The sequence below is a fragment of the Chenopodium album genome, chromosome 20 (assembly GCF_948465745.1).
Source record: "Chenopodium album chromosome 20, dcCheAlbu1.1, whole genome shotgun sequence".
In the NCBI taxonomy this organism is placed as follows: domain Eukaryota; kingdom Viridiplantae; phylum Streptophyta; class Magnoliopsida; order Caryophyllales; family Amaranthaceae; genus Chenopodium; species Chenopodium album.
In genome coordinates this window covers 31,819,861-31,964,039 of record NC_137853.1, presented here as the reverse complement: position 1 = coordinate 31,964,039, position 144,179 = coordinate 31,819,861, and the positions used below count along the sequence as shown (strand labels likewise).

Below are 144,179 nucleotides of genomic sequence, written 5' to 3'. Positions count from 1 at the left end.
CAATAGTTGGGATTATTAAAGTGTATTTTTCCTATATATACCCCCTAAAGTTGGGTGCAATAGATAATAAACGAAAGTTGGGATTAATTTCGGCGGATGAGGCAAAGTTCAGATTAATGGGAGCAATTTTTTCAAAAAAAAAAGGCAATTTTTTCGATAGTACTATTTCCGGCGAGATGATTCCCGTGAAAAATGTGAGAAGATTTCGGTGACGTTGATAATAACATTAACGAATTACAATCGGTTTGCAAATTTTTTGAAGTAACACAAGAAGTGCATAGTTGATTGAGAAGAGAGAAATTAAAAATAAACAATTATGGTCTCTAGAAGTAGAGAGAAAATAAGAATTGTGGTTTTTTCTTTTCTTTTCTCTTTTCTTTTCTTTTTTATTTTTTTTTATTTTATTTATTTTTATTTTTTTTTTTTTTGAGAAAATGAGAATTGTGGTTTTAAAGAGAGAAAATAAAGATGATAAAGAAAGTTTATGAAATGAGGAAATCTGGTATATATATTTATGGTAGGGGTGTAGGTATTAGTAATTAACAATAATTGAGGCTACCCCTTATTATGATGATCAATCCTTCACTAAATAAAGGTCTAATTTTATTATGATGATCAATCACACAAACAAAACATTAATTACAAAATCAGTTAAATGAATTCATCCCTGCTCAATAAAATCATACCTCAAACCTAAAAATTCACGAATTACAAACTCTCACTATAAAAGACTACTCACAAATCCTAATGTATTATTGTAAAAGAAAAGATAAGATATTAACAATTAATAACATAAATAAATCAACACTAATTCACAATAACTATTAAAACACTTCACTTCACTATGTTTTAAAAATTATGAGTAATCTCTTATGAGTAGTGTTGAGACTATTATGCCCCTAAAAATATTTATTTACGCATTTACCTTTTTAAAAGTATGACCACACTTAATGAATAGAGTTGAGATGATTATGTCCCTAAAATATTTATTTACATATTTGTGCTCATTAATGTTAATTGTTTTTTTTTAACTCTTAAACATAATGTGTGGACATTTATACCCCTTAAGATATCAATTTACATTTTTTCCCTAACTAACGCTAATAACAATGCCAAATAGAAAGAAATTCCGACTATGACGCGCGCATTAACCACCCTTGTAAAGTAAAAAAGATGCAAAATAGTGAGATCATAGAGAGGGGTTTAATTTTTTTCATTTTCTCCATAGAAATCAAATGAGGGAGTGATTGGTTCTCCGAATGCATGGAATAGTATGAGATTAGAATTTAATTAAACCATAACATATGTAATTTGGAACTTGATTCTATCTTAATACCATATATTTGGTTTGATCTTGAAATGAAGCTTGTTTTTCCTTTTATTTAAAAGTATTGTTATGAACCAAATGTACTCCCCACCTAAGTTTCTAAACCCATTATATTAGAATCCGTACAAGCAAGTTCACATTTTTACGTACAGTTTGATTTCTAGATAGATATGCATTAGAAATAATGACATACAAGTAAGTTTACATGGACATTACTCTTTATACAACCTTATCTTTATACTCTATTATTTCTTCAATTCTGAATTTCTGTTGCATCAGGAATTTCCCTCATAAGGAGGAATTCATAACATATTCTTTCTTTTTACCCTTAAAAAAACAAGTTTACATTTGTACGGTTCCTCTAACTAGAAAAAAATTATACTAGAAACTATACATAGTAGCATTATTGAATTTTATTATACTTTGGTTAATCTCTAACTAGATAGAACAAAATATATCATACGATACATTGATACTTCCTCCGTTTCTTTTTACTTGCAACACAGCTTTATGGCACGTGCTTTGAGGTCGGGTTTATGAATAATTATAAACGGATAAATTATTCATTATAATTATAATGAATAATTATAAACGGATAAATTATTCATTATAAGTAATTTTTACAAATGATACTTAACCCTATTATAATTTTCGTGTGAAAATTATATTGATAAAATCGCTCGTTTACCCTCACTAATCATCTCCTAAAACTGCGTGCCTAAAAGGTGTGTTGCAAGTAAAAGAAAACGGAAGTATATTTATTAGCATGTACTTCCTCCGTTTTCTTTTACTTGCAACACACCTTTTAGGCACGCAGTTTTAGGAGATGATTAGTGAGGGTAAACGAGCGATTTTATCAATATAATTTTTACACGAAGATTAGAATAGGGTTAAGTATCATTTGTAAAAAAATATAATGAATAATTTAGCCGTTTACATTACATAGACCCGACCTCAAAACAAGTGCTACAAGGCTGTGTTGCAAGTAAAAAGAAACGAAGGAAGCATACTTTACTTTGGCTGTTTTTTAGTTCACACGTTTATCATATTGTTTGTTATGCAAAAATTCAATCGTTAATAAGTTTAATTATTTATAAGTAAAAAATGTACAGATTGATATACATACTTTGAAAATATACATTGAGATAGGCGGATAAATTTCACATGACAATTATTCTAATTAATAAATTACAAAGGCTAGTTAGGGTAGAATTTGTGGATAATAACAAAAGTATAAATGTGTCAACTAAAAAATTTTAAAAGACTTGTTTCATGATATTGATTTAAAATTGAAAAAAAAAATAAAATTGGGTGAATTGGACTCATATGGTGAGTCCAATATATTTAATATATCTGACATTAGATTAATAGATAATTTACAAATTCTCCAAAAAGACAGGTGTATGTTAATTTATTATAAGACGAGTTAAAGTTATCATAAAAGTATTTAAAGGTACCGTTTATACTACAAAGTTACTATTAAATCTAATAATAAATTTTATGTTACAAAAAATTTATAATGTATTAGATTACTCATACTTGCTTTGCAGTTTGTAATCATGAATCTCTAAGAAATTACACATTAAAATAAAATTTAAACCAACGACAAATTAAAAGTTACCATTTAAGTGATTAAAGTTACCATAAAAATAGTTAAAGTTACCTTCAGACTGACCATTTGACAATAAAAGTAACGTAAACCCGTCTTGCACAAGACTTATTGAAAAAATGCCAGATATTAGATTTCTCATGTTAGATATTAGATTATTAATGTCAAATATTAAGTTAAAAAAATGTCAAATATTAGATTACTAAGGTCATACGAAGTATATATTAGACTCAGGTCTTGTTCACTTCACCTTATAAAAATAAAAGTAAGTAAAAATAATAGCAGTTCAGTAAAAATAAGTTCAATTAAGTAAAATTACTTTTAGTTTAGTAAAGATAATTTTAGTTTAGTAAAAAATCAGTTAATTTCATTAAGATTCAGTTTTCTTAAATAAGAATTATAATAGAAAATCAGTAAAAATAATAACAGTTCAGCAAAAATAATAAATAATTTCAGTTCAGTAAAATTAATTTAAGTTCAGTAAAAAAAATTTAAGTTCAGCAAAAATAAGGTGAAGTGAACGAGGCCTTACAGTAAATTTGGTCTCACGCAAAACTGACTCTTCTAAAATAACATGTGGCTTAGGTAGATGGTTTATTATATTTTATTCCCCACTTATTTTAAATCAAACTTCACCAAAAAAATAATTGAAAGAAATCAAAGACGTGAGAAACACAAGATTATGTAGCATTCTATTCATGAATGTTGATAGATAGTAGTATTCTTTTTATGAATGTTTTTTGGTGTTTAAAGAGCCACAAGGATGGGGTGAGAATTGATCGCATGATGTTGACTTGAATGAACAATACAAGAGGGGGGGTGAATTGTATTGTGGAGGAACTAGGGTAATTTTTGCGTAAATCTACAAGAAACTTAAACGAAAACTTTAAAGTGCAAGAGAGATTTTACGTGGAAAACTTCTTGGCCCTAATCAAGAAGAAAAACCACGACCACAAGGGATTTTAAACACAACTCTTAATAATAATAGGGCAAACAACCTATTACAAATTAAGACTCTAACCTTAAGTTCCTCTACGAACTTAAGTTCCCCCTCAACTGATCCCTCAATCAGTTGAGCTCTCAAATCTCTCTCTTTCTCCTTGCTTCACTCAAAGCAAACTAAACACTCTAGAGTTTACCCAAACTCTACCCCAATACAACTCAGATTAAAACTCTAAGATGCTAAGTACAAAGACACTCAAGGACTAAAGTGGATTTTGACTGTTTTCGAAAAGCTTAGAAGATTGTAATGCTCAAGTGTGTTTTTCAAAACAGAAAACTAATTCTATTTATACTATGAGGAAATCAGTTGAAAGCTTCCACGTTTGCCTTAACTTCCACTTAACCACAACTTCCATAAAATTAGGAAGTGCAGTTTCGTGGAGGCTTGGGCAGCAAGCAGAAGATAATGTTTTACTGCTTCCTTCAAAATCTCAACCTCCTTGACTAAGTAAAAGAACCGTTAAAAGAGTTTCAAAAGAGATTTTACCAAGTCAGATTTTCCAAAACAATAGGATAAAGTTAAAACAGAAAATCTTTAAAATAAATAGAATAAAAGATAATTTTTCGAAAATAAAATAGAATCATTTTTAAACAAGGAAAATAAAATACTGAAATTTAATCCACTTTAAATCCTATAAGAAATCAAAGTACTTAACATATGTACAAGAAGCCTAAAATAAATATTAAAATTACAATAGACTCCTTGGCACTTGAAGCTTCGACTCTGGAGCTTCAGTTCCTTACTCAAGGAACTCGGCTTCTGATTATCTTCTATGCTAATCCACAGCTCGTCCTTAGATCTTGTTCCTTGCTCCATTCTGACTCTAGAATCTCGTTGCATATAAGAACCTGTCAAGTACATCAAAGCTAGTGGACAAAAGTTAAAGCTCTTATGGGTTTGCTTAGGTTCCTTGAGTCATCATCAAAACTTAAGATCAACACATGACCTCCTGGAATCGAGAGGGAAGCTGTTAGAGATATCGGAAAATATATCGGAAAGTATATATCATTTAACAGAAGCTCTAACCATTTGAGCTATCCTTGACTCTCATTCTTTTCATGAATGTTGATAGATAGTAGCATTATTTCCATAGGATCCACTTTCACAAAAATCACCATTTAGAAACATAACACGATATAAATCATACATTACATACACGAGAACTAACACAGCTGAAACAATATAATTTAATCCAACAACATATTATACGTTTGTGAAATTCCAACTGCTACAAATGATTACACTTCATCAATACGGAGTACATTGCAATTAAGTATTGTCACATGTTAAACTGTTATAACTAGTAACAACCTGAAATAAACCAGATGGCATTTAGTCTAATCCTAACAGTTTGTACCCTTTGAAATTGTGTGTGATCGAATATCACAAAGAATACATTGAACAGAGAGATTTTCCTTACACTCAAATAACCCAATTTCCAAAGAGTCTAATTTGTTCACTTTATTCCGTCACCGGTTCTTAAACGAATAAACATTTTATCCTTTTGAACTAGACCGGGTAAACCAGTGCATGGCTAACTCATTAGAACATTTTTCTTTTAACCATATTAAAAATAAATAATATTTAAGTAATGGTAAGGCCGTAAGGACAAATACGTGGATGGGCCAGTGGAAAAGCCATGGCAGGCCAAATTGTACACCTAGTTGGATAAGCTGAGGATAAAAGTGGACCTCTAAATTGGGTAAAAAAAATCCATATAGTTGTTAACATAGAGATAAGAGATGCCATAAAGATAAACAGTAAAATTAATTACTAAGCCAAAAATTCGTAATAGTAGTACTAGCAAACAGAAATAATGGGTAAAGTAATCACGAGTATCTTGGTATTTCATTCCCTTTTCATTTATTTTTCTGGACTCCCACATTAATTACTACTCCAAGTACCTGTCATTCTGCCTAGTGCCCACTTTTATGCGGGTGCTCCATTTCTCTAATGTACGACAGAGTTACTCGAAATACTCGGTCAGGAGTTACTTGAGTTGCTGGGGTTACTTGAGTTTCTTGGTCAGGAATTACTCGAATTGTTGAGGTTTCTCGAGTCGTCGAGGTTACTCAAATTACTCGGTTAGGGGTTACTTGAGTTACAACTCACCGAGTAACCCCTGACTGAACAACCTCTTAAGTAACCCCTGACCGAATTACTCGAATAACCCCTAACCAAACTCATTAAATAACCCCTAACTGAATAACTCAAGTAATCTATGACCGAGTAACCCCTAATCGAGTAACTCTTGACCGAGTAACTCGAGTAACCCCTCAAGTATTTCTTGACCGAGTGAACCCCTTGAGTAACTCACTAACTTCTATCCGAACTCCTCAAGTAGGAGTGAAAGTAATTCAGATTAAAACCAAACCGAACCGAATTAGTAATTCGGTTTGGATTTTTTTTTTTTTTTTAAATTTGGATTGGATTGGATTGAAAAAATTAAAAAATATGGATTACGGATTGAATACGGTTTGGGGATTAAAAAAACCGAAAACCGAATTTCGACCCAATACTTTAAGCCCATTTTCTTTTTCAAATTATCAAACCACTTTCCCCTTTCAAATACAAACTTTAAAAAAAAACCTAATTATCAATTCTCTTTTCTTAATATCTTACTCTCTCACAAATAATGTAGTAACAAGAAATTAATGTAGGAATTTTCTGAGTAAAGTTCAAGTTTCGGATTTGAATGTTGCAAAAGAAGGGAACAAATTTCGGTTTGGATTGGATTCTAATTTGAAAAACTGATTTAATTCGGTTTGGATTGGATCGAATCTTAATTCGGTTTGGATTCGGATTGAGATTTTCGAAACCGAATTAATCCGGATTGAATTCGGTTTTGGCTATAATCCAAACCGCAAATCGAACTTTCACCCCTACCCTCAAGTAACCTCTGACCAAGTAACTCGAGTAACATTGACTGAATAACTCGGGTAACTCTACCACACGATATGGCCTGCTGCACCAAAACTTGTTGTTATTTAAAAAAGAAAATGGTAAAATTAATTTGAAACGGTTATTTTAGTATAGTGGTGCAACTAAAAATTACAGAAACGGAGGAAGTACGGAATATAATTTTTCTTCTTTTCATACAGAACTACTCCATCCGTTCCAGAATAAAGGGCTCTGTTTTCCCTTTTTTTGGGTGTTTTAGAGTGTCACTAGGGAATGTTATGAGAATCGATTCCACGTTCCCCTGAAACCGGGAGGAAAACCTTAACCAACTAAGCTATCCCTTACTCTCATACGTTTGCCCTTATTAGTGTTCCCTTTTCGGGCATGTTCACTTCAGCTTAATTTCATTTCAGTTCGGTTCAGTTCTGTAGGGAATATTTCAAGGATTATGATCCCAAACTTGAACCCCACTGTGATCATACACTAAAGTATGGTGGCGTTCCAAAGGGAAAGAAAAGAGAGCAAAAGAGTCGCCAACAAGTTTTAGGAATTTGTAAACCCAAAAGAAAATCCAAAAGGACCATCGACTCCATAAGGTCTTGAACCAAATAGGGTTCGGGGATGAGGGTACGAATCCAATCTACAAAAGAAAGGACCCGCCCTATAAAATAGGCCTCTACTTTGTTCTGCTCGTATTCATGCGCGTTTTTCGAATAACATACAAACATTATATTGAGTCTACCCTGTTTATCTATGTTGGTTGAATATTAATGCACAAATAAAACTATTATTGGCGATCAGTTGAATTAAAATCACATTAACCTAAACCAAATTATTAATTATCTTATTAAGCGTGATTTCAAGTACAAATTCCCTTTAACAAGTATAAAAGGTATGATCAAGCAATAACAATAATATCAAGCAACATAATAACAAGAATGATAAATTATGTTAAGGCATAATAAAGCTTAAATATAATAGCAAGATCCTAGGCATGATGCTAACAAGATTAATAACAAATCCTAGCATGTCACTAAGCAATAAAGATCAAAGCTTTAAACCCAACATGCATGATACTAACATGATATTAGAAAGAGTAAAGGCACCCTAAACATGAAATTAGAAAGCATTAAAAACATCCTAACATGATACTAGGAATTAAACAATAATAAACATGCTTTCTACATTGAAAGAGAGTAATAAGATTACATACTTTGAAGCCTCGTACCTCTTTCTAATAACAAAATACACAAGTTAGTAAACTTCAATGAAAATAATAAATCAAAGAACTAAATTAAATTATTGAAAGAAAGAGTTAAAAAGTTTAGACTGAATTTGGGACCAAACCCTCAGAAAATATTAAACCTTGCACGTCTAGGGCAAAGGCAACTTCGAACTTGGCTAAGATATTCTAAGATCTTGTGTATGCGGAATATTGTATTTGTAAAAGGTTGGTTTAGAAAGAGAGAGAGAGAAAGAGAGAATTGATTGTTGATGAAAGTTGATTGTTGATGAGAGTTGATGATTAAAAACAGAGGTTCGGGACCCTATTTATAAGAAAATAGTCCAGAAAATCATAGAATTTGATAAGGAATAAAACTCCACTCTGTCGCTAACAAACTAGACCTGTCGCCAGAAATTTATCTTGTCGCCAGGCGACAAGGTCTGTCGCGAGGCGACAAACCTGTCGTTTTGCGACAGAAACAGTTTTTTGCGAATTTTGTTTTTATCATATTTTTTATCTAGAATCCCAAATAAGTCATATAATATGTCGTTGGAAAGCTCTTGAACTCTACTTTTTAATGAAATTAGAATCAGATTAAAATATTATGTAGATAAAAAGATATGGCCGAAATAGTGAAAGGGTGTTAGTTTTGGATAGAGTTTCGTATATCTTTAATATCTCTTTCGTTATAGCTCGGATTCATTATTATAATATATCATTGGAAAGATAATTTCAAAATCTATCCAACCATATAAAATTTGGATAAAAAATATAAGGCACGAAAATAATATCCGACTATCTTTGAACATCTTTAAATCCGAATAGAATTAGGAAAGTTTTAAAAAAGGAAAGTTTATATTCAAATCAAATTCCATGATCTTATCTTTTCAAAAAAGGATAATTAAGATATTTTAGAAACTTATAGAAGATTCTAATCAATCCTAATTAGTTTAGGAATAGGATTAAACCTTTGGACTTACTCATGATCATTGGGTCGTAGGTAAAATCCGGTTTGGGCCAAGTTTAGTATTTTGGCCATAACTTCCTCATTATTCATCGGAATTGGGCTTATAATATATCGTTGGAAAGGTCTTTTCAAACCCCATCCAACTACACCATTATTGGACCCTTATCATGGACCAAAATAAACTGAATTGGACATTTTCATAAAATAGAAATGGTTTTCGAAAACAGAAAGAAGGATTTTAATAAAAACTAACCGCAACACTTGACTTTTCACACTTTTACCTCATTCGATTATGTTTTGACGTGAAAGGCATTCATCACTGGGTTTGATTTTGGGGAGACACAAATGAGTGTCTACAAGTTCAGCTTAGTTTCAGTTAAGTTCAGTTCGATTCAGTTCAGTTCAGCTCCAATCAGTTCAGTTCAGCTCTTAATTTCCTTCTCTCATAAAATATTTATTTCAGCTCTAATCAGTTCAGTTTAGTACAGCTCTAATCGGTTCAGCTCAGTTCAATAAATGTGAACAGACCCTTAATGGTTATGTTTCAATTATTTCTAAGATTAAAATATTTTTTAAACTCATTTTTCTCATACATACATATTTTCCATACAATTATCCCCATTATTTATCAAAATTTGCATACATCCAATTCAACTAACCTATTTTCAAAAATATTTACCTGCTCCCAATGTAAATTTTTCTATTTTCACAGTTAATTTAATGCCTAAATACTTGATATATGTGCACAAAATTTTGTGTGGCTGACCACACCGAAAGTCAATTGTTTGTATTATGGGGGGGGGGGGGGTCATAATGTTATAAGGATTACTTCGTCATTGTTACAGGGGTTACTCGGATTGTATTATTTTAGGCAATTCTCAATCAGTGTAACAGACTAACAGGGGTCACCTGGTCATTGTTATTGGAGTTACTTTGTTAATTATAATCGGCCACATATGTGACATCTAACTATAGTTTTTCAACAATCTTATTTTCTTTATTACCGTATAAAACTACCAAATGTAACCTTCTTTCGAGTACAAGGGAGTACTTGTAAATGTAATGTTAGTGACATATTAAGAGCACTCACACTAGTGAGCAAAAAAAAATGTTCATTCACTCTCTAGTCACTTTTTCTCTCTTCAAACCCATGAGCATTTTTGGTGAGCAAATTCTATCCCACTAGTGACCAAAAAAAAATGTTCATCATTCTCTCTCCTACTTTTTCACATTGGGAGTAAGAATTTTTTTTTTAAAGAAAATTTGGGAGTAAGAATAATATAGAGTGTTTTTGTGATTTATGAAATTATACAAAAATATGTCAAAATATGGATATCTGTTATAGAGAAAAAAAAAAGTATAACCGTTGTTTTTTTTATATATATATTCAAAATCGGCCAAAAAATAGCCGTTTTAACTTAATTACCATTTGAAAACGGTAACATTATGTTGATTGGGTGAAGAGGTTGATAGGGACGCGTGTCAGCTCCTCACGGGCTTGACTGAAGTGCCCTGTCAGCAGCTTATTGGAGAGTTGGAGAGTTGCTGGGCCCCACGTAGTTACTGTTCATCCTCAAATTTGCTCATAGGATGAGCAAAATCAGATTTGCTCACGAGCATTTTTCAATATGCTCATTGATGGGGTACCATTTCTAGCAAATTTGCTCACCATTTTTACTCATGAGTAAAAAAATGCTCACTGATGTGAGTGCTCTAAAGGTGACAAAAGCTTATCTGATCGCAATTAGACACAACCTAATCTAATTGTAATTTGAGAAGGAAAAAAATCGGCTTGTAAGGCCATGATGTTTAAGAGCATAATTCAAACATAAAAACTAGACCCGCTTAGACTAAACTCTTAGTAAAAAATACACTTTAATATCCCAACTATTTGCGATTTACTCTGAATAATCCCAATTATTGATTATTTTCTAACAGTCCTAACTTTGCCTCTTATTTTCTTCTAGTAGACCCAATCGGGCAACTAAGGGTCAATAACTTGTTGTAACAGGTCATATGCCACGTATCAACACAAGATTGGTACAAAATAAAAATAAAAAAAATCAAAAATAAAAAAAGTCAAAAAATAAATAAATTAGAAAATTTCATTATAAAATCAGATATTAAAAAAATTAGTAAATTTAAAAATAAATAAATATAAAATACTTAGAAAATAAAAAAATCAGAAATAAAAATTCAAAATTCAAAAAAATATCAAAAAAATAAGAAAAAAAATTCTGAAAATAACAAAAATATCAGACAATTAGAAAAATTTCAAAAAATTAATAGAAAAAAATCAAAAAATTTAAAGGAAAAAAAAAAAAAAGAATTGTTTGATTTTTTTTTTTAAAAAAAAATTGAAAAATAATCAAGTTTTGACACGTGACATTTATGAAGAAAAAACTAAAATTTACCTTTTCAACAGGTTATCGGTCATTGAGACCGCTGGAGGTAAAGTTGGGACTGTTAGAAAATAATCCTTAGTTGGGATTATTCTAGGTAAATCGCCAATAGTTGAGATTATTAAAGTGTATTTTTCCAAACTCTTGTTGACACATCTAATTAATGTGTAGGATTTAATCTTTAAGAAAAAGATAGGTTGATATGGTTAATCCCATGTTTTCTTTTATTTTTTTTGAACCAATATTTTTATTAAATTGAAATTATTAGAAAAGTTAGTTATAATTAATTAGTATACAATCAGACAAAATTTTAATCAGTAACATACGTCCAGTTTATTAAAATTAGGTCTAGTTTAGTAAAACTAAGTTCAAATCAGTAAAATTAATTCTAGTTAAGTAAAAATAAGTTTAAGTTTAGTAAAAATAAGTCTTATTCAGCAAAAATAAGTCAAGTTCAGTAAAAATAAGTATAATTCGGTAAAATTAAGTTTAATCGTTCATTTATTAAAGGTCCCTTTTATTTTCTCAAGACTTTAATCATACTTTGCTTTCTTAATCACATGATATTGATTTCTTTCCAATCAGAAACGAGTTCAGCTTTAAAATAAAGTTATTGTGCATTTATATTTGATAGAGTATAAATCATATTCCTTGGCCTTAACCATCAGCTTAAGCTTTTGGTTGAGTTGGTCCTCTAACATGGTATCAAGAGCCAACGTGACACAAAGGTCACGGGTTCGAATCTCATCCACCCCTTCTTTAAAGTGGAATTAATTCACACCATGTATGGGTGGGCCTGTGTGTTGCATCCACATTTCAAGCCCAAAGGGCCTTTCATGTGAGGGGGAGTGATAGAGTATAAATCATATTCCTGGGACTCCACCATCAGCTTAAGTTTTTGGTTGAGTTGGTCCACTAACAATATTTAATTATGAATTCAATAATGCAATTTACTAGAAAGTTTAGAGCATCTCTAATATTTGTACCTAGGGATTTGCTTGCAATTTGAAAATTTCTTGCTTTTTTTTTTTTTTTTTTTTTTTTTAGGGAAGAAAATTTCTTTGTTACTAGTTTAACCATTGATCTAAAAATGAAATTAGCTAGGGCCGGCTGATTTTCTTGAGAAAAAACTTGCCAAAAAAAGGGGTTGATATATTAGTAAAATTGAATTTATTAATCTAACTAATTAAGAAATTAAGGTTCATTTAAATCACGAGCTTCCCCTCAAAAAAAAAAAAAATAATCACAAGCTAGTAGTTAACCATAGAGGCACAAACTAGCTACATAGGGGATTAACTTAAAATTTTATGTCGCATAACAAACTAATTTGTTGATTAGCTTCATTAGAGTTTAGTTAAGCAAAAATTAATAAATAAACCAATTTATTTTCTAATGATTTAGATCATTTATATAAAGTGCTATTATGTGTTTTAAATTTATATAAGATGTAATTTCGTATAAGTTAAGATAAATTTGGGTGAAATAACATACCACGATATACTGACAACGCTTAGAGTGATCAGTAATAGCTCGATCAAGTGGTTAGAGCTCCCCTCCCGATTTCAGTGTATCCTAGGATTTAATTGAGGTGTTGCTCGTGCTTGAGATAAGCATTGACAAAACTGTATGTTCGAATATGGTACCGCAGAGTAAGTCCAAAGGATGCTTGGACTTACAAATTATTCAAAGTTGTTAGTTGCCCTTTGGGCAAATCTGGTCTGATGCTTAAAGGAGCAAATCTGATGCCTAGCGGTGGCAAATCTGAGCCAAGGAGAGTTTGTTTCTAGTTATTTGTTATCTGTTATATCCGTGTGATCTTTCGTACATCTGGCGTCATGTTCGATACATCTAGTACACCTGTCTACTTTGGTACATCTGGTACATCAGTTTTATTGTGAGGAGATTCAAATCAAGGTGGAGATTTGTAAGAAATATGCCTTGAATCAGTGACTCAGGGTAGATAAATGGTCGTGTAGTCCATTGTTCACGATCGTGTAGTCTGTGTTACTATGTACTTTTCAATATACACGGCCATGTGGCGTGGTTCATGGAACATGATCACCATGTGATCTTGGTCTGTATGGTTATTGTTTGGGCTTTAGCCCAATTTAGTTCCTGTTTTGGAGAGTTCAATATATACCCTTAGGTTTACTCCTAGTCAAATCAGTTGAGTGATTATTCAGAAATTTCTTATCTAGTGAGTTATGAGAGAGATAACATTAGAATGATAGCAATTAGGGGCGTGTGAAACAATCAATCTGTTTTCAGTTATTAGTCTCAAATTTGTTATATATGAATCTGTTATCTGTTTTCCTCAATATCAATAAAACTATTACTCTTACTTGCCCATAGACGTAGCCAACACATTGTTGGTAAACCACGTAAATCTGTGTGTGTTTTTCTTGTAAATTTTATATTCAATATTTTTCTTTCTTGCATCCATTATAACAACAAGCCTAAGTAAGATAAGCTCAACGGCTCAAGCAAATCATGATGAATAGCGTGATGAATAGAATATAGCCTAAGTCACGTTGTTTATTACGAAGTAAAAACATTCTTCTCATTTTCATCACAAAAAAATCATAATTTACATACAAATTAATCACAGATTCACAAGATATTAATTTCTTTCCTTTCATGAATGAGTTGGCTTTAAATTAAAGTTGATGTGCATTTATAATATGAATCAATAATGCAATATACCAAAAGGATTATTTAGTTAATTTTAACAAAAATGGTAATTATGGAAGGTTGTTATATAGACCAGGGTGAACTATATACTCATAAGTATTTGTTCTCATTGTGATGATTGTTTTTCATTTTATCATCAAATAAAGAGCTAAAAAATAACCTTGAGTTAGTTGGGTGTACGGTACACCCGAGTGTATATAACAATGATCATCGATATACTAATTAATTCAATTAAGTTTAGATAAGTTACGACTCTATATAAGTTTAGATAAGAAAGGTGAAGATAACAAACCGCCTATTACTACCATCCCTTGGTAAAAAAATGAAATAATTGATAACCATAAAAGGCAAAACCAATCAATGATTACACTTTTTAGAGTCCATAAAATACCCGAATAAAAAAGGCAAAAAAGGCCACCCAAAATCAGCACTTATATGCAACAAACTACTGTAACGTTCGAAGCAGCAGCAGCAACACCATCATTCTACTTAGCTGCTGCTCTATTTAACTGCCCTGTCACTCTCAATTCTCTTCCAATCTCTCTCAAAAAAAATTAAAATCCTTTCATTTTATTTCTCAAAAATAAAAAAAAAATGTTGTCAAGAACAAATTCTGTTGGCTGGTTGAATGAGAGAAATGAGGAAAATCCATCAGTTACATGGAACAGAAATCCTTGTGCTGATGCTGCTGCTGCTGCTGTTGCTGTTGCTGTTGGTGGTAACAATGGTGGCGGCCGAGGCGAAAACAGAGAAGAACTTGTTGATGGGGTTGATGTTGCTTCATTAGCAACTTTCAAATCAATGCTTGAAGTTGAGAATGAGTGGTATAACACTATCACTAATCCAAATTCAATTACTTTTTCAACCCCAAATGAAGGTTCTGAAAATTTGCTGTTAAATCATATTGATTCATCTTCTTCTTGTTCACCTTCACCCTCTGTTTTTAACTCAAATTCTTACTTGTTTTCTTCAAAACCCACCATTTTTAACAGCCCTTTAACTCAAGGGTTTGATCTTGGAAGTAATGGGTTTTTTCAGGACACCCAACAACAACATCATCATCATAATCATCCCCAAATGCCTGATTTGATGAACAGAGGTGTTGTTGGTGGTGGGATTTTAACTGGGTTTAGTGAATTTAGTACTCAAAATGAAATGGGTAGTCCAAATTTGGGGTCTAATCCTCATTTTACAAGTTTTCAATTAGGCGAAAATGATGGATTTGGAGTTGGTTCAGGTTCAGGTTCCGGTTCAGGTTCTCGATTTCGAGGTTTTGATGAAGGGTTAGGGAATACAATGTTTATGAATAGAACATCAAAGTTGTTAAAACCTCTAGATAATTCTGCACCTGTTGGTGCACAACCTACTCTTTTTCAGAAAAGAGCTGCCCTTAGAAAAAGTGGTTTTGCTAATAATAATAGTAGTAATAATAATGATGATTCTGGGAATTTGGGTGGAAATTCTGGGTTGAATTCTGGGGAAAATTCTGGGGGTGATAATAATAATGATAAGAAGAGGAAATTTGGGAATTTGGGTGTTTTAGATAGTGTTAGTTTAGATGGCTCAGCTTTTAATTATGATTCTGATGATTTTACTGAGAACAATAATTTTAAGATTGGTGGAGATGATGGGGGTAAAAATGGTGGTACTAATTCCAATAATACTAGCACATTAACCGGGGGCGATTCCAAAGGTAAGAAGAAGGGCCTACCGGCTAAGAACCTAATGGCTGAAAGGCGGCGTCGTAAGAAGCTCAATGATAGGCTATACATGCTAAGATCTGTCGTCCCCAAGATCAGTAAGGTGAAGAATTTCTTTAATTTGTTCTTTTTTATCGATTCCTCGTGATTTCGTTGATTTTTTTGAATTCAATTGTTACATGTTGTTAGAATTATTCAAAGTTGATTTGTGCTATTATGATGTCTCGTGAGTTTAGGCAGTAGACTTAGTTAGTAGTACTATCATTGATGCTTGGACATTTCAATTTATCAAATCTATTTTCTAGTTCTTGAAATTGAGAGTTTAAAGTTTGATATTCTTGGTACATCACATCATTGGTTGCAATGTAACGTTACTCTTTGGTGGTGTAAATGCATACTATATGAAAGTTAAGCATTAAATCAACTCACATGAATCTGGTGGACTAGTTATTTATTGTCTATACAAGTGGACCACTGTCCTAAAAGTTAAGTTACATTAGAAGAGGCATCTACAATTTCTCTTCTTCAATCTTGAATGTATGTTATTTGGCTTCCTAAATTAAGATAAAAGTACTAATTATTTTGATCTTCAATTTACTAGAACTAGATTATTTCATAACAAACCCATTTGGTTAATAATCATGTGGTACTTGCTTAGTTGTTTCTTCGAGATTAAGTTTTGGTGTTGCTTGCATTTGCGCGTTTTTTGGCTCATTAATCTTGCTTCCCACGATAACGTAAGAACGAGGATTGTTTATTTGTAAAAATTTATTGCCACTTTAACAAACCTATAATTATTAGGTTGTCTAGCTCACAATAGACGGTTATTGGGGATACGTACACATTTTATTCACATAAACCGTTAGCCTTAAATAAAAAAATTAAAAAAATTCTCAAACATCCAATTTAAATATTGTTTCAAATTTCAAACAATTTGAGTAATAAATGCTTACCAAGGTTATGGGGATTGCATTCATTCAATTCTGTACTGGTGTACTTTAAGAAAACTAAGCCATACTTGTCGTATAAGAGTAACTATTACTTTTAGTAAAATAATCTTTGTTAGAGTGGAGAGTAGTGTTAAATTGAATTTTTGGTATTGAGCAATTTGCCCCATAAATATGAAAATTGATTTTACGGAAAATAATTTATGTAGTCTCAAGGGCATAGGAAGCTAAAAGTGGATCTACTAAGCATCAATCAATACATTTGTTAATACCTATTCACTCGTGATTTTGTCATGGATTCCAAAACTAATAGTCAATCATTTTAGAATAAAAAATTTAGTATTTTGCCTTTCCTCAAAAAAAAAAAAAAATAAAAAAAATTTAGTATTTTGCCCGCTTCATATATATCATAACAGGGTATTTTAATTTAGTATACCAAAGAGCATTTCTCAGTCTCTTTTAGTTAGTCATGTGGATTGTACTTCTTAGACTCTTAGGTGATAGAGAGAAATATTCTGCTGTGACATTTATGTTTTCTGCCTATTGTTCAGAGCTGTAACTCAATGAAAATGCATGCCTGATTTGAGCATAAAATACCATAATTGTTCTCTATACATGTAAGATTCTTGCTAAATTTGGAGTATAATACTAGAATGAGTGCTGAAGTTAAGACAAGATACAGTCAGATTTCTATTTTGCTTGCTGATGTTATCAAAATTTTGCTGTTGTACTTTCAAACTGACCAAAAGAAGCATAAAAACTGACCAACAAATGATTTATCAAATTCATTTACAGATGGATAGGGCTTCAATACTTGGGGATGCTATCGAGTATTTGAAGGAGCTGCTGCAAAAGATCAATGATCTCCACAATGAACTGGAGTCTACCCCTTCTTCATTGCCGCAGCCAACAAATTTCCATCCTTTAACACCGACACTGCCTAACTTACCATCTCGAATCAAGGAAGAACTCTGTCCTAGCTCATTGCCAAGCCCCAATGGTCAGCCTGCAAGGGTGAGTTTTTGGTCTTCTTTCATGAATTTCCTTCATTAATCTGAGTTATCGTTCTTGTTTTCTTCACTTACAATATATGTAAAGTATTCCCTAAACTTAGTAACATGTATGTTCAAAACTTTTTTTTGTGAATTAGCCTAAAAATTTGTTTTTCAGAAAATTTCCAACTTTTAGCTACTTAATGCAATCTCAATGTCATTTAGATGTCCCAAAATTTTGTCTGATGTACTTGTTTGCGGCGTGCAGAGGCCAAATTCAAAGATTATGCTTCATTCTAAATCTCCAACTATGACAACAACCATTTTAATTTGCAAATTTATGTTCTGAATTCACAATAGAAGAAATTCTCTGTACTAGCATACATCTTGTTTCATGTTAGGAGAGGAACAGAAAATCTATGTACAACCTTCTGATTTTTCTAATTTTGTAGATTGAGGTGAGGCTAAGGGAAGGAAGAGCTGTCAACATCCACATGTTCTGCGGCCGCAGACCAGGTCTCTTGCTCTCTACCATGAAGACCTTAGATGGTCTTGGTTTAGACATCCAGCAAGCAGTGATCAGCTGCTTCAATGGCTTTGCTATGGACATTTTTCGCGCTGAGGTAACTTACCCTCTCTCTATCTTGTATTCATTTGCATCTGTGACTAATGAGTTGTGTACTGGTTTAAACTAAACCCCCCTTCCCAACCAAAAAACAGAGAAGCCAATGCCATGTCAGTAATAAGTACCTGTAATGAATTGAGTCATGCATAGGATTGTCATTCGACAAGATGATATTGATAAGATGTCAGCCATAATTGTTGTAGTAGCATACGTCGTTTATCTGTTTTGCTTTCAGAGAAGCATATGTCACTGATGGATTTCATTGTTGTCCTTTTCAGCAATGCAAGGATGGGCAGGATCTGCACCCTGACCAAATCAAAGCTATGCTCTTGGATTTAACCACCTTCCATGGCTCGACTGTAGTGGGAAATGGCAACGTGTGAATCGAATGGAGATTGTTGTTTCAAAATTTGGATCCAAAGAAGATGATAAAGAACTTTGCTATTTTCAAAACATGTTTGTTTTTACCCCCTTTAAGAACTATTTTTAGTTTAAGAGATATTTGAAGTTGTAATGGTGGTCAGCTTGAAGGCTTTTGTGCTATTCTTAGTTTGATTTACCTTCATTTTCATTTAAGGTTCTTTGGATTTTCTGGATTAGCTATTCTGTAGTTTTTACAATTCTAATAGAAGTAAAGTTTTTATAAATTTTCAATTTTTTTTTGTTTTTACCATCTCTGATCAAAGATTAGAATTTGACATTACTCGTATATTTTGGTACAGTATTTTCTCAACTTCTTTAGATGAGATGGGTTATTAATAAGCCAAGCCTGCTCGTGAACTGTTCGAGCTCGGCTCGGTCAAAGCTCGGCTCGACAAGGCTCGATTTGAGTTCGGATTCGGCTTGAGATTAAATGAGACGACATCATGCTAAGCTCTATACGAATAGCTCGCGTAGCTGCTCGAATTGTTTTTTTTTTTTTAATAAATATTATATGTTTTTTAATATTTAAATAAAGTTAATAAGCACAATAACTACAGCCCATTGTTATATCTAGGTACTTGGGTAAGTTATGCGACATAGATTATATTTTATGGGCTTAAATGAGCCTATTTTCAAAATCGAGCTTAATAACGAGCTTGATTTTGAACTCGAGTCAATAAAGAGCTCGAGCCACGAGCCGAGCCCCACTTTTAAGCACTCGAGCTCGAGCCGAGCCTACCACTGTTTGGACTTGGCTCATTAACAGTTCTATCCTGTACATTAAAAGTCACCTGTAGAGAATACTCGTAAAATGGTAAAATGTCATTTCTAAAGTGTACTCCCTTTATTTCTTTTCTCTTTATGTTATTTCATACGAAGATTGATTGTAAATCATCACATATATGTAATTCTATCAGATTCATTTCAACGGGTATTTCATAAATACCAACTTTGCATAGTTTTTACAAAAGATTTATTTTATTTTTTTTTTTTTTTTTTGGGTTACAAAGTACAAATGATGAAAAAGCCAATACAAACAATAAATATCGAAGACAATAAAAGGTTGGTACAAAGTCCAGTCCGACACTGTGGGACTATATGGACCAGATTGAATTTTATAAAGTTTGTATTCAAATTGGACTAAAATTTTATTGCTTGTCAGATTTAAACTTGCATTTGCAATTTTGCACTAAAACTTTTTATAATCCCTCGATTATTTTTTTCTTAGTTACACTTAGAGGGCGTTTGGCAAGTGGGAATTGAGGGTGGGATTGGGAATATTAATCCCAACCTACGGTAATTCCCATGTTTGGTTCATGGGAATGGGAATAAAATGTTTCAATTCCCATCATTCTATTATCTAGGGGGAGTAGGTAATAGAGATGGGAATTGGAAACAAGTAATGAATTGACTAAAATGCCATTAATGAAATAGAATGGAATAATTTTTACAAGGGTGTTTTCGTAATTGTAAAATGTTATTTCCCATCTATTCTCATCTCTTTCCAAACAAGACTTTGGACATATTTTATGAATTCCCACCTTCTAACTCCCATTCCCATTAGGGCTGTGCAAAAATCGGTCCAGACCGTAATTTGGACCTGAACCGGACTGGACCTGGATAAGCCCGGACCGGACCTGCTGATTCCGGGCCGGTCTTCGGTCCAAGAAAATTGTGGATTCCGGGTTTCAGGTCCGGTCAGGTCTAGACCCGGAAAAATCAGGTCTGGACCTGAAACCCGGATTTTAATAATAATTGGGGGAATTTTTTATTAGTCACTGACTCACTGACTTACCCAGTTACACATTTCCCTACCTTAACATTTTCAAACTCAAAAAACTTCTCTTATAGTCTCCACTCTCCAGCGCAGTCACACATACTCCATTTTTTCCGACGAGTTTGAGCATCATCGATTCACCGTCTGCGTCGCTTCTTCTTCATCGGGACTCTCAAAGTCGAGTTAAAGCTATGTCTCGAAGTTTTGCTTTTCGAACCTACTTGTTCGACTTCTACTATGTTCAATTACTTACTATAAATGGATAATTTCATTATTAAGGTTTAAGATATCTTCGCTTGCTGCCAAGAATTCAGTTGGTAAAGTATCAAATAGTTATCATCTTTGTAATAAATTATAGTAGATCTGAATATAATTATATAAGTAATAAGCTTGCTTTTCTACAAAATGCATAAAGATTAGCCCCAGGATTTATTTATTTGGTTTTTTTTTTTTTTCTGACAGGTTTAATTTATATGATTAGGCACTAATAGTTGGTTTATTTTATATTGTACTGATTTTTGACTTAATAAGTGTGTAATTGGCGTTGTAGTTTTTAGCTTAATAGGCTTTTGTGTAATTATATGTTTTTATTTTTCAAGAGTAAAAACAATAAAATTGCTGAAACAGGTCTAACAGGTCTAAAACCGGACCGGACCTGAAAATTCAGGTCCGGACAGGTCCAGACCTGATTTTTTCAGGTCCGGTCCTCGGTCCCCAAAATGTCAAAATGCCGGTCTTCAGGTCCAAGGGTTCCCGGTCCGGTCCGGTCCGGTTCTGGACCTGTGCACAGCCTTAATTCCCATTACCATCCTATAATCCCCAAATTCCCATTCCCACTTGTCAAACGCCCCGAGATTATCTTCACTAGTCACATATCAATTTTGACTTAATTCTTTTATCAATATCTAAAAAGCAATCATATAACTAATACAAAGTATATTAGAATGGCAAATGTCATTGTTTCGTGACCTGACTAAAAGTTTAGATTTTCAACAGGTCACGAAACAATGGCATTTGACATTCTAATTTTTCGTCAAGTGTTGCACCACGTAGGCGACAAACTAACTTGAATACGACACCTATGATATTAGATAAGAAATTTATTTTAAAGTTTTATTTAGGATAAACTTCTAAAATTCAATATGTATAAAATAGATTGCTGTCCAAAAGAAAAAAAAAAGTATAAAATAGATAAACGAATTTCATATAAAACTCTGATAAAACTACCTTATAAAACTTCTAAAATAATTTTATTCTAGTATATTTTTTAGGGTAAAAAAATTATTTTAGAGTTTTATCTCTAAAAGGACTTCTAATATTCCATATTTATAAAATAAACTAGACCCTGACCCCGACCCCGACCCTGACCCATGTTCATTAACCAACATCTCATCTTTGGGACCCACAGGAGCAGGTAGGATTGCCTGAGTAACAACTGCAGGAGGGCCAACCGTGGCAATAACAGGAGCAGCAGCCGACGCCTTCTTTGCCCTCTTTCCTAAACCACTACCACCTGCTGATTGCCATTTCCTGTCCTTTAACCTCCTATGACAGAACCACATCTGTAATTGCCGATCACTTAACCCTAATTCAACAGAAAGCTCTGATTTCAATGCTTCTGATGGGTATGTCGCAACTGCAGCAACAAATCAACCAAAAACAAAATAAGATCAATCAAACAATGAATATTATCAGAAACATTTCAAGATTATTATACATGATATATATAAAAAAAAAAATAAAATAAAAAAAAAAAAAAAAAAAAAACAATCTTCTCAAAAAAAAAAAAAAAAACAATATTGCAAGCAACAAAGAACAAACCTTGATAGGTTTTCTCAAGAACTTCAATTTGAGAAGGCGCATTCATCTTCCTCAACATAAAAACCCTAGAAATCGACGAAAAACGATCTAAAATTACCAAATCACAAGATCAACAACAACCCAGATGAGCAAATACCCCAAATCGAATTGGGTATTTGCGAATCAACGCAAGAACAAAACTTGAATGAAAATTAGAAGTTCGGTATTTTTTGTTGTTCCTTTCAATTATCGAAGAAAAAAAACAAAATAAATTAGGAGGATTAAAAAAGAAGAGGAGTGAGTGGTTAAGATATTCGTGGATTTTTTTGGATTAGATTCACGATTCCAGGAATTCTATGTTATTTTTCCTTTTTTTTTTCTTTTTTTTTTACATTTTGTTATTCCAAGCGTTTTTATTTTTTTCTGGTGAAATATTTTTTTTTTTTTAGGAATTCTTTTTAAGATTATTATACTCTCTCCGTTTTTTTTTTTGTTTTTTTTTTGTTTTATTTGCATCACTTGTAAGTGCGCAGAGTTTTAGGAGAATGAATTAATAATGTGGGTGGAATAATTTATTATGGTAAAAGTAGGGGTGTCAATTGGGTTTTCGATTCGGTTTGGGTCCGATTTATCGATTTTCGGTTTGTAACGGGCCGATTTTTTACGGGTTGGAATTATTATCAGGTCAGTTCGAGTCGTTTTTAAATAATTTCGGGTTGGTTCGGTTTGGTTTATTTTTATCACAGTTTCTTTTCAGGTTGGATTCTAATCGGGTCGGGTGATAATCGGGTCGGGTGATAATCGGTTCGGGTTAAATTCGATCAGTTTAAAAACGGGGTTGATCAGTTTAAAGCGGGTTTTGGGTCAAAACATATCGGGTCCTAATCAGATCGAGTTGTAATCGGTTCAGGTCATAATTGGTTCGAGTTGAACGCAGTCAGTTTGACAACTTATTTTGCCAGTTTTAAACGGGTTTCGTTAACGTATATCTTCTTGTATGGGCGTGTTCATATTTACTTAATTTCAGTTCAGTTCAGTTCAGTTCCAATCAGTTCAGTTCAGCTCTTAATTTCCCTCTCACATAAAATATTCATTTCAGCTCAATTCATTTCAGTTCAGTTCAGTTCCAATCAGTTCAGTTCAGTTCAGTTCCAATCAGTTCAGTTCAGTTCAGTTCAGCTCAATTCAGTAAATATGAACAAGCTCTATATCCTCAACATTCTTTAATTAGTTATTCAAGTAGATCATACAGAGGAATAATTACTTGTTTAGCTTATGTCCCTTTTTTGTATAATGATTTTCAGGATCAAATGATAATAACAAATCTAGATTTATTACCTTTTGATTTAGATTTTTCTAATACAATATAGTGTTCCATAAGCCATAACTCGTATAAGGACGATAATATTTTAGCATAAGAGTTTCATTGACATCAAAATTCCAAACCTATTCAATATAAATAGGAAATTTTCACTTTTTCTACCACTCAAACACCCCGATTTCACATTTGCTACCCAGCTAAAAATTTATTTTCTTTTGCTACCACCTAAAATCACAAAATTTAAATTTCACTACCACTTAACGGAATCCGTTAGAGTTCCGTTAGATTTATTTAAAAAAATAAATTTAAAAAATAAAAATAAAAATAAAAAACCCAACCTCTCTCAAGTGCCCAGCCCCATCCCGTCAGCCACCCTCCCCTCCCCTTTGACGGCGCCCGGCGCCGGCGACCTCGCCCGACCCCCTCCCTTTACCCCTTCTTGCTGCCCAACCTATGATGATTATTGCGATCTTCCCTCAATGAAGCAACTCTTGACGAAACCCTTACCTCCGACGATACCACCTGCTCCCTTGGACTCTCTTTACCATCATCTTCAATTGTAGATGGTTTGCAACAAATGCAACCCATTTCACCCCTATTTTCACACCACCAATCATCCACTAGAAAATTGCATCACGCATTGCACTACAAAAGGGGAAAATCCTAACAATTTTGCACAATTCCCAGTAAAATCCAATGGAGGAAATTGAAAAACCAAAAAAAATTCAACTACAAGATCTGAGTCAAATTCGTACAAAACAAACTCTGAATTCTTTGCTTGAGTGGGAGTTAGAAAGAGCATTCCATATTTTTGGGAAAACTCTTAAACTCCATTAACACTTTGGGTTTTGGTCGGACCTTGCTAACTCCAAGGTAGTGAACCTAAAAAGTCGTGTTCGTCCTTTGTGGGTGGATACCGTTGGAGGCACGGCATTTGCGGTGCTCAAGGCTTTCAAGTAAGAGCCCGTTTTGTGAGGGCAAAGCTCGCTTCAAGGGTATGATTCATTCTTCCTTTTCTTGTGATTATTTATTTATGCTTTATGGTTTTATTAATTACGAGTGGTTCCTTGGGTCGGGGTTGTTTCCGCGGTGAGTCGGACTCACCAAACCCCAACATAGTTTACTCACCCATAAATATTATACACAATTGTGTCACCTCTAAATAAATTTGCATTGGTGGTTAATAGGTTATTCCTTATTCAAACTCATAACATTTGGATAATAGGTTATGTTCTTATGAAAGGAAAAAAATATATAAAATTACTCCGTAATGACTTTTAAATAATAGTCTATCCTTTGTAAATCCTATTAATAATAGTCTATCCTTCGAAGACCCCTGACCGAATAACTCGAGTAATCACCGACCGAATAGCTCATGTAACCCATGATCGAGTAACCCCTCGAGTAACCCTTGACCGAGTAACTCAAGTATTCCTTCACTAAGTAAACCCTCAAGTAACCCTTGACCAAGTGAACCCCTCGATTAACTCTGTCTAAACCCCTCAAGTAACACTTGACCAAGCGAACCCTTCGAGTAACCCTTGTCTCAATCCCTCAAGTAATCCCTGATCGACTAACACAAGTAACCCCTGACTGAATAACTTGGGTAATCCCTAACAAAATAACTCAGGAAACCCCTACCATAGTCTGTTTTTTAATAATTGTAACACTACTTTCTTAGGTAAGAGTCCACAACTATTTTATTATTTCTCTCTAACCAGCAACCTCATTTACAATTTTTTTTTTATTATTATTATTTCTCTCTCACACGAACAAATAAAAATATCCCAATAACTATACTTTATATTATAAAATCACAAATTTTTGTATGCAGCCTGTTGTACCGTGCACCAAAGGTTACTCGAGTTTCTCAATATGGGATTACTCGAGTTTCTCGATCAGGGGTTACTCGAGTTTCTAGGGTTACTCAAGTTACTTGGCCAGGCCAGGGGTTACGACTTGCATTACTCCTTATCGAGTAACCCCTCAAGTAACCCCTGGCCGAGTAACCCCTTGAGTAATCCATGACTAAACCCCTCGAGTTACCCTTAACCGAGTAACCCCTCATCCTCAAGTATCCCCTGATTGAGTAACCCATTAAGTAACCCCTGACTGAACCCTCAAGTAACCCCTGACCGAACTCCTTAAATCATCCCTAACCGTGTAACTCACCACTGACCGAGTAGCTCAATTATCCCATGACCGATTGACCCCTGATCGAATAACCCCTCAAGTAACACTTGACCAAGTAAAGACTGAACCCCTGAAGTAATCCCTGATTGAGTAACCCCTCAAGTAACCCTTGACCGTGTGAACCCTTCAAGTAACCCTTGTCTCAACCCCTTAAGTAACCCTTGACCGAGTAACTTGAGCAACCCTAACTGAATAACTCAGGTAATTCCTAACAAAATAACTCAAATAACCCATGTTATAGTCAATCTCATAATAATTGCAAAACTACTTTCTTTGGTAAGAGTCTACAACTATTTTATTATCTCTCTAACCTACCCCATTTACACTTTTTTATTATTATTATTTCTCTCTCCTACAAATAAATAAATATATATATATCTCACTAACTATACTTTATATTATAAAATCACAAATTTTTGTGTACAGCCTGTTGGGATTAGTTAAAAGCGCACATCATTTTGTGTTTCGATTGTCGAGAAATCATCGAGTGAATCTAATTGTTAATTTATTTATTAAAAGGTGAATTTATTTATAAGAGTGTTATTGATGTAAGGTGTAAGATATACTTGATAAAATTCACACTCATCATTTTGCATTATGACAGTGTTTATTCAATAGAAAACTATTGATCTTTGATAAGATAAAAAATTAGGCTAAGAAGTTATTTTAAGTTGTACAATATGTTTTTTTTTATGCATAAAATAATTTGATAATTTAAATTTTCTTTTACCAATCAGAAATCTTGTAGGTATTTCAACTAAAAGTTTTTTTAAAAAAAAAAAAAAAAATTTCACACGGCAAGCAAAAGCAAGCTTAGATTAATTCTCAAGGGTGGTCAGCATGTACATAACTTCACCATGATAACTGATTAAAGCATTGCAATATATAGAAAGAATAATTCACACATTGATTTCATTGATAAAATTTTGCTTCTCAAGAAGTTTTACAGATACCACAACTCATATACAATTACAGCCTACAGGCATGTCTTGGCGTCCAGCACTCTTGATGATAAATAACATACAAAAATAGAATTAGATGAAAGGTGAGAAAAGGAGTATGCAGAAAATGTTGTATGAAGGATAAAGATATAAAAGAAAACAAAGCACCACAAGAAAATAGCTCATCCATTTTGTTATGAGCTGCTAGGCAAGGATTCACTTACGAAATTTACAACCCTATTCAATAGATTCAAGCCAAAAAAGTTTATTCACAGTCCACCTTAGCAGATAAATTCAATGGTTCATGGTTCCGAGCAAGAACCTTCAACTGTAATGGTAATCAAGCAAGGAACACAACTGCTTAATATCTTAGCACTGAATCGTAAGCACAAACCTGATGTATCATCAAGATTAGAGGCCAGTGGAAAATCCACAGATACGAAAAAAGGTTTGCATTACTTAGCATCTTAAGTGCTATGCTCTCACAGATATAAGATACACATCCTTTGTCAAATTAGTGTCACTTTTGTCCTTGCTCAGCTCCACAATATGATCAGCAAAGGTGCACTTGAGATATAAGTGATAAACATTAAACACCCAAAAAAAAAAGGTAAACATTAAGACAACAAATCATGAACAAATAGCACCGAATCCTAGCAAAATAAGATAGATACACACTTGCATCACACTAACTGGTGAGTGACCCACCCAAGCAATAATATTACAGTGTTTCATTGCCAATGTGTATATTTTGAGAAGATGACTGCCCTTACATTAACATACAAAAAAATACATTATACATATCAGACTTCTATATTTTTATTGAATAATAATGAATGAATTATTGAGGGGGCGTTTGGTTCACAGAGTGGTATGGGGTTGGAATCAGGAATGGGGTTAAGGTGGTATCGGGTTGGAACTTGATACTTAATACCATGTGTTTGGTTTAATTCTGGAATGGAATATCTCACTATTCTCTCCTTTTATTTGATACCTAAGAGAATGGAATGAGCCAAACCCACCTCCCCTCCAAGGTTTCTAAACCCCATACCTCATGGGTTTGAGGTATGGGTTTGAAATTCATATTTTTGACAACCAAACATATGGTATGGGTTTTAGTCATTCTAAACCCATACCTCATACCTATATTTCGTTAACCAAACGCCACCTGAGAGAGATTTCATCTTTTCTATATGTAGGCACCATGATGGCAAGATGAACTATTTCAAACTTGAAAATACAACATGATCATGGTTCTAATAGTGCCAACATGCAAATTGATTTTCAATTAGCCTTAATATAAAGTGAAAGAGGAGACAGCATTGGATCAGATTACAATCATCAATGTGACTATTCTTCCATATTTACTCTAGCTTCTATTTAACAACCTTTTATCACAATTCATGTTTTAGGACAAGCTAAAGTGTTATTAAAAAAAGAGTTTATTGATAGCATGCATGTCTATGTTGAAACCACCCCTCAAGATTTTAATCAGCTAAGTTGATCATCCGCGCATGCAATTCAGCAAAATTATGTAGTTAGATAATCAGGTAGCTCACATAATCAAGAACAAAACAGGAGTAAGAACAAAAATAATCAAGGGGCATACCTTCTCACATATTCAAATATGCCAGGCAACTGTGATTCCTTATTTCTAAATTCTGGAACATCCATTTTTAAGGGCTTTATAAAGTATACAATATCAGGCCGCAACTTGACAGGGTAATTCTTGCCATTGCACTGTAATGAAAACTTCAAGGGTAGCAGATGACTTGGAACCAATTCCAAGAGAATCAATTCCTTCCATTGGAACCAAAGTTGGAACGTCAACCTGAGCGGCAGATGACCTGAGACATCAAATGCAACGGACTAGCGTGACACACAACAATAGAGCTGAAAGGTTGAATATTTGATTGAACTCTCAAGCTTGCAAAAGTGATAAACATGGCTTTAGGCCATAACTCTCCATATGTTCCTTACAATTTTCTGGATATCCCCCTCCTTGCTAGTCTATTCCCACTTATACTACTACTACATGCATCTAATTGGCAAAATAAGCCTTAATTACTAATTGTACCACATTTGGCACTTTACTACTTTAAGCTATTACAAACAAAAGATAAAAGTAGCTTGTCCCCTGCTCTCTCTAACGGCCTTCTGCCTCCCTTGCCCTTGCTGCTGTTATGTTGGTGTTGGTAGTGTGATGTTGTGGCTGTCTCTGTCTTCTGCTGTAGACCATGGTCACATCCCTTGCCCTTGCTGCTGTTATGTTGGTGTTGGTAGTGTGATGTTGTGGCTGTCTCTGTCTTCTGCTGTAGACCATGGTCACAGGTGGTGCTTGGTGGTGCGTTGCAATTCCCCCCCCTAAAAGCGCCACCTTGTCCTCAAGGTGGAAAGCGGGAAATTGCTCTCGGATTGCTGTAGCGTCCTCCCAGGTGGCTTCAAACATTGGCAGACCTTGCCATTGAATAAGAACCTCAAGTCCTTCCTGTCCCCCTAATTTGGGTCTGCTATCCAGCACCTCTCCGGGTTCTACCACAAGCTCCAACTCGGGTGTGATTTGGGCTGGAATACTTGGAGCACAATGAGTATTTCCCACAGCTGCTTTGAGTTGTGACACATGAAACACGGGGTGCAATTTGCATTCCTCAGGTAAAGCTAGCTTGTAGGCCACCTTTCCCACGCGTTGAATTACTTCGAACGGCCCATAGAAACGCGCGGCTAATTTCTCAAAGGGCCTTCGTGCAAGAGAGCGTTGCCTATAGGGCTGCAATTTCAGAAGTACCATGTCCCCCACTTGAAACTCTATCTCTCTTCTTCTCGAATCTGAATTTGCCTTCATGACCTGCTGTGCTCGAATTAAGTTGAGCTTAAGCTCATCTAACATCACATCCCTCTCTTGTAAGAGTTCCTCCACGGTGTCCACTGATGTCTGTCCCAACCCCACCCTAATCAGCTTAGGCGGGTCACGCCCATACACAATTTTGAACGGAGAAATCTGGGTAGATGAATGAACGGTTGTGTTGTACGAAAATTCTGCCCAGGGTAGCCACACAGCCCATGTTCTGGGTTTTTCCCCCGCAAAACACCGCAAATAGGTCTCCAAACGCTTGTTGACTACCTCCGTTTGGCCGTCGGTTTGTGGGTGGTAGGAGGTGCTTTTCTTCAAATCAGTCCCTTGCAATCGGAATAGCTCACTCCAAAATTTGCTCACAAAAATTCGATCCCTATCCGTGACTATACTGCTGGGAATACCATGCAACCTCACCACCTCTTTTACGAACACCTCCGCAACCCCATATGCTGTAAATGGATGCTTTAACCCTATGAAATGTGCATATTTCGACAGTCGATCGACCACCACCAATATGGTGTCCACCCCCTTTGACTTCGGCAATCCCTCTATGAAGTCCATTGATATGTCCTCCCAAATTTTGTCGGGAATTGGGAGTGGTTGTAGGAGTCCCGCCGGCGACTGTTGGGAATGTTTATTCCTTTGACACACCCCACAATTTCGAACGTGTTCAGCCACGTCCCTGCGCATTCCTGCCCAAAACCACTCTCCGGCCAACCTCAAATAAGTCTTAGTATCTCCGGTGTGGCCTCCCTCGGGAGAATCGTGATATGCCTTAAGTAAGATGCTCTTCCACCTCGAGTTTCGCGGAATCACGCGCCTACCCTTGTAGAGTAGCTGACCCCTTTCCACCGAATATCCGGCTATTCCTTCCCCTCGTTCCACTTCCTCTGTGATTTTCTTCAATTCCCCATCCCCACCAATTTCTTGCTCCAATTCATCCCAATTCACTCCCTGAACCGTCACTATCGCCCTCAATTCCAACTCCCCACCATCTTCCCCCCTTCGGGATAAAGCGTCTGCCACCCTATTCGCTACACCCGGTTTGTATTGCAAATCGAAATCGAAGCCGATCAATTTCCGAACCCACTTTTAATATTCCGGACCCACCTCTCTTTGTTGAGTAATGTATTTCAAGCTCTGTTGGTCGCTCCTCACTATGAACCGTCGCCCCAACAGGTAGTGCTTCCACTTTTGCACGGCCAAACAAACTGCCATCAACTCTTTCTCGTAGATGGATTTGCTTCGGCCTCCGGGCCCAAGAACCTTGCTGAAATAAGCTACGGGTCGTCCCTCTTGTAGCAGCACGGCTCCAAGACCGTACCCCGAAGCGTCGGATTCCACCACGAAGGATTTCTTGAAATCCGGCATCACCAATACTGGAGCCGAGGACATGGCCATCTTCAATTTCTCGAAGGCAGTGTCGGCTTCCATGGACCATCCGAAATTATCCTTTCGGAGTTGGTCAGTTAGTGGCTGAGCAATGCTGGCATAATTCTTTATAAACTTGCGGTAGTAACCTGTGAGGCCCAAGAAGCCTCTTAAATCCCTTAGAGATTTTGGAGTGGGCCAATGGGTCATGGACTTGATCTTCTCTTGATCAACAGAAACTCCTACACTTGAGATAATGTGGCCCAAATATGCTATGACCTCTCTACCAAACTCACACTTTTTCATATTGGCAAATAATTGGTGCTCTTGTAATTTGGCTAACACTAGCTTCAAGTGTCGTGCATGATCTTCCTTGCTAGGGGAGTATACAAGGATGTCGTCGAAAAATACGAGTACAAACTTGCGTAAGTAGGGTCGAAAAATATCGTTCATTAACGATTGAAAAGTAGCCGGTGCGTTCGTTAACCCGAAAGGCATCACTAGGAATTCGTAATGACCCTCGTGTGTTCGAAACGCGGTCTTGTGGGTATCTTCCGGCTTGACTAGGATTTGATGATAACCGGCCTTGAGATCGAGTTTGGAGAAAACCCGAGACCCGTGCAACTCATCCAACAACTCATCAATCACCGGTATGGGGTATTTGTCCGGAACCGTCTCTTTGTTTAAAGCCCGGTAATCCACACAAAAACGCCACGATCCGTCCTTCTTTTTAACCAAAAGAACCGGGCTAGAAAATGGGCTTATAGATGGCCTAATAATTCCGGCCCCTAGCATGTCCCCAATCATCTTCTCAATCTCGTCCTTCTGAAACTGTGGATAGCGATACGGGCGAACACTCACCGGGTCACAACCATCCTTGAGCACGATAGCATGCTCGTGCCCCCTCACCGGAGGCAACCCTTTGGGGTCCTCAAAAACCACCTTGAACTCACTTAAGACTTCCTGTAGAAAATCAGGAACCTCACCACTCACACTCTCCTCTTCCTTCTCGGTCTGTCGCATTTCAATCAACAACCCTTCCTTCTCTTTCAGCAATGTCCTTAGCATAGCCTTTAAGGTAATACCGGTACGAGCTAGGCTAGGATCTCCCCTCACCGTAATCGTCCTTCCTCCCTCCGTGAAACTCATCACCTGCAATTTCCAATTAGTCACAACCGGCCCGAGTTTTTCTAGCCACTGTATTCCGAGGATTACATCAGAATTCCCAAGGTGAAGGGGTAAAAACTCTTCTTCGATCGTCAATTCGTCATTGAGCTTCAGTCTCACCCCCACACAATGCCCCTGCCCCTTAATGGTTTCGCCATTCCCCAAGGAAACACCAAAATTACCATCTCCGACCACCGGAATCTGTAGCTCTTCCACCGCCTTAAGGGAGATGAAATTATGCGTGGCGCCGGGATCAACCATTACCACGACGGGCGTCCCATTGATTTCCCCAGTCAATTTCATCGTTTTTGGGTGAGTCAGCCCCATAATCGAGCACATAGTGATGCTCGCCGGAATCGGCTCCTGCTCCTCCACCGGATTCTCCACGGCTGCTAGCTCCCCTGTCTCTCCGTCGTCGTCTTCTTCCACAAGGAGAACGCTAAGACCCTTCGCCGCACAAACGTGGGTGGGCCCCGTCCAACGCCCGTCACACCGGAAGCACAGCCCTTTGGCCTTCTTCTCTTGAATTTCCCGGTCAGTCAACCGCCTGACTTCACCGCTGAACCGACTTGAACTTGGGTTTGTTCGAGTCTGGTGGTTTGTGGTTGGTAAATTAACAGAGGATGTCGAAGTTTGCTGGGTTGGGTTATTCTGTGGGTTCGAGTGTGTTGGGCTGTAGGAGTAGTTGGGTTTTGGTGGGTTATGGGTCGGGGGGTGTATGGTTGTTTGGGCTGGCCCAACCCCTAGAGTTGTAGCAGGGCTCCGGTTGAAATAACAATAGGGCCCGGGTCTTGAGAAGGCCCCACCCGACCTTTTTAAGTGGTGGATCCGATTTCTCTCTTCTACTCTAATCGCCAAATCCATGGCTTCTTCCAGTGTAAACGGATTGAGCATGCGAATTTCCGATCGAATTTCCTCCTTCAAACCATTGATAAATTGGCCTTTCATGATACTCTCCGGTATATCAGTTAGCGGCGCGGCCTTCTCAATGAATACCCTCCTATACTCCACGACAGTGGTGGTGTGTACCACCGCCAGCCACTGCTCATGCAAGCTCCCAGCGTTCATCGGCCTAAATTGATTCAAGATCCGAGTCTTGAAGTCCTCCCATCCAATCAAGGGGCGACGGCGGCTTTCCCACTGGTACCACCGGAGGGCATCTCCGTCCATCGCCACGACCGCCGCCTGCAACTTCTCTGCTTCTGTCAATCGGTAGAATTGAAAAAATTGCTCCCCACGGAGGATCCATCCGTCCGGGTCGGAGCCGTTGAAGGTTGGCATCTCCAACTTCCGATAACGCCAGCCCCCGTTCCCTTCACGGTTATCTTGATTGAAGTGGCGAACTCCACCACCAACTCCGGCTTCCCAATTGCCAAACCTAATCCCTCCTCCACCTGGTGGTGTCTCACCGAAGTCTTCCCCGAAAGGTTGGTTCACCTCTTCTTCCTCGCCCTTTCCCTTGTTCTGCAGCGCCGCCATCATGGCCCTCATCTCTTCAAAAAACTTGTCCTGGTTTCTGGTGAGAACGTTCTGTATCGAGTTTTCACCGTTCCCAACCTTCTCAAGAATCTCCTCCATTCGTTCCTCCAACGCAGCCACCCTCTCCGGGGTCACTGTCAGCGACGTCGGAGGCATGTCGGCTCTGATACCAACTGCAACGGACTAGCGTGACACACAACAATAGAGCTGAAAGGTTGAATATTTGATTGAACTCTCAAGCTTGCAAAAGTGATAAACATGGCTTTAGGCCATAACTCTCCATATGTTCCTTACAATTTTCTGGATATCCCCCTCCTTGCTAGTCTATTCCCACTTATACTACTACTACATGCATCTAATTGGCAAAATAAGCCTTAATTACTAATTGTACCACATTTGGCACTTTACTACTTTAAGCTATTACAAACAAAAGATAAAAGTAGCTTGTCCCCTGCTCTCTCTAACGGCCTTCTGCCTCCCTTGCCCTTGCTGCTGTTATGTTGGTGTTGGTAGTGTGATGTTGTGGCTGTCTCGGTCTTCTGCTGTAGACCATGGTCACATCCCTTGCCCTTGCTGCTGTTATGTTGGTGTTGGTAGTGTGATGTTGTGGCTGTCTCTGTCTTCTGCTGTAGACCATGGTCACAGGTGGTGCTTGGTGGTGCGTTGCATCAAACCCTCTAATAAATCACTAATTTTTTAAGGGAAAAAAAGGAAACTCTGGAAAAATCACAGAGGAAACAAACAAGAAATTTACACAAAATGAACCATTCCACCCATCAAGTACTGCCACCTAGAATCTTCATGTTTTTTTTTTTTAAAATCACAATGGAAACTAATGGCGTCACGCTCATGTCACAACATGAAAAATGTGATAGCATAACATTGTCTTAAACTTTAATTTCTTTATTAATGATATAAAATAAAGTTCAGACAAATACTATCCCAAAAAGAACCCACCAAAATAGCAATGTGGAAAATGTGTCATTGTGGCAATACATCAATCATCATGGTACAGAGTAATGAAAAAAAGAGAACTGCACATTTAAATGCCCCTAGAAACATCAAAACAAGACCTAAGCTGCTCACTACTTAGAAAGAAGTATAGATTATAGAAATCAGTCCTCAAAATCAAAAAATTCCTGAAAAAACCATTGACCTTTTCCTCAGTATCTTCCTCAAGCTAACTGTTTGCAAAATCTATTTGACCAACAAGCACTATCCTGAGACAATATTGTCCCAGCTGGACCCCATAGCAATAACCTGAAAATTACATGTACCTTTCCCCTTCTATTTATCATTCTAGAGAGGTGTCAAATTTCAAAACATAAATAGGCATGTCACATGCAGTTGCCATTCCTTGATTGGGAAAGCATAACACAGGAAACTACATCACAAGTAAGAAGCAAGGCACAACAATTCAAGACAAATTCCTGAGAGACAATATCAAAATCACTCAAGAACAATTGTATCTTAGGCAACTATTATCTAATGATTCTCATCATTGAGCATCAGACCCCATCATTGAGGATCAGACCCTCTCCCACAATAAAGACACCCCAAAACCAATTCATAGAACCCACTATTCATTCAGCATCATTATTCTAGAATTGGGAAAGAAAAGGGGATGAGAAATGAACCAAATTAATTACCTCAGCAAGCCGTAAGGGGAAAATGAAACCTGAGAGGTTGTGGCAGCAGACGATAGAGGTGTTGGCAACAATGGCAACAGAAAATGGAAGCCAAAGTGAGAAGAAAAATTAGCGGGAAACAAACGGGAAATGGCTGAGATTCACCAACAGCTGTTTTTCTGCAAAATTAAAGAACAACGAAGTCAACACCTTAACTAAAGGAAATAAATGCCATTAATTTTACAAGCTACTACAAGACATAATTTGACCAAAAAAAAAAATAATATTACTCAAATATAATCCCATGAACGATTTGCTCCTCGTATTCTCACTTTCAAACCATCATATTTAACAAAGTAAAAAAAAAAAAAAAAAAAAACTGCGTGAGCTCCCAGCCCCTCTATGTGTTCATTATAATATAATTCAATTCACTATTTTCATCCAACATCAAGAACAATAAAAATTAATTTTTAATTCATAAAGAACACAATCCATAAAAATTACTAACCTACAACATCCCAATCATCTACATGGTTAGAAAATAGTTCTAAACTAATTCACGATTCACAAAATTCATAAAGAACCAAACTTTACAACCTGTAGCATCAAAGCCTCATGAGTAAAACCATGAATTATTGTTCTTGGCAAATCTGAAGTTCATATCTTCTGAACTAAAATTTGATAAACAAAAAATCCAGAAATTCAAAACCCTATCCAACTCTAATTCCCACATACAACCTCGGGGAAAATTTCTTTATAAGCTTCATGCATGAAACATAAGTATAAACCAATAGAATAGTATAGCACATCTAATTTCACCTACTTCAATTAGCAAATCCCAAATATTATAATTTTACTCCCAATATTGAGTTGAACCGCAACTACCGAACATCATACACAAAGAAAATCATATATATAACAAATATCCCAACTTTATTAGCTAAACCCATCACAATTAACATGCTTACACCACAAAAATTAATCCCAATCCCCATTATGAACAAAGGACTAATTGATTGAACTTAATATCAACATAAAAGAATCTCAAACGAAATGCAGTAGAATATATAATCATGTTTTGCAAGACAATCAATCCAAAATTTCATCCGAAAACTTTTTTCCTGAGTTCAATAGAAAAATGTGAAGACCAAACACCAATAGATTCTCGTCACTATGCATACCTTGCCAAACAAAGCAGGGCCAATAATCTCATTCACATTTTGACAGCCTACACATATACAACAACCATTATGAGCTAAACATAGTTTTTGAATCGAAAGGAAGTTTTTATGACTACCGCTAAACTGAAACTAACACTAACCTTAGAAACACTCTTTTCCTGATAATTACATCACAGGCCCATTACTATACAATTACACCCTAATGAAAACTATACATCTAGCAATTCAAGCATAATGAGAATGAAATCTCTAAAGACGAAGAAATAGAACACCAATACTGCATAAGTGACAGTAATTCAATCTATTACCATACAATCAAATTTTAGACACTGGCAGACTTTATACTAACTAAACACCATAATAACCCTATGAAAACTAAACATCCAACAATCCAAGCAAATGAAATCTTTAAAGTCAAAGAGAAAGAGCACCACTTACAAAGACATTTCACCAAAGCTGCAAGACCACCCAAAACAGGAAAACAGTAAACCAATCTTCCACATTTTTAATATAAAACACATAGAAATTTCAATATAAACCACATTATTACAAATTTCAATATAAAATTTATATATTATTATACTAATCAAAATACAACATAGAAATAATCAACAAACAAATAATCAAGATCTACATAAAGAAAATTATGTATAACAACACCTTACTTTCAACCTCCACTTAAAATTATAAGTTTACAGCCATCTTCCTGAAAGAGAATAGAGATCAAGGGTTATACCTGTAACCTTCTTGAAATTCCATTATAGCACCCTTCCAAACACCTTACTATTGCTTGCCCTGAAATCACCATTGTGAGAAAAGGTTGAATTAGACTCATACTTCTGACAATTTGAGATAATGAGAAACTATACAACTGAAACAAATTTTTAAAATAACATTAAACTCACCTTCAGATTACCAATCAGTTAAAACAATCCCTACTGCGTTCGTATACCTTTTACAAGCTTAAATTATAACAAAAACAGCAGTAGCAGCAAAATAATATCCCTAAATTTGCAAAATTGACAACTAAACCTAACAACCAATTAAATACAATGTCTTTATCTTCAGGTCATTGGTAGGCTGATCTACCAAACATCGACCCATGCCGCAATCTCTAAACAAAAGTACTTGTATTTTCCACCAATTAAATCATAATTTAATTTCACAGGATCAAACTAAATAAGACCCTTAATTTGAAGTCGAAAATGCAAAAAAAAATGAAGAAAAATAAAGACTGAGAAACAACAAATTTAAAAGCAAAAATTATTTGAAAGGCCTAATCAGAAATACAATTTCAATTTCAACGACACATAAATTGTTTAAAAGCCCTAATCCACAAAGAGACAACTTCATTTGAACAAATTGTTTGACATTTTTTCATTAATCAACCTCCGAAATTTTTTTAAAAAAAATACCTAAGAGGAGATAGAAAGCGCCGACATCGAGCACAAGCTTAACACCAAAAACGAAGCTTTCGATAACAGCCGCCGCCAGAACAATGACAGTTGAATCAACCCTAAAATGACAAATAAATTAATAGTGAACCCTAGATTGTGATTTATAATTGATGATTGAATTTAACAGCTTAGATTTGAAAGTGATGAACAATCTGCCTCTGATTGCATAGTAATTCATCTCCACTGGCCGTGAATGGGCGATCATCTACTTTGAGTAAACCTTAAATAATGAGGAGAAGATAAGAGAGAATCAAGTTTATGAAATAAAAACTTAAAAAGCGTAAAATGAAAGAGGAGAGAGATTAAAGAGTTCTGAGCAATCAGAAAAAGTGAAAAAAAGATTAAGAGGGCAAAAAGGGAAGGGAAGCATTCAGCAAGAACCAAAAACAATATGCCAGGGGCATAACCGTCCGAGCACTGTTCATAAGAAAATTGCTAAAACTAAAAATTCCTCAACCCAATTTGGCTTTTATAAGGGTTATTATTATTATTATGGATATACTAGGTTAGTTCCCGTGCCATGCACGGTTATTTTAATTACCCCATATTTTCTTTTGACAAATTAATTTATTTATAACATAAAATATAAATTTTTTTAAAATATCTTGAACAAAATTGAATAAGAATGGTAAATATTATTGCTAATTTTATATATTTGACAAAAACAAACATCTTTTTTAAAATAATTTCCTTAAATAAACTGTACTTCATAGTAATTAATTATTAAAAAAATAATATACTAAGGACACACTAGAAATTGACATGTGTCATTGCTAGTGTGTCTATTGACCTATTATTATTATTATTATTATTATTATTATTATTATTATTATTATTATCTTTGTTAAGTCTTTTATTAAAGGGTATCCTTCTTAAGTCTGCAGATTTAAAATTAAATTTTCCTTATTTTTGTTAAATCAAAGATTTTTTTTAAGGGAAAAATTGCATAATTATATATCACTGTATATATGTTAGGATAATCATGGTATATTTAGTTAATATTTTCTTGGTGATTATTATTGTTTCCTTAATTCTGTGAGATAATTGATGGTGGGAATATATATTCATATCTTTGTCATTATTGTATCTTTGTCATATTATTTGTTTCTTTAAATAAATTTTTATTTTTTAAAAAAAAATATATACTATGGACACACCAGGAGATGACACGTGTCATGGCTGGTGTGTCTTTTAGTATATACTAGGTTAAATCCCGTGCAATGCACGGTTGTTAAATACTTTTGAAAATAATATTATAAAAATAGAATGACTCGTGTATAAAAAAATATGGTGTATATTAAAAATAAAGACATGCAAGAGAAATTCTTTTTTTTTTTTGTGGGCATGCAAGAGAAAATATTTAAATTACATGTAACAGTGTTATAATGGACAGGTTTATATTTTTGTAAAGAAATTATATTTTATATAAAACAAATGTATACGATTTTGTTCCCTAAGTAACAATGAATTATTTTAAGAAGGCACCTTTGGAGGGAAAATTTTTAATGCAATATTGACAAGTGTCTCTTTTTATTCGCTTTTAGTATTATGTAATTGATTATTGATTGATTATTGATGTAAAAAAATCATTAAATAGCCCTATATTCTAGAAAGATTTCTTTTGATTAACAGGTTTTATTTTCAAATGACTAGTTGATAACTGCCAAAAAAAAATCGTTTGTGAAAGATATTGAAAAATGTGACTTGTGAGTTGAGCTGTCAAAAACTGACCCGACCCGAAATACCGATCCGAATCCGATTATTAACCGACCCGAAAAAATAGTGACTCAAACCCGACCTGAAACCAACCCTAGACCCGAGTATTTGAGACCTGAAGCCGAAATGAACCGACTTGGAGAATGGAGATGTCCCGACCCGAATGTAACCCGTAAATCAATCAATCAATATCAATAATTCAATACTAATATACTAAAGTAATCCCCACCCCTATCCCCAAAGTACACGTGTCGCGTTTGTATTAAAAAATTTCCCGCCAAAAAGTTTTTTTTTTCTCTTTTTTTTCATGAAAATTAATAGCATATCTGATTAAAATAATAATAATAATATGCCACCTAAAAAATAGAGCATCTATAACAACTTGAATAAATAATATATATATTTTTGTATATTTTCTTGAATCTTTAAGTACTCTACATCACCGACATTCACCGTATCTAATTTATAATAATTTGATAACATAAATAGATACTTCTCAAACTTACACTATTTTATAAAAATAATTTATTTTCTTGTGAATATCCGAGCATTGCTCGGGCAAAGAACTAGTCTATTAACTAATACTAAAACAAAACATGCTGACATCATTTTTCTCCAAAATTGTACACATGTCGTTTTCTCATAAAAAAAATTCCCGCCTAAATGCTTTATGACATCATCTTTATTTTAAACTTTTTTTAAAGCTAAACTATTCTATTATTGCTTTGAAAATTGTTTTATCAATTATGACTAAAAAATCAAATAGATGCTTTTAACTACTATACAAGCCTGTTAATTGTTGAAAGCTAAATTAATAATTGGAAAATTTGTCAAAAATAACACCACCTTTCACCGGTCTTCCAGGAATAGAACGACCTTTGGATTATTTCACAATAAAACGACCTTTGATGCACATCCGCTAAAAATAGAACAAAAAACTTATGATAACCCCAAACTTGAACCCCACTGTGATCATATACTAAAGTACGGTGGCGTTCCAAAGGGAAAGACAAAGAGCAAAAAGAGTCGCCAACAAGTTTTAGGAACTTGTAAACCCAAAAGACAATCCTAAAGGACCATCAACTACTCCATAAGGTCTTGAACCAAATAGGGTCCGGGGATGAGGGTACGATTGGAGTCACAACCTCTAACCCCTCCAATTGTCGCAACAATGCTAATGACCTCCGTCTTTAATTCACCGGTGATGGTTCCTTCGCCGATAAAGACTCCTCCTTCTGCCTCGTCGATGATAATATAAACCCCCACCGTACCTCGACCTAAATTCGGCACTAAATGGTGCTTCCATCACCACCTTAACAACGAATAAGTCCAAGTTTGTAAACGAAAAACCGCCGTGTTCAGAATACCGGTTGAAATTCAGAACAATCCTGAATAACAATTATTTACTTTATTTTAATTTTATTTTGATTTTCTAAAGTTAATTAAGATATAAATTTCGAAAATAAGAAACAGAATTTCAGAAATTACAAAAATCAATTTTAATTAAAATACACTTTGAAAAGTCAAAGGTTATTTATATGGCAAATTACATCCAATTAAATCATGCCACATAATAAAACTTGTGGTAGTCACTCCTTTTCAAAAGGCTACTGTAGAATCATCTGTTGTGTGACACGTCACATGCAATTTTATGAATATTTGAATGTCCTTCCCACAATTCCAAAATAACTAATAAACTCTGTGTACATTTCTTTATTCAATGAATTCCTATAATTTACCTTGAAAGTTATGATCAGAGACTTATATTATGATCAGAGAGAAATCTTTGGTTATGCAGGTCAATCTAAAGAACTTAGAGATTTTAAAACACTCAATTTATTTTCAATTTATGACTCCCGTCAAAAAGGAAAAAAAAAATGAATATGACATAAGTAAGCTAGAGATGACTCGATAATACCACACACTTGCAAAGTTGCAAGCTCTAAATGTCATACTAACTTGATCCTGCTCAAGAGTTTTATTTGAGATCTCTAGTGACGGAAATTTATTGCCTGTGGCCCCATGCTTAAGACGCTTAATAATAGGTTATAGAGTAACGAGACGAGAGAGGATTGAATTGAAAAGTAATAAAATTAGACGGATAATAGTCAGTTATAGAGTAGCGAGAATAAGAATTTTGAAAAGTAAAGAAATTGTGTGTAAAAACACTAACTATAAAGAAAGAAAAACAAATTGCATAGCCTCAAGTTTTATTACAATGAAATTTAATCAAGAAACGAAACAATAAAATCTCACTTGGACACTTGGACCTATAACTGAGAAATGATACTTATTGACACACTAAGTATCACTAACATACCTAGAATTAGTCAGAACAATTCTGTATTATGACAATAACCAAAGTCTAATTTTGTACTAAACAAGCAAACTGATGAATCTAGAAATAAGCTACTGACATGCCAAGAAATAACAGATTTCTGAAGCAACTATACTGTCTTCCTGTATGCTGCCACTTCCCTCATCTTAATCACTCCCATCAGACGTTTCACCTTGCCGCCCTGCGAGTCTTTCCGCCATCAGTCAGGCATGTTCAGAAGCAGCAGATGTGTTACTGTTGTCGATAGCACCCTCAGACTCTGCAGCTGCACTAGTGATGACAGCAGGCTGCAGTTGAATTGTAGGCCAGGGCCAGGAAGATGGTACTGATGTGCTGCCAGAAGGCGCAGTCCTGGGTGCAAGAAACGGGTCTTTCTGGCGTTCTTTTAACATTCTTTCTAATATTTGCTGAAGAAAAATAGTTCGGTCGTTTGACAATTGAAAGTCCCGGGAAATGGCCTCCGTCATTTCTTCAGAATGGTTGGTATTTGAGAAATAGTAGCAAATTTCTTTATAAAAACAAGGTGGTTCCAAATCTATATCCGGCTTGTGACTTTCTGTACCAATGCACTGTAGGATGAGTTCGTGACTGGTGCTGAGTACATGGTCACTGACATCAGAATTGCCAAGACCGGTAGACATATGTAGCAGACAGGTACCGAAAGTATGTGTTTGATCATTTAGGGCCAATTCATATGAAGAGTTATCATCAAGCGGGGAAGGAAAAGTCACAGCCTCGTACAAATTTGATAGTTTGACACACCCGGATACCCCATCAAAGAGCAAACTGTTGCAATTCAATTTGGTAACTACTATCCTAGGCTCTAAAAAGTTCAGGTAGCCAAATCCCTTCAAAATCTGCCTGCCCCATTTTTTTAACATGAGGTTGGCTTCATCGGACCCCAATTTATCGATGTACTCTATCATACTGCCTGAGAACAAGTCGGTTATCAGCACTAATGTATCATCAGACACCCAAAAGTCACGGACCTTGAGTAAATACTCGTTGTCGCACTTCTTCAACAGATTAGCATTCTGAATCAGGTAATCGAGGTGAAATGATCTCTGTGTCACCCATGCCACAATATTTCCCTTGTTGATATCGAATCCATAGTAAGCCTGAGTCGTCTTAGTCATCACTCCTGGACTTATGGGCTTGCTGAACCTGAGGTATCTGTTGGTAGAGTCTCTCTCTACAACGTTGAAAGCAGCAGCTGTGTTACTGTCGACGATATCACCCTCGGCTGCACTAGCAGGCCAGGGCCAAGCAGATGCTACTGATGTGCTGCCAGAAGGCGGAGCAAGAAACAGGTCTTTCTGAAGATCAGTGATTGTAGTTCCAACATCAGGAAACATACACGCCTCAATGAAGCTCCTAAGCCCTCGGTCTTGTACCTTTTTCAATAGGCTCATATCCATTATACGCGATGTGCTGTCTGCAGCATCCTTATTAACCATCTGCAGTGTGCACAACCCAACACAGTACATCTCAGACCACTCCATCCTACGAATATAATCAGCTTTATACTGAGGACTGCTCATGGGTGCAAGAATCTTCGCGACACTCAAATCTCCTAGCTTAATCGTGCCTGAATTTCCAACAACAAAGATGTTTCCACACTTAATATCATCGTGAATAATTGGTTCATTTTGACTGTGAAGAAAATCAAGCCCTGTCAGAATCTGTTGACACCAATTCTTGATTGCTGGGCTGTTTTCTTTAACCTGATGTTTCTGAGTGTAATTCTTCAAATTCCCTGAATAAAGCTCAGTAATCATGTTGAACTCAACTATGGTTTCACCGCCAACCCAATAATGGTAGCATTTAATTATGTTTTGATGATCAAATTTCTTCAACAACTTAGCTTCTCTAACCAAAGTAACAAGATTATTATCTTTAAGAAATTTCTTACACCAAGCAACTTCTCTGCCATTATTGTTGTCATATCCCAAATAAACTTCTTTATGATCGCCTTCATCAATCAGCTTACTGTACCTTGTGTAATGCCCTGTCGAATCTGTCTCCATAACCGTATAGTCGTCGTCTCCTCCGCTTGAACTCGAACCCGCCATTATTAGTTAATAACAACGAACAGCAAAACAGAATTGAACTAAAGAAAGAATTGCAATTAAATCAAGATATATTTCTAGATGGATGGATGAATTTTTTGTTGGATTATTAGGAGCAAAAACAGAATGTTTGTAATAATAGGTTGATGATGAAATGAATTAGAATGGTAAAGGGTCTTGTTTGGGGTTGCTACTTATATCCAAACAGATTAATATTCGGTTAGTTGTTGTAGTTAGTTAAGTCGGTTATCAGAATCAAGAATTACAGAATACCCTTTTCTTGATTTTTTTTTTTTTTTTTTATTATTTTTTTTTAATTTGCCCTCTATTTAAGAGATATTTCTTATCCTATTTCTTTAAAGTGATTAGTAACTACGAGCTATGACTAACACTCATTTTTACTAGGATTATTATTGTTTAATCAGAATTATTAGAGAGAAATCTTATTAAACACTCATTTTAATTATATTCAAATTATGATATATAATTTCTTTAGTTTGTCTATTAATCAAGATGGAAATGGCTGAGATGAGCCGATGGACCAATTTTTTTAGGAAGAAAAAAAAATGTTTGAAACAATGTTTGAATTGAAATAACAATATGGATCAAAGATGAAATGAATTAGAAGGTATTTATAATGGCAAGTGTTTGGGTTGTTACTTATATGTATACAATGTTGGTTGTAGTGCTTCAAAATAGTGTTAGTCAACGTATTTCCTATTTTTAAGTGTTATGGTTATTGGTCTGACTTAGTCTATTGTTTGTTGAGATAATTTGGTAGGTAGTGCACTAGTGGACTAGTGGGTCATGTGTTACATGCATCATGTAAGTAATGCTTCCATTATTCTAGTTGTTAGTTATTTTGCTAGTCTATATAAGTCGTGTAATCTTTGGTATTAAGGTAATCAAGTTATTAATCTTTCTTCCTTTATAAATTCTACATACAAGACCTTTTTTTTCACAAAAACAGGGTATCAAAATCAGAAAGTTACCTTTTTCTTCTACAATTAGCAAGTAATTCCCTCCATTTTCTCTCTCCTTTAATAGCGAAATCAATCCCAACACCGAAGATCCGCCAAACTCCTCCGACCCGAATTCCTCCCTTGCGTCCTTTGTCGTTCTTTAAAAAAAATGCAATTGTAAAACTAACATAAATACACAAACAATTAAGTAACAAACCTAAATTAAGCGACAAACAGATTCACAAGTGAAAGAAAAGGTAGAAAATCAGCTCAAAATGAAAAAAATTGAAGAAAAATCAGATCAAATTGAAAGAGAGAGAAAATAGAGGAAGAGAGAAAGTAAAGTATGAGGAAGAGAGAGAAATAAAAATGTGTGTCTTTAATTTTGCCAACTGGCCACACGTGTGAATGAAATTGGCAGTAACAAATTTCTTTCCTTGTTGCCGCAATACAATACATTATTGTAAATTGGGTTTTTTTAAACATCTGTGATATGTATATCCAAACCGATTAATCTATCTTCAGTTGTTGTAGTTAAGTCACTTATCAATATCAAGAATTACAAAATGTCTTTTCTTGATTTTACTTCCCTACCTTATAAAAAGTAGAAAATAGCTCTTAGGAATAGTGTGCTACCAACTATACCCTCAAAAATATGTAAAAAATTGTGTACAAAAATATATATTTACTTTTTTACCCTCATTAATATGCTTACTCTCATTAATATATTTAATTGTTTTTTTTTCTCATTAAACATACCATCAATTAATACAAAGTTTTTTTAACAAAAACTTGTAATTTTTTTTTTTTAAATAAAATAATTATAATGTTTTGTACTTCATATGTTATTATTATTATTTAAAAAGGAAAAAAATTGTATGTACGAAGACTTTGTTTATTACCATGAGATGATTTATTTTTACTCCTTTGTGGTTGCTCTTCTTATTTACAATTTTGTTGTCCTTTAATTACAAACATTGTTAAGGTTTATTAGCTTTTTAATTGTACATTATTTGATGGCACGCACATAAACAACGTGGAATTTAAATGACATTCATATTAAATAATGATATTTGAGCAGATGTTATCAAGAGGTATAAATAACTTTAAAATCCTAAAATCGAGGGACATCGATGATAGAAAAAAAATGTATTAAAAATGGAGAGAATTTAAGAGGAAAAATATAACTAAGTGGCTATTATTTTAGTATTAGATATACATATAGATATTAGATGGTCGTAGAACATTGAACTTACATTATTAAGTTTATAGCTACAACGAACATTTCACATATTATTACTCCGTATGACCAAGCTCAAAAAAAAATTCGTTTGAAGAAAAATATATTAAGTATTATTGAATCATGCAAATCAATTAAGACTTCTAAACTAGCGTAAGATATGAAGGGATGCAAATCAATTAAATATTATTTAATAATAATTTTGAAGTAACACTGCTAAACTTTTGAGAGTTTTAAAAAATAATTGCATTAAAGATTTTGGTGGCTTTTTTATACTTCTACAAAACCACTATATAGGCACATAAACCAAATAGTACGTATTAAAACTAACAGGTCTACCACCCAAATCAAAGGTGTAACTATGCGCTAATACAACTTCTATGCAAGAGCTAACTCTTTCGCGCGCATCGCGCGCGTAGGATACCCTAGTTTTATTTAAAAAATCTTTAATCAGCCCTTTATTCAAGAAAGATTTATTTTTCTTTAAAAAAAAAAAGATTTATTTTGATTATCAATTTTATTTTTAAATGACTAGTTAATAGGTTTCAAAAAAAAAAAAAAATGACTAGTTTTTTTTTTTTAGTGCCTTTTTGGTGCAGCAGGCCACATGGTGTGGCCTGCTGCCAAGTCAGCAAAAATAATGGGATTTACTGGTATTGTCAAGGTTACTTGTATTTTTCAGGTGTTACTTGTATTTTTTTTTTCAGGAATTACTCGTATGATTACTTATTTAGGGGTTACTTATAATTTTTTTTTTTCAAGAGTTATTTGTATGGATTACTTATTTAGGGGGTTTACTTGTTTTTTTTTTTTCAGGAGTTACTAATTACTTGTATTTTTTAGGGGTTACTTGTTTTTTTTTTTAAGGGGTTACTTGTATGGATTATTACTTATTCAGGGGTTACTTGTATGAGTTAATTCAAGAGTTACTAGCTTATTTAAGGGTTACTTGTATGCATGAGTTACTTATTCAAGGTTACTTGTATAAGTTACTTGTTCAAGGGTTGCTTGTACGTATGCCCTATACCAAACCAGTAACACCCTACAAGTAACCCCGACCAAAATTTGTAACACCTTACAAGTAACCCCTGACCAAAACCAGTAACATCGTACAAGTAACTCTTGAAAAAAAAAATTGTATTCTGGGTTACTTGTTTCAATTCTGGAGTTACTTGTATTCTAGGGTTACTTGTATGGAACACTTGAATGGGTTGAGTAACCCCAGATCAAAATCGCGTACCAAACCAATAACACCCTACAAGTAACCCCTGACCAAAACTAGTAACACGTATACAAGTAACCCCATAATACAAGTAATACCTACAAGTAACCCCTGACCAAAACCAGTAACACCCATACAAGTAACCCTAGAATACAGGTAACACCTACAAGTAACCCCTGACAAAACCAGTAACACCCATACAAGTAACACCCATACAAGTAACTCCAGAAACAAGTAACACCTATAGTAACACCATACAAGTAACCCCCACTACTAAAATTCGGTCAAATTGCGACCGTTTTTTACGACCGTCATTAAAATGGTCGCAAAATATAATATTTGCGACCGTTTATAAGGCGGTCGTAGATTTGCGACCGTTTTTAAGGCGGTCGCAGATTTGCGACCGTTTTTAGGCTATTTAACGGTCGCAAATGTATTTAAAAATGAAATACATGTTAAAAATAATTCTAAATAAAAACAAATCAATTGCGACCGCAAAAAACGGTCGCAGATTGCGACGATTACGACCATTTTAGAAACGGTCGCAATTTGCGACCATTTGCGACCGTCAGGGTTAATATTTTTGTTCTTTAAAAATTGTATAAAAGGAGTACTAAACTAACCCTAGCCCAAACCGCCGCTCCATATATCCTCACTCCTTTCTCTCTCTTCTTTTTCCTTTCTCCCTCTCATTCTCTTTCCTCTCTTCCCTGATCTGCTCCTCCTTTCTCCTTTATCTATCTTCTTTTTCCTTTCTCCCTTTCCATCATTTTCTTCTCTGTACTAGTTCTACTATTTCCTTAGGATTTTTACTCTCTGTTTCTTCTTCATTCTATCTTTTTCAACCAACAAATTGTGGTGTTGTATTTTCGTCAAAGTTTGGTATTAATGGTAAAATTTGACCATAAAAATTCCAGATCTGGAGTTGTTATGGTCGAATTTGACCATATAAACCTAAAGAGGAAGAAGTTTTGTGAAAGGTATGTGTTTCTTCTCTAAATTTTTATTATATTTTTGTTTATTTTCAATTTTTGTTGTTTGATTTTGTTCTCTAATTTCCATGATTGTTCGATTTTTTTCCGATTTTTGTTCGTGTTTTTGTTTGAGTTTTGGTTCGATTTTTGTTTGTGTTTTTGTTTGAGTTTTGGTTCGAATTTTGTTTGAATACTAGTTCGATTTTTGTCGAAATTGTGTTATTGTTCGAATTTTTGTGGGTTTTTTGTAGGCTTTATTTTTGTAAGTTGAATTTTTGTTCAAATTTTGCTTAGTGTTTGTGGGTTTGATTTGTGTTCGAACTTTTTGTTCATTTTTAATTTAATATTTGTTCCTTTTTTGGTTTAATCTTTGTGCATTTTATTTGTGGGTTAAATTGTTTTGCTTAATTTATGTTGTTTTTTTTTCGATTTTTGGTTTGATTTTTGGTTAAATTTCTGGGTTAATTTTGTTTTGATAAATTTATGTTTTCTTGGGTTAAGGGTGGGTGGGTGGTGGTGGGTATTGGTGGTTGCAGGTGGGTGAAGGTGATGGTGGGTAGCGGGCGGCGGCTAGTGGTTGTTTAGGGTGCGCAATGGCGGTGGTTTGGATGGGATCTAGTTTCGGTGGATTTGGGTTAAGGGTGGGTGGGTGATGGGTCTTTTTCTTTTTTTTTTTGTTTTTTTTTTTAAACTTTTAGCGACCGCTTATAACGGTCGCTAATTTCAAGATTTGCAACCGTTTCATAAAGCGGTCGCAATTATTAATATTTGCGACCGTTTTCACAACGGTCGTTGAAAATAGTAAAAACGGTCGCAAAAAATCTGCGACCGTCAAACGGTCGTAATTTTGTTTTTTTGCGACCACGAGAATAACGACCACCATGTTACGACCGTTGACGGTCGTAATTTTTTGTTGCTACCGTTTTTGCTATTTTTGCGACCGTTTGAGGCGGTCGCAATTTGACTGAATTTTAGTAGTGCCCTGCCACACCATGTGGCCAGCCGCATACAAAAATTTGAGTTTTTTTTTAAATGACTATTTAATACGGAGTAACTACCAAAAAAATCGTTTGTGGAAAGATTTGAAAAATGACTTGTGAGAGTTGTGATTATATTGTATACATACGAAATAACATTTTTTTTCTTGTCAATTATCAATAATCAATCAATAATCAGTAACATAATACTAAAACAGACATTGAGAATGACACATATCATTTTTTGATGTCGTTTTTTCCCTCCAAAAACTATTTTCCAAAACTAAAAATATTCTAACTTGATTTTTCTTTTTATATCTTCCTTTCTATTGACAACTTATTAAAGAAAATAAAATCATACTTCGTATATATTTAATTAATATATTATAATAGAAATAAAAAAAACCCTAGCCTTCTTTTCTATCTTCTCTCATCTAAATTCTAGTCTCCATTGTCAATTTTAAAGGGGCTTTCATAGGATTGAAAGTAACAATTTTATTTATACACTCATATGTAGTTACAACAAAGAACAAAATTATTATACGTAGCACAACGTAACACACAAACATAAGGATCTATCCAAACATACAATTGATGTTGTGTAACATAAACAATCAGTGAAGAATGAAGACTTGCATGAATCATTTACCAAAAAAATGGTGTATACATATACATAAACATTGGGGACACTATTATTAATTTCAACACTTTGGCAAGTCCGCAGGTGGCGGCGGTAAGGTTGTTTCCGGAGTGCCGCCATCGTCAACAATAAAAGCCATAGCTAAACCCCATGTTAGATGAACATCTAGATGGCAATGCAATATCCATACACCTACATACATTCAACCAAAATTCCACGTTAAGAATAACTTCTAATGCCAACTATATTATGTCACGTACGTATAAAATACAAATAATTTATTTAGTAAAAATCAGTAACTGTGCAGAAAAATAAGTTTTAATCAGTAAAAATAATTTCAGTTACCTGGATTGTTAGCTCGGAATCTAATGACAGCCCAACCACCAGTAGGCACAGCAATGGTATTCCTAATTTGCGGATTAACAAGATTGAACTTTCGACGGTCCACATTAGGATCATAATTACCAAACCCTTGAGCAAGTACTTGAAAATTAAAACAATGAATGTGCATAGGATGATTCTCAATACCCACCAAAGAAGTGTCCTGAAACACAATCTCAATCGTAGTGTTATACTTAACCCGCTTCACAGTCGTCGATTTCGTGGTCATCAACAAGTTCTGGTTCAGACTATTGTTGGGGTTTGTATAATCGAATGGCACAAGAGGCGTGTCCGGAAACGTGGCATTGTACACACCCGTGACATTAGAGTAATGTGCCTCTAATATTGACATCTTTGTTGGTAATTGAAAAGAAAAGTTGCTAATACTAGCAGCAAAACTTTGGTTAAAAAGACCCAAACAACTTGTGTTTTTTCCACATGAAACTAAGCCTAGCCCGATTGCCATGAACATATGCTCGTCGACATCTAGTATTGTTGGCTCCCAGAATCGAGCCGTGGTTAGGCCGGTTAGATTGGAATAAAATCTATGAGCCGTAGGGGTGTCATCGAAGGCCGGTAATGCAGGCATTACCGGTGTTGAATTTGTGCTGTTTACATAGGTAAAAATTGCTGTGGCGGTCGTGTTATCAAATGGTACACCGGGTGCACTTGCATACGGTTTGGCTGCAGCGTAGTACGAGGAAATAGGCTGGTTGGCTGTCATGAGGACATCAACTGTTTGGCCTGGTCCGGTCACCACGACGTCTGTTTTGTAGGGTACGGTGTAGACAGCGTCGATTGCTACCACAGTGAAGTTGTGGTTTGCTACCTTGAAGAAGTGTTGGTTGTTGAGTGCAGCATTGATAATGCGTAGTAAGTAGGTTTTTCCTTGGACAACCTCAAACTTGGTGGTTTCTGATGATCATTTACATGAATAATGTTGAAATTTTATTAGATTAGTGTTTCAAAATTTTAGAATTAAGTAATTGTAAAGTATAGCAATGATCAAATATCAAAAACTTACTGTTTTTCGAGCAGGCATAAAGATCACCAGGTTGACCATTGATTGTGTAGGCATCGGATATGTTAGGTGCTGCACCGGTGGCTAAGCCTTGCTGTTCGACTTCGAGTACATTAGCATTCCACCACTCCCCTGTAACATATATGTCAAATTTTTGTAATTAGCTTTTGATCAACAATTCAATCATGTAAATTACAGAATATGTTAGCTGTTTATCAAAAGAACAAAAAAGAATATATGGCTTTAATTGTAAGAAAGGTATAACTAAAATATTTGGACTCATATTACCTCACCCAACCATACATATTGGTATGAAATCACTATGAATGTTTGTTACTCTGTAAATAGTTGTATATTCTGTTTGCCTCATTATCGCTTATTTAAGGAAGAACAATTTTTTTTTTTTTTTTTTATTTTTTTTTTGAAAGAAGGAAGAACAAATTAAGATAAGATAGATCGTTAAAAAAAGTTAGAACAAAAAATGATCCTAAGGGTTAATAAGGATTATTAAATTCTAGTGTTAAATAAAAAGGATTATTAAGTTCAACTTTTATATAAGCATTCTATTTATACGGTTTTCAGTTTTTCACTCATATAAACTAATTAGACCTTATTATTTTAAATTTAATTGTCAATTAAAGTTGGGCATGACTGCCTTAAGTAAATAATATATAGCCAGATGGACATGAAATACGTACTACATATCACACAACTTTTTCCCTTTATAATTAAACACCATGTTTACTTTAATTTACCATGAGGGCAATATGAATACGTTGCAAATATTCATATAAACTCATTATCATTATATATCATACTGACGACAGCCATAGTTTTAGGATTATTATTATTACGGAGTATAGATTACTTGTTTTAATTAGTATATATATATATATCTCGTTGAAATTCAATCTATTTATTTTAATTTGGACTTATTATTTTTTTTTTTTTTTGAAGTAGGTAATTTAATTGGTTTCGTTAGACCAAGTAGCTCGGTATTAGTTTGAACATAACTTTCACGTCCAAAAAAAAAAAAAAACTAAAACATTGTGCATGTGAAGAATTGAGTTACGTACTGGGATTGTTTTGGACCTCCCAAAACAAAATACTCCGTAAAAAGAGGGGAAAATTAAAGTAGGCTCACGTACTAAGTTTGCTAGTCTATTTTTGCCAACCTCAATCACATCAACATCAAATTTACTTGTCCAACTTTTCAACATTGTTATTCCCATTTTTCTAAAAGTCTTTCCCTTAAGTTGTTTTACTCGTAAAGAATTATAAATTTTCTTTAGAATTCTATACTAATTTATAATCTTTAGAATTCTATACTAATTTATGCAAAAATTAGCGTTCGCATAAGCAAGTAATTTGGTCACGTAGTTCTCTAATTTAAAAGGTCTTATTCTACGTTGTTAATGTTGTACAAGATTTGAACCTTCGAAGTTGTATTTCTAATTCTTTATTGTACAAGACATAACAACTAAACTTTGGCATATTACACACATATTCCTTTCAAAACAAAATTAAATGCAATAAATGACAATAATTGTTATCAATGCAATACTCAGGACATTATTATCCAAACCAAACATTATTATAACTAATTAAGTTGTAACATGAATCATGATTCCGCATAAAGGGAACAAATATAGTTATAAGGTACGTACCAATGATGATAGGAAATTCTTTATGTGGTTTAGGAAAGGGGTATGATAGGCCTTTTCTTGGGTGTATAATGAAACCTCCATAAACGGTAGCGCGAAGCCATTTACTATGAGCATGCCACCAAAGGGTTCCCTCTTGTTCAGTTACGTTAAATTTGTATGTGTAATTATGTCCCGGTTGAATCGGACATTGTGTTATATATGACGGTCCATCCGCCCATGGAGTTAGCTTCTGAAACAAACCATGCCTGTACAAGTTCTTCTTCGTTAGCAATAAATTGATTATTGGATCGTATGAATTGAATGCTAAGTTTTAAGTCATATGACGTATACAATAAAAAGTAAATTGATTTATCTAGCTATTAGGAACGCATATTTTAAAAATAACATTTACTAATCTTTCAATCTCAACATGATATTTATGATTATTTGACTTGTATCTTTTTTCTATATATGTACATCATTTACTATCCTAATATCCTTTGAACATAAAATCAAATGCGACCGAATTAAACTAAGTTAAAGAAAAAATAATAAATAATGATATAATTAGAAGAATACTCTTCTTATGATAAAATCATGATTTTGACAGAGATGTAGTTGTTTAATTTAATTTCTAATCATCTTAAGTCGTTATTATTTCGTTGGATGATGTAAGTTGCCTTGCTGTTGCTGTTACATATATTTTGTAACATTATTTGTTTCATAGATATATAGTTTATTTGCTGAGTAATTAATCGTACGTCTTTCTTTCTTTTTAATTATTTTATGAGTTTATTACATTATTAAACGATAATGAAGATATTTTAATTGACAAGCTGATTATGATTAATTAATATATATAATTTCAAATTACCAATGAATTGAAAAAGATAAAAATAAAAAAAGGTGGCAATTCACAATATGATTAGTAAGTTTAATTAAATTATTACCAATGGATTGAAATATTGTAGGGTGATTGATTGATAACGTGGACAATGACGGTGTCACCCTCATGAACACGAAGCAAAGGGCCTGGTAGACTTCCATTCACTGTTGTAATCACTCGTTTCTCACACAATATTTCCACTGTTGCATTTTTCACCTACAAGGGAACACAATATATTATTCAACGATTTTTTAAAATTTACTTTCCCTATTAAAAAGTACAACTAATATAGTTACGTCTTATACTTTACCCGTTGAAGTATTAATGTGTCAACTAAATTCTAACTAAAGCGAATCATGTTCCTATACTAGAGAACATGTAAAAATTTATTCTTAAATTTTATATCATCAATTCATTAGCTTATATATATGTACTCCGTGTATAATTTAATTTAAAGGTATTGTACTTTTATATTAAGCCTATAATACGTGATGAGTGAATGAATCTTTTTAGAAGTGTAATGATGATATGATACAATTTTTTTACTCGTTTCATAAAAACTTTGTAATTCACAACTTAATTTAATTTGCTGAACTTAATTGTTTATCGTTGCACTAAACTAATTTTGATCAACTTATTAACTTATGTTCTTAATTACTCGTTTCATGACTAGTAGAGTAGTAGTGCTATTCTCCTTACTTGAAATATAAAAATTAATTCTTCCCATTTTATTTTATTTTGGTCAATTAAGAGTTGTTAGACCACTTACATTTTTCAATTCTAATCTTATACTAATATTCAAATATATATACTTGTATATAATTTTTAAGACCAAATCATAATCTTCCATATGTTACTATTACATCCATTTAAATTTATTGGTACGTATCTCACAAATTTGGCATACGTACTATCTTTGATCAACATTATTATTTATTAGTTTACTAAGCTAGCTTTTTGGCCCGTTCAATGCACGGGTTGTTACTTGGGTAAATTATATTCATATGTAGGTATACTTTTAAACAAAGTAATTGTTTCATTTCTAAAACTTAAAAGAAAAAAAAGTGTGAGGGTAGAATTGTGAAAGAACATGAAGAAATTTAGTTAGATATATGTATACATGAAGAATGTGGGATATGAAATAACATATTAGTTTAAATTATATTTAAAGTCTAGGAGATGAAAAGACAATTTTTATAATAATTCATATGTTTATGTAATGTGTACTAATTAATTGAATGGTGGAAATGAAATACTTTATTTTCTTACTTGAATTTGCAAGTTGTAAAATGCATACATACTTAAATATAAAATATTAAGGGAGATGACATGTGGCATATGGGGTGATGAGTGACTTGTGAATTGTGATGCCATGTGTCACAGGAATAATTTGTGGTTTGTGTTTTTAAATACTAAAAAAAGTATAGAGTATAGATAGATAGATTACAAAGCATTCAATGGAGGGAGTATGTTTTTAGAGAGAATAATTGAGAGGGAGTACGTACTATACATACTTCACTATATGAAGCATCTTCAATTCATTGTCTCTTTTGGCTCCATTTGTTTAGAAGGAAAACTTTTTACAAGAAAATGATGTTACATGAATATTATTGTCAAAATACCTTTTTTTTTATATTATGATTTATATACAAGTATAATATATATTAGACATGCTATTTCATAAGATATACTACTACGTACGTATATATAGATAATTAGATGAAGCCCGTGCGATGCACGAGTCGTTTGTATTTTTTTAAAATAATATTTTTCATATATATTTATGTGATTACATTTGTTATTTTATTAGTTGTATGTAATATATCATTTTTTTTGTTTTTGTTTTAAAATATTAGATAAAATTCCTAATATCAAAGATAATATTTCGTATTTAAATAATGTAACCATTAAAACCTTATTAGTCAATTATGCTTATGTGGCACTTGAATTACTTATTGGATATAACTATAATTTATAATCCTATGTAGCACGTTAACTAATCTTAGGTGGCACAATCCTATTGTGACGTTTTAAAAATATTTATCGTATGTGGCGCTCTAATAATTTTTTAAAAATAAAAATCCAACGTGGCTCTCTAAAAACTTGGGGAAAAACTCCCCTTTACATATATATATATATATATATATATATATATATATATATATATATATATATATATTAGATTTCAGGATTATCATATTAGCATGACAAGGCAACTAAAAAATTATTGCATGCATGGACTTGACTTCATCCCGCCATAACCATCAATTGGTTTTTTATTATCTTAGAAAGAGTAGTTTCTACTTTTTTTTGTTGTTGGTTTTCAAATTTATTCATAATTAGTATGCTCAAATAGAATACAACTTAGAGTTCTTTCAAAAAAAGAATACGACTTAGAGTATAGAGTATATATATACACCTTTAAAAGTTTAAAAACCAAAGATTGAAAACTGAAAAAAATACAGAATGAGCCCTTATTGATAAAAATAATGTTACATGTAGTTATCATGAATCACTCATAATGGCAGTATTATATGACAATTATATAAATAAAAGTAATATTGATAGTTTTTCTTTGTAAAGAAGATTTTATCTATGGTAATGGAGCTCGTTCTATGTCAAACACGTGTTTCATTTTACTTGTATATATATTTTATAAATTTCTATTATTTTCACTTGGTTCTAACTCTGAACTTCTGAAGTGGTGAATTGGTGATGCATGATGAATCATTGACAATAAAAAAAATCAATTAAAAAAATTAAAATTGGGAGTGGACAATATTTTTACCAACAAATTAAGGATTATGTGGCATCATGAGAATCTTAGCTCTAGTTGTACATGCATAAAAAAATTATAGTGTGCATAGAAATTAAATTATATCCACCATTATTTACTATTTACTAAACAGACATAAGGACGTGTATAAGAAGCTAAAATTTTAAAAAAAAATTAATAAGCAGACTTTCAATAAGCATCAAAAACACCATCATACCAATCGACACCACCTACCGAAACAAGATTATATATACAAAGTAGTGAAGATTATGCTAATAGAGAAGAAATATTACGTAAAATGAGTGTTCCACAACGCTTGCCGAAGCCAGTGATGATTCTAGTAGCACCAAAACCCAAGCAAGCAAGAATAATAAACGCATCATAATTGCAAGATTAGTATATCCTTAGATATAATTGATTAATTAAATAACAATGATCAATAATAATATGAATTAACGAAGAAGAGAATTGAACTCACTTCTAAGTGTTTTTCAAAAAATTATAATGGATATGATGAAGCTATATGAAGGATAGTTTATATAGAGAAATATAGATAGCATGCAGCGTAAAATGATAAACACCAAGAAATGTATACGTTGGGTTTGAGTTGACCTTAATTACTTTATTAAGGTTACGTGATTAGAAAGTTTTTATGTTTAATAAAAGAGGGAAAGAATAATATTTATCATTAGTGACTTGGTTCATGTCAGAATCTCTTAATTGATTAGTTAATTTGATATTCTCCAAAGGGTGGCCAATTTATAACGTGTATTCTTTTGTCTAGAAACCTAGCTATATGGTTTTCGGAAAAACAAAAAACAAAAAACCTAGCTATATGATTGTTGCCTTTCAAACTAATTTTGTTCTAAATTTGAGTATATTTTAATTTGACTAGTTTTTGCTAGTTTAATACAAGTATTTATTTCTATAAAACTTATAACTTAAATTAGTTTAATTCAGTAAAAAAAAATATATAATTACCATTCAATAAAAAAATTAACTGATAGAAATCAGTAATTTTATAGAAAAAAAAAATTATAATAGAGAATTCATAAAGATAAATTTTAATAATTAAGAAAATAATTTTATTTTATTTTATTTTTGAAACAAAGCCTCAAAGGCATTAACTTTCATTCATAAGGAAGGTTTAGTTAAATTAATTTCAGTTTAGTAGATTAATTTAAATTCAGCAAAATTAATTTTAGTTTTAATAAAAAATACTTTTAGTTCATGCAACAAAAAAATAATAAGTTGAGGAGAGTAGTAGGGCCTATAACTAGATAAGATTATGATGAGTGTATATTAAAAAAATTAACTTAATATTTAATTTGAATATTATCTTAATTACTTATTGGTACATTGCTTGTTGAATTTGATATACTACCCTTATTAGGTAGTATTAGTTGTAATTTGGGTATTATTTGTGAGATATAAGATATTCAAAATTAAAGTTGCAATTAATACTTAACGGAGGTAGTAAAATTGTTTTGATGATGACAGTATAAATGAGTTAAGATCAAATACGGTCCCTTAACTGACGTATTTGTAGCATTTTAGTCCCTCAACTATTGAGTGAGACAAATTGGTCCCCCAACCACCAAGGAGTACTATTTCCGGCTTAGTTTAGGGACCTTGCCTAGTCATCATCAATAGTTTAGGGACTATTTAAAATTATGTTGCAATTGTTTTTTTTTTTTTTTTTTTTTTTGGACAAAGTGGCAAAATTTAATTATTATGTTATTATAATAGTTTAATGACTTGTAAAAAAAAAAAAATTAAAAAAGACAATTGAACTTTTTTTTACAAGAGAAATTAGAGGGAGTATTTGGGACTACATATTGGATTTTGAAAGTAACCTTCACAGTTTCACCCTTTAAAAAAAAAAAAAATTATTCTCCATTGTTAAGTTATAGTGGGATTTGGGATTGTCATCTGATCAAAGGAGTGGAAAATGTGCGAAGCTAACATCAGGGGAAGGTAAATTTATCCTCAATCTCATCATATTTTTAAGGAAATTTTCACATTTTCTACCACTAAAAACACCACGTTTCACATTTGCTACCTGTTTAAATTTTTTTTTTATTTTACTACCACCTAAAACAGTGTTTGTTAAAAATCACTACCACATGCCTTTTTCTGTTACTATTTCCGTTAGTGGGCCCACTCCACCGTTAGCCACCCCTCCAACCACCTTGCAGCCACCCCTCCTCCTCACTGCCATCCCTCACCTCCCCCTGCCGGCGCCGGCGCCGCCGCGCGAACCCACCCCCTCCCTTTCCCCCACCAATTCCCTTTCCCCGTTCTTGAGCTCCGACCCCCACCCCGAACGAAAACCACCCCCTTTCCCCTTCCCTCCACCGGAAATCGGCCCCCCTCCCCTGATTCCCCCACCAAAATCGACCCCCCTCCCCTTCCCCTACCCTTTTCGGCCATCCCTAACCCTAAACCACCACCCCAAAACCACCACAAACGAAACCCTAAATTCGTTTGTGGTGGTTTTAGGGTGGTGGTTTAGGATTAGGGACAGTCGAAAAGGGTAAGGGAAGGGGAGGGGGGTCGATTTCGGTGGGGGAATCAGGGGAGGGGGGCCGATTTCCGGTGGAGGGAAGGGGAAAGGGGGTGGCGGTGGTGTTAGTATGGGTTTTGGGGATTACGGTGGCGGTGGTTTGGGGGTGTCGGCTATGCAATTTTGGGTGGGGAAAAGGGAGGGGGGGAGGTCGCCGGCGCCGACCGAATCTTTAGGCGCCGGCCGCCGGAAGGGGGGAGGGAGAGGGTGGCAGATTAGGGGAGGGAGGGGGTGGGTGGGGTTGCTGGTTTTTTTTTTTTTTTTTTTTAAAATCTTTTTAATTTTTGTTTTTTTTTTTTTTAATAAACTTAACGGAAATCCTAACGGATTCCGTTAAGTGGTAGTGATTTTTAACAAAGTCTGATTTAGGTGGTAGCAAAGTAAAAAAATTTTTTAAACAGGTAGCAAATGTGAAGCGAGGCGTTTTAGGTGGTAGCAAATGTGAAAATTTCCTATTTTTAATCTTTTTTCAGTTTAAAAAAAATAAAAGATTGATAAATTCAAAAAAATTCATGTTATTCATATTACAGTTTCTAATTGATATAATTGTATGTGTAGGTACTTGGTATTTGAGTTCGTAACACACCCGCGACAAATATTTTAAGCATATGATCATTTTAGATGATCAACAACAATATGAAGAACATACAACAACGATTTTCTTATTTAATTGCTATTTTTTTTTTTACATAACGAATTTTTGGATACTCCCTCCGTGTTTTTTTTAAGTGTTGTACACTTACCAAATCTGACCATGTTTTAATAAGTGTTACACTTCCTATTTTGGCAAAAAACTACAATAAAATATTATATCTCTCTCCTCTCATGACCCCCACTCAAACCCGCTACTACTTTTTTAATTATATATTTCCTCTCACATTCATTACTTTTCAATAAACTATTAACCCCACTATCTTTCTTTTACAATTTTTTAATACTTCAAATACCCCACTTACCTCTTATTTTATTTAAGTCAATTAAACTGCCTAAAACTATGTGCCGGTCAAACTATAACACTTAAAAAAACACGGAGGGGGTAATTTGTTGTACAAATATGTTGATACATTAAATGATATTAACTGATTGAAAAATTTGTCAAGAATAAGCCAACCTTTGTCCAGTAAGATCAAAATAAGTCAACCTTTTGATTAAATAAAAATAAGTCAATCTTTAGAGGGTATTTTCTCAAAATAACTCATGACCTGTTGAATTTTGGAATTATTGGTTGTTTGGGTTAATTATGCCACATGTCATTATGTGATTGGTCCTTTTATAAAAAAAATTAATTAAGATTTAGTTTTGATTAATTATGTCAAAAAACCTTTTGTTCAAATGGCAATGATATCAAATAAAAAAAATAAACTAAAAAAAATTCCAACCACCTACCCACTGCCAACCCCACTCTCCACCATCTCCTTTTCCCCCGGCCACCGAATGGTAGTCACCCACCTCCCTTGGCCCACGCGACCAACCTTTATCCCTTCCCCCACCTACGAGTACATCTATCCCTCCTAACCTCCCTTTCCCGTTTCCCCAAACTCAACGACACCCACTCATGGTAGGGGAAGCGAGAAAGGGGAAAGAGGGGTGGGGTGTTGACATGGATGGGCACGCCGGCGGGGGTAATCGCCGATAGTGGCAAAGGGGATTTGGCGGAGATGGGGTTGCTGAGATTTTTATTTTATTTTTTTAATTATTATAATTAGCTTTTAATTAAATAATAAATTAATTTTAATTAAAGAATGACTTGTTTAGTAGGTTTTAGGTCATTGGACCTATTAAAAGAAATACCTCTAAAAGTCGACTTATTTTGAGTAAATAGAAAATTTGACTTATTTCGAGCTAATCATGCAAAGGTTGCTTATTCTTGACAAATTTTCCTAACTGATTTAGTTATTCAGCATTTTTTCATGTAATTATAAGCATTTTTAGGAAAGTCCCTAAATTATTGATGACTAAGCAAACAAACTCCCTAAACTATTGCCAAGTATGCATTGCAGGTCCCTAAACTATTGATGACTAGACAAGTCCCTAAACTATTTGGTTGGAAATAGTACTCATTGGTGGTTGATGGACCAATTTGCCTCACTCAATAGTTGAGGGACTAAAATGCTACAAATACGTTTGTTTAGGGATCTTATTTGACCTTAACTACATTATAAATGAATAATTTTTTGTATAAGAAAAGGTAAACATAAGTTAGGAAAGTTTTCTCTCAAGACTAACCCCTAACTCAAGACCAAGCTACATGAATGACATTAACAGGAGGAGGGGCCAAATAAACTAAGAATAGTCTCAAGAGAGTAACTAACGAGTACCACAAGGAAAAAACATGGATATCCTAATATACGTCCATTCAAAGTAAATCTTTTGAGCTCAAGAAAGAGTATCACAAGGATAAAACAAGGATATCTATAAAATCAACGTATTTCGGGTTTTCCATTTACTCCATAATTTAACAAAGTAATAATCATGGAGTTTCTAAGGCAAAGAGTTGCCTCTCAAACTTTTAACAATAAAAATACCAATATTAACACTACAAGAAAAATGTCTTTTCGTAGCGATTATTTCGTAGCGATTGTACATTCAATTCACTACAATATATATGTTCGTAAAATAATTAAGGAAGTCATATCATTTTACAATCGCCATGGATTTCCCATATAAAATCGATACAGAAAACATAATACATATTCACACTATTATTTTTACACATTTAAATAATTTTGAGAAATCGTATCATTTACAATCGTCACTAAATCCCAAAAATCGATACAAAAAGCCTTTTCAACACTAGAATATAAATATTCTTTGACAAAGAATACATAAAATATGTCATAGCTTATTAATGAAACATCTAATATAAGAGTTTGCGGTTGCATGTTCGAATCTTGTAAAGATCATATGCATGTTTTTTTTTTTTTTTTTTTTTTTTGTTTGAAGAAAATGAGTTCAACATTTATAGCGATTGTAATCGCTACAATAATCACCACGATTGGATGTAGTTTTTTGTGTCGATTATTGAGGCCTACCCCAGCAATATTGAAAACCACTACTAAAGGCTAAGGCAACGGGGGATATTGTATCGGATGACCATTCGTCGGGAAAGCTTTTTGTTGCAATTACAATCAATACTAAAGGTTAAAATAATTGTTACGAAAAGGTTATTTTCTTATAGTGTAAGGGGAAAAGAACATAACCGGCCAGCTGATAGTAGTCTCATATTTCTAGAATGATTGAACAGCATTACATGAAAGGAATAGGTGTTTTTGAGTCTCAGTGTTAAGATGATAAAAAAGATATAGAGTTGGGACATTGATATGACGGTGAGCCAGATTAGCCCGTGTGGGAAGGGCATTATGTAATAGTCACCAAATAAAATGTCAAAATTAAGGTGAAATATCCACCTTTAATTTCAAATCCAAGCTAATTCCCATTTAGTATATATGGAAAGGAATGTTATGGGCTAGCCAAGTAGCCGAATAGAATTGTAGATAAATTTGACTATTGTAATGTTTTGGACTTGTGGCTAAGTGTTTTAGAGGAAAAAAAAGTTTCAATTATTTATTTAGAATTTAGAAATTTATGATTTTAAGAGCAACTCCAATGGTTGTAGTTAGGGACTTGCTTGCAATTTCAATAATTCCCTAGCTACTAGCTTGACCATTGGAGCTAGAAAATTCAATTAGTTTGACTAAGCAAATTGGCTTTGCCAAGCTAATTTGCTTGGGAATTAAACTTTCCAAAATAAAATGTTCATTGCACCAATTAAGCTATTTCCATGTATTTTCTATCCAACACCTACTACTAAGCTAATAGCTAGCCATTGGAGCAAAATGTAGCTAAAATGATTATAAGCTTAAAAGCTTATGTGGCATGGCAAGCTAATTTTCAAATTAGCTTGTCATTGGAGTTGCTCTAATATTTCTCCCAATTTAATTATTATGTATAAGAAAATTTTGTTAGAACCATACCTTTTAAATCCCAGTTTTTACGAGAAACCACCTTTGAATAATTGTGGTATGTAAATAACCACACACCTTTTTACAAATATTGTTGTAAGTTACCGCCTAGTGCCAACAAAGGAAAGTTGACTCATAACTTAAGCGTTGACCCATGTTATGTGACCTTAATGGAGAAAATCCAAGTTTCTCTCCAAGATAAACCTGTAAATATATCTTCTCTCCCAATATAAGCTTTTTTTTATTATTATTTTTTTAAAACGAAAATTTGGTTTTATTTATTCCAACTTTGGGTCATTTATTCCAATATAAGCTTTTTTTTATTATTACTCAACTATTGATTTTTTTTTTAATAATGTCAACTTTGAAGGACGTTTTCTTTTAACATGCCAAAATATTTTCAAGATTGCAAGGCCCATTACTAGCCTCATGAAGAAAACTATGAAATGGGACGAGAAGTGTGAGGAGTCTTCCCAAAAATTGAAAAAAATGCTAAAAATAACCCATGTTTGAGAAAGGGTTAGAACGTGTTCTTATGCAGAATGGGAAAAATATTGCTTATGCTCTAAACAATTGAGGCCATATGAGGAGTATCATCCACCTTCCACACATGACTAAGAGAGTAAGAGCTATTCGCATTTATTATTTGCACTCAAGTTCTAGAGGCGCTAGCTATGTATATATAGAGTTACTTGTAAGATATTCACGTATTAGGCTACAAAAACCTTTAGTATAATTTACATATGTTTGCACTTTTTGCTTCTTGTTATTAGTCAGGTGATTATGGTTCGGAACGATTCTTAATTTATTCTTTTGCATTTGGTTTTTCAAGGGAGAAAGTAACTCTTCCTTAGGTCTGCTTAACTATTCATTCGTCTTCTCTGATCCACTGGGCTTTTACTACTTTGTCTCATTAACATCTGACCGGAATGGGGAGGTATTGCGTGCATACTCTTTTCTCAGACGCACCTTGGGAAAAATTAGGGAATCGAGCTAGTTTGGGATGGTGTTTGTTGAAAAGCACACTTTCAGTCAAATGAAGGAAGAGTGGCTATGATTAAAATTCAACGGTTTTGGCATTACACGCAGAGTCATTGGCCTATGTTTGAATTGAGCTTTGTCATGGCATCTTTCTTGAATTGAAATCTACACTGATTATTTTAATTTTTCCAATCTGCTACAGGTAGAAACTTTACGAGACATTCACATTAGTCGAATTCAAGAAATCCACACCAAAGGGAAGCTTTTTTTTTATTTATTATTATTTTATATATATATATATATATATATATATATATATATATATATATATATATATATATATATATTTTTTCTCACGATAGGGATCTGGCCATTCGACCAATGATTAACTTTGAAAATTTTGCAGCTTATTCCATTTATGTTTGTTTTATAGGTGTTAAAAAACATAAAAATAAAATACAAGTCAAATGATCATCTTACTTACCACAACCAATTCCACCAAATCTAGACGATTGGACATGAACCAATGTTTAAATTGTTTGAATGATCTTAAAGTATATCATTATGATGGGATCAACACTGCCCACTTAACATAAGGGTTCATTCTCTTTACCAATATAATATTTCACTAACTTATTTGTACAATTTATTTAATTCATTAAACACATTTTAATTGTAAATTGAACTTAGGAATGTAGTCCTTATTATTCATTATAAATTACTAATTTTTTTTAGCTTACCTTAGCTGAATTCCCTAATTAGTATTTATTTTCCCTAAATTAAGATGAATAGAACAAGATCTTTATTACCAAGCCACTACGTACATATTTTCTTTAGTTTCAAAACCATCAAAATATGTTATTTATCTTTTAAGTACATACAAGGTCGGTGTAAAACCTAACTCATCCAATTTCCAATTTCCAATTTAATTGGAATATGGGAAATTATCAAAACTTCTTTGTTAGTTGTACGTACGTAACGTAATCAAAACCTTTGGAAAACACCAACAAAAATTCACACCAATCAAGCAGGCCCATTTTAACAAAAAAACAACAAAGATATTCCTAGACATTGCTTGAAAAAATTCACAAAAATACAAAAAATCATCAAAAAAGCAAAATCAAACTTGTGTACATTATAAACAATGAACAAACAACTAGAAGTTGTACAAGTTAAGATTAAGAAGCAATGATAATTAAATAAAATGAAAATAAACAATACTACTTCCATCTCTCAATAATACATCATTTTGATTTTTTTCTTTTTTTACATTATTTTTGTACTAATTTTAACAACTTTTATTCCTAATATATAAAACAAATTTTAAAGTAATTATCATCACGCCAATCTCAAATTTAACCGGTAACTTCTTGTAATCAATCTATCCATCTTAACCACTAAGACAAAACATCATATGTTGATTTAATCTCAACGTAATATACTGACAATCATGTATAGCAAAATTTTACACGTATTGAGAAACGAAGATAATATCGTGATGATATTTTGCCATCGGTCTTAACCACTAAAATAAGACATCATTTGTTGATTTAATCTTAACGTATTATTTATTTTTGAAGAAAATCTTAACGTATTATTTTAACAAATGTGTTTCGACAAAATATTACATGTATTGAGAAACGAAGATAATATCGTGATATAATTATGTACACACCGCCCCAATTATCATAGACCACAATATATTATCCACTTCTCACTCTACACATCTCTTCCTTGCGCACAACCTCATCTCAGCCGTTCCTTCCTCTCAGCTGGAAGGAAAAGTCTCTTCATCTTCTTCTCTTTCTCTCACCCACCATTTCATCCCCTCTTCTCTCTCTTTCTCTCTCCTCCATTTTTCTTCTGGTAAACTTTTCTGCAACTTCTGCACTTTTCTTTTTACTTTTTTTGGTTATCTTTAATTGGTATTGTTTATTGTTGGGGTGCTTTAGCTTTGTTTTTGTAAGTTAGGGTTTTGTGAATTTCTGCTTAATTTCTTTCTGTATCATTTGTTTGTCTAATCCTTTCTGGGATCTCTTTCTGGGTGTGTAATATGAAATGGGTTTATCTTATTACTTTGTTAAATTGTGTTATTGCAATTGTAGATGTCGGTTTTCTGGGTTTTTATTTTTCTTGATTTTTTTAATTTTTTATTAAAATATTTGTGGATTCCCATTTCGAAGTATAATTCATGCCAATTATTTTCTAAAAATGAAGTTATAATCTGGGGTTGTTTTGGGTATGAATTTTGATTTTATTGGCGAATGATTGAGAGGCATATTGAACATGTAAATCTTGAAAGTTATTGTTATTTGGATAAGTTTTAGTTAGTGAAAAGCTAAGATGGATTGTTAGTGGTTGTATGAATTATGATGTTTATCCAGTATCTAATTTTAGATGTTTGTTTGGTTTGGGTGCGATTCGTCCCGGGTGAGGCACTGAAGGAGGGGTTTTGATATTCAGGATTTCTCAGCTTGGGAAAGTAGTGATGATTGTGTTTCGAATTGTGTTATCTTATTACATAATGTTTCTGTGGTTTCGAATTGTGGTATCTTATCTTTGTATGGTTGGTAAGGTAGTGATGATTGAATTTTGATTTGTGTTATCTTGTTACATGACGTTTCATTGGTTTCAAATTCTATTTTCTTATCTTTGTTATTTGTGTAGTGTTAAAGCTCAATTGCTCTTTCAATTGTTGTGACAGTAGTTTTAGAATGATTTTCATGATTCCATATAGTATATTTCTGTTTGTTAATGGCTTTCTTTTTTTACTTTTAAAATTTATGACAAATGGTTACTCTTTGTAATGTGAATTTGAAGTTTTTCTTTATCTTTCCAATACTCTGCAAGCCTTTTGTTGTCTTCTTTATGCGGTATTTGTTATAGTTGTTTATGCATAATATAATCTGGTGGCAAGCATGGCCTATGTATTATAAGGCTTGCACTTGCATATTTTTTTAAAATGTGTTTCTAGAACGTGGTTTTTGATTGTAATTATCTTCTACAATCCTGAGCTTTGCTATCTATAAATTATTGCTTACCAAGTACTCTCATCAAATGCAGATTTCTGGTGGAAATCATGGCTGGGGCATTAATTCAATCAACTAACATCCCTGCTTCATTTGCGTTAAATGGCCAATTTCAAAGATCTGGTAAGGGTAAGAAGGCTGTGAAGATGATGGCCAGCCTTCAAGCCCCCGGATATAGAGTGCGAAGTTTCTCAGGGTTGCGTGGAGGAAATGCTTTGGATACTTTGGGTACTACTAGTGAATGTTTCTATTCCAAGATGAGAGCCGTGCTCTCTGTACGTAAAGGGACAGCCAGCCGGGGTGTAGTTAGAGCTATGTTTGAACGTTTTACTGAGAAAGCAATTAAAGTTATAATGCTTGCTCAAGAAGAGGCAAGACGGCTAGGTCACAACTTTGTTGGCACTGAGCAGATTTTGCTGGGTCTTATTGGTGAAGGCACCGGAATTGCTGCTAAGGTTCTGAAGTCAATGGGTATTAATCTGAAAGATGCTCGTGTAGAAGTTGAGAAGATAATTGGAAGGGGCAGTGGATTTGTTGCTGTTGAAATTCCATTTACTCCTCGTGCCAAGCGTGTTTTGGAGCTTTCATTGGAGGAAGCCCGTCAACTTGGTAAGTCAATGTGAGCCTTAAGCTTCCAAATGAAGACTGTTGTTCTGTAGTGTACTAAGTGCAGTATGGGTTGCTAATTTTTCATGTGAATCTTATCTTCTTGTTAGGCTTGCTTTCTAATCTTATTCTCTTCCTCTTAACAAGTTCATAATTTCATCAATGATCACATGGAATTCATATCTTTTGTGATGTAGGATATACATATGTGCAGGTCTTTCATCCTTATAATAACATGATGCATGCAAAAGTCATCATTGCTTAGTGCAATGAATCTATGCCTATTTGATAATGTGTGCCCTGCAAGATGTCTTCAATTGGTTAAATGGTGCATATCTTCTTGTTGTAATGGTCACATTAAATCTGGCCTAAAGATTGTGTTTTGTGGATGCTGGATCCTAAGCCTGCTGTTCAGCTAAGCTACCCACTGAAAATCAATCAATCAATCAATGAATTAAAGCCTTAATCCTATAAGTGGGGTCAGCTACATGAACCAAAAGTGATTATTCCGTATAGGCAAGCTACCCATTGGAAAGAAAAATTAAAATTAAAATTAAAATTAAGTTATTGCTTTGATTAGCTCTGCACAATTGGACACATGGTATTGTTCAGTGTTTGATTCTTACATGTTTGTTAAACTATGATAGGCCACAACTACATTGGATCTGAGCACTTGCTTCTGGGTCTTCTTCGTGAGGGCGAGGGTGTGGCTGCTCGTGTTTTAGAGAATCTGGGTGCTGATCCTAGTAACATTCGCACTCAGGTGAGAATAACAGCTTTTTTTTTTGGTGGTTGATGTTTTTTTTGCTAACTATATTAGCGTATTTAACGCTGTAAATCCTAAACTGGGAATCAATAGGTTATTCGTATGGTGGGTGAAAACACAGAAGCTGTTGGTGCTGGTGTTGGAGGGGGCACTACAGGGAACAAGATGCCAACCTTGGAGGAGTATGGAACAAACTTGACAAAGTTGGCCGAAGAGGTAGGTCTTATAATATATCCTTTACCCACTAAAACATGCTTTGAGTAGGAATGTGCACAATGTCCCATCCATTAGTAGCTCTGCTTCAGCTGAGAAGCATTATGCTGAATCAATTTTTTTTCACAGGGAAAATTGGATCCTGTTGTTGGAAGACAGCCACAGATTGAACGTGTTACCCAAATTCTGGGTAGGCGAACAAAAAACAATCCTTGTCTTATTGGTGAGCCCGGTGTTGGTAAAACAGCAATAGCAGAGGGCCTTGCTCAAAGAATTGCTAATGGTGATGTTCCAGAAACAATTGAGGGAAAGAAGGTATATCAAAATTTGTATGCTCATATTTACTATAATGTGTTGCTATATGCATATGAGGCTAAAATATTTTCACGATCTACATATCCCTACTGCAAATTATGTTGATATTAATAGTTTCTTGTTTAATATAATTGACACCAGGTTATAACTCTTGATATGGGTCTGCTGGTTGCTGGAACTAAATATCGTGGAGAGTTTGAAGAAAGATTGAAGAAGTTGATGGAGGAAATAAAACAAAGTGATGAGATTATTCTATTCATTGATGAAGTACATACTTTGATTGGAGCCGGGGCAGCAGAAGGAGCCATCGATGCTGCAAACATCTTGAAGCCTGCTCTTGCAAGGGGTGAATTACAGGTAAGCTAAGACTTTCAGCTTGCTGTCAATGTGCTAGCACTTGAGCATAGATTGATCCATATGTGAAAATTGGGGATTTTGAGGTCGTTTTTGTGTTTGTTTGTAGTGTATTGGAGCCACCACCCTCGATGAATACAGAAAACACATTGAGAAAGATCCAGCATTGGAAAGAAGGTTTCAGCCTGTTAAAGTGCCCGAGCCAACTGTAGATGAAACTATACAGATATTGAAGGGGCTGCGTGAACGCTATGAGATTCATCACAAACTTCGGTACACGGATGAAGCACTGGTGGCTGCAGCACAACTGTCATACCAGTATATCAGGTTTGTCTTCTGGTGTTTCTTCTGTAAATGAATCATAGGGCTGCGAATATATAATTAGTTCTGGCTTTTACTAAAGTTTTGTATATCTCATATTTTCCCTATTATGCTTCATGGGACATTGCATTGGGTTCTTGAATGTCAGTTTGTAACCCTTCATTAATGAGGCGTACTTGTGTCTTCAATTTTGGGCTAATCATATGGGTTTAGCCCGAGTAATGAACTTCAGCTGGTAATTTGGTAAATGATGACCATAATCACAAAGTAGTTGTGCCATTTAATTTTTGGTATTGGGTTCATCTCATCTTCTTTACATGTGAATCTTCTTTCATGATACTGATATTTCTCAATATGTTGCAGTGACCGTTTCCTTCCGGATAAAGCTATCGACCTTATTGATGAAGCGGGCTCCCGAGTTCGGTTGCAACATGCACAGGTAAATTTTTATTAGTTAGTTTTTGCATTCTTCAATCTTTATGCCTTTTGATTTCCTCTAGTCTAATGATTTCTGATTTCTGCAGCTCCCTGAAGAAGCTAGAGAGCTTGAGAAAGAACTTAGGCAGCTCACAAAAGAGAAGAATGAAGCTGTTCGTGGCCAAGACTTTGAAAAGGTATGCTGCCTTATTGTGAACTTGTATGCGATATAATACTGATGCAGCAGACTCGTATTTGATCCCTTTGAATTTTGAATTTAGTGCACCCCTTGGAAAAAAGATAAAAGAGAGCACGAAATGAATGTCAGAGGTGGGACCAGAAGATCTCAATAAAGGAATGACTAAATGGCTATTAATTTTAAAGTGAACAGCTAAAAAGTCTCTACTACAGTTTTGGCATAATATTTAAAAATTAGTCATCAAGTTGACCTCCTATACTGAAGCGATTATATGGTCTTTTTTGGCCTTTTCATTTCCAGATCAGACGATCAGTTTGCTTTAATATCTACCTGATAGGCTGTCTGTGCTCATAGATGCATGGATGCTTATAACCCCTTCTTATAAGCATGTCTTTGAAACATGTATATTGTTGATGATTGATGTAGATTCTTGCTTTTTTTTTTGGGTTCAGAGATTATTGGAAGCTCTTTGTTCTTTTATTTTTCTTCTTATTGCCACTTTCAAAGTGTGATCAGAATTGAAACTTAGCTACTGACTGTAAAATATTGTATGTATTTGCCTTCTGTGCACTTCCATTTTCACGCTCTTATCAAGTATTAACCATTCGCAATGATTATGTGCAGGCTGGTGAGTTGCGTGACAGAGAAATGGACCTCAAGGCCCAAATTAATGCTCTTATAGAAAAGAACAAGGAAATGAGCAAGGCAGAGACAGAAGCTGGGGATGTTGGTCCTATTGTCACAGAAACTGATATTCAGCACATAGTCTCTTCCTGGACTGGTATTCCAGTTGAGAAAGTGTCTACAGATGAATCTGACCGTCTTCTCAAGATGGAGGAAACACTTCATACTAGAGTTATTGGTCAAGATGAAGCTGTTAAAGCCATTAGCCGTGCCATCCGTCGTGCTCGTGTAGGCCTTAAGAACCCTAACCGTCCAATTGCTAGCTTTATCTTCTCAGGGCCAACTGGTGTTGGAAAGTCCGAACTTGCAAAAGCTTTGGCTGCTTACTACTTCGGTTCTGAAGAAGCCATGATACGGCTTGATATGAGTGAGTTCATGGAAAGGCACACTGTATCCAAACTTATTGGTTCACCCCCAGGTTATGTGGGTTACACTGAGGGTGGCCAGCTTACTGAGGCTGTTAGACGCCGCCCTTACACAGTTGTGCTTTTTGATGAAATTGAGAAGGCTCATCCTGACGTCTTCAACATGATGCTCCAAATCCTTGAAGACGGCAGGCTGACAGATAGCAAGGGAAGGACCGTAGATTTTAAAAACACACTCCTGATCATGACATCGAATGTTGGAAGCAGTGTAATCGAAAAAGGTGGGCGCAGGATAGGTTTTGACCTAGACTATGACGAGAAGGACAGCAGTTACAACCGAATCAAGAGCCTTGTGACTGAGGAGCTGAAACAGTACTTCAGGCCTGAGTTCTTGAACAGATTAGATGAGATGATTGTGTTTAGGCAACTTACAAAGCTGGAGGTCAAGGAGATTGCCGATATTATGTTGAAGGAAGTATTTGAGAGGTTGAAGAACAAGGAAATTGAGCTTCAAGTAACAGAGAGATTCAGAGATAGGGTGGTGGATGAAGGCTACAACCCTAGCTACGGTGCTAGGCCACTGAGAAGAGCCATAATGAGACTTCTGGAGGACAGCATGGCTGAGAAGATGCTTTCAAGAGAAATCAAAGAAGGCGATTCAGTGATTGTAGATGTTGATTCTGACGGAAATGTTATGGTCCTCAACGGTAGCAGTGGTGCACCTCCTGAGAGTTTACCAGAGGTTATCACTGTGTAGAGATCAAAACACTCCTACTGATACTTCGTATGTTTATTTGCACTTGGATTTGCCTTCTGAATTACGTATACATATGGTCTTTGTTATGAAAGTAGAGATTTTAAAGCAGGACCAATTGGTTTACATTGGCCATTTGTGACATTAATCACATGTCATAACAGATTCAGAAAGTTGTAGTAACAATTTTTCTCTAAGAAGTATGATAGTAGGTAAACTTTTGGCTTATGTAGGAGTTAGAATGATGTAGCTCAAGGTAAATGAAATTCTTATTCTAGTATAGTCTGTTATCCTGTTAAAGTAATTAATGGTTCATCCTTTGTGAAACTCTTGCATGCCAAAAGTTGCTTTTCGATTCGATGATTTAATTGACAAGAGTTGTGGTAAGGGGTCTTAGGTCTTTGGCTCAGTGTGAGTTTGGATTTAATAAAGGAATGAAATAGGTTTGGAGGAACTTGGTTTTTAAAAACCAAGTGTGTGGTTTTGTCTTAGGACCGTTTCTCATGTTTACAGTTTATTTGATACCAGAAGGTTAGCTATGAGACAAGTTGTGGGTTTAAGGTGCAAATGGAGGTTTTTTTATTTTTTTTTCCTCTCTTTTTCACAAACAACAGTATGTGTTTAGTCTTGAGTTTTGGACCTTGAAACTCTTAAAGTATTTTGTTTAACACTATGTTTGGATAGAAGAAAATGGAAGGAAAAGAAGGGAAAGGGAAAGGGAGGGGACAAAATCTCTTGTTTGGTTAAAGAATTGAGGGAAGGAAGGAAAATGAGAGGGAGGGATCCATATTCCCACTCTCTTTAATAAGCATAATCCCTTCAAAATTGGAGAGATTTGGAGGGAAAATGGGGTTCACCTTTCCCTCCCTTTCTTTCCCCTTCCCTTCCTCCTATTTCCCTCCCCATCCTTTCCATCCTTATTTGCTATTCAAACAAAATGTAAGTGTTTTCCTCTTTTTCGATAAGTAAATAATGAATATCAATTAATTTGCCTCTTGTCTATTCGTGAACTTTCTCTAAGGAAGGGCAATCACTCATTTTAAAAACTTTGACATTAGCATTATTTAAAAAGGAGGGCGTTGTCAATATTAACATGAAGAGCGGTACTCTATCTTTATACTCATCCCTCATGTTGATGGGGAACAAATCGACAATGTCCATTAGAGCACCCTTAACCAGGAATGAAGGAAATTATTTGAGTTACTATTTACATAAAATAATGTTAAAAAAAATCAAATGTGGGTGAACAATGCTATGAACAACAATAAATCGTTTGAAAAAGCAAACCATTCGTAAGAAATTGTTTATCTGACAAACATTTGCTTTTGGTGATTTTTTTATAGAAAAAGTCACGTGAACATACACTCCAAAAAAAATGAATTGGTGACACAAAAGATCCGCCATGTGTCGCCATGCATGTCGTTGGATGGCAGGTGAATAGTAATATGAACAATTTCACATTAGTTTATGGTTAAGAGGAGGATGAGAGAGAAAATATTTTTTTTTATGTGAATAGTAACATGAACAGTTTTTTATATGTTTATGAATAAGGGTGCTTTTACAAACACATACTTTAGTCCGGCAAATGGCGGGTTTGGACAAATATTTTGGTGTTGAAATTCGGGCTCAAACTGACTTGATATTTTTATGAATAAAAAGTTTTTTATTTGGGCAACTTAATAATTAGGAAAATTTTAATTTTGGTACCTCGAATATGGGGCTAATTGAATTTCCGTACCCATTTAAATTGATTTTTATTCTGGTACGTACCCATCAAAGTGTAACTTTATAGGTTTTGGTACCTCCGTCCATGTTCCGTTAACTTTTCCGTTAGTGGGGTCAATTATCAATTATTAAATAATTTAAATTATTAAAAAAAAAGAAAAAACTTTTTTAATTTAAAAAATAAAAAAAATAAAAAATACCACCAGTCACGCTTCCCTCCTTGTATCGACCAACGGCGACCACCAAGCCACAGCAGCTGCCGCCGCGACCAGGCATGAAGCCCAGCCATAGCAGCTGCCGCCGCGGCCAGGCACGAAGCTTATAAACCCACCACCCACGAACCCCAAAACCCACCACACCCCACCACCCACGAACTCCCGAAACCCACAATCCCACCACCCACGAACCCCCGAAACCCACAACTCCCACCACCCATGAACCCCGAAACCCACCACCCACAACCCACGAATCCAGAAACCCACCACCCACGAACCCCAAAACGAACCACCTTTCACCATACGAACCGTCGACCACCACAAACGAACCACCAACTACAGATGAGCCGACGACCACCACCGCGAGATAAGAAATTGAACCCTAAAACCCTAAAAATTGGTTTGGGGAAAGGGGGAAGAGGGTGATGTCGGGGGCATCCAAGAGTGGGAAAGAGGAGGGAAATCGGCGGGGGGGAAAGGGAGGGGGTGAAGTCGCCAGCACCGGGGAACGCCACCGGCAGCCGGCACGGGGAGGAGGAAAGGTGGTTGAGAGGGAGGGGGGAGGGTGGCATTGGCTGGGTTTTTTTTTTATTTAAATAAATTATTAATTAATTAGATAATGGGTCCACTAACGGAAAGCTTTACAGAATGAAGACGGAGGTACTGAAAGCTACAGTTATGTGTCTTTGGAGGTACCAATTTAAAAATAAATTTTAAATGGGTACGAAAATTCAATTAGCCCAATATTCGAGGTACCAAAATTCAAATTTTCCTAATAACTATTTGTAGTTAAAATTTTAACCTAACTTGAATATGGTCTTTAGAAGGGTGTTAGGTAAACAGTTTGGGTTTGGGTTGGGTTTATAATAGGTCGATTTATAACGGGTTGAAATAATTAGCAGGTCGGTTTGTATTGGTTTTGAAAATTATCAGGTCAATTCGATTTGGTTTATTATATTCTGGTTTCTATTCAGGTCGGGTCCTAATCAGAGTGGGTTGTAGCCAGTGGGTCATAATCTTTTGGGTTGAACCGGGTCAGTTTGAAAATGAGCTTTGCCAATTTAAAGTGGGTTTCGGTTCAACACAGTTCGGGTTTTAATCGGGTTGGGTGGTAATCGGTTCGGGTCATAATCAATTTGAGTTAAATTGGGTTGGTTTGAAAATGGATTTCGGTTCAAAATAGATCGGGTGAAATCGGATACAGTGATTATCGGTTCAGGTCATAATCGATTTGGATTGAACTTGGTCGGTTTGAAAACGAATTTATCCAATTTGAAGCAGGTTTCAGTTCAAATCATATCGGGTTAAAATCGAGTCGGATCATTATCGAGTCGCGTTAGTCAGATAATGGGTAGGAACGGGTCATGTTATAATCAAGTTAAGTCATAAATCAGTTGGGTTTATCAAGCAGTGGGTTGAATTGGATCAAATTATAAACATATTAGGTTATGGGTTGTAAAAGACTCGGTCATTATAGGTTATGAATCGTAAACTATTCAGTCTTAACGTGTTACAGGTTGAAAACGAATCGGTCAAAACGGGCTATAGGTTATAAATGGTTCGGTCACAACAGGTTATGATCGATTTGGAACGGTTTAGGTTTATCAAATTTTTGTCGGGTTTAAACGGTTTTTGGTTTTAAACGAGTCGGGTTACTATCGGGTTCGGTTGTAATCGGTTCGAGTTGTTTTCAGTTTCTGGTTGTAACGGTTTGGCTTGATAACAAGTCGGGTTAGTAACGGTTCACACAAATTTGGTTCTGTTTAGTTTTGGGTTGGAAAAAATTGGGTCGGGTCGGTTTTCGATTTCCAAAAAACAGATTTTTAACAGCTCGGTTTCTTTTCGGATGGATTCGAAATAGTCGGGTTTAACGATTCGGGTCAGAAACTGACATCTCTAGTCTTTATTATCGAATTCTTTTTTTTTTTTTTTGTGTGTGAAGGTTTAGTATTGAATTCTTATAGAGCACCTTTTTTTTTTTATATATTTTTTAATTTTTTTATTAAAGGAAATTCTTATAGAGAGACAATGTTTTTTTTTTTTTTTTTTTTTTTTTTGACGGGACAAAAGAGACAATGTTATTGGTATAAGTGTATAACACAAGCTATTTTTTTAGACGGACAACACAGAAGAGCTGTTACGGAAGTATAAGTTTACTAGCGTTGTTTATTTTAAAAAAAAAATTATTATTTCCGTTGATATTATTCCCCACTCTCTAACTCTCTCTCCTTAGAGGTTACTCTACACTCCTATATTCTCCATTGAAGCGGCTTCTGAGCTTTTCCTCCTCCATTAAAGCAGCTTCTAGGTAAACTCTTCTCTTTTTTTTTAATCGAATATTTATTTCAAAATCTAGGGTTTATCATTTGTAATTTTTCTACTGTGTTGCAATTTAATTTTTGTATTGAGTTGAAAGTTGTGAGTAGTTGGTGGTGTTGTGTTTGTTCTTGAATTATTTGCTTGATTGGTAATAATGGGGTGTAAAGAATTGAAAAGATGATAAAGAATAAGGCAAAACTGAAGCAGCAGGTAGCAACACAACAATATAATAATGGGGTATCTGTTGTATGCTTGATTAACTTGATTACGTTGAACTCGGGTTTTTATTAGCTAGATTACACTCTCGGTCACGAGGAAGAATGAAGAGAATGAGCAAGGGCTAATGGGATTAACCTGTTTGCCCCCTTTTTTATACTAGCTATTTAGAACACAATATTGGTTAGACCCCTTTATTAGACAATTTAGAATCATTACTTAATGTTACTGGTAATGCTTTTCGCTCACTCGTTTTAGTAATGCTAAGCGGCCAAAGACTTGAAACTCCATTTTGTCCTTAGTTATGTAGTAAGTTGCCCTAGGAGAATGGTGTAGGGATGCAATGATGCATGAATTGCTGTAATTAATATTTATGCATACATTGTTCATACAAACATCTAACGAGATCATTTGCGTCTCATTGAGTGCCTAACTACGTAGTGCCTTATGAATTCAACTTTTGTTGTCCGTCAGTTATCTTTTGAGTGGTCCTCTCTACAGTCACGAGACATATCTTCTGCATTTTAAGGGTTGATGGGAGCTCAAAGTTTGCTTACAAGACTTTCTACAAGTGCATTTGTGCCATCTTTTAAGGACTTTAAAGGCTCGGTGTCTGATACAGCAATCCCTTGTTTTCTTCGATCAACCAAATGGAGTTCTATGCCAACCGATCAAACATATGGTTTATCAACTTGTAGAATTAGGAGTAGTAGAAGACAATTCTTATGTTCAGTCAGCTCCCGTAAAGTAGAAGATATTTCTGACGATTTAGCACAACACAATTCAAAGCCTAATAGGAAAAGGTTGGCAGTTTTTGTGTCCGGTGGAGGTTCTAATTTCAAGGCAATTCATGAAGCAACACTCAATGGATCAGTACTTGGAGATGTAGTTGTGTTGGTTACCAACAAAGGAGGTAAAATATCAAATCTTTACTATTGCATTGACAAGTATATGAACTCCTGTAGAAGGTCATTTTTTACCCAGAGTTCACTCTCACGCTTTCTGATCTATGTTTTTTATGAATTCTGTTTAACATTCTTTAGTGTTCATGCTTCCATTTAATGTGTTTCATATTTTCTTGATGTGTAGCTAACTAGCTATTTATCAGTAACTTACTTGCTAGCTTACTCATTGAGAGAAGATTTGAAAATTTTACATTTGATTGGCTTATAAATAACTAGCTTTGGGGTGCACCGTGTGTGAATGACAGGCTGTGGAGGTGCAGCCTATGCAAAAGAAAATGGTATTCCAGTTGTTTTGTTTCCAAGAACAAAAGAAGAATCACAACAACTTTTATCCAGCGACCTTGTAACTACTCTTAGGTTAGTTTCTTGATAACACTTTATTTGTTTTACTACCTGGGATCATTATTTTCTTCCTAATTCCAAATAGTAGACTGGAGTAATTCCTTAACCAAGAGTCGTGTAAAGTTTATTTCTTGTTGCATAAAACTTGTTATTTTTTCAGTTTGCTTAATAAACATGTATATATGTACCTCCCCCATATTTTCAGTTCTTCCACTTTGACTTTTAAGTGTGACAATGTACAATTTTGACTTTACAATTATATTTTGGTAAAACATGTAAAAAGTTGATATTTTAAAAGTATATATTGAGTCACATACATAATTGCATTTGTATTTTATGTAGTAGTGAAATGTATGGTCAAAGTAGGATATGTAAAAACTGCAAAAATCAAAGTAGACTAGTAGAGAAACTAAAAAAGAGGGAACTCTAACTGATTTTTGAAGCGTTGATCATTAGCATCTTGGGCATCAATATTTAGTGATGACAATATATGGTCCATTTTAAGTGTTAAATTTTACAGAGTGGGAGATTGAGTTTGCACCAGCAGAGTATGTGATTGCAAACTTTTTTATTTTTAAGTTTATTGTACGAGATATTGGCATGAAGAATAGTAACATAAAAACTTCGAATGCTTGGTTGGTCTGGCACTAGTACTAAAATGTGTCTTTTGGGGAGAAAGATGAAAGGGGCTGTTTGCTACGGGGTAAACAAGTAAAGAAAAGGTCAACAATGCTCGTGGCTCTCTTTTATGTTATTTAGTTGAATTTCTACCGTTTCTATATTCCCTTTTAAGTTTTGGTTCAACCCAAATATCTCTACACCCATCCCCTTCTCACAAGGGTTTTATAAATCCCCCCATTATGCATCTGTACACTAGTACTAAAATGTGTCTTTTTGGACACTTCACTTTTATTTCAAAATCATGGAATTTTTTCACAAAAAATTAGTTGGAAGATGTAAGCGAGAGTGTAAAAAGGTGAGTGGTTGGGTGTAAGATAAAGTGAGAGAGAGAGAGTATGAAAATATGCAAATAAATGGGGAAAGAGAACTAAAAATGAAATAAAGTTAATTGTGTAGAGCATAAAAGCAAAGTGATTAAAAACAAGAAAAAGAAAAGATGTATGATACTACTACATTTCCATTTAAATTGGGTATGGTCACTTGCACTCCATTATACCATGTGTGTGTGTTTGATACTTTGATCATCCACTTCGAGGTCAAAATTTTTTATCCTAAGATTTGTTAACTATATTAAGAATTCTGAACATGTCTAGAATACCTCTCACAACATTACCAAATTTAGTTTCAAATATAAAAAATCTGGCCACTATAAGTCCACCGTAACTTTTGATCTTACTTTTCCCAAATGGTTCATGCCATATTACTTATGACTTTGAATGTAACATACTTCCCATCCACGTTTCTGAGGCTATTTCTGCAATAGAATTTTGGTTTGAAGATCTTGTTTCTCTGTGAATGTACGTGAATCAGTTTTGAATTTTATGCAGGGAACTTGAAGTGGACTTCATACTTCTTGCTGGATATTTAAAGCTTATTCCAGTTGAATTGGTTCAACATTTTCCTAAGCGTATACTAAATATACACCCTTCACTTCTACCAGCTTTTGGTGGCAAAGGCTATTACGGGCTCAAGGTTCATAAAGCAGTTATGGCTTCTGGAGCAAGGTAATATTGCTGTTCGGAATTATATTGTATGTTACTCGCGATTTATATTACTTATATTGCAAAAAGTGTAGAATTTAGATTGCATTTGTTGGTTTTTAGCACATTCAAATCACACATTAGTTCATGGTGAAAGAAAGAGGAACCTGATCATGTGTTTTCAAGACAGCTGCCTGTACTGCTGTACACTATAAACTTTCGATGCCAATGCTAATTTTGGATGTGTGCTCAAATTTATCAAAAGTTGATGAGAATGGTCCATTTATTGAAATTTAGATGTGATGTGAAATGGTTGTGTCAAGACAATACCTTTTATCCCTTGGTTTCTACATTAAATTTGCCCTTGATTATGTTTGGTTCACAATATGTCAATACATTACTCAGATATGTGGCAATAGTGAATTATCGCGGCTTGATTTTAGCCAGTTGTTTTTTTTAGTATAGCTCTAAATGGAAGTGCAAGTGTTTTATTTATCTTACGAGTTTGACTTTAAGCTTACAATAGTCTTCTTGAATACTCTTTTTTTGTCCAGATACTCTGGTCCTACTATCCATTTTGTTGATGAGGAATATGACACTGGCCGGATCCTTGCCCAGCGAGTTGTGCCTGTGTGTGCTTTTGACACTCCAGAGGAGTTGGCAGCTCGGGTTCTGCATGAGGTATATTAACTTGAGGGACTTTGTTACAAAATTAGTCTGCAAGAAGGGTAATGCTGTGTAATTGCGAGTGATTATATCCAAATTACCGAAGTTTGTGTGTCTACAGCTATGAGCTTGCATAGTCAATTTTCAAGTCTCTTGATTTCATCAGAAAAATGTGTACAGCTCAAATAAATCTCTTATTTATTTATTTTTTTTCCTTCTACAGGAGCATCAATTATATGTGGACGTAGTTGCAGCATTATGTGAAGACCGTCTAATTTGGAGGAATGATGGTGTTCCGCTTATCCAGAGTAAAGAAGATCCACAGCAATACAGTTAGGTTAGCTTTGGCTTGTAGGAGATCAACCTCAGTGCAGATCACATTTTGCTCTATGAAAATGAGCCTTTTTTTTTTTTGGGCACTTTTAGAGTCTAACAAAATTTTGGCACTAGATTATGTTGTTGGTGCCCTTCAATATCAGGGTAGAGCTTCTGTGATTCGATTAAGAAATTTCTAGTACTGACCATTTGAGAATTGTACCAATAAGGTTGTGTATACTTGAATCACCTATAATTATTGTATCTTGAAGCTGAATTAATCTATTTTGGGATTGATTGGATGAGGAATGACAGTACACTGACCATTTTTGAGATAGCCATTGAGCACTGTAAGGTTCCTATAATGATAAATTAGCAGCTGAGTTTTGGTTTAACTTGCTATATTATGGTAATTGGCAAATGCGGGGTACATTTTCTCTACAAATGTATTACTCATCACATATGCTACTGAACTACTATGGCAAAAATGATGTAGCTCTACACTTTGCTCTAAAAATCTACTCGGTACTTTGTATTATTAATATACCCCAGATAACATTTCTTTCACCACAAAGATCCACAACAAAAGTCGCTAATACTATCTCCGTTAAGTATTAGTTGTGACTTTAGAATATTTTATATATCACAATTAATACCCCAAAGTTGCAATTAATAATTAACGGAGGAGGTAGTAGTTACTTTTATTTTGTACATTACAAATGGACCCTTATGCTACCAAAGCTGGGCGAAATTACACATGTTGATTAATTAATAGTAATGAACTGCATGTAAAACTTCCGATACAACGTATGTGAAGCCTGGGTTACCCTGCCATAACTCAAAACCATATATATTCTGTTTATGCAACCCCATTTATATTGTATGTTACCCCAACTGATGGAACCTCGAAAGCGGATGTTACAATGGGAATTTTGCATTATTCTGCTCCATCTTTACTACATTACTAGTACAGAGACTAAACCTAAAATAGTGGTACAATTGCTTACACTGGTAGCTAGTAATAGTACAACAACAAAACGTCAACTCTACTCCAACATCGAGGGTGATTCTCTTTGAGTAGGACTAACACTACCTCCTCGACTAATCTTGAGTGCTCTTATTGCTTTCTGTATTTCCATCGTCATAGCACTGTCTACACTACCTGATGACAGTTTCTTATGTGATTTTTGCAAATGAAGTTTTAGTGAACTACTGCTCAGCCCAACATTCTTCCCGCATATAGGGCAAACTTTCATGGAAGGTTTCCTCTGTTGCCACTCCATTGAAACCTTCCCATGCAGTGATTTATCCCAATCCTGCAAAATCTTAGCAAACCCATCGTTTGGCTGGGCTCGCCGGTGAGCTTTCTTCAGCTTATTCCATGCTTCTAATAAAGTCAAGTTCCTGTATCAAAATAAACCTGTAGGTTATTCTCAGAAACCCACATCAAGTTTATAATCACTAGTCGTTAGTTTTCTTGTCCTTTAATTTGTGCGCAGGAGGCAGCAGGGCAATAGATATGAATTTCAGGCAATCAGTCAGGAAAGGTGTATAAATATCCATGAAGATCAATAGACTGACAAGGACAGTGGCGACAAAGTAATGAAGGGTGCAACTACTTTCATGACAGCCATTGGGAGTCACAAATCTTAAATTTATAGGGCACAACAGTATCAATTTCTACTTACTTCTTCTGCATGAGATAGGCAAGAACCACTGTCGCGCTTCTACTTCTTCCTTCAAAGCAATGAACCAAAACCTTCCCATTTGTTTTCTCAACATTGTCTATGAAGTCACAGGCTTCGTTGAAAATACTACTGATGTTTGAATCTTCCTCGTCAGTAATCTGTCCCATTAACACAGCATGAAAAGCAAGAAAAAAAAAAAGCATCCCCAAAAAATAACTAGCATTCAGTGTACTTGACAAATAATTCATAATGGGTGTATTGATGCACCATCACATATTTTCAAAGAGGGAACTTACAAAGAAGGCAGTTACAACTAATTTGTAATGCAGTAAACATCGTTTTTAAGTTCTTTTACCATGTATAAATTAAAGTTGATACCTTCACATCTTCAATTTCTTGACCATGCATGTTTTGTTAAGAACAACTGAGAATATGGACTAATCTACTTAAAATTCTTTACAAAAAATATGCTCTATGATCACGGTCTCTTTTGTGTTCTTCAGTTAAGCTAAAGTTAAATAATTCCTCTGTTCCAATTTAATTCCAAGTTCCACTTCCAACCTATGTTGCACAGATTCGGATTAGAGTGTCGTGTACAATATGGTGTCGGATCCTCCCACACTCCAAAATTTATATAAGGCAGTAGTATTTAGGTGTCGTGTCATGTCGAAGTGTCGGAGGATCCGACACACGACACCCAACATAAAGCAAGGGGTCGGAAGTAACATAGCTTCCAACAGACAACAATTTCACTTTCACGTTTTCCGATGCATAACTTGATATATCTTCAATTATGATTACGTGAAGATTATAAGAGGTTGATACTATAAAAGTATATATTGAGACGAATCTAATAAGATCACACTCGACTATATATTGCCTTACATATCAATCACTAAAGATAGTCACATAGAACTATGTAAATAGTGTCAAATGTTCAACTATTGCGAGTAAAATGGAAGAGGAAGTATATATAAAGGGAGGGAAAATGGGATGTTACTTACAGAAAAGTTTTGATATTTAAACAACTCAAGGAACTGTGAGTCTGACTGTCCAATTTCATTTGAGCAAAGGCAGAGTACATGTGTGATTCCTAGATGCTGGAGTGTGAACACAGATCTTGCAGCCAGTGCTCCGCTTATGAACAAATTATCTGTAATTAATGATGGCTTCTCTGTGTTGGCAGCATCAGATATCAGTGAGATCCTCTCAAGGATATGCTCCAGCCTAACCTGCAAGTTTACATAGATTCAACAAAATTGTCATAACCAGCAAGTTTAAAACGAATACAGTGACCGAAAATATAAATATACAAGTGGACAAATTGGTTCACACCTTTAACTCATAAGCATCAACCACTGTGTTATTATCACTTCCCTCAAAAAAACCAGAATTAAAATTATTTTCATAACATAATTTGACTACATCATTGCGTAGCGTATCATTCCACAGTTCCAGTTCCTTACTCAGTTCAGCATCTACCTGAAAATATTACAGAGAACTTTCAAATTTGCATGAATAAGAAACTTGTTTCTCAAAAAGCTACAATCTAAACAACTAGAGTTTTGGGTACAACCATACAACTTGCAAAAGAAACTTCTTGAAGATATACATATGATAAAGTATCTACACAAAAATGAGGAAAATATATACATAACATTTTGATAATTAGTGAAGCAGAGCAAATAAAAGCCATTGGTAGCAAAATTTCTTCTATTCAGCAGTACACTTCATGGAGATTTAAATCCAACTCTTTGGGCTACAAATTTAAATATCTATAGCCTAGATTCAGAAGACTTCCATTTGCAAAAAAAAAAAAAAAAAAAAAATCAATGTTTGAGACAGGAACTTTTCAAGAACATTTAGAGGGCTGCATAATATGCTAGGTCACAAATTATCATTTAAAAAAAAAAATATTTAAGATAAGAGACACATAGAGTTTAATTTTCAATAGTTAAGTAAAGTAAAATTGAATATAATGTTTTACACACAATTTTAAAAAAATTCAGCATACAAACAAGAAATGCTTGAAAAATATTTTAAACAAGAGCCAATTATTAGATAACTATAAGTTAAAATTTAAACTTATGTTTTGATCCTACTCATGTCATTATGTGCGTATTAATAGTATAGTTTCATTCAATTAATTTGTGCACAATGGGAACTATAATGGGGCATAAGAAGTGACACCTAAAACATTAAATCTAAATTTTTTTTAATTCATTTGTGATAAGTTGAGACTAGTGAAATAAGATAGAATATGTGAACCAAACAATAAAACAAATCCTATTCATGTTGAACAAGAAGACTTAAAGTATGGCTTTGAGATGAAAAAATCTATAGGAGGGTTTATAATTCCCGATCATATTATAAACAACATTTTACATGCTCGTGCAATACTAACAACCTGGACAATGCACGGGCTTAACAGCTAGAAGCATTTTAAAGTTAATAAGAATTCTAAAATCAAGAAATTCTCTTATTTGTATATGCTTTTTTCAAAAGTTACCTCCCACACTTTAGAACTCAAACAAGTCATCCACATATAAATTACTAACCTATTCATTTATCATAACAAAATTATACTCTGCAACTCTTCTGAATAGATTTTAAAAATTAGAGTATTTTTTTATTGATAATTGCCTTTCCAAAAACTAGCCACATATAAAGTATAAACTACAAAAGGACATGTTACTGCCCTTGCCGGACTCAATGAAATCATCTACACCCAGAATTTGCCTGTTATTAACAAAATATAAAATTGAGAGAAACGTGAAACATACAGGTCAATTCAAAACTTTTTGGACAAGTATGCAAATTGTCAACTCTCAACTGTCACCCTGCAAATTTGAGAAACGTGAAACACACCTTTGCATATTTATGGAAGTCTCGGAGCTTTGTTGTCAAGCGCAAGCAACGAACAGCCTCACCACTCCATTTTGCATACTTTCCCTGGGAGCTTTCTCGCGAGCTGGGAGAAATAGAGTCGGAATGATCCTTAGGTCCTGAAGATGATTGTTTGTCATTTGAGACTGGAGTACTATCGTATGCTGTGTGTTCCTTTGTATGCGAAGCGGGTGAAGAGAAATGGACTCCAGCAGATTTCGGTGACTCAGGGACCATAAAATCTTCTTTATCTGATTCCCCAGCAGAATTTCGGTTGACTATACTCATAAAAGTGCGCAAAACTGTATCCAGCTTTTGGTTCAGAGTAAGCAGGAACATATGAAAACCCTGCATGTCCCTTAGAGCAGCACGAAATCCAATCCGGAATGCTTGGACAATGGACTTCATCTCAGTAGAACAATCATTTATGTTATCAGCTTCAGGATACCCTAACTTACCTCCAGATATTTCATATAGCAGATGTGAAGAATATGTGGAGCTATTCAGAAGCAGCTCCACTAACCTTGGATAGTTTGCCTGGTCATTAGCACGTTTACCAGCTGGAGGTCTTCGAGGAACACCAGAGTCAATGGCCACAATGATAAAATCCGTATCACCCACTTCATCCATATGTTGATCTTCCACAAGTACTCTGCTGGATATTGGCGATTTCATAACATCAGTAAGATCAGACTTTTGTGACTTTATTTTATTATTATTGGGGTCCAATCTGCTATCAACAGAATTTGCTCTTCTCTCTTTCTGCAGAGCCCTGACCACTCTTGGTCTGAAACGTTTCATTGCAGAATCATATGCATCCTCCAACAAGTCCCTATTTGCAGAGGCATTTTTGTCAGCAAACAATAAATTAGCAAAATTGCCACGCCAGCCTAGCTGCTTACAAGGCAATCTATCTTCGTTTCTGATAACAAGGTCTAGCATCAATATCCTGCCAAGAGCTGATGCTATCTTCTCTGCAGCATCTCTGGAATTGAACGCAATTTGATTCTCCAATAAGGGGGAACCATGTACATAACTGCAAAAACAAATATATAAAAGTGTCACTGAGAAGATGGGATTTAAAGCTCTAAAAAAAAAATTAAAAAAATAAAAAAAAAAATTTGATTTGCAGTGTGTTAACATAATTTCAGAAATTCCCTTCCCAATGTTCCCATTGTGGTCCCTACAGACTATGTCGGGTGTGGTTAGAGAGATTCCGTCTCATTATAGCCCAAAATCTAAGTCCAATATAGCTACAGTAGCCAAGGCAAACTCTCCACCCTTTTCTTGTTTGTTGGATTTATAAGATTGTCATAAGCAAACTTCTAAAGAGAAAGGAATGTACGGTTTTAGATCTGCATAAAATTCCTGCTTCTAGCATTACAAACTATGTCACAAACACACACATAGGGGGGCATACTTCATTAAGAAAAGGCATCGGCTAAGTTCAAGAGCTTCAAGAAGCTCAGAGCATGTCACTTCGCCAACTTCATCTCTCTCTGAAACAGCTACTTCTCTGGCCTTTTCAGCAGCCTCCTTTATGCGAAGCCACTCTGAACTGGTGTTATGAATGACTCTTGCCTAAAATTTACAAAAAATTTCATGAAACAACCTCATACAGCCAGCTATAGAAACAGATATTCACATGTAAGAGGAAACAACCTGAGGTATTCGAACTCCTAGCCACTTTGCTAATTCATAGCCAAAGCGTTCTGATTGTGTGGCCATTCTTGATGAAGAAAACTTGATCACAGCAGCAGTTTCTCGTACTTTGCAATCATCATTAACAGTTTTAAACAAAGCAAAGAAGACAACTCCACCAGAGTTGACAGTCACCTATAGTGAGGATGTTGGGAAACAGTATGGACTTAAAGATTAATTTCAATTTAAAAGGTAACAAAGACATATAAGCTGTAAACCCCATCCCAAGTGTGAGACCAGCTACTTAGGTCGCAAAACAATCCAGACTCTGAAATGGACCATATGTTAACAACGAGAAGAGATAGATATGCAGTGTTAATTACTCATATGACAATTATTGTACACATTCATCTAAATATAATTTAGCCAACAAAAAGTAGGGAGACTCAGAGTTGTCCATGAAAGTCATATGATAGCCACTATACAGAACAATTTCAAATTGTGTTGTAACTAAATCCCACACGAAAGTAGACAAAAGTTTAAAATAAAATGTTGCATCCAAAGAGAAGCTCATTAAGAAAAAATTATTAAACTTCAACGACTCCTTGATTCTGTTTTTAAATGTGTCACTAATGTTTCCTCTATAAAAATAAATAAATACGAAGTAAATGATTTGTTACCTCCAGGGCTTTACTCATATCATCATCAGATTGGTCAGTGCTGCCACTGTGCTCTGTGTGATGAAGTGAAGAGAGGTTGTCCCAACAAAAGGTGCTTGATTCAATGTCCAACATAGCAGCTTTGCCAAGCCTTTCCCAAAGATTAATTTCAGTAGCTTGTTCGGAGGGTGAAGAGTCTATTTGGCCAGTAGCTGATTCGCCTGCTCTGTGTAAACAAAATTTTGACATTAAACTAAAGTATTACCCAGATTAAAGATTTTTGTCACAAATTCCCTCGAGAAATGAAAAAAGCTAATATTCTATGCCAATTGATAAGAATGAAGGAAACAATTTCCAAATTTAAGAATTCTCTTCAAAATATCACAATTCATAACATGGTCTCTAATTTAAAAGGGCTACAGAGTGAAAAGGACATGCATTGCCAATGGATTAGAGATCTCATTTATCAAGTGGCTGCATAAGTTGTGAAATGGAAGCTCCAGATCTATGACTATAGTTTAAAACGGATAGAATCTTCAGTCACCATGTAGCAAAAAGAGATCATGATGATCAAGTTTCCAAGAACGTGGCCTAATAACTAATCCTAAAACATTTTCATGTTCACAAAAGTATTAAAGTAAAGCAACAATATTAGCACCATAGGTGTGCTATCGGCTCAGCAATCCTGAACACATGGATATAAATTCTGATCATTACTCATTGACGTAGAACATGATGCTTCTGTGCTACAATTATATGACTAGCATCTAACAGCCTTAACCAACTATTAAATGATGAGTTGTGGTCACTAAACCAGGATTCTGAATAGCAGCTATTTGTCTTGGCAAATTGTGCCAAGTATTCATCTTTCAATTATATAGAGTGCCTCATAAAGAAACCCCTCATCACTATAAGGAGATAATTGTGGAATATATTGTTCATCTGAATATGGGTTAGAAGTAAGCACAAAAGCAGAGCTTAAGCTTATACATCTGGGAACTTTACTACAATGATACAGCTATCAAATTGGCTGTTTATGAAATTTAAGAATAAATATTGTAGGGGGGAAAACACACAACTGCTACTGTAATCAGTCAAGATTTTGTACAAAAACCCAAGACCTCTCAAGTAATAAAATACCCAGTATACAATAAGGATATTGTTTACATTCACAGTGATAAATTTTTATCTATAGTTCCCAAAACAGTATAAAATTCTGAGATAAAAAATTTGCCTATTATTTTTCTACAACATGTTGATCACTTATACTCTTTCCGTCAGCCCACATTTGGTGAAATTGAGTGAGGTCAAAATAAGTAGCAATATGTATTCTCTCAAGATCACTTCAAAGGATTTGTATATGTTGTCTACCATTTCAGCAAGATATACTACGTTGGCATGTTGTCAATGATAGTTTTTGCCAACTATGATTTCCAAAAAAAGGGCAATTTGGCTCCGTTGATGAGGATCAGAATGCACATAACAGTTTTTACAACTCAAAGAAATTGTTTGATTATTTTGGTAATACAATGTCTGATAAAACTAGCAAAACAAACAGGAGATTGGACAAAAGGAAATACCTCAAGGACTTATCAAGATCCAAACTCGGGGGGCGGTGAGGGAAGCCGGAAGACCGATACTGAGCGGTTCGCTTACGAACCAATTCCAACCATTGTGTGAACCTATAAGCCGGGCCAGCAGTCAAGTCACCCAACATATACAACACCTGCATTCCATTCCATTTATTCAATCACATCAAACTCCCATTCACCAATCAACAAATCAAACCCATTTCCTAAAATCAAATTTAAAACCCAAATCAAGAATTTCAAGAAACAAACCCTAGAAGTAACAGTAAGCGGTAAAGGGGTTTCAGGCTCATCAAATCCAAATTCAAATTCCTTGCTTCTTTGATCTTCCTCTTCTCTGTCCTGCAAATTCGACAATCATACAATTCAAAATTCAAAATACCCAATTCAAAATCCAATCAAATCAACTCTATTCTAGTTTAAATCCCATCAAATTTCAAACCTTAATTCCTAGAAAGATTGAAACTTTCCATACTAATACTTATCAGAGAGTACAAGAATATTTATAGGATAGAGAAAAATAAACCTGGAGCATGGAACTGATGATTGGATCCTGCTTTTGTTCTTCATCTGTCATTTTATTTATTTATTTTTTTAATTTTTTTTGGGAGTTGATGGATTCAAATGAAATGGGCATCTGATATTCAGACAGATGTTGAGTGTTGGTAGTTTGTTTTTGAAAGATAGCAGTTTTTGAACATTTTCCCGCTTTTTTGGGAAAAATGGTGATCAAGTTTTTGGTGTTGCTGAAGTTTGGAGTTTTAGGAGGAGGGGTTTTGCAGGTTTTGAGATCTTCAATAGATACTACTCCCTCCGTCCCTAAATTACATTCCTCTTTGGAAATTTACACGGGAATTAAGGAGGGAAGAATAAGACAAATAACAATAATTAGATAATGCAATGGGAAGTACAAAGATAGATTATTTATTACTCATGACAAGTCATCAATCCTTTGCAAAAAAAAAGGACCAATCACATGCTCCTAATTAAAAAATTTTAATCAATCATATTCATTGTAATTTGGCACAAAGATTATGAGTGAGATTAGGTAAGGATGAGTGAGAAAGCATTAAATATAAAACAGAAAAAGAGAGTTGATTTACTAAAAAAAACTTACCAAAAATAGAAAGGAGGAATGTAATTTTGGAATACCAAAAATAGAAAGGAGGAATGTAATTTAGGGACGGAGGGAGTACCAAAAATGGCGGGGAACACTCACGGAAATTTAGGTGTTGTCCAACTCTTATTTAATTGGATCTGATTTGGACTTAAACCTCACTTGCTTAAAAAAGAGTTAAACTAATTTGAAATCTCTTTTTGTAAATGTAACTCTACACTATGACATAAACACAATTACATGTTTAATTTTAAATATGTACTTGAAATTATGAAACACGTCATCGTCTAATTTAATACACGCTGTGTAATTGATCTAAAATATGATACATTATCTACTCTATGACATAAATCATCGTCTAATTTGATACACGCTATGTAATTGATCCAAAATTTGCTTGAATATTCCTTATTTTCTAACCCGTTTAATCTTAATCCAAAATCCATAAACATTAGACCGATTTTCTCTTCTCATAACCTTAGCTTGAAACCGAGCTTATCAGTTTTTTTAGCCTTGGAGTTTGTACTTGATTGAAATAACCAGTTTAATGATATGGAGTATATCATAAGCCCTAATCTTAAATCAAACCAAAATAATATTTGCCTAATTCCAACTAGGTTAAATTGTTAGAAAATAGACTTTTAGTGCTTTTCACTAATTTATTAAATGTCTTATTATTCCGAATTCAGGATTAAAAGTTATGATAAAAATCAGCAAATCCAACAAATTAGCGTGGTACGCTAATTTTTAACTTGACACACTAATTTCCTTTCTTTCTCTATCCATTCTTAATCTTCAATCTATAAATACTCAAGCTTTTTATGAGCCAAGGTGTGATAATTTGGCATTCGATTCTATTTTCCTGGCCAATTTAATCTCAAATCAATAATTTGATAAACTCGATATTCTTCCTTTTGACTAAGGCATGAAAGGTATCTTGAGGGTGATATCAATTTAATTCTTTAGTTTAATTTAATTATTTATGATTATTATTTTAATTGATTTTTACTAGCAGTTTATTCAAGATGTAACTTTCAAAGTGCACGTTTGAAGTATGTAACTCTATACTTACATATTTAGTCACCTTATTATTGCTTTGATTACTAGTATGATAGTACCATGTTTAGGCAGTTATGATTGCTTATATTGTTATGCATGCTTGGTTGCTTTTAATACATGGTTGCTTTTAATATATACTGCTATACATATGTTATTGTGTTTGTTTCTATGATAGACCGGTATTTGAATACAACTGGTATTAAGATGAAATGGCTTACTCATTCATAGAAGTCCACCTTTTTGCTACGTGAGGAGGTCATTCTAAGAGAGCTCTATAAAAAAAATTTCCTCCCAACATAAGACTAGTAAGGTTCAACTCCTAATTCAAGTAATAAAAGCAAAATTTGAAGTAATAAAAGCAAAATGACAATTTCTAATGAACAACTTAACTTTTACTCATAAAAATATTATCTTAATTGACATAGAAGACAGTAAGTCAACATGAGATTGAGAATATGACTATTCTAAATAAAAAAAATTACTAGTAAATAAACAAAAAAAAGTGAACAGAATGAAAGAAGTCATAGATGTAGAAAAAAGGAGTTTTATTCATTCTTTTCTCTTGGATTCCTTTTGTACAAAACTTGAGCAATCAACACTCAAACCACACACACAGGAGACAGACACTCACTTCCTTAAACTAAATACTCAAAATTCCCTTTTCCTATTTGACCTTTTTTGCTAGGTCAGAAAAGGCCACTCATTTTATTTTATTTTTTTTTCTTCTGTTTCAACTAACATAACACAAAGAAGCAATTTTACTTTACAATTTTCAACTTAATCTAATTAAAAATTAAATTTTGAAAAAAAATATCACTATCCCTTTTTGCCATCTTAAAGATATTGAATTTTTGGAATGAGATCAAGTTTTAAAGCATCTGAGGTAGGGGTTTGGTTTCAAGAAAGGACTTGAACAGCACAAGTGATCTCGCCGGCTGAGAGTAAGGAACTTCATGTGCTGCCCCTCGTACGGTTGCAAATGATAATATGTTCCCATATGATTCAGTCCATCCACCAACCTGCATTATCAATGCACATTAGGTTGATCAGATTTCAGACTTGGTCATTAATTGAATGGATTAAGAAATGGATAACATCACAAGGATACGTATAAACAGCTTTATATTCTAACCTGTTCGCCAGCAAACCAAACTCGGTATGGAGTGGTCGTGTTGAGCCTTAGTTTTCCAGCTAGTTGATGCACAAGAGTGCGGCTTCCAGTCAGTGGTATAACTGAGTCTTGATCCCCGCTGTTATGATCATCCAATTTTAACAACAAAGTCAGTATCCACTAATTTGATACCGCGCATGTTAGCCATGATGAGACTTAAATATGGGAAATCAGTTTTATACTTGCAACACCCTAGTGTACTCTAATTTCTAGGCTCATCGTTGTTAGAATACAGTTTGATACTCGACTCACAAATATGGAATGCAAAGAAGAGCTGATTAATCACTCAAATAATTTAGGCCAGATTGTTCGGGTAGACGGGTAGTTAGTCAGGATTGGCCCAAATGTGCTTTAGACCATGATTGGTCTTTGGCCTCCTTGGCTCAATTTTCCGTGGATCGCACAAAACTGGCCTGCCTGATCCCAGGGCCAAATTTGGCTGACTTTTTTTTATTTTTTGTCACGGCCCCGCCCATGATGAACACTCTAATGTAAAGTATGACTTTTGAAGTACTAACATCATTTCCCTTTTGACACTAATAACTTGTATGGAACTTTTTAAACTTTTAAAGAGCATAATATGCTTAAAAAAAAACTTTATACCTGTAAACTAAGACAGGGATTCCATTCTTGACAAGTGATCCTACAATGGTTATTGTGGGTATCTCTACATCAAGGAGCTGATAATCCAAAATGCTGCCATCACAAAAAAAAATTAAAGACTGTTATTTAATTGCATGTTTGAATGTCTACAACTTGGACCAAAAAAAAACCTTGTAGAAAAGAGAACTTTACTTGCTGCACACAGTCCATTGACGAACATTAACTAGCCGGGCATGAAGAGCCTTCTGCACATCTTTCCGGTTCAAGTAGCTCACGGTCTCATCCTCGATACAGACATCTATGCTCTCACCATTTGACTGGAAATTATGACCACAAAATGCAAATTTCTTTAATACACCAAATTAGCAGTAAAATTAGAACCCTTTTTGTTTGAAGAAATTATAAAAGGTTGGAGGATCATGTTACCTCCTGAGGGCTAATAATCTTAGATTGAGATAGCACAGAAGATATACAAACGTCGAGGGTAACATCATACTTGTCCACAAATTTGCTTGTTTCCATACCAACTTGCCTCATCACCTTGGAACATACTGGTGAAACGTATCCTCGATAATACTCACTCACATATCGTGAATAATTGCAGGCTTTGGTAAAAATTTTGTAGGTTGAATCCGATATTAATCCATGTGACCAGAAATACTCTGCCCTCGAGTTGAAATCTGTGGCGAACTCCAAAACCGGGTTTCCAAGCTGCATTATATCATTCCATAACACCCACGTTTAGGAAACTTTTTTCTCCTAATGAAATAAATATGATTATAAATTGTAACCCTATAGCTTTGCTAAATAAGGTCAATTATTACCATTACTTTACGATGTGTCGTGGGAGTGTGGGAACCAAGAAGTTTGTGTAAAATGGCCACAATCTAATTGTAGCAATCATGGAAGAAAAAAAGGATAGTTTGACATGAATAAACCCAAATATTACCATCTCAACTTTTGGGTGTCTTCTTAAAAGCCTGAAGTGACACAATTCTCTTACATAGGTAAAAATATTTACCCATCTACGATTTGAAAGATAGTTTGGACTAAGGTCCTAATCCGTTCACCTTGGACCTAAGGTCCTATTCCGTTCACCTTATTTTGACTGGTTTAGATTTTACTATTTCAGACAAAATAAGTTTTTTCTGACAATTTTATACACAAACAAAATAAGTTTTTATTTAGATAAACATATTAACAAAGTTCAGAAGTTTAGATGATACAAATTTAGATATAGACAATATAAGTTATATAACCTATTGATGAGAATAATCCAAAAATTGTTATTTTTGTTAGATAATCAAAAGTTCAGATTAGATCAACAAGAAGAATGATTGGGTGAAACCTGACATTAATCATATTATTCTTCTTATAAAAACATTACTTTAATTAAACCCTTTTCAAATAGTATGAAAATAAGCATGAATTTGACACATACCGCAACTCCTTTCAAGTTAAACACTTTCTCCTTTTTGTTGAATTGGACCATCAGATTTGCAAGTTGAGGAATATAATGGCCTACATCATTTAATATAATAACTCAGAAAACCATGTGATATGCACCAAACAATGTTTTAATGAATTTCTATGTTTTATTTCATACAATTTTATTTATAATATATGAAATTTATACCTGCATAACTTTCTCCTGTTATGAACAGATCCCTGTGTTTATACTGTGGAAATTTGTTAAACCATCTTCTCAGAAAAACTAAGTTGTCCCTGGCTTAACACACAAAAATCATAAACAAATTTAGAACATTCATAAAAGGAAAGCGTACAAATTTTATCTCAAATCAAAAATAGAAACTTTATAATATAATGGGTATATTTTAAAATGTTAAAAAATTTACATAATTCTGTTTTCTGCAACAAAAATACCTGTAACAGCATCACTAACTGCATCATATCCAGTAATGTCAACTGAGTAAGAATAACCAACTCCCACAGGTGTCTCCAAATACAACATATTAGCTTCTGCAAAAACCACATTACACCCAAAAATAACATTAGTCGCGATTTAGTTGTTACATTACTTGTTAGTCTAACGAACACTATCAACATGACTATTAATTCCGAACTGATATACTAACAATCGGTCACTACTCTATCACCATGACTATTAATTCAAAACTGACGGTTTAACAAACACTATCAACGTGACTGTTAATTCCAAATTGAATTTAGAACAATGTGACAACTAATTCGGAACAATTAAATTTACCTCTGTTCCAGCTGTGTTCATTTTTCACCAGGATATTCCCTTTAGGCCTGAAAGGTCCATTTTCAGAAAATGCACCAACCCCGAGGGAAGAACAACCGGGTCCTACACCCACAAAAATTAAAATAACAAAAACAAAAAAAAACGGTAAATTCACAAATGTACAAAAAGGAATATTTGTCTGAAATTCAGCTTTTAAAAATTTATTTTTTACAATATATTAAACTGTACAACTTTAGAGTAAAAAAATTTGAAGCAAACCAACCTCCATTGAGCCAGAGAACTAAAGGCTTAGAAGAAGGGTCAATCTCAGCTTCAACAAAGTAGTAAAACAGTGATTTATGCTTCTTTTGATCAACAGTAACATACCCAGCAAATTGTTTGAAATTGACTTTGGGTTGACCAGGTAAATTTAGTATCAAATCACTTGAATTTGAGCTTGAAAGATGATGGTGATGGTGTTGAAGTTGATTTGCACTTACATTCTTGTGAAATAAGCAAATTTGTGTAAGAAGGAGAATTGTAGTACAAATTGCAATTCTTGTAACAAGATTAAAGGAAGAAGAAGAAGAAGACATTGAATTTGTTTTTGGTGGGGGTGTGTTTAGGAGAGAGAAAGGGAGGAAAATGGAGGTGGGATTTGGGGTTGTGATGTGGGTGTGTTGTGGGAAAGAAGTTAAAATAGGCTAAGTTGGGTTGTCTTTTGTTATGATTACATTTTTAGCTTTTTTATTTTGTGAGTGTGGTAAGGGCTAACATTAATAGAAAAGGTTTTTTTTTTCATCTTATATTGTTTTTAAAAATGCAAGTAGGGTCCTAATCAGAGTTCAATTCTCCGGGTGTGTTCTAATTTATTAAACTGAACTGAACTGAACTAAATTGAATATTTTAATAGAGGAGAAAATTAGCAACTGAATTAAACTAAACTGGACTTAAGATGAAGAGAACAAGCCCTCACTTTCTAAGCGCCTCGTTTAGCTGACACGGAATTAAATTCACATAAGAAGTTGCATTTTATGAAAAGTTATTTTCCAAATAACATTTTCTCGAATTTTTTTTATTTATTTGGTTGGTAATATTAGAATTTATTGAACAGGGGTTGATAATTTATTTTTCATGTATTGTGGAAAGTTAATTCATGTGAATTCTTACTTCCTTTACTTTTTGCTATTGTGTGTAAGTCAAACAACTATTCAACTTATTAATTCCCACGAATTTCTACCTTTCCCATTTTAGGATGTCAATTAAACAAGGCTTTGAATTTTTTTTTTTTTTTTTAAGTTAAGATAATTCCAATTTTTAAACATCTCAACTGCTAAGATTCGAACTGCATAAATCAAAGATGTAAAATATAGATTATAATTTAAGCCTTGTTTGATTAACAACATAAAATGTGAAGACTTTTAGCCTTATGGTCAAACCGGCATAGGAATTAATAAGTTGGATAGTTGTTTAGTTGACATACAAAAGCAAACATAAAGAACTAAATAAAATTTCAAGCCCCCGATCAATTAAAATTCATGAGAAATTTGTATTTCCCATATTACCAACTAAGGGCATGTTCACATTTACTGAACTGAACAGATTGGAGCTGAATTGAACTGAACTAAATTGAACTGAATATTTTATGAGAAAAGGAAATTAGGAGTTGAATTGAATTAACTGAACTGATTGGAGCTAAATTGAACTGAACTAAACTAAAATTAAGAAGTGAACAGGCCCTACATAATTTCCATGTAATATAATTTCTTGTAGCTATTAATTTTCATATATAAATATCAACTTTAACTAGACCTAAAATTTTACTTCCACACACTAAGCAAATGAAGCCTTAGTTTTAACATGAGCAGGGTTGGTTAAAGTGAAAGGGATACTATTGGGTAGATGAGAAAACTATAAATTGTGGGGCTTGTGCTTATCTGGGATTTTTGAGTAAGCATACATGTGGGGTCATTTTTTATTTGTTTTGATAGAACTAAAGGAGAGTGTGCTTGTTGTTGCTTTGGAAATGTCATCATTTTTTTACTGTGTTTGGGCTAATTCTTGTGTAATTAATAGCATAATTTATGATTATGAGAAACAATTGGTCAAAGAAGGATCTTGCATATAATCACTGGCATGCTCAGTGCTGTTTAGGGAGGATTTAGAATTGGACATGGGCCATGCCAATAGGTAGCCATTAACCAACGGAGGTTCATAGGTTGTTTAGGCTTTGATACAAAACTGGTCTAACTTAGAACAAACCTGTCCTAAGTCTAACACAGCAAGAGAGACATGGTGATGGGCTATGCCCGACGGTCTGACATGAGCTCGACACAAGTATGATCAACTATTTAGCGTTTATTAAAAATGTCTATTGGCACAATTCTTAATTGAAGATTGACATGAGCTCAACACAGTACAACACAACTTTTTCTTAATTGGTTTGTTTCAAGCACAAATTAAGCTTGACTTGGCACGACCCAACCCTATAGCTTAGAAGGATGTCACCGTACTCTAGGCATGGGCACATGGCCCAAGTTCTATCTACTCTATTTACTACTCATTACACAATACAGATGAAACTAAAGAAAACACCGATCAAGCAATATTTAAGAGACGAAGAGAGCATATAAAACACCCACCTTAACCCAAAATCTATTATTAGGTAAATATGAATTATGCGTGTTTCCAACAAAGAAAAATGATCTCCAAAAACAGTAAAAATATTGACAGCATGCAAATGGAGTATTTGCTTTAGTTAGCTTATATGAGAAGATGTATGCATAAATGATGATGACTTGTATAAGTGAGTCACTTTTAGTTGTCAAATTTCACTTTTTAGATTAGATGTAGTTGTTCTTCTTGAGCCTTGTAGATTTGCAATATTCATATATGTCAGAATCGGATATTTCATATCTGCTCCTCCAATTCTTGCCGTAGGGTATATGCATGCATCATAAAAGCCTATTTCGTCAAGTCAATCTATTACCAAAAAGAAAGGTTCTAACCACTACTACTGAATTTTACAATAGAGCTAAGCTTAATACATGGGAGTTATTATAATATTATGATTATGTACTAAATTTCAGCCCAAATTATGCCATCTTTTAAGCTTAAACCTTTTATATTGAGTAAAAAAAGAGTCCCTTTTTTTTAGATAGGTGTAAATAGAATCTATCATTTTGCTCTTTTTTAGTTACTTGTATATGATTTTCGACTATAATCCTAGCCTGGAAATAATTGGATAAGGAAACGGAATTTAATTAGGTTTTGTAAAAAGTTAGACTCTATTTGATTCAATTGATTTTGTGTACAGTGGTATATTATGCGGCTGACCATACCATGTGACAATTTATAAATTAACAAAATAACCTCATCCTATAACACATATCAAGTAAACCTTAACTGACAGAGTAACCCAAATAACATTGACCGAGTAAGGGCCTGTTCTCATTGACTAAACTCAGCTGAACTGAACTGAACTCAGCTGAACTGAACTAAACTCAGCTGAACTGAACTGAACTGAACTGAAATGAATATTTTATAAGAGAAGGAAATTAGGAGCTGAACTGAACTGAACTGAGCTGAATTGAACTGAACTGAACTGAACTGAACTGAACTGAATTTCAACGTAAGAGAACATGCTCTAACCCCTACAACACTGACAATTTAATGCATGTAATACTAATTGAGTAACCTTTATATAACGAAGTAACCCCATGATGGTTGGTCACACCCCGCGTGATGCATATAAGGATTATGTTTTGTCTAATATCTAAATTTTATGAAGTACGGAGTATTATTTGAATTTATTTTCATATGACAGATTCTATATGTGAGTGTATCAGTACTTATTTTTGAAGGTATTTTTTTCAAAATATATTACAAATAAGATCTAGTGATTCTTTGTCCATTATTGTGACATCATCCATGTTTAATAGTAAGGAGGCAAGGAGCATATATAACTTTTTTTTTTCGGTGAGATGAAACCACTAATTAGAAGGCCTTCATTATGACATAAATCCAAAATTAACAAGTCCCTTCACTTGTCCATTCTTCCCTTGAAAGAAACCAAAACTCAAGTGATTAACCCAAAACGTTGGAGATTGAAATTAATTCTTTTTTCTGAATTCAATAATAATAATAAGTTTAGTGTTATCAAATTTGGTAGCGAGATTAGCGAAACCACATGCCTAAACAAAGAGGCAAGAGCCTAAGTAAGCACTTTTTAGTGAGCAGTTAGAGGAGGGTCATATTATATTAGAAACATATAAATTTAATAATACCAAAAAAAATAAAAAAAACTTTTATTTATTCAAATAAACCACAACACACATTTTCATATGTTTGTGTAGTCGGGGTTAATTAATCAGGGGTTACTCATTTAAGGTTTACTTATTTTGGAGTTACTCGGTCGATTAGAGGTTTCTTGGTCAGGGGTTACTCGGTCGGTCAGGGTTACTTGGTCAAGAATCACTCGTTCAAGGTTTACTCGCTCAATCGGCCAGGGGTTACCTGTTAAGTGCTTTGGTGTGTGTCAGCCGGAAAACACGCTAACTAACTGAGTAACGACCCCAAAATAAGTAACTCCTTACCGATTGAGTAAATTCAGAAAAAGTAACCCTGGCCACATGGTGTGAACAACCGAACTGAAACCACAAAGACATTACAAATTACAAATAAGAAACGAAAAATTGAAATTTGCGACTATATTACACATGCCTGTGGGTCTTTGTTGTTAAGGTCGTGTATTGTTCACCCTATAATAATCCAGTTAAAAGAATAATTGCGTCTAAGAATTAAGGATAATTGCGTCTCATAATTAGGAATGATCGATCAAGTCCAATCAAATATAACTATAGTGTTAAAATCATCAAGTTTTTTTGTTTTTTTTTTTTAAGGAAGAATCAAGTTTACTTAGGCATATGTATATAATCATTTAATTTCAAATTAGTCTAGGTAATGAGAAAACGCTCCTATAGTCCAAAAACTATACAAATAGTGTGAAAGTGGATAACAGAAGTAGGATAGGTAATATAGGTGGGTATCATCTTGTTCATATGGCATGCTTTGGTTGAGATTATCTTTATGTATTTATGTGGGATTAAGGTTTGTTCTCTTTGACCTTTGTGAAAAATAAAATTAAAGGTAGGACCTTATAATAATAATTATTATGAGACACCCTCAATTATGAATGGTTAATTTTACACACTACCACAAACCTTCATCATAGCTCTCTTACAATAATGGTCCCTCCAATCTTTCAGAATTTTTGGTAGATGAAACTGTTGGATTCATCTTTTTGAGAAAGTTGGCTTTCTTTTCTGGGTTTTTTTGGGGTGTTGTAACCCACTTTATATTAATATATTAACTGCCAAATATAAGGACAAGATGGAACAACTATAAAGTAGTATATACTCTATTTTATACAAGTAAATAAGTAATCCATTTTGTACTATACATCATAGATTCATAGTACATATATAAGTTGGATAGTGTGGGTGGAAAGCCAGGTCCTACAATTGAAGTAATACGTATTTAATCGTTCTAAAGATTGGCTCGGATTGAATTTGATTTGATTTGATTTGATTTGAATTGATTCAATTTGTGGTGTGCTAGTGATGAGATTATTTGATTCGGATTTAGGTTAATTTGGTTGTATGAAATTAGCTTTTTAGTTTAACTGTTTAAGTAATGTTTGGTGTAGTTTATTTGAGATTCACCACCATCTAACATTAAAGTCGAATTCTTCTAGTTGCAAGTGTTTAAATCTAAGGAAGCAAAGATCACACCGAGAACACTTACCATTCCCACTTAATGTGCATTTTGTTCACTAAAACAAACTATATTCAACTTTAAATAATCAATCTTTAAATACGCCAATACGAGCTAATCAATGAAAATAATCACTCAATCCCACTTGCTCATCAATAAAAATATTGTTATTTACGACGTAAAATCGACAAGAAATAGCGAAGCATGTAGATGTCAATCTAGAAATGATCTTAAAGGTGATTCAATTTGGGGGTAATAGCTTGTTCAGTAGCTTTTCAACAAGTAGTCATAACCCCATTTATGATAAAAATAAATTTTTTTTAAAAAAAAAAAAAAAAAAAAAAAAACTAAAAACTTATGTCCATAAGGTTTAGACGGACTTTTAGGAAGTTTGCCCTAACTCTAGCCCACTTCTAAATTCTGATTTAGTGTCAAATTTGTTTCCTACTTTTGACTTGCTCGTGATGGCTACTAATGATATTCAAATTATTCATTGGAGAATAATTTAGGGCTTCATTATGTTATACATAAGCTATTGATGGTTGGAATACAAAGTTTGTGTGTAAGAAGTTCTCAAGCTAGTTCAAGACAAGATGTAACTCCATTTTTAGAGAGAGTCTATGAGAGGGAGACTGTTGTATCTCATTCATTTTATCATTTCTTTTATTCTTCTTTAAAATTAGTGAGAAAATAATATCCGTATCTCATGGAGTAGCTCATGTTGAATGACCAGCGTATATTAGTTGATTACGTTCTTTATTTCTTTATGTGCTATATTTTGTTGTCAATGTTTTCCATAAATCAAACACACTACCTAAACTAATCAACCATCTTAATTTCATTATAGTTCTTAGCTCATAATAGCTACCTAATCAAGAATTAAAAACAAATAAAAAGCCCTAACAAACCCTCCTAAAATGCCATGTAGGCATGTAATGATGTCTAAATATTTTTTTTACCATTCTAAAACTCTCCTTCAAAGCCACATTTATAACCTCTTCATCACCAAAAATAAAAATATTAGTAAAATCAAGAAGCTTCTATTATAGAGTTTTATTGCGAGTACATTTTAGTGGATGCCCTGTGGTTCGAAGAATAATAAGAATCTAATATGTCTAATCCAATTACCTCCAACTTTTCATTTAGAGATCAAATATACAAGTAATTATTAAGAATGCGAATTTGGTACAAAGTAAATCATTTGATGCAATCAACTCAGATGGTATAATGATTTTAGATGTAGGAAACGGATTCAATTAAGTGTTTCCATTTCTAGTTGTTTGGTATGGGTTAAAAGTAACAAATACCGTTTCCTAAGGGTAACAAAATCCCGCTATTTATTACCCTTGACAAACTAGTGGAAACAAAATACGTTTCTTTAATCAATCACAATCTACTCAACTTGTTTCCATTCCACTAGGATACCAAACATATAGTGAGGGTAACGTTTATCGTTACCCTTTCCCCTATTTATTTGAATCCTTTCCGTTTCACTAACAATGTTTATACCAAACACAATCTTCATCATGTATTCTTACATTCATATTAGAAAAGCTTGATAAAGAGTCATAGCTAGTACAATGTTTAGCCTTCCCTTCTTGCTATTGTGTTACATCATTAGTATAATGGTATGTTAACTACTTTACTTAGTTAAATTCTTAAGGGTGATACCTCTATATACACCAAAAAAAAAAAAAAAAAAAGGTATTAGTGTGTGCTAGACCTGGCAATCCTGACCCAGACCCGATGACCCGACCCGAATGACCCGATCCATGACCCGAAACCAGTGACCCGAAATTGACCCAAAACCCGAATTAATCCGACCCGACCCATACCCGACCTTGACCCGAAACTCGAAACGACCCGACCCGTTGACCCGACTCGAAGTTGACCCAAGACTCGAAGTTGACCCGACCTTTAAATTGAATAAATTGACCCAAATAGCCTCGAAACCCAAAGTGGCCCGAACCAAAATTATCTTATACCTGAAATGACCAGAATCTATTTAAGCTAAAGACTTGACCTTAGCAAGCCGAAATAGAAAAAAAACCGTAATCAAATTGACGTAATTTTTTTTTATTAATTTGTAATGTGTAACCCAATGTAGGGGTGTCAGTTTGGAAAATCAGATCGGGTCTGATATGGTCAAGTAAATTTTTAAAGTTGGGTTATACTAAATTATTATGTCCACGCGAGTCCAAATCTGAATCGGATATTTTTCGGGTCGATTTCGGATCGGGTCGGGTCAACTTCGGGTGATGCATTGGGATAGAGGTGTCAAAAGCACACCCGACCCGATCCGAAAAACATTGGATTAAGTTGACCCGACCCGAAAATTGATCCGAACCGAACTGACCCGACCCAAACTTGACCCGACCCGAAGTGTTGACCCGATACCCGACCCGATTATCAGTCGACCCGAAATAAACCCGAGACCCGAAATGACCCGACCCGACCCGAACTTGGCCCGACCCAAAATGACCCGACCCGAATGACCTATTTGTCAGGTCTAGTGTGTGCTACATTATCACGTCTTGTTGATATTCTTACATTCTATATATGAGATCTTTGAGTACATCCTTAAACAACCCGATATAAATTATCTATATACCACTCTAAGGCCTTGTTTGGTAAAGAGCTTTTTAAAGAGCTTTTAGCTTATTTTGTCCAATTAGAGGTTTGATCAATTAAAAAAGCTATTTTGGGTATTTGGTAAATAGCTTATTATTAGCTTTTTGTCTCTTAAATATACTAAAACAGCTAATACTTAACAGCTATTTACTAAACACTTTTACACAATCAGCTAACTATAATCAGCTAATCAAACCAGCTAATACAATCAACTAGTCAAATTAGCTAATACAATCAGCTATATCAATTAGCTACTAGCTAATTACCAAACAGGGCCTAAATCTACTCGATACTTGATAGATATGATCATACATTCATAGTAACAATTGAAATTAGCAAAAATATGGCATGATAAATGTAACTTGGTTGGACCTTCATGATTATGGATTTAGAGATTGAGAAAGGATCTCTGAAATTCACAAATCACAACCAACAAAAAAAAAAAGGTAATTGATTGTAGTTTGAATGTATATATGAACTGTCAAATCTGTGTACATGTGGGGCGCATTCTAGTATTCATTATAACACAGCAGAAGAATGGAAAGACAATATTTTTTGATTAAAGTTATCTCATTTATCCCAAAAAATTTGAGAAAAATTACTTTTTACATACAAAAATGATCTTTTGGTACGGAGTACATTTTTTCCCTTTCCGATATTTACAAAAAACTATTACACCCATACAAAAATAAGAGATTACCCTCTGTTTACTTACAAATTCTTAAATAAACCTGGTTCACACTAATTTATTGTGAACCACTAACATTAGAGAAACTAGAGTTGTCTTATTAATTAAAAAAAAAGTCACTATGATAAAAGTAAGGTTATTATGTTGAAATAAAAGTCGTTTTGGTAATATGTACGCTATAAGAAATTAATTTTTGTATTATTATCCTTATAGGTATTATTATCCATATTTCAAAATCACTCTCCATGGACATGTTTGTACTCCGTATTGTTTTGTTTTGTAAGCATTTCAACTTCGGAAGGAGTTTAAGGTTGATTAATCATTAATATTAATTATTGATTATCAATAAATAAATAAAAAGTTAATATTTGAAAAAAATAAATTAAAACTATGATTCCCACATAAATATGGAGTGTAATTTATCATAATTGTAATTAAACTATTAAAATAGAATGTGTGAGTAGTGTAAAATGCAAAATGCTTCATTAAAAATAAAACACACTTACATGCACAAAATTCGTATAAAATGAGAAAAAGCTACGAAGGTGAGTGGAACTGTGAAAGATCAGGGTTGGAAAATGTGTTAATTTTTGAAGATTATAATTGTTATTACTTGTATTATTATTGCCTATTTTTTAGACTTGCAGTGGAAGCAAAACTTTTGCTTTATGAAATAATTTATAAAGTTTTATGACTACATAATATAATACTGACTTTGCTTTATTTGTTGGACCGTTTGTAAACACATAACATAAAATTAAGTGGAGAAAGTTCAATGACTTTCTTTGAGTTCTCTTTTTATAAACCATCATTAATTAACCTACATTTGATTGACAAAAGTTCAACAACTTTAATTTGTTTCATGCTTTGTTTAATTGACTCACTTTAATCTTTAATTTGTTCCAAATTTCATTAGCTTTTCTTCTACTGTAACTTCTTATTCCACATTTGACTGCATGCCTTTACCTATACAAGGTTATTTATGATGATTGCTAGGAGTGTTTATGGTCGACTAATCAAACTATTAAGCTTATGATTATTCCTTCGTTCCTTTAAATTTGTCCCGTGTAAAATATTCTATTTGAAGAGAGAAACGTATTTTATCATGATTATTCATTGATATAGTCATTAAAATATGCTTATGTGAGATTTGAAGTTTAAATTTTTTTTTTTTTCATAATTTTATAATATACTTGTGTGATTAAGATAATGTTAATCACTGATAAACGGGCCTAACACCCGTTTCAACTGTCCACTATACAAATTCAAGGATGTTCCACCTCAAAACCATATGACAATAAGGGGAGTAGCCCCTTAGCCTAATATAGTGGACATAAATTTCTTGTTTCTTCAATGTGGAATACACATCCCAATACAAACTCTCACTTATATACTCAACTAATGTGGGACAACACACCTCTCACATGTGGGTTTTCTCATGGGCTCAACAATCACAGATATTATTGAACAGTAAAAAGTCAATTGAGATATACATTAAAGACGATGTGATAGAGTAACAATTTCAATTATTAATCGTTTTAATGATTAAGAAAATTTTATATTTGTAAAGAGATAACCTAATCATTATTATAGGTGGAATGTGTCTATAGAGGGTATTATAATGTGCATATTACAAACTTTACTATAATGAACATGGAAATTAATTTTGGCACACCCTTTATTGATTTTAGCACACCCCTATGTGAGAAGAGTATAAAATTGTGCTCTCACATAGGGGTGTGCCAAAATCAATTAAGGGTGTGCCAAAATCATTTCCCAATGAACATGTTTTGTTTCATCTTTTTAGTTCATTTGTTTGTATAGGAGTGGGAATGTTGTCAAGACTTAAGAGATAAGTGGTCCAACAAAGTAGCACAAGAAAGGGTAACACAATTTTTTTTTTTTTTTACTTGTATTTACCAAGGTAGAAAAAAATAATAAAAAATGGCAAGGTAATATGAGAAATTCTCGGCCTCTAATAACTTGAGTCATTAATGAATCTGATAAAACTTATTGGTATTAGGTTGTAAATGGTAGCATTTTGATACCAACACAAGATTCTATTGATACCAGCAAACTTCATATCAATTATTCTTTGTGTGTGTTGGTGCTAATGAATAAATATTTTTATGTATCTAAGCACAATTTTAATAGCAACATACATCTTTAATCATTGAAAACGCAAGTTATTAAAGGCTTATAGTTTCTCCAAACTTGAACTTATACTTTTGGACCATACTCATATAGTCAAGAATCCACCGGTGACTCGGTGAGACTTATGGGTGGGGATTCTCTAACTTTTTCCTGACTTTGAGTTGTCTATTAAGCTAAGGGCCTGTTCTCTTACGTTGAAGTTCAGTTCAGTTCAGTTCACTTCAGCTCACTTTAGTTCAGCTCAGTTCAGCTCCTAATTTCCTTCTCTAATAAAATATTCAGTTCATTTCAGCTCCTAATTTCCTTCTCTTATAAAATATTCAGTTTAGTTCAGTTCAGTTCAATTCAATTCTATTCAGTTCAGTTCAGTTCAGCTGAATTCAGTCAATGAGAACAGATCCTAAATCGAGCTGAATTAACTTGTGTAAGGATCCATATTCTCAAATTATCTACTAAGAAAACATACAAGTATGTAATCGTTTCTTTATATCTATCATTTCCTATTTGTTTCTCTATCCCATTCCACCTTTAATTTGTTAGTAGAATTTATTTTGTTGACTGAAAAAATGATCATATGTTTAGTTATTGCTTAATAACTAAGAGTACTTTACATAAATGTGTCCGTGCAGTTTACTTATTATATTATTTTTCTTTTACTTATTTCAGAATTCAAACAAATTAAATTCATTTTCTTTAGATAAAAGAAGTCATTGTACAACTATTCCAAAAAAAAATAAAAAGTTACACTACTTAAGGCGGAGCTAACATAAGCTATGTTACAATGATTAGTAGTTCAAATAATTATAAACTAACTCAAATACGTTCCAATATAAATTACATAGTATAGAACACAAAACAAGTTGAATTAAACCGAACAATAACATAGCAATTTTGAATTAAAATTCAAATACTACTTACGTAAGTCACAAAACAAAACACTATTATCCCGACAATGTGACAATTAATTTCGGACGGCCAACTCCACAAGACCACAGGCACAACCATAGCAACCAAAAGAAAGCCTGCCCCAATATAAGGCAGTTTCAGATGTTATGATGTAGAGTGGAGCACAGTTACCTAATAACAAAAACGGCAAAAGGGATGTGGAAAACAAAGCAAATGGAAAAAAAAATCACTCATTTCAATTCCATCATCAAAAAAAGATGGGCATGTCATGGCATCAAGCCTACAGTTTAACTGCATGCCTTATGTCCCCTTGTGTTTCAGAGCCATACTCTTTGTTTGTTTTGCTCTAATTTTTATTTTTTTTATTTTTATGGGTTTTTTCAATTTTTATTTATTTTTAATATTTGTACCAATAACCAATTCTCTCTGTCTTTTGTCTAGTGCTCTTCTAGCACGCGTGGGATTATATCATCATTTCATTTTTTGACATTTTTTGTACACGTTTTTATTTTTATTTTTTTGTAATTTTTTATCCTTTTGTGTTTTTATTTTTTTAGGCAATTATGGATAATTTAACCTAGCTTTAGGCTCAAACAAACATGCATTACCTAATTTGTTATTACTTCTTGTTCTTGTTTTAATTTATTGGTTCTTTTAGCCTTTTCATAAAAAGAATTTTGAAATTATTGTGTCACTTAAAACAAAGGTACATGACAAATATAAAAATAACAAAACAAAAGAGAGGTTGTATAAAATATAAAGGCATGTTGTTCTTCTTAATGCAAGGCGTGTTTATCACTTCAAGCTAGTCAAATGACCCTCAAATTTTGGGATTGAAACCATTAATCTTATACATTCTCCATGTCGTATCTTTTTGAAAGTCTAGTACCTTTAAAACTAACTAGTTGAGAGTACTCGTATATAATAAGCAATATACGTATTACGACTATGAGTTAGCTAGTTTAGCGGTAAAGATTGTACTTTATATCTTATTACGGAGTATGATCTTAAGATTGTAATAATTAGACATGAATTGTTATTGGAGACACTTTGAAGATGGAAATTCCCTTACCTCCATTGTTAAGAGACCTTGCCCACATCCCATTGTTCAAGTCAAGTAAGATGTCTCATCTTGCACTTACCAATTAAACTTTCTTTTTTTTTTTTTTTTGACAGCAAAAACATTTATATTTTTACTATGACTAATAATATCCAAGTGGATTTTTTTTTTTATTTTTTTTTTTTGGGGGGTGGGGGGGGGGGGGGGGGGTGTATAATGAATTAATAAATTGATGATTAGTTTCATCTATGATGAGAAAAATAAAGGTAAAAGAAGTAAGACCACTAAATCGTGTAGTAAGATTCTACCTTACAATCAATTGATGTATGAAAAAATGTCACCGATCTAGGTCATATAGTAAGAGTATCTTTTTACAAATCAAACCAATTTGAATTTAATTTTATTTATAATGAGGAAAAAAAATTCTTTAGGTGGCCCTTTGCAAAAGGGGGGTAAGTCAAATTGTTATGATTCCACTTACAAAGAGAACAAAAGGAGAAAGAGCAAAATCATACAAAATGTTACCCGACCTTGAGGTTAAGGCTTTGATTGGCAAAACAAGCCGTAGAGGGTAAATTTTAGTTGTTGGGCCGCAAATAGCTATGAAAGTAACGTGTAACAGTCAAGTAGTAGCAAATTAAAGTTAATTGTTTCAGTAATTGTTGATAGTAGTAGAAATAAATACAAGTAGTTTACATATCAAAACAGAAGGTATTTTTTGTAAAAGTACTTATTATTGACAAACTTTACTATTACCTTTGAAATGCTAATATAATTAACGATTGAGAAACACTACCCAAACAGTATTTCTAAGGCAAGTTTAGATGTCAACGAGTAGATGTGTTAGAGACAATTGTCAAAGTAGTCGTTTGGTGATTATACAATAAATTTCAATAATAAATATATTAAAAGAAATATACTAGTAGTTACATTTGACAAACACTATTTCAAAAACTAAAAAACTATTTAAACAACTACTAAACCAAGCTCGTTTAGAGATGGTAGACACTGTAAAGTCAAAATTCAAGCCCTACTATCTACATGTGTTTGGGATTAGGAGAATTCCCTTACCACCCCCTCTACTCTCATCTCTCAAAAAGTGTTATAGCTAGGTTAAATCACTAATACTCCAAAATTTGTAGCCGAAAATACCTTACACCTATTCGCTACATCAAACATATTAATATTTCTAACAAGTGTTTTAACCCAGTTAAAGTGGTGCCTAAAATTTTTTGATCAAAAGGGAGCAATTCTTATAAAATCTTCACTGTCACTGTTAATGTCGAATTTCTGTTACAAACTTATTGCGCCATTTTAACTGCAAATATCACAAAAACTGGAACTTTCCTCTCAGAATATTGAAGACCAATCACTAAGAGGGAAAACTGAAGAGACCATGTTTCAACAAACACCATAGAAAGCTAGTTATGGTCTAAAACCTGTAATCTATAATCCCATTCTATGGTAAACCAGTACGTAGAATTAATCATGTCAACACTTGAAAAATCAAAGAATCAAATTACATCCGAAAAAGGAGAAAAGCAAAGATCAAGGGGTGATAGAAGACTATTGTACAAAGTATGAACATACAGTAAATCTAACTGCAATTCTATAAATTTCAAAAATTACTGCATTTGCAAGATTTTATACAAGCACTTTAATTACACACTGACTTTACAAGGATTCTTGATTTCTTGTTCATGAAATCAAGAGACTAAGCACGTACACAATGCCACTCTACATTTTGTTTTTCAAGGGTATAAAAAATAAACTGTGAACTGAAAAAAAAATGGCAGCCATAACATTTAAAACTAACCAAGAAAAAGGTTGAAAATTGAATTGTTTACCACGCAGTATAGTAGGAGAAGTCCATCATGTAGAATTCTCTGATTCGGCATCATGTTTGTGATTGGCAACTTGCGATGGAGGTGAATGATGTTCCATCTCTTTGCGAGATGTTTCCCACAGTTGTTGTTCTAATCCAAGTTTCCTTAACTCAATCAAACCACGTTCAACTGACACACAAGTATTCACGTCAAAACACTTCCAAAAGATTTGGGTAAAAAGATGATAAGAAATTCTAAAAAGAATGGCAGATTTGAGACAAACTGAATTTCTCGATAATAACATCTGACCAAAAATGCACACAATTGACCACTTGAGTTATATGAAGCGTGCAAAGCCAAGCTAATAATAGACAAATTGCATGTTCAACTTTATATGATACGTTGTTAAAGAGCATTAATAAATAACACACAATGTTGTCCATATGAGAATATATCTCAAGCACCTTCACATCATCATCAAACACACTTTACTATAACTTATTTACTATATTGATTTGCTTTACAATCCTCAATTCTTTTCATGGAAAACAGATCCAAAAACCCTAACTGGAATGACCAACAAACTTTAAGCAAATGTAAATATATTACCAACCCACCATCAGTTTAATAATCATCAAATGGATCCAACTTTTAGATTTATGCTCATTTTGGGCAAGGCCCGACTGTTAGACACAGTTGGCATGGCTTGACAACTGAATTGGGAGCCCACTTTTGCACTTACATGTAGATGAGGACAATTATACTGATAATTAACACGTCGAGTACAAAGTTTCAGTTAAAAAGCAATGGGATACAGTGACTACAGTTAGGATAACAGCTTCTACATAATTGTGACCAGAACTTGCCTTTCATGGCAAAAAAAATACCTTAATAGATCTTCAAAAGTAAACCACCATTCACAATAAATCTGGATCAAAATGATCTTCAATGCATATGACCACAGTAAATACATTTAGAAGATTGGTATAAGAGCAAATACCATCGACTGCATCCTGCAATGCTGGAGACTGACCGCTGCGGCTGGTCCATAATTGAAGTCTCTCTTCAGCAATGTCCTCCTCAACCTGGTGATCTCTTGCTCTTTTCCAGAAATACGTCATCCAGGCCTAGTAATATAAAATAAACATGAAATCTTTTCAAGTCCCAAATCAATATCCAACTGTAACTTGAACATTTACATAAGGGGGAAAGGGGGAATTGATTACCTCCCTGTTCTACCTATCCTCTCATCAGCATACATAAAAACAATAGCCAATTTGTGCATTTAATGCTTTATTTAGTAACTATACTTGGACGAGCAAAGAAATTCTGACTTTCATTTACAAGTCAGTCTCAGCTCGTTAAGTTATCTTGTCATCCTTATAGCTAGAGGTGGAAATTCGGTCGTTCGGATCGGGTCAATTTGGGTTGGGTCACTTTTGAGTAAGACCCATTAGGACTGATTTCGGGTTCTAACCAGTTCATGACTGGTCCAGTGGGTCATAGTCAGTTCTTTTGCCAATATGCTTATTATAATAGAATAATCATTACTAGAAACCATGATTGTTGCTTCGATTTGGGTCGGGCAGGGTTGAACCATTGGATTATAAATCGAGACAGAATCGGTTCAAGTGACTTCAAGTAGAGTTCAGGTATTTCGGGTTAGGTAATCGGGTATAGATCAGTTTTACCAGGTCTTTCTGTCTTGTTCCATAGATCCATGGCTTGTATGAGTCAAAAAAATGAAGTTCCAGCTCAATGCTAAACAGACCCCAAATGATTTTACAATTAAGATCATCTTCCAATTCTAAAAGTTTCAGCCACTGTATCTTCTAGACAATAGTTGGCCTTTAATAAAAAAAAACTATTGCTAGTTCTTCGTGATGCAGCACCTGTTTCTTGCTAAATTTACCCCCCAACCCTACCACTTATTCACCACCACACCTGCAGCATGATCAGTCAGAATTGTCACTGTATAGTAAACTTAGTAGCAATCATATCTTGACATCATTTAGTGAATCCTTGCTCCACAATGTTTAGAACATTCTAGACCATATCACAGAAGACAAACCAGCTAATCCTCCCATGAAGGCCCATTATAAAACTTAGTAACCTTTTGTCACATTGGTATAACTTTAACTAATTATAGCATCGAGTAGCAAATGACAACTGTTGCCTATCTCAAACTCGCCAAAACTAGCAGATAACCGGCCCCACCTTCAAGAGCCAAGTATAAAAGGTATAAAAGTGTAAAACCAACATAAGGAATATTTTCAAATTCTTTCTTTCCTTCTCTCGCTACTTATTCCCTCTTCTTATCCTACACTGTCTTAAACCAAACAGCTCTGGAAAAGAGAATTCATATTGACATTACCCACAATTCTCATATCAACAATAGCTATCCCCACCTTCCCAACCATCTCTCTTTCATTACTCCATCTCCCACAAATCAATTACATTAGCCATGGCCCATCTAGGCAATCTATAATTCTCAGTAGTCAAGCTGAAATTTAATTCAATCACATGGCAAGGTTCGATACCATTAACCCCTATCTGAAAGGGAAGTGAAATGAGGAGATAAAATGGCCCAAGTTGATTAAAGTAAAAAAGTTCCACTGGATGAGGGAAGGAGATAACAATTATCCACCCACCGTATTGCAAAATGTGCTTGGAGGTTGTAACATTAGGTCGCAATTGAAGGACATAAGGTCATTATCAATTAGATTAAAATGTAAGGTACACATAAAAGTTCACGATTTTTTTTTAATGTATGATAATATCCTTGAGTATACCAGTCTAAAACGACACAACTCAATATTCTATCATATAGTGTTATTGAAGCATACCTCCTTAAAAAGAACATCATCTGTTTCCTCTTGACTCAATTCTGCAGTAAAACAATTTTGGCAAACACCAAGATATTAGAAATTAGACAGATTAAAAGTTAATTCACCACAACATAAACATGCATTATGCATAAACCAGAAATACTCGGGCTCAGATACAACAGTTTCCCGCAAATAGGAAAGATTATAATATATTGACTTTTTTGACTCTTTAAGGGAATTTTCTTCTCAGGTCTTAGTTACCTAACACTGACTGTGAACCACAAAAGGAATGCAACAAAAGTTTTAACTTTAAATCGACCAGATCTTAAAGATAACATCATTCAATTAACAATTGTTCCCTAGGTTTTAAAGCAGTAAGATACAGCTTGTGTACCCATAATGTCTACAATAAACAGATGTTAAATGTGATATAAACAATTTATACCCACAATGCCTACAATAAACAGAAATTAAATGCAATATAAAAAATATATATGAATTCCATTACCAAATGACTCCATAAACTTGGGATCACCAGCCACTTTGAAATCTGGAAAATAAACATTAAATGGGGGAAGGTAAATGTAGGCTCTAAATCATCATAGTGATAAAATAAGGAACAAGAAAAACAGATTTACGTTAGAAAAGCTTATAGACATATCAGCCCAAAATAAGTCAAAAAAGCAATACAAATTTAAATTTGCATCCCCATTCTTCATATTAATTGCCCCACACCCACCTTAAACAAAAAGAATGAAAATAGAGGAACACTTCAAGTTGGAACTTAATGTTTTTAGTTTTATACTGCTAGCCAATAATAGATACTAACAATTCTACAAATCTATAGAAAAAGTATTGAGCAAACCTCAGACTAAATTTGGGCGTCTTTTTTGTGCCATTGCCAATGCAACTGCATCCTCTATCTGAAACGAGATGTAAGTTTTGCTTAGGTCTAATAAAGGAAATTGCAAAAACCGACAGTCCATTAAGCACGAAGAACTTGACATTGAAGACAAACCTTTAAGGAAGCCATTTCCCTTAAACCCATCTCTACTGAAAGCATAGTTTCAATGTTTCCCTCCCCAGTAAGATCACTGGTCTCTCTGCCAGACTTGCTCCCTCTACTTGAATCGCTCTCACCTGCAACAAATAATGAGCTAGAACATTTGTTCGCTAAAAATTGCAAACAAATTTAACAGAAAAGAGAACAATCAACTAACCTCTATTCACAAAATCCTCCTTAGCCTTCTGTCCTGCAGATATGACAACTTCAAACGGAAGAGGAGCAAATCTAGACCAATATTCATACTTGGACCCAGCTATATCTGCACAAATGCCTGCATGTAGCAACAAAGATATGTATCAACACTAGATGCATAAGAATATATTATAATTCAGCAACCACCAATCTTTCCAGAATAATGATTCTTTCAACAAACGAAAGCGATTGCTGGCCCAAAATTTTTGTACACAGCATTATGCAACCTCTTCACAGAAAACCAACAGAAAAATGAAATCAAAAGCAGCCATAAGGCCCATAAGTGCAATTGTAAGCCTGAATTCCCTCACGCATCTAACAATATTAAGCTACTACCTCTTTATATAGAGGAAACAAGAGGAGTCATACCATACTGCACAGCCAAGCCCCAGTAACGAGCAAGCCAGCACCTTTTAAGAACCACTTCCTCCTACATGTCAGAGGAAGGTTGTCAATTTCTATTCATCATCCTGTAAACATGTAATGAGCATAAATTTAAATGGTAAATTACAAACCATCTCTTCCTGGGTCAAAACCATTCTCTTAGTCATGGTGCGCATTGCTTTTGCCTCAGACTCAGCTTCTTCAAGCTTCTCCATTGTTGCAGCAGCCTCCATTCTTAGGTTCTAATAACATCAATGATGATGATGTTGATTTATTATAATACAAGTATAGCTCACAAGCACTATACTTTAGGAAGTCCATTTCAAACTTTGCTAAGTAGACTTTACCTCAATTTCTGAATGCAAAGTCTCCATTTCTGCTTTGCCTTCCCTGCGTTGTTTTGCAGCTGCAAGGGCAGCCTACCAAACAGTTGAAGCTCAACTTTTCAGAAACTTTCCTAAACAGATTTTTTTTTTTTTTTTTTTTTTTTTTTTTTTTTTTTTTTTTTTTTTTTTTTTAAAAAAAAAAAAATCAAGCTAGCAGCAGATGTGCCAAGGAATGTATGCATTCAGTGGTAAAGCCTTATAGAGTATTTTAAAAGTGCCATGGAGTATGCTTGTCTGACTAAAGTTTTAGGAAGCGGAGAAGCCTCAGAGTTTTAGCATCTATGGTTATTTTGTAGTGCTTTCCCAACCTAGTAGCCTATCATTCATCATGAACCAAGGATTTTAAAAGAATATCCATATGAGATGTAAAAAGTAGTTAGAACTCTTTTCTGCAAAATCCATTATTTATGCAAATTGATAAGGTAGCTTTCAATATTTAAAAAAATAAAATAAAATAAAAATTAAAAAAAAATAAAATAAAAAAAAAAAGAAAAAAGAAAAGAATTTCAAGCCCCGCACCAATGGAAAATTCTGTTAAGTTAGAAAACTAAAATATTAACCCGATAAGAGCCTATACACACCTCTCTTTGACGTAGTGCTGCTTCCTTCCTGAAAAGAATCACAATGAGTTCATGCAACACGAGCATTGTAGCTGAGAGATTAATATAAGGAATAAAGTTACCTGCTCAACAATTTAGCTTCCAGAGATAAACCTTCTCCCATAGATGCAACCTGTCAGTAGTCAGTATGAAAAATGTATGATGTTATCGGACATATCATCTCATTCAAAACATGTTATATACTTCATGCGCTAGCTAAAATCTAAAGCACAAAAAGTCTAAAAACATAAAGATAGAAGCAAACATATAAACTTCACAAAACATCAGGATGGAAAATTCCCTATAAGAGATGGAATTATTGCATTTGCAGCTGTGATGTTGAACAATATTGTTTTTCATGATGATATTTACCCAAATAATACCTAATATAGGATTATATTCCTACATATTAGGTGTAAATACTTACACTTTAAACAGCTTATAGAGTGTAGAAACCAAGTTCAGTGAAGACTACATTTTTAGACTCCATCTAGTCAAATTAAGAACTGCAAACGGAAGAATTATACCTAGCCTAGGATACAGACCTGTCTTTCAAGTTCTCTTGCTCTGGCCTCTGATTCTTCGCGTTTTCGCTCGGCTTCTCGAAGCTGTAATAGGTATAAAGATTCTTACATTCGAGACCAACCTAAGGCACTTAACTATTTTCTTTCAAAGGGCAGGGAATTATACCTGTTCAAGGACATTTTCATTCTCTTGTTGTAGCATATCTAACTGCAGTAAGAGAACATATCATCTTAGAGAGCATGTTTACACAATTACACTTAATAACAGTTATCGATGCTGCATATATTAATAGACTAATAAAAGAGCTTTATGAAACATCATTGCAAGTGTCACATACTTCATCGAGAAGAGCAGCATCCTCTGGCCCGCTTCCCGAATCTTTCAGTTTGAGATGACCAAAATCTGGAAACCTAGTTATGTCACCGCCAATTTTTTTAGCAATCTTTTTGGGGGAAAATTATAAAGCAGACAATTTAACTTCTTTTCTACAAACAAGGTAGGGAACAACCACTACCCTACAGTGAAGCTCAATAAAAAAGAAAATAAGCCAAGTATATACGAAGAAGCCCACTTTATTTAGACCCACTTTACTGAGGACACCCCAATATATCTCCTTGATAAACAAATGCAGCAAATCAAGTGGCATAAGTGTATTATCTGGTGAGTTGCTAAACATTAATCATTGATACTTGGTTGTTGATTTTATTCAAAAATGCAAAGAAAGGAGAAAGTAGTGGGCCTCAAATAGTCACATGTATGAGTAGTTTGTTGATTTCATTATTAAAATGCCACTATATTTGTACTCCATGTTTATCAGGAATATAAACTTGGAATTTCCCCACATTATCGGCCCATGATATTTATCCCGCTAAGTCACAAACACCCATACAAATTTCACGTACAGCAGCAAAAAGGGGGATACATATAGCTCATAAGCAGTGTATAAAAAAGCAGCGATTAGGGTATAGCAATTTTTTTTGCTCTAGGCGAGGTGCATTCAAAGAGGCGTACCTAAGGCACATGAGGCACACTTGAGGTGGTGCACCTCAGTAAATTTATATTGTACGCCTCACTTCAAAGAGGTGCACCTAGGTGCAACAGGACCTTATTGCTCTAGTGAGCCTTGAGTTTTTTTTTTATACATTGCTCATGAGCAAAGAGACAACCACGAGAAGGATAGAGAAGGTGGAGATTGACCGACCACGAAACCTTTTCCACACATACGTTTCAAAAAAACCATATTTTTTGGCACGCTGAATGGACAAACTCCTCCAGCCACTTCCGTGTTTCATAGCTCATAAATGAGTCACTGTTTTGGAATGAATTCAAGAATTTTGGGACATTAAGTCATATTGGCAATGATGACTTCCAACTTTTGCTTCCCATGTACAAACATTCTATAGATTGAGAAAAAGCTAGAATAAAATCTATAACTAATACAACTATTCAACAAAAGGTTGTTTGTCTCCATATTTTGAAATGTCTCTAGGTAAAATCTTATCCTTCAAGCAGCAATAGTCTATTTTATAAGTATGAGGCAGAATAAAGAGTTTCATACCTGCTTGCTTGGGTGAAAGGTGAGAAATGAAGTTTTAGCGAAAGTCGGAGTTGAAATTCCCTTTAGTAAAACTTTGAGAGATAATAGGCAGGAATGAGAGCTACAGACTTTCAACCCATCAATTTATAACCTTCGACATCCATCATCAATAAATGACCATCAATACCAAAATGCAGAAATGGTAGGAAGGCCATTCAACAATTCAGGTGCACCAAATAATGCTACATTGAATTTTTTTTTTCTTTTCTTTTTATTAAGTGTCTTAGGGAGACGCAGATAAGATTTATCCACCATCCCCTTGACCTTGAAAAAGGACTTAGGAAACATTTTTTTGGGGAGAGGGGGTCAGGTATAGTATGGGGCCTCAAGTCAGGCTTCTTATATCAAAAGAGAGCCCAACCCATCACAACAATTACCTTGAGAATTGGGGTGGGAGGGATCACAACAGCCAAGTACCTTGAGAATTGGGTTGGGGAGAGAAGGGGAAGAGGGGGGAGACCCCATGAAGACAGGTCTTACTACTATTGACCGACCCATAGAAGGGGGGTGGGGGGCGATAAAAAAGACTCCGATAGTCAGCATCATTTTGTTCAAATGAAACAACGACAATTTCAACCTCTCATCCATGAGAATTCGCAGTAATAACCTTTAGTTGAAATCAAAATCCTTCTATTCCATGGTACCCTCTCTCTATGTAGTACTTCCACATCAGTCACCACCGGCTTTAGAGTCATCAAGGTATGTGATTGTTCTTGCGAAATAAATAAGCCCAAAGCTTCATGTCCCATCCTATGTGTCACGGTCCGGGAGTTTGGGCCCCGAAACGTGCGGCGCGCTCTAGCCTTTTGGCGGCAAGAACGCTAGCCTTGAGCGGAAGAAGGACTTGTGAGCACAAAGCAACACAAGCGGGCAATAAAACCTTAGGAGCACTCGCGTCTATCTGGCGACGGAGTGTTGGTGGTCGGGGCTTGTGGCGGCCGATACTTCAAAGCGGGCACAAGCGGGTCCGAACCACGAGTCCTTAACGCATCAAGTTGGGTTGGAGGGGAGCTAATATGCAAGTAAGACACAATATCTATAAAGGTCTAGCAACAAACAAGCATAAAAGCAAGGCAACACTTGGTAGAAGGCTTTAAGATTTCATTAATCATTCGCCCTCTAAAGAGCTTAATGTAGTACATGCATAGAATCCCTAGTGAACACTGAACTGACAGTAACACAATAATGGGACATATGGCCTAGAAAACATAAACTAAACTCTAAGAAAGCATCTAAAGGGAACTAAATACATCAAAAGGAGTTGGATTCTAACACTATGACACACTAAGGGTGCATTCACTTCACCTAATTTTCACCCGTCTGAACAAACTAAAATAACAAGACATTATTTTGAACTTGATGAACCCTACTGTCTCAAACTAGGCTCCCTCTAAAGTAGCGTAGGGGATTGAAAGGAAAAAGTATACAGCCTTAGCCCTACTACTTGAAAGTTGCATCTTAAAACCCATGATTTGAAATGCAATTGACTTCACAAAATATACAATGAATAAGAAGTTTGTTGAACTGTTATTATTCCGTTCATCATAAACCAAAGCAGGAAATATAGTGAATAGTCACTTTCATATCCATTAATTAACAATCAAAGAGTAAATTGGCGTAGTCAGCTAACCTTCTCCAACAATTGCAACCTAGTAATATAGACTATAGGTGATGTAAGGAATAGATCCTCTCTATGTACATCGTCATGGAATTCTTGACACTGATTTAAAGTGAAACAAATGACAGAACTGTCAGCATAAAGCTTCCTATAGGAAACTTCTCATAAATTTTATAAAAAATGTCATAGTATGTGCTCCTTGCTTCAAGAGCTTTTTCATGGGGGCTTTCATTGTCAAATATTCAGCATGGCAGGCAAAATAACTTGTAACTTTCAGGGTTTTTTAATTTTATATACTTCATATGTTCATACTTGATTTTAATATTATAACTTTCAAGAGTATCATAAAACTGTTTGTCCGGGCCTTAGTATCATATATGGAGTACTAAACAAAAGAGATATCACATTATGTCTATAAAATATCAAACGTAAAGCTCTTTTACCTTTTGTCTGATGATGATCTTGTCTTGGAAGTGGGAAGTTCTACCGGTTGTATCGCAGCAGGGGTTTTTATCCCCACTTTAGAAGGTTGTGTCACTGCAGGCTGTCGAGTTGGCCTTCCAGCTGATGTCGAACGTACAGAATGAGCGCTGTGATCGACATAGTTCCTACCTAACTAATTCAGCCATGCAAAAAACATCTAATCAGTCCACTAATTAATTCAATCACCTCACAACAAACCAACTGCATTAAACCATAGCTCGATTCACCACCACAGTTGGAAACATTATCACATAAACTCTCTATAATTTCAAACAACATGAATTCATACACCCTTCAATACACAATTTCTTACTCTAATTCACTCAACTAAGAACAATAAACAAATTAAACAGCTTGTTCGAGCATTCTACTAAATTCAACTCCAATTCTCAGATCCTAAGTTCCAATCATACAGGCAATTCCACTAATTAAAGTCTGTATCTTAGTTGGTTAAAGTCTCGACAATGATAACCAATACCTAGAATCAAATCCCGAGTACATCATTTCCACTTGGACATAAAAAATACAAAACACGGGTTCGATCAAAGTAAAACAAAGTTAAAACTACTCCTACTCCTCCTACTCTGTAGCTCAGTTGGTTAAAGTCTCGGCGACAATAACCAACCCCTAGAATCAAATCCCGTCTACATCATTTCCAATTTAACACGAACATTAAAATAAAAAAAAACACGGGTTCGATCAAAGTTACGGGATTACCGCAGGAGACGGAGCACGATTACTAGGCCGAGAAAACCCATTAGAAGAATTCTTCGAAGGCGGAACCAAAGACGGCGGAGCACCAAACCGCAACCCAAGATCAACATCACCGTCATCGTTATCATCATCATCATCATCGGTAGCAGTTTGAGTAGCCATAACCTGCGCTAATCTACGAGCAGCAGCTTTAGCAGCAACATTCTGAGTTCGTTTAACAGTCGAGTAACCACTTCCGAGGCGTGAGCTAGGGTGCGCCGGAGACATCGCCGGCGACACCGAGTCAGTGCTGCTGGAGTTGGTCGAGTTGCTGCTCCACTGTCGGGTGTACACCGGACTCAACGCTCTTCTCCGATCCATCACTTTCGATGAATCAATGGAAGTTGGGTTGAATTGGATTGAATTGGAGTTTACTGTGAAGATTTTGAGTTGAAATTGAGGTTTGAAATTGGATTGAAAATGGAGGAGAGAGAAATTAGGGTTGAGTAAGGGAGTAGATCTTTGGGAATTGCAGGAAAAGAGGGAGGAGAGAGAAAGTGGGGGCGGCGTGGAGGAGAGAGAAAGTTGCCGGAAGGAGAGAATTCCGGTGGAATTAGATACGTGTGTTGTGTTTTATAAATTGGGTGAAAATTTTAGATTTTTGGCCGAAGAACACGAGAACGAGCTTTGTGTGCTGTGATTTGATGTGACGTGTATTGTGGCCAAAGACCATGTCGACCTCGACCATTTTGGTTTGTATATTTAGAATTTTACTATTACTACTCGTGCCTTGATCTCGATCTCGACCTCGACCTCGACCAAACGTCCTTTTAGGGTATAAAAACTTATTAGAAACTCTGCTCATAAGGGAATTTCTTATGTATCACAAGAAAGAATAGAAATCAAACTAAAAGTATTACAAACATCCATATTCATAATACTAGATACTAAATGGTTCACATTAGCTATCCAATTTGATGTGTAATCTGTCTTTCTGTAGACATGTTGGATACTCCAATTGCAAAATCGAGAATGGAGAGAACAAGTGTCTTTGATACGGAGTAATATGCTCAATTTTACAAGGTACTGCCCAAATTGTCTTTTATTGAGTTGAATAGTTGATAACTAATAGGTTATCACCTTCATTTTCAATGTTTTGAATGTTACATTGAAGAGCTAGTTGGACTCCTTTATGATGAGTAGTAGCTTCAGCTATAAATACTTTGGTGTTACCGAGGTTGAACGTAGATGTTTTGATGAGTGCTTCGCTTCTATTTCAGATGATGATTCCTATTGCTACTGAGTTATTATGAACTCATCTGTAATGTGTATGGCACTATAACTTGTGTATTGTATATGTTTATGTAAAAGTTGAAAATTATGGCCTTATTTGGTAAATGACTTTTGCTTGGTCTTTTGGTTAGCTTTTGGCTTTTAGTTTTTCATCTTGCTCAAAAAGCCGAAAAAAAAAATGTTTGGTAAATGGCTTTTTTGTTGGCTAAAAAGTCGGTTTTTTCAGCCAAAAATTATAAGTTAGGGCCTGTTCTCATTGACTGAACTGAGCTAATTAAATTGAACTGAACTGAATATTTTATAAGAAAAGAAAGTTATGAGCTGAACTGAATTGAACTGAAAATAATCGTATGAGAACAGGCCCTTAGTCTTACTAGCTTTTTGGTATTGGCTTTTGGCTTTTTACCTATAAAATTACTATGCTATCCTTACTTTTAATTAATTATTATTAATAATTAATGGTGTCTAAAACTACCATTTAATTTATTCACATAGGTGGAGATAAGAGAGAGAATAGAGGTAGCAGAAGAGATTAAATAAATAATTACTGGTTTTACAGGTTAAAGTTCATTTTAGATGTTTTGAGAAGACTACCGTAATAATTAGGATTAGTTAATCAAATAAAAGTTGTGATTAAAATGTGAAGACTATCTTGATATAGTATTGAGATTATTCTTTTCAAAATTGTTTATTTCTTTTCTCCATTATATCTTTACAAAAATATGCATCCTATCAACTCATATGCATAATGACTATAATCTACTCCGTATTTATTTATATATAACTACTCCCTCCGTTTTTAAATACTTGCTTCATTTTTCTATGAGCGAAGCTTTAGGAGAATTTGGGGAAAGTAATAAAATATGGAGGTAGTTGGTGAGTGGAAGAATAAAGCAAAAGTAGTGGAGAGATTTGAAGGAGAGACTCTTCGCCATATAGCACATTGTACTGTTTTTGTTTATTTGTATGTGAGAATAATTAAATTGATCTAATGATTTGGCATAATATTTTATTCACCTTATTTTTTATTTAGCTGATCTAATTTGAACTTATTTTTAATTTAGCTGATCTAATTTGAACTTTTTGTTTATATCTAAATTTATTTTTCTAATCGGATTTGACTTGCACACTTTTTTTTTTTCTTTACATCATCTTACATGTATGTTTACTTATGAAATGGTAATTTTATAATTCCATGGGATCCAACAATTGCCAACATTTAGATGCATGCAACGTAACCTACAAGGCTACAACATACAGAGTATATATCATTACCACTTTATCAGCCAAGTAAGTATTAGTCTATATTAACAATAATGGAAGCTAGGATTAAGGGAAATCTTTTTTTGAAATATAGTTAATGAGATTCAAACCCTGACCTTATTAGAAAAATAATTGAAGTCACCAAAATGAAAAGCTGACCAACTATTCTAAGTTTCTAACCACCTATATTTCAAACTATAGTCACCAAATTAAATTACCAGTAATTAAAGTTTCTAATTTAATCACCTATATGTAAGGCACTTCAATTAATCAATTATAGGAACTAGCTTAGTAAGTACGTAGAAGTTCAATTGTACGACATACCATAGACGGAGGGTCGAACTGCAAGCCAAGATCCCAGTCATTGTTGTCGTCATCGTCATCGTCGTAAACAATATCATATGTTGGAGTCGGATTATTAGCAATAACCTGAGCCAAACGCGTTTGAGCATCTGACTTTTCAGCACCATTTCGACGAGTTCTTTTTGAGGTGGCAAAACCTGACCCGGTACGACGATGTCCTGGCATCACCATCACCGACGAACGTAACTCTTGATCACTGCCAATAGAACTCATTATTGTGTATCGATCGGACAATCGTATGACTAGGAGAGTTATATAATACTTCGTCGTATATACTGTAGAAAAAATATATATACAAGAATTAATAATTAGCTAGGTTTATTTAGAAGCAAAGGTACAAATAAAAAGTGATCATCGGTTTCGTGTAAAACCATACTTGTTAACATGGAGCTGTTAATTAAGAAATGGTAATTAAGAATTGGTCACCAAGTTGACTGGGTGTAGATTACATGCATTCATTTGCCTTATTTTTCAAACTAAAATTAGTTAATGTGCATATTGACTTCGTGCTTCATTATGATTTACATGAAAAATGGTTAGGTGCCTAAAATATACTCCTAGTTGATTGGTATTAGGGTCTGTACGTTTTTCTCACTTTAAAATATAGAGTATTAATTGTTTGATAAATAATAAACTCATTTCACTTAAAATAAGTTTGGTTTAGCAAAATTAATTTCAAATTATTTAAAATCTCTTAATGTTAGTAATCTTGAAGAACAAATAATAAAGAATAAGAGTTAGGGGTCGCCTGGATTGGGAGGAAAAAATACAAGAGTAATTGTTCTGGAAATAAAAATGGGTTTGGCATTAGGGAAACAAATAAAGAGGGTAAATAATTCCCCTCAAAATGGGGGTAACTTTTACCTAACATCCCAGAGTAACTTTTTCCTCCCAAAATATTTCCCAGCCTACTACTCTCACGTGCCTCCTCAGCCTTCCTTCACATCTCCCTCCTCTTGTCTTCTCTCTTATTCATTTTTTTTTCAGCTCCATTATTTTTGCTTATAGCTTCTTCTTCCATAATTATTACAACATTATTGTTGCCAAACTATGAAAAATGAAATATTACCCCCTGTATTATCCCCTCATTAAATTTAGCCCCCCTTAAATATTATCCTCTTAATTATTACATGGAGTCCAGGCATGCCCTTAGTATTATATACACCTAGATAATGGTACTCCATATCCAATATGTTTGAGTTATTTTGCCTAAACCTTATGTTATTTTGCTAAAATATTCAATCTTGTGTTATTTTGCTAAAACAATACGAACTTACAAAGTATGTTATTTACTTCAACGACATGTATAAAAAACAGCATGCATGCATGAAATAACATGTACTTATTTTAAAATAACATAATATAAATTAAAATAATAAGAAGTTCACATCAAAATAACATGAATTTTATAAGGAAAAAAAGTATAGTGGAAATCAATGTTTAAAACAAAAAAAAAAATGCAAGTATTAGATAACATGTACTTATTTAAAATTAGCATATATAAAAATTGAAATAATAATAAAAAAATTCACATCAAAATAACATACTACGTAAATTTTGTAAAGCTACCATGTGCAAGGTACTCGAGTAAGATAGAAATTGCGAAGAATTATTAGTAAACATAAATTTTTATTAGTAACAATAGTATCACTTCAATATAAATAATTTTATTTTAGTATAATTAATTTAGTTTGAGTGGAAATAAAAATAGAGAGAGGGCGTTTGGTTCATTTTCACTCTGAACAATGACCTTCCTAGCTTCCTTAACTATAGGATGAAAACCTTCAGTTAAGTAAAAAATAATTCTATTCTATTCAACGAAAATGAGGTGAAGCGAATGGGGTCTTACTTGAATTTTTTTATTTTTATTTTTTGGTGCAAGAGAGGGGCAAGCAAAAATGATATATGTTTGATCCTTTCTCTGTTATTATGATGAGTTGTTTAAACAACTTTTATTGGGATACAAGTAGTCTATATATATAAGGAAAATTTTTCTTCAAAAAAAATATATGTATATAAGGAAAAATTGTAAATAATTAATAATTCCAACTTCATTGCCCTAATTTCTTTTAATAGTCCTAATTTTGGATTATTTTGGAATAATCCCAACTTTGGGGGTTATTTACTTTCTTCAATCCCTTTTAACCGATTACCGATTGAGAAGGTTAATTTTTTTTTTCATAAATATCACGTGTTTAGTCCTAATTAGCCAAAAATATTTAAAAAAGACAAAAAAAATAATAGAAAAAGAAAATAAAAAAAAAACCCAGCTAGCCCCCACTTCCCTGCCCCAGCACCACTGCCTACCGAAATCCAAATCCAACCACCCCATTCTCTTTACCCCGTTGGAAAACTAACCTCAATAACACTACTACAAAAAATTGCAAAGAAACCATTTAAAATAGGCCTAAGAGACCATGAATGGTATGGTTTCTATCTCAGTGGTCTCTTTGGATAAGAAACCACATTTTCAGTGTGATTTCTTAAATATTACTTAGATACCAAACTTGACAGAAGTATGGTGTCTTAGGTCTTTCTTTAAGCGGTTTAAGTAGAAGGATGAGAAACTTCTTTTGGAGTTAAGTATAAAACAAGGGACTTAATTCTTGCAAAATGTGGGGAAAGGGGACTCTATTTATTTTATATAGAGAAAAGGGACTGGGCTAGAATGGGTTTGGGTTTTCGGTGGGTTCTAATTAAATAAGGGAAAGAATTGAGTCCCCTTGGTTAAAGAATTGAGTCCCCTTGATTAAACAATTGAGTCACTTTGGTCAACTAAAAAAAAGGAGTATGTTTTTTTTTTTGTTTTTTTTTTTTGGTGAATATTTTAATTTAAGACCAATAAAAAAAAAGAGTTCCTTCCTCTTTTTGGAACAAAAATAAAGCATAAAATTACAATACTTTGAATGTTTATTTTCTTCATCATCTTCATTACATCCTCGACCTTCTAACTCCACATTTCTCTTTAATTAAAATCATGACCATCTCATAAACTAACTCTGACTCACGTGGACTGTCAACCAACCTACCACCTAATATAATTACACCCATCCACTTATTTATAGTTTGGGCATATTAGAAATCTCATAAAAGGATGCTTGACTTTCTTAGAAACTCTCCTTAATGACCTTCTGTTGCAATATACACTAGGCTTATCGAATTTTTTTTTTTTTTTAAAAAAAAATTTAGGGCCCTACAAGCCTTCACTAAAATTACGATGTGTGCTTCTACTACAAATGCAAGACAAATAAGCTACAAACCAGAAAGATGAAGAACATTAAAAAATTATTGAAAGAATTTTTTTTTTTTTTGGATAACAAACATTAAAAAAATTTCAAGAACAAAGCTTTTGTATTGTTGTTGTACTTTCTTAATTTCAAACAGCCATATTTTCAAAACAATCAGCAGAAATTATTAATGAAGGGATTGAATTTGTCTGGTATAATCAAGGCAATAATGAGGGGACTTAATTCTTCTTGGGCTAAAGGTGAGTTAAGTCACCTGAAAATACCCCCTAACACCAGAAATTTAACCCTAGTCCCCTTTTTCTCTATAAAATAAATAGAGTCCCCTTTCCCCACATTTTGCAAGAATTGAGTCCCCTGTATTATATTTAACTCCTTTTGTCAGAAGTGTGGTTTCTTAGATATAATATAAGAGACTAGAATTGCTACAACTATGGTCTCTTAGACTTTTTATGTAATAATAATAGATCTAATAATAATAATAATAATAATAATAATAAAAAAAAATCAGAATTCAAAATTAAACAAAACACATTTAAACGTAAATATGAAAATTATGGAGAATAAATAAAATAAACATTCTGACTTCTTTTTCATTCCTTTCAATGCTGAAGTATTGATATAATTACAAACTAATTAATGATACAATATACAATAACCCCTCAATACAACCTTAATTATCAACTACTGCGTCCGGTACAGATCTAGTAATTGATTTTTTTTTTTAAGACGAACAAAAATGTACGAGTAGCTTCCGGCATCTCCACCACCCTTGTTGCTCAAGCATTGCCATCACCACGTACAACCACCGTCTATGGATCTGAAATTCAATACAAAAATTCAACTCATACAAGATCTACATAAATTCAACCATTAAATCGAAATATTGTCTATACCCATAAACCTTTCTCTTCGGATTATACCCAAAAACTACTACAATTAAACTGAAATACAGAGAATGAACCCTATAATTTTATAAAGAATTTTAAAAAATCAAAATCTCTAAAATTTCTAAAATTGAAAACGAAAATCAATAAATCAACAATCCAGTTGAAGAAATCCCAATGACACAACAAAATGTAAACAAACCAGAAAATCCTAATTTTACAATAAAAAAAAATGATAATAACATCGAATCAAAACCAAATGAACATCGAAAAAATGAAGTTTTGTTGTGAGAAAACACCATTACCGTGCTAAAACAGCCAAATAAGTCCCAATTTGACTAGATCTACACGAATTCAAGGAGAGAGAAACCACAAATTTATCAAATTAATAGAGGGCTTTGATAGATAGGCTTACTGAGAACAATATCTATATTATAATTGTAGAGTTGTTTTTTCAACATTTAACCACAACGCTCCAAAACACCAATGCTTCAATTTGGTGCAATCTCTAATTTTATTTTTTATATATATGTTTTTATATTTTTTTGTTTGTTGTGTGTGTGTAAAATAACTACCCTATCTCTAAATTAAATAATCCATTACTTCTTTTTTCTAAAAGAAACATTTATAACTTCCACTTATAATATGAGTAGTATTTGTTTTCCTAAATAAACATATGTCCCGTGCATTAGCACGAGTACATTCTAGTTCTTGTAAATTTAAGGGGAAAAAAAATCAATATTGTTGTTGATTCGAAGTGTTCTTCTTGAGAGAGGGATGAACTAAGATGAAAAGGAGAAGAAAGAGATGAATCATGAATATTCTGGATGAATTGTGAAGAGGAATAGAAAAGGTTTAATTATAAAAAAGATTAGTGGGTTGTTAGGTATTGGGTATTGGGTATTGGGTATTGGGTAATACTTCGTATGTAGTATTAATTTGCCGCATTTTACGAGTAGTTTGCTAAAAAACCAATTTCCGTTAGTTATGGTATCTTTAACCCTTTATTTAGATTTAATTTATCTTATTTTATCAAAGATACCATACCTATTTGAAGAGTGGTTTCTTATTTTATCCTTAGAAACCATATTTCTCAAGTTAATGGTTTCTTTATTTAAGAAACCATTAAACTGATATAAATGGTGTCTTATGAGTGGTTACTTAGCCCTAATTTGTAGTAGTGTAATCCTCCCGCCGGCCATCCACTTCCTCCTACCGTCCTGTCGCCCCTCCCTTTTCTTCCCCTTGAACTACCTCCTCCCTTCCCGTAAACCCACACTCTCTCCTCGAAACACCAACTAAAATCCTCCCCCGCCCCTCCAAACACCCACGAAACCCATCCCCCCACCCTCGAAACACCTGGGTGGAAACCGCTACTTGAAGTAGTGGTTTTCCTACATAAACCGCTTCTTCAAGTAACGGTTTCATCAAAAACCCGAAAAAAATATTTATTCATCTAAACCGCTGACGTGGACAGTAATCTTAGAATTAATAAGATAATGACTATTTTTATGGAATTACAATTCTTGGGAGCATTATTTATGGAAAGCACTTCAAAAAAAAGTGTGGTAAAATCAATTTTAGATGCTTTGAGGTTTAGTTATTGAGGAATGAGGAGGTGCAGGGATGGTTAGTCCCTCCTTCTCCCCGTAGTTTACCGTGCAAAAAAAAAAAAATTACAAAAATATTGTTAATTTTCCTATATTAAATTAAATGAAATTGGAAAGCAAAATACCAAAAAATACTTTTGCCTGAACCAGATAGACAAACCAAGTTAAACTTGGATTTGCTCTCAAAAAAAAAAACCAAGTTAAACTCGGATTTTGTACGAGAAAATACTCGTTAATATGCGATATTAACGAGCTGTGTTAATATGGGGTTACAACGGTCTTTTCCAGACTTTCACTAAGGGTACGATGGTCTATTAATTTGCTGGAGCCGACGACCCTCCAAGACTTTGCTGGAAATTGAGCCTCAAACCTTGAATTCCGACTCACCCACGAAGGTCCCCTCAAATTTTCTGTAGATTGCAGAGCATTTCGAAAATAACGGATGCGGAGATGTAAAAATGAAAGTCAAAACGGGAAGCAAAAATAAGGTTAACCTTTGACTAACGTGGGAGTTAAATGCCAGCACACCACCAATTGGATAAAATATTAAAATAATCAGCGAACTCCATGTATTTGCGAATTTGCACTATATTGACATTCATTGTCAATATCGCATATTAACTGGGCAAAGCTCGATTTTGTACTCCTCCTATGTCTAATTTTTCTTTTTCCTCTTTTGGATCTTATTTCATCACGAACTTACCCTGCCTCGCTGCACACCCTTCCCCCTCTCTCCTCCATTGAAGCGTACTCTCAATTCTCCATTGAAGCGACTTCTGAGCTCTCTCTTCTCAATTGAAGCACCTTCTCAAGTAAGATTTCAAATTTATTTTAATTATCGAACATCAATTTAGGGATCAAATTTCACGATATAGTGTTAATCGTTGATTATTGATTTAATTATCAGTATACTCAAATTAGGGATCTTCTAATGTGGATTATTGTAGTATTGATTATAATCACTCAAGTTATGAAAGATCATAACAACTGATTTCACTGCTAGAATTTAATTAATTCATATTCTTAAGCGAGGAGAATTTAATGTAGATTTTCGAGTTGGTTTGACAATTGAATCAAATTTAGTTGGTAATGTGTTGCAGAATTTGGTTTATACGTAGTATAACCCTTTAATGTCATGAAGAAACTTTGAATCAAAATTAGTTGATAATGTGTTGCAGACTTTGGTTTATATAACCTTATAACCCTTTAATGTCAGGAAGAAACTAGAATAAGAACCTTCTCTCGGCCTCGGCGGCTGCCCCGCTTGCCTTCGGTTAGGGACAGCTTAATCTGACATTCAAGAGTTTAAAGACTCCAAATTTAATCATTTGATATTGGATAATAATTCAATCATTTGGGGTTACAAATTTTAATTTACATTTTTCTGTGAATTACTGATGTTCAGGTTAGCACGAACGCCGTTGAAGTGGCAGGTTAATTAGGATGGATTTTGTATCTGGCTATAAGGTTCATCTCAATCCCTCTTGCATATGTCATCTATCTTTGTAAACTTTTACTCACATTTCATCTGTGATTTCGGGTGTGATGATAATTGTTGATTAATGTGATGTTAGTCGTTTTACTATTCTTGGCACTATGGCAGCATCATAAATTATGCATCTTGTTATTGAATTGATCAATGTGAGGTCAAAGATAGTGTCGAGTCAGGGCATTTATAAACTTAGAGTGTATTTTCGGGTTTTTGTGTACTATTTTATTATCTATGGGATAAGGCTTTGTACCGCAGCTTCCTTACTCAGCCTTAGGCAATTAGGTGGGAGCCTGTTTGTAGGCGTTGGAAAATTGGGGTAATTTTTTTGTTAATGTTGAGAAATAATTGTATACTAGTCTATATTGACTTTCTTGGGGAATGAGTTTCCTTAATAATGCTTGTAGTTGATGTAAGCATTGGGAGTTTGAATTTTTGTTTGCCTTTTATATTGAATTATCTTTTGACAGCACTAAGAGCATTTTGAAATTTTGGCAATCTTTTGACAGGGAGTTGTTGGGCGTGTGTTCGGAAATGATAATGCTACTTCAAATGAAGATAGGTGAGTTGTTGTGCATGTTTTCAGTGGCTAATTTACATACATTTTCTATGAAATATACTGGGAATTATGGCTTATTTTAACTAACCTCTCCCTCCATTTGGAAATAATAGTCAGATTAGCTATTTTAGGATCTTTGTAAAAAGTTGCATTTTCTAAAGTAGTTATGATTTGTCTTTGGCTATCCCTATATACTCTTATAAAGGGTAGTAACAAGGAGAACATGAGAATAATCAAACTGCGATGGAGGCTCATTGATTAAACAGTGTCATATCCTATATTTTATTATGTTGATATTGATTTCGGATGAAGAAAGTTGTTATTATTAGAATGACACTTCAAGAACCTTAACTGAATGCATTTCGAGGTTTAGTTGAATGACTATGATGGGCAGATAAAACCTTCACTTTCAATTATAGCAATAAGTCTTCAAGGATCTGAAAGAGAAGCTTGTCTCCCATTATGCCAGGGATTTTTGAAGTTTGATCCTGTGGTACATTATGTTATATGATTGAAGCGTTATAGGATTACTTGAAACTTAGTTGATGAATGAATAATATTGCTGTTGGATTTGGGGTTAAAGGTTGGTGTAGCTATCTGTACATTCAATTAAATGTGATAAACTGATAATATTCCAATGCTAAAGATTTTGGGGGTAAATCATACTTCCTTTGTTCCCTAAATATTGCAAACTGGGGATGGAACACGAATTTGAAGAAGAGGAGAGGGATAGAGAGGAATAAATATGGGGACCCATGTGATTAGGAGAGCAAAAGAGAGAAAACATGTGCAAATACGGAAATGTTGCAATATTTGTGAAACTTCCGGAAATGGTAATTGTTGCAATTTTTGTGGAATGGAGTAAGTATGACTTTTTTATGGACAATTTGGGGAGGTAAATTATTGTGCTGAAAAGAGGGAGATCAAAGTTTTATAGATGGAAGGTTATTGGGAGGTGTATTATCAGGCTAAAGATTGCTCATTTCCTAATGGGAATGATTTGAATGAAGCTTAATGGGTTGTAATGAACTAGAAATTTGTGCCAGAAAAGTGCTGGGGAAAGAAGTTAAAATTTTGCATTAAGACCTGGAAATAAAAGATAATACAACTATACAAGTATACAAGTATGTAATAGACTAGACTAATAGATAGGGGTAGTAGTGTAGGCAAAGCATAATTAGTTGTTAAAATCAGCGTTAACTCGTAAAGAGGAAGGAAATGCTATATGAAGAGGAGATTGGTGAGAGAAATTTATGGAGATTTTTGTTGAGTATTATTTTTAGTTTGTGTTAGCACTTTGGAGAGAACAAGCCTCTCAAGACAATTTCTAACTACCATAAACCCTAAATTAATAATAATTCTAACTAACACGCAAGGTTAATGTGTTGAAGTCAATCAGATGAAACAGGCGTAAGCCCACAAGTTGTCCATTAAGTAACTAAAATTAGTCCAAATAACCTATTGTAACTTTGAATTATAGAATAATCCTCAACTAATAATTACATAGGTCAACTAAATTAAATGTTTTTGAGTCTTGCATCCACACTAGAAAAGCTTGTCACTTTATCCCTACTTTTCCTTCTTTCCATCACCCTTAGCTCTGCCAAGTACCATGATTTTGTGACACATCTAGCAAAGCATTCTATCATCAATTGCATTCTTCTGCAAATAACCGGGAACTTTCTTGTAAATTGTATATTGATGTTGGGGAGAGAAAAGGGGTAATTTGGCAGGGATAAGGGACCTATACAAGTATACAGAGCGTCAAAAGGTATGACAGAAAATGTAGAGCCTAATGTTTCTCCTATATCTGCAAGCATGAATAGTATTAGGAGATTTATCTTGTTTTCTATTAGTAGGAGCCTGTGATTTTCTTGAAAGGTAGGTAATATTGCCATTTTTGTGATCTTTCCACTCCTCACTGTATATGCTGAATCATTGGTTCTCTTTGGTTGATAGTTATGTTGAACGGTTGCTTGATCGAATAAATAATGGTGCAAAGGCTGAGGATAGAAGGATGGCAATGGTTGAACTTCAATCTGTTGTTGCAGAAAACCATTCTGCACAGCTAGCTTTTGGAGCAATGGGTTGGTATCTTTCTCATGGTTAAATACTTCTTGGACTGCAATAACTAGATTGATTTCTCTCATATTTACTCTTTTGGGTTTGCAGGCATGCCAGTATTGCTAAGTGTGCTGAAGGATGAGCGAGATGACGTAGAAATGGTTTGAATTCTTCACTTTTATTAGACAATATTTTTACTAACTATTAGTGATGTATATGATACTGCTACTAGTGCTGTATTTACTTATCATATGCTCATTAATGAACTCCTACCATCCCATATTAAGTGCTACATACAATTTTATAATATCAGCAAAAACTTTCACTGTACCTTTTTCACGAAAACATAAGACAATAAAGTATTATGTGGGATCTTAATAGATTCAATTCAACGTTTATTACAATCCTTTCCTGGAATTCAAATATACTCTATATGAGGGTCCTTCATTGTGCTTCCCAGACTTCCCTATGATTTTTCAAACATAAAATTTCTATTGTTTATCTCTTTTATCGATCCACTAGACTCGTCTCTGTACATTATACTTTCTAGTAAAGCTTCTATTCTGAGTAACTGAGATGACAAGAGACGGATCTCAAATTTTCCAACCTGGTGGATATTGAACTTACTGCAGTTTAGGGAATTCCAGTGACTCTGGAGTTCAAGCTGTGTACTTCCTCCATCTCATCAATCTTCTTCTTCATTGTAACAATTAAAAACTAAAGAGGGAGAGGGGGGGGGGGGGGGGGGGGTTGAGTTCAAACTGTGTACTTCCTCCATCTCATTAATCTTCTTCTTCATTGTAACAATTAAAAACTAAAGAGGGAGGGGGGGGGGTCCATTTATTTTTATTTTCCTTGAAAGGAATAAAGTAAAAGTAGAAAGATATAAGGGGTACACACATAAATGGAAAGTAGAAAGATCAATGAAGAACAGAGGGAATATCTGAAGTTTGACATTTTTAAAACTACTGGTTTCATCTTTCCTTTTGCCTGAATGATATTCATGTTGTGATGGGCACAAATATTTGGGGTTTTGTTACTGTAGAGCGTAGACCATATTATCTTTGTAATTTTTTCCTTCAGATACTGACACTGTGCTTAATACGTAGAACCTTTTTTCCCCATACTTTCCAGTGAATAACAGTGTTGGTTGGTTTACTTAGCAGAACAGAGCCCATTATGTATTTTCTTTGTAGCCTGATAGTTGCTTATAAATGTCGAGTCACTAACATATTTTCTACTTGATGCATACAGATTCGGGGTGCTTTAGAAACCCTTGTTAGTTCTTTAACTCCTCTTAATCATGTAAAAATGGCAAAGATTGAAGTAGAGCCATCTAAATTGAATGCTGATTTATTATCAAGAGAAGTAGACAACATATCTCTCCTTCTCAGCTTGTTGGTGAGAATTGTTTATTAATCTGATTCATTTAGTCATATAATTAACTGAGTTCTTTGTTTGTCTAATGTGCAATTTTTTTCACCTTTCAGGCAGAGGATGATTTCTATGTAAGATACTATACCCTACAAGTATTAACTGCTCTTCTCACAAATTCGCTAAACAGGTGTTTGTCTACCTGTATATTTTCCCTCTTATAGTCTACTTCCTCCGTTCTTTTTTTAGCTAACATATTTTTCTATCGTGTTTGCCGACACACAATTTTAACGATGAATATCTCTAATTATCGTGTAAAAATCTATAAAAAGTTGATATTAATAAAATTTACATTGAGACGATTCAAACAAGTTACCACATGACTATGTTTTGTCGTAGCTATAAATCACAAAAGCTAGTCAAAGTACAATTTATGAATAGTGTCAAAAGACAAAACGTGTCAACTAAAAAAAAAAAAAGGAGGAAGTATTATTTTTTGAGCTGTATAGTGACTCATGATGCACTGATGTTCAGATTACAAGAGTCAATCTTGACAATTCCTCGTGGCATAACTCGACTAATGGACATGCTGATGGATCGTGAGGTAATGTGTTAATAGAAATGCTAAATTTTCTTGCAGTAGCTCCGGGTCTGACATAAATATGTATAACTGGTTTTCACAATAGTTATCTTACTGATATTAAGTTGGGATGCCATACCTTTTTTTATTTTTTTTTGGGTAATCCCTGGATATGACTTTCTAATATTATGTATACTTGCCATACATACTTTGTTAAAAATGCTTCTGTTTCCCCCCTCATTTTACCTTTTGTTTTGCCTTCCCCTCGATATTATTTTGGGCCTTGCTGAAACATGTTATCTGGTCTTTTTGCTAGGTTATACGCAATGAGGCATTGCTGCTCCTTACGTATTTGACTCGTGCAGCTGAGGTTGGAATTCCTCATTGAAGCTTTACTTGAGTAGTTGGCATGCATCGTGTTTACTAATTATTGTTTCTTTTATGTAGGAAATACAAAAAATTGTAGTGTTTGAAGGAGCTTTTGAGAAGATATTTACCATTATGAAAGAGGAAGGTGGTTCGGATGGTGGAGTTGTTGTTCAGGTGAGCTGATTCTCAGACTCAGTGTGCAATTGTGCGTCTATCCATACTTTGGGAAGCTTTTCTTCTTTACTCTTAACAAAAGAAATTATAGTAAAAAAATTTGTATACTAACAAAATAAGAGGAATAGCTGTCTTAAAATATTTGTCAGTCATGCTGTATAACAAGTAGCAACATGAAATAAAACCCCGTAACTCTGTAAGGTTGCACCAAATTGCATCAATTATGCTATCCTTTCCTCTTTAGATTCTTGTTTGTCAATCTATAAAAGACTTAGATCTCTTACCAAAAATTGGATTGTTATGAACTTGGGCTTGGTATGTTCAGTCTTCTCAATAACACATCCTTGTAACCTGATGCTAAAGAATGACATTTGGATTTTGAACTTAGAGCTCTGATGCCTTTGCTTCTCTTTGTTTGATACTGTTTATTTTTACGGCCTGAATGATCTGAAGTTAATAGAGCTTATGCTTACTTCATTTTTCCGCAGGATTGTCTTCAACTCTTGAATAATATTTTGCGTAACAATACCTCTAATCAGGTAAGTTCCTAATGAATTTGTTGGCCTGGTTGTATATTGACCTTATCCTACTGCTAACTATGTCCTTTCACATCCGTGGATTAGACTCTATTGAGGGAGACAGTGGGATTTGATCCTATAATATCACTTTTGAGGCTTCGAGGAGTCTCTTATAGCTTTACACAGCAAAAGGTTGGAAACTTATGTAACCTGATACAGTTGTTTATTTGTAAAAACTATGTTCTTGACTTTGAATGGCTCACTGGTATCTTTTATTCTCCTGTTAAAAACCATCATACCAGTAGACAATAAATCTGCTCAGCACATTGGAGACTGTTAATCTGCTGATAGCCAGTGGCCCACAAGCTGAAACAGGGAAAGATACGAATAGTATGACCAACAAAACTGTCTTGGTTCAGGTTTGTCAAATCCTTATTTTTATTGCACTTTTGTTTTTGCTTGCCTTGAGAGGGAATTTTTTTAATCTTTATTTTTTATATCTTCTACTCATTTATTGCAGAGAAAAGTATTGGATTATCTCCTTATGCTAGGAGTTGAAAGCCAATGGGCTCCTGTTACTGTTCGTTGTGCGGTATGATAAATTCTTCTTTATGGTTCTCTGTTGGTAGTATTATTCATCCTGACGGATCCTACTATTGTTGATGCTGTTTTCTCTACTGGTGATGTGTGCAACCATAATCTTCACAATAGTGTTGCTAAATTGTTTCAGGCACTACATTGTATTGGTGATATGATTGCTCGACATCCTAAGAACATTGATGAGCTCGCTAGTAAAGTGCTTGGAGAAGAACCACAAGTAGAACCTGCTCTAAATTCCATCCTTCGAATCATTTTGCGAACTTCTAGCATGCAAGAGTTTATTGATGCCGATTATGTTTTCAAGAACTTTTGTGAGGTAGGTAACCTGAAGTCTAGAATGACTTTTTTAATTAATTAATTAATTTATTTATTTATTTATTTTTTTTTAAAAAAAAAATAGAATGGGGGAAAAAATGGGGAGAAATGGAGTATGTGATGAACAGATAGTGCTGTAAGGAGCCATAACCTAGTCCATTAGCTTTTTTGATATAGTCTTTAAGGACCATGGGAGGACTGAATTGGTATGTCACTGATAGCCCTCTTGGCGAGTGGTAAAAAATGGTGGTACGTGACTGAATTTTTTACTGAAATATGAAAGTAAAATTAGTGTTCATTCCCATGGTAATGCTAGTTCACTCCAAATTATCAATTTTTCTTCACAAATGTTCATTACCAACCATTACGATTTGTGGGGTAGTATTAGGCGGTAATGGAAATTTTTGAAGAAAAACACAAGTTTGGTAATGACTTATAGAGTATAGACACTATGATGTTATTTTGCTTGCTAAAATTACATTTAAATTCATTCTCATTGCCATTATTTACAAACTGCTACCATACGGGCCATGATGGTTGGAAATGATTTTTTTTTTTTTTTTGTCTACCTTGCTTTAAACAGAATAATCCTGATGGTCAGAGACTATTAGCATCCACATTGACACCCCAGCCACAGTCAATGGCTCATGCTCCACTAGAAGATGATGTAAATATGTCATTTGGAAGGTTCTTTTCTGACATCCCACCTATTTTTTTTTTTTTCCCATCTTTATCTTTGCAGTATTGTTTGATTAAGGTAGTTATTCAGAAAAGGTCTCTGTTTTGCAGTATGCTGCTCCATGGTCTGTCGATGAGTGAAAGTGATGGTGATCTTGAGGTAATATTTGATATATATTGGCGATTTGATAAAGAACCTATAACAACGAACATATTATGAGTATATGTTTTCAGTCAATCCATTGATGGTCTTTGTAGCAATTTGCAAACCTATGTTTGTGACTAACTTCATGAATTCTATCTTGACATTAACTGTTAGTCTTGCTGTACAGGAGAAGGGCTATGAATGCCAACAACGACAAAGGCCCTGTGCAATTTTTTAAAATCAGGCCCTTAATTCATAAATTCAAAGATAATATACACAATTTTTATTAACGAAACAAAAAACTTTACTTAATTATCAATTTTATGATAAAATTGAAAATTAAAAGAGCAGGATTCAAAGTTCATTGTCAAAACCCAAAAATTAAATGTATGATGCACATGTTTTCTCTTTGTATATATTGAAAGTAATACACAATATAACAAAATTCCAAAATTGAGGCCCCTTTTTTTGGGCCCTATGCGGTCACTAACCTTGCATATGCTCAAAACCATCCCATGCTATATTTTAAATGGTAAGCAGTGTTGAAACTCCGACATCTTAAATGGCATATGGTGGTTGTGTAGGCCTCCAAGTATTAGCTGATGTCACAATCTCTTACTATGATACCTCCATAAGAGTAAATTTAAAGTGAAACCTCCCTTTCCTTTGAAATAATAGAGAAGAAATGGAAAATAGAAGACTTAGTGTTTTTGTTAAACATTTTTCCTGTTCTCTTCATACATAACATATATACCTGTATTATTTTACTTCCGTCAATGTCCATTTGTCTACTATAGTTACTTGGTTTATAAAACGGTCAGTAATAGTATTTATTTATTTTTTGTTGGTGCAGATATGTGCACGGGCTGCTAGTGTTTTGTCTCATATGCTGAAGGACAACACCCAGTGCAAAGAGAAGGTATATTTTCTTATTTATTTATTTCTCTGTACTAATCATCTTATATTTATGTTCTAAACTTCTGTTCCCACCGGAAAACCCATAATCTCTTATCTCATTGCCCCTTCTAATTCACCTTCTCCAGCTTATATTTGGCCTGTGTTATGCTTACATGTCGTTGTTGTAATTTAATTTAATAAAAATTTCAGGCTTTAAAAGTTGAGCTGGGGGCAACAATGCAGTCTATGGGGACTCCTGAGCCATTAATGCACCGCATGGTAAAGTACTTGGCTGTTTCTTCTTCCATGGATAATAAAGATGGAAAGTCAAATGGCAAAGCAGATCTTTACATTCAGGAAATGATTCTAAAACTTCTGATAGTATGGCTTGTTGATTGCCCTAGTGCGGTGGATTGTTTTCTTGATGCACGCCCCCATCTCACCTATCTTCTTGAGTTGCTCTCAAATCAATCTGCAACGGTATTCACTCGGGGGCTAGCTGCTGTTCTTTTGGGAGAGTGTGTTCTGTACAATAAGTGTATTGAAAATGGTAAAGATTCTTACGGCATAGTTGATACAATCAGTCAAAAAGCTGGGCTTACCTCATTCTTTCTGAAGTTTGATGAGATGCAAAAGAACTTCCTGTTTTCCTCCAAGAAGCTTTCTGAGCACAAACCTTTGACTAGATCCAATGGTGCTAGTATGGAGGATGTTGACAACGAACAAAATGATGCTAGTGTGACGGATAAGAGAACTGATAATGAGGTGCATCCAATTCTGGCTTCACTCTTTGATGCTGGCTTTGTTGCAATGGTTGGTAGTTTGGAAGCTAACATAAGAGAGAGATTTGTCGAGGTTTATAGTAATCCAAAAGCAAAGGTGGCAGTTGTTCCTGCTGAATTGGATCAAAGAAGTGGGGAAAGTGATGGGGATTATATTAAGCGTCTTAAAACCTTCGTGGAGAAACAGTGCTCTGAAATCCAGGTAAACAGTTTATCTGAAGCCTTTATCTACCTCCATTCCTTCCAATTTTTAGTTTTCTTTCATTTATTGTGAACCAATGGAAATGACTTTGATAAATTGTGAACTATTATGTCTCGTGAAGGATCTCCTTGGCCGTAATGCTAGCTTAGCTGAAGGCATGGCTATGTCAGGCACAGGGTCTGAGCAAAAGACTAGTGGGCCGTCAGAGAGAGTCCAGGTGGAGACATACCGCAGAGAACTTCGAGAAGCAACTCAGCGACTTGAGATGTTCAAGAATGAGAATGCTAAACTTGGAAATGATGTTTCCATGTACCAGAATTTGGCTAGTAAGATGGAGTCTGAGTTGAAGAGCTTATCCGATGCTTATTGCAGTCTGGAACAGGCCAACTCCCAACTAGAGAAAGAGGTTAAGACTTTAAGAAGTGGGGGCGCTTCACCTTACCCAGATATCGAGGCAATCAAAGAGGAAGCGAGAGAAGAAGCACAGAAGGATAGTGAGGCAGAGTTAAATGATTTACTTGTTTGCTTAGGGCAAGAGCAAAGCAAAGTCGAGAGACTTACTGCTAGGCTGCTGGAGCTTGGGGAGGATGTTGACCAGCTGCTTGAAGGAGTTGGAGACGATACTGGCTTACCAGACGATGATGATGAAGATGATGAGGAGTGATTTATGAACTATGTAAAATCTCTTTTTCTTATCCACTCTTGCAGAATTACGTATTTATTTATTTGCATGTGTTAAGTTATTACCATGTCCTGTACATTATCTCTAGTCAGTTGTACAGTTGATTTGTTGATGGTACACAGGAATTGGATTATAATCCGTTATGTGAGCCAGAATTCGAAGTTACTCTTGGAAGTACTTTGTAATAATCACTGCCTAAGATCAATTAAAAACACCTCACCAAGTTGGGCGTATCATGTACATCGATCGATTGAAGACTAATTAGTAATTACATGAATGTTTCTTTGGGAGGGAATTGGCATGCAAAATCTGTAAAATGCCATGTTAAGTTCTAAACTGAAAAACAAGCAGGTTAAAACTAATAAGGTGATCCACGTTTGTCATGAATTAGCTTACCTTATACGGAGTCTGTTTCTCCTGTTAAATAAATATCTTATACAATCGTTGTATATCTTACACAAGCTGAATGACAACTTTCGCCGAATGTAAGAAGTTGTGAGTTTAGATCAACTACTACGAGAGGGGGGGTGAATAGTAGTAGGTTCCAATTGTGAAACTTATGCGGAAATAAAAAACAAAACATAAAAACACGACAAGATTTTACGAGGAAACCTTCCAGGGCCTAACTGGAAGTAAAACCTTGGCCCTTTTCGGAACTTTTAAACAAACTCCACTATTGTAGGCAACTCTTCTAGTACAAGCTATTATTAGAGACCTTTTTCACAAGTTCCACCAAGGAGACTTGCTACCTGATAGGAACCTATCTTACCCAACCTGAGACCCACTCAGGTTCTCTCAGCACTACTCAAGTGCCTACACTCTGCTTCCTCACTGAAGCTTACTCACTGTGCTTTCACAGCTACCACTTGAATTTTAGAGAATTAAAACTCCTACACTCAAATGTGAATTGTCAATAATCCACAAACTCCCCAAAAACCAATTACAACACAAAGGCTCACTTTAACACATAAATGGAAAGCTTCAAAGCTACACATGAAATCCCAAATCAAAACGATAAAGCTTAAACCTTTGGCAAACTTACTCTTAAGCACAAAGTGGTTTTCAAGCTTAAAACTCTCACTTTGCTTCACTGTGTCACTTCTATATTTATAAAGGTTCCTCAGTTCACAAAGTAGGGTTTTGTAAAGATAATAAGATTAAACAAAAATCCAATCTTATCACTTTAAAACAGGAATAGAGGACTCTGAAGATGAACTATGAGTCAGCTCATCAGTCTGAACTGAAATAGAAGGCAAATCAAACATATGATGCTGATGTATAACATCATTTGACTTGATATCCTTGAAAGGAAACACATGCTCTACAAAATGCACATGTCTGCTTAAGACTATCTTATGAGTATCTAAATCATAAAGCTTATACCCTTTCTGAGCATAAGGATATCCCAAAAATATGCATTTCTTGGATCTAGGAGAAAACTTATCAGGTATCTTTTGATAAGGGTAACACAAGCAACCAATAACTCTGAGGTTGGAATAATCAGGCTTGACTCCAAACAACTTCTCAGCAGGACTCAACCGACCCAAAACAGAACTAGGAATCTTATTTAGCAAATATGTTGCAGCCAATATGCAATCACCACAGAATTTGATAGGCAAAGCTGCATGAAACATCAAAGCTCTGGCTATCTCCAACAAACTTCTATGTTTTCTCTCAACCCTCCCATTTTGTTGAGGTTTACCAGGAACACTTCTCTAATGTACAATACCTTTACTCAAGAATAGGGAAGTACAAAATTCTTTCAAAATCTCAGTACCATTGTTAGATCGAATTGTCTTAATTGTAACCTTGAAATGATTCCCAACATAGGCAAGAAAACCAGCTATAACATTCTCCACTTGAGCCTTATCATGAATAAGATGAGTCCAAGTAGTTCTAGTATTATCATTCAATATAGTCAGAAAATAATGTGCTCCAAACAAAGAACCGTGAACATAAGGCCCCCAAAGATCCATATGAACAAGATCAAATGGTGCAACAGCCACAAAATCAAATAAAGAATAAGGCATTTTATGATGCTTTGCAAAAACACACACTTCACAATTAAAATCACAAGTATTATTGCCCGAGAACAATTCTGATACATGTTTCATTTTACTTAAAGACAAATGCCCTAACCTAGCATGTAATACATCAATAATAGGCTTATTAGAAACTGAAGTAATAGTATTATCTACAACAATATCAGAATGACTATTATTTTGGGAAGAATGTAAAGAAGGGCTTGAAAACTTTTAAAGACCACAAGACTTAACTCCATAAGCTTTATCTTGCTTAGTGAGAAGATCCTGAAAAACACAAGAACTTTTCTAAAAATAGCCAAAAGAGAAGTTTGGTCAAGTAATTTTCCTACAGAAAGAAGATTGTGCCTAAATTATGGTATATACAGAACATCAAAGATGAGAATATCAGGAGTTAATTGAATAGTTCCTGAATATTTAACATGTTTAATTGATCCATCAGGTAATCCTACTGTTGTTATATGTGATTTTAAATACGGTAAAGTAGTGAACAAAGCTAAGTTTGATGCCATATGATCTGATGCTCCAGTATCTATGATCTAAGCATTCTGATCATAACATGTTTGCATTAATTGAGCATTACAAACAGAAGTTATACCTACAAAATTAATTGCAGTGATAGGATCAAATGCCATTTCCTTGCCATTCTGCATCATCTTGACAACCTGCTGGTATACAGCTGACACCATAGTAGGATCTCCATCAATAAATTCCATTGGAGCTTTTCCAAGAATACCAGAATTAGTCTAAACATTAGCAGCAGTCTTCATAAAAGACTTTGCTTTCAGTGATGACCACCACTCAGGATAGCCAATTATCTTGTAACAATCTTGAATAGTATGACCTCTAGTCTTGCAATGATCACAAAACTTATCATACTTCTGCTTCTTATAATCCTTCCTCTGCTGAAAACTGGAACTAGTACCACCACTAGTAGTTGCTAATGCACTAATCTCAGGTAAAAAATCAACAGCATCATTCAACTTCTTCTGAGTTTCAACTTGCTGAAGCATTTAATATGCTTTTGTAGCAGGAGGAAGAACATCATAACTCAATAAGTTCGTCTTAACTTGATCATATGATCGACTTGTTCAGACCAGCAAGAAGTTGCATCAGCTTGTTGCGCTGATCAGCTTCCAAAATCTTCTTCAGCATGCCACAACTGCACTGTTTCATAGCACCACAAGTGCAATCTAGAAAACCTTCCAGAAGTTGCAATCGATCCCAAATCTG

General features: G+C 34.4%; 8 protein-coding genes, 2 long non-coding RNA genes and 1 pseudogene across 13 annotated transcripts; 4 read left to right on the top strand and 7 right to left on the bottom strand.

Moving 5' to 3' along the window:
- The first annotated feature begins 14,521 nt into the window (after positions 1-14,521).
- On the top strand, positions 14,522-19,009 carry LOC145597668 (transcription factor ICE1-like). The gene is made up of 4 exons (XM_081653889.1): positions 14,522-15,928; positions 17,568-17,786; positions 18,217-18,387; positions 18,668-19,009. Exons 1-4 carry the CDS (start codon positions 14,720-14,722, stop codon positions 18,770-18,772), a joined length of 1,704 nt encoding a protein of 567 aa, XP_081510015.1. The 5' UTR covers positions 14,522-14,719; the 3' UTR covers positions 18,773-19,009.
- Positions 19,010-21,390: 2,381 nt separating this feature from the next.
- On the bottom strand, positions 21,391-23,577 carry LOC145599082 (uncharacterized). Its single transcript, XM_081655492.1, has 2 exons — positions 22,411-23,577; positions 21,391-22,225 (listed from the first exon to the last, which is right to left on the bottom strand). Exons 1-2 carry the CDS (start codon positions 22,466-22,468, stop codon positions 21,876-21,878), a joined length of 408 nt encoding a protein of 135 aa, XP_081511618.1. The 5' UTR covers positions 22,469-23,577; the 3' UTR covers positions 21,391-21,875.
- Positions 23,578-26,789: 3,212 nt separating this feature from the next.
- On the bottom strand, positions 26,790-38,283 carry LOC145598277 (uncharacterized). Of its 2 annotated transcripts, XR_014103529.1 has the most exons (6): positions 37,940-38,283; positions 37,261-37,319; positions 36,525-36,571; positions 35,365-35,522; positions 28,454-28,691; positions 26,790-27,411 (listed from the first exon to the last, which is right to left on the bottom strand). It is a non-coding gene; the product is annotated as an uncharacterized LOC145598277 (long non-coding RNA). The 2 variants fall into 2 exon arrangements; XR_014103528.1 differs by having other exon boundaries at positions 26,790-28,691.
- An 11,897-nt stretch (positions 38,284-50,180) lies between these two features.
- LOC145599351 (laccase-7-like) lies at positions 50,181-57,212 on the bottom strand. The gene is made up of 6 exons (XM_081655743.1): positions 57,123-57,212; positions 54,118-54,269; positions 53,189-53,433; positions 51,525-51,653; positions 50,465-51,415; positions 50,181-50,311 (listed from the first exon to the last, which is right to left on the bottom strand). Exons 1-6 carry the CDS (start codon positions 57,210-57,212, stop codon positions 50,181-50,183), a joined length of 1,698 nt encoding a protein of 565 aa, XP_081511869.1.
- Positions 57,213-66,036: 8,824 nt separating this feature from the next.
- On the top strand, positions 66,037-72,641 carry LOC145597309 (ATP-dependent Clp protease ATP-binding subunit ClpA homolog CD4B, chloroplastic-like). Its single transcript, XM_081653444.1, has 10 exons — positions 66,037-66,204; positions 67,402-67,976; positions 68,621-68,736; positions 68,833-68,955; positions 69,082-69,267; positions 69,409-69,624; positions 69,731-69,948; positions 70,306-70,381; positions 70,467-70,556; positions 71,183-72,641. Exons 2-10 carry the CDS (start codon positions 67,418-67,420, stop codon positions 72,362-72,364), a joined length of 2,766 nt encoding a protein of 921 aa, XP_081509570.1. The 5' UTR covers positions 66,037-66,204; positions 67,402-67,417; the 3' UTR covers positions 72,365-72,641.
- Positions 72,642-76,483: 3,842 nt separating this feature from the next.
- Positions 76,484-81,118, top strand: LOC145598686 (phosphoribosylglycinamide formyltransferase, chloroplastic-like). Its single transcript, XM_081655066.1, has 6 exons — positions 76,484-76,609; positions 77,311-77,749; positions 78,047-78,158; positions 79,652-79,828; positions 80,359-80,485; positions 80,694-81,118. The coding sequence occupies exons 2-6, from the start codon at positions 77,371-77,373 to the stop codon at positions 80,805-80,807; spliced, it is 909 nt and encodes a 302-aa protein (XP_081511192.1). The 5' UTR covers positions 76,484-76,609; positions 77,311-77,370; the 3' UTR covers positions 80,808-81,118.
- Positions 81,119-81,429: 311 nt separating this feature from the next.
- LOC145597758 (dual specificity protein phosphatase PHS1-like) lies at positions 81,430-90,050 on the bottom strand. The gene is made up of 11 exons (XM_081654003.1): positions 89,775-90,050; positions 89,501-89,590; positions 89,240-89,385; positions 87,681-87,885; positions 87,022-87,195; positions 86,780-86,940; positions 85,342-86,395; positions 83,809-83,955; positions 83,478-83,705; positions 82,474-82,631; positions 81,430-82,189 (listed from the first exon to the last, which is right to left on the bottom strand). The coding sequence occupies exons 1-11, from the start codon at positions 89,823-89,825 to the stop codon at positions 81,832-81,834; spliced, it is 2,772 nt and encodes a 923-aa protein (XP_081510129.1). The 5' UTR covers positions 89,826-90,050; the 3' UTR covers positions 81,430-81,831.
- Positions 90,051-91,954: 1,904 nt separating this feature from the next.
- LOC145596630 (serine carboxypeptidase-like 45) lies at positions 91,955-96,150 on the bottom strand. The gene is made up of 10 exons (XM_081652839.1): positions 95,688-96,150; positions 95,426-95,527; positions 95,083-95,178; positions 94,835-94,927; positions 94,640-94,719; positions 93,625-93,909; positions 93,391-93,515; positions 93,199-93,291; positions 92,557-92,674; positions 91,955-92,443 (listed from the first exon to the last, which is right to left on the bottom strand). The coding sequence occupies exons 1-10, from the start codon at positions 95,998-96,000 to the stop codon at positions 92,294-92,296; spliced, it is 1,455 nt and encodes a 484-aa protein (XP_081508965.1). The 5' UTR covers positions 96,001-96,150; the 3' UTR covers positions 91,955-92,293.
- A 14,055-nt stretch (positions 96,151-110,205) lies between these two features.
- Positions 110,206-121,487, bottom strand: LOC145597526 (coiled-coil domain-containing protein SCD2-like; annotated as a pseudogene). Its single transcript, XR_014103368.1, has 17 exons — positions 120,840-121,487; positions 120,083-120,255; positions 116,762-116,834; positions 116,590-116,631; positions 116,445-116,507; positions 115,983-116,032; positions 115,882-115,909; positions 115,262-115,333; positions 115,046-115,156; positions 114,900-114,960; positions 114,493-114,609; positions 114,291-114,412; positions 114,138-114,195; positions 113,781-113,822; positions 113,291-113,331; positions 111,445-111,571; positions 110,206-110,633 (listed from the first exon to the last, which is right to left on the bottom strand). The product of XR_014103368.1 is annotated as a coiled-coil domain-containing protein SCD2-like (transcript).
- Positions 121,488-127,545: 6,058 nt separating this feature from the next.
- On the bottom strand, positions 127,546-128,297 carry LOC145599434 (uncharacterized). The gene is made up of 2 exons (XR_014103753.1): positions 128,172-128,297; positions 127,546-127,799 (listed from the first exon to the last, which is right to left on the bottom strand). It is a non-coding gene; the product is annotated as an uncharacterized LOC145599434 (long non-coding RNA).
- Positions 128,298-130,114: 1,817 nt separating this feature from the next.
- On the top strand, positions 130,115-141,069 carry LOC145597929 (golgin candidate 6-like). 2 transcript variants are annotated; one of them, XM_081654202.1, is made up of 21 exons: positions 130,115-130,288; positions 130,693-130,749; positions 130,882-130,943; positions 131,475-131,527; positions 133,484-133,611; positions 133,697-133,749; positions 134,843-134,989; positions 135,079-135,152; positions 135,497-135,566; positions 135,859-135,912; positions 135,990-136,085; positions 136,574-136,624; positions 136,709-136,795; positions 136,909-137,022; positions 137,124-137,195; positions 137,334-137,519; positions 138,102-138,205; positions 138,308-138,356; positions 139,195-139,260; positions 139,449-140,222; positions 140,344-141,069. In XM_081654202.1, the coding sequence occupies exons 3-21, from the start codon at positions 130,920-130,922 to the stop codon at positions 140,884-140,886; spliced, it is 2,745 nt and encodes a 914-aa protein (XP_081510328.1). In that variant the 5' UTR covers positions 130,115-130,288; positions 130,693-130,749; positions 130,882-130,919; the 3' UTR covers positions 140,887-141,069. The 2 variants fall into 2 exon arrangements, with proteins under 2 accessions (XP_081510328.1, XP_081510327.1); XM_081654201.1 differs by lacking the exon at positions 130,693-130,749.
- The last annotated feature ends 3,110 nt before the right edge of the window (positions 141,070-144,179 follow it).

What these genes read in the sequence shown, in the direction of transcription:
- LOC145597929 (XM_081654201.1), top strand. Translation starts at nt 130,920, where the DNA reads ATGGATTTTGTATCTGGCTATAAG. An exon ending in CTCTCCTTCTCAGCTTGTTG is followed by an intron (nt 134,990 to 135,078) that starts GTGAGAATTGTT and finishes TTCACCTTTCAG; the next exon opens with GCAGAGGATGATTTCTATGT. An exon ending in GTAAATATGTCATTTGGAAG is followed by an intron (nt 138,206 to 138,307) that starts GTTCTTTTCTGA and finishes TCTGTTTTGCAG; the next exon opens with TATGCTGCTCCATGGTCTGT.
- LOC145596630 (XM_081652839.1), bottom strand. Translation starts at nt 96,000, where the DNA reads ATGTCTTCTTCTTCTTCTTCCTTTAATCTTGTTACAAGAATTGCAATT. An exon ending in TTAACTTGAAAGGAGTTGCG is followed by an intron (nt 93,910 to 94,639) that starts GTATGTGTCAAA and finishes GATATAATGCAG; the next exon opens with CTTGGAAACCCGGTTTTGGA. An exon ending in TTTGGTTTGCTGGCGAACAG is followed by an intron (nt 92,444 to 92,556) that starts GTTAGAATATAA and finishes TTGATAATGCAG; the next exon opens with GTTGGTGGATGGACTGAATC.
- LOC145597309 (XM_081653444.1), top strand. Translation starts at nt 67,418, where the DNA reads ATGGCTGGGGCATTAATTCAATCAACTAACATCCCTGCTTCATTTGCG. An exon ending in GGAGGAAGCCCGTCAACTTG is followed by an intron (nt 67,977 to 68,620) that starts GTAAGTCAATGT and finishes AAACTATGATAG; the next exon opens with GCCACAACTACATTGGATCT. An exon ending in TTCGGTTGCAACATGCACAG is followed by an intron (nt 70,382 to 70,466) that starts GTAAATTTTTAT and finishes TGATTTCTGCAG; the next exon opens with CTCCCTGAAGAAGCTAGAGA.
- LOC145599082 (XM_081655492.1), bottom strand. Translation starts at nt 22,468, where the DNA reads ATGTTGAGGAAGATGAATGCGCCTTCTCAAATTGAAGTTCTTGAGAAA. An exon ending in TCTTGAGAAAACCTATCAAG is followed by an intron (nt 22,226 to 22,410) that starts GTTTGTTCTTTG and finishes TTGTTGCTGCAG; the next exon opens with TTGCGACATACCCATCAGAA.
- LOC145597758 (XM_081654003.1), bottom strand. Translation starts at nt 89,825, where the DNA reads ATGACAGATGAAGAACAAAAGCAGGATCCAATCATCAGTTCCATGCTC. An exon ending in TCATCAGTTCCATGCTCCAG is followed by an intron (nt 89,591 to 89,774) that starts GTTTATTTTTCT and finishes TCGAATTTGCAG; the next exon opens with GACAGAGAAGAGGAAGATCA. An exon ending in ATATGAGTAAAGCCCTGGAG is followed by an intron (nt 87,196 to 87,680) that starts GTAACAAATCAT and finishes TCCTCACTATAG; the next exon opens with GTGACTGTCAACTCTGGTGG.
- LOC145599351 (XM_081655743.1), bottom strand. Translation starts at nt 57,212, where the DNA reads ATGATGCGTTTATTATTCTTGCTTGCTTGGGTTTTGGTGCTACTAGAA. An exon ending in TACAATATTTCAATCCATTG is followed by an intron (nt 53,434 to 54,117) that starts GTAATAATTTAA and finishes GAACTTGTACAG; the next exon opens with GCATGGTTTGTTTCAGAAGC. An exon ending in TTATGCCTGCTCGAAAAACA is followed by an intron (nt 51,416 to 51,524) that starts GTAAGTTTTTGA and finishes AATGATCATCAG; the next exon opens with AAACCACCAAGTTTGAGGTT.
- LOC145597668 (XM_081653889.1), top strand. Translation starts at nt 14,720, where the DNA reads ATGTTGTCAAGAACAAATTCTGTTGGCTGGTTGAATGAGAGAAATGAG. An exon ending in TCGTCCCCAAGATCAGTAAG is followed by an intron (nt 15,929 to 17,567) that starts GTGAAGAATTTC and finishes ATTCATTTACAG; the next exon opens with ATGGATAGGGCTTCAATACT. An exon ending in TGGACATTTTTCGCGCTGAG is followed by an intron (nt 18,388 to 18,667) that starts GTAACTTACCCT and finishes TGTCCTTTTCAG; the next exon opens with CAATGCAAGGATGGGCAGGA.
- LOC145598686 (XM_081655066.1), top strand. Translation starts at nt 77,371, where the DNA reads ATGGGAGCTCAAAGTTTGCTTACAAGACTTTCTACAAGTGCATTTGTG. An exon ending in GACCTTGTAACTACTCTTAG is followed by an intron (nt 78,159 to 79,651) that starts GTTAGTTTCTTG and finishes AATTTTATGCAG; the next exon opens with GGAACTTGAAGTGGACTTCA. An exon ending in GTTATGGCTTCTGGAGCAAG is followed by an intron (nt 79,829 to 80,358) that starts GTAATATTGCTG and finishes TTTTTTGTCCAG; the next exon opens with ATACTCTGGTCCTACTATCC.